Below are 144,179 nucleotides of genomic sequence, written 5' to 3' on the forward strand. Positions count from 1 at the left end.
CTCTCCAATAATCTATAAATTGAGCATTCAATCTCCATTTTTCAACAATCACAAACTTTGAATCTTTGTGTCATTTGCAAGTTGTGAGCACGATATCTGAGAGACACCATACCACAAAGAGGAGAAGAACAATGGAAGCCATGATGCACAATAGGGATTTTTACATTGTTTAGAACTATTCTATATGCATCTATTTTCATTGAGTTTGTTTAAATTCTGTTAGGATAGGGATTCATGATTTCCCTTTGATTTTTTATTGACTACATTATGAATTTTAGCATATGACATAATGTATGCAAAGAAAAAAACTCTAACATATATATACATCAATAATATGGTTGAAAATAATTAAATAATATGGGTGATCAATATATTTATACATACCTGTTTATCTCTTAAACCGAATGCTAAATCAATTTTCCTTGGTGTAACATCAGAATCTCCATTACAATGATCTTCTTTAACCAATGAAGCCACACCTTCTCATGTTAATGCACAACTAGATTGTTGACACCGTTCAATCCATACTGTCATCCAATCAAGATTGTTTGCGATGTACAAATGTAGTGCATCCCACTCTCGACCTGATTGTATATAAAAAAAAGGAAATTTGTAAACAACCTATAATTAGTTAATTACCACATTTAATTTTTTAATTATCATGCTATACGACCTTAAAATATTATTGATGTATATTGAAGATTAATAATTAAATAAGTATAATATACATTAAAACCAAATGTAAAATGTATTCTAATTAATCTCCATGACCATCTTATAATTATCTTTCACTTTTCTCAATCTACATTTCCCCATCAGGTACTCGCCTTCGAATTTTTTAATGGAGATGGGATCCCAAATGTGATCTACATGGAACTTTGATGCAAACTTAGGAAGATATTCAATAATGTACACCATGGTTTGGTTATACCATATATCCCTCCACCATAGAACCCTCAGGATGCACTCTTTGTCTAACTAAAGCATTCAAAAATTTTATGTGTCTCTCAACCATCCACATTGACCTTGTGTGTACAGGTCCACACAATTCAATCTCCTCATCTTAGTGTATGAGGTAGTGTTCTTGTGCATTTAAAAATGTCAAAGGAAGACACTTTTGCATTTCACACATTATACAAGGAATTTTTCTCTTTCAATAATTTATATCTTCTTTATGGATCTCTTTAGATGACAACCATCTACAAGTGATTCAAAGCACAAATATATTAACGATATTTAACAAAAACATACAATATATTACATAACAAGTAAAACAAATGGCAAATATAAGATCTATACAACAAATTGAATAAATATCGCTACTTACCTCATGTATTTTCCAAGATCATATATAAATTGCTTGACATTGTTGTCAAAGCTATCTGGGAGAGACAGAGGTGGAATGTACTACAACAATTATAAAATGATCTTTTCATTATTTTTCCAAAAGTAATAAACATAATACACTAGAAAATTACATGCAATATACAAATATATATATAATATACCAGAATAATTACCTTAATGAAGGTATGCCAATCATGTGTTTTCATTCTTGACCCAAATCCACCTTTCTTTGTTATAATATTGTTTATGTTTGCAACAAATCCTGTGGGAAATCGAATTTTTCGTATGACTTATTTTATAGCATTGATTTGCTGCTTCATTAATAACCAAGGAAGTGCACTTATATTAATTTGGTCTCCATTGCTATTTAATTGAATGAGATTTTTCATTGCATGATTGGCTTAGTGAATGTCACTACAAACTTTGACAATTTTTTCTTTTTCATGCCTTCTATCCAATATTTTCCATAATGTTTCTCTTAAATTATTTCTCATATAAATTGTATCAAACAAATGCACAATTTGTAGCTACTCAAAGTAGGGCAACCTACTAAATTGTCTGGGATAACTTTTCAATCCTTGTGGAAGCCGACCAATAATGCCTTGATGACCTTTATGAAGCATATAAGTTAAACAAATTAGCAATGACAATCATTGTCAATTATAACATGAGTCAACAAAACACAATATAAAATTATCAATTCCAAACATATCTGTAGACACATAAATTTGTCCGCTTAATTAAATGAATATTTAGTATTTATTTGATTATTTAACCACCAGTCAACATTTAATTAAATTGATATTTAATTAATTCATCTTAAACCACTTCTTCTATTAATTAAATAAATTATTTAATTTATTTAAATTAATTCATTAAACCATACTCTAACAATTAATTAATTGAATAAAGCATATTTGTTTAAATTAACCCCTTTCCTCATTAAATATTTATTTAAATATCTAAAAAACTTCCCACTTGCATTCTCCTACAAATGCAAGTTGCACAATTTTATTTGAAATAAATGAATTTTTATTTTAATTAAAATCCTATTTTCTCTCACCCACCAAACCCACTTGCCTCCTAAACCCCTTCTAGATTCTTCTAATCCATTCCAATTTAGGCTAATTCATCTCCTAATTATTGTCACATTCCTAAGCAAAGAGAATTCAGTTCTCAAAGCCTCCAAAATATTTGAAATGTATTAAAGGCTTTTATTCTTCAACAAGTTAACCCCCAAAGTCTCCTAAACCATTTATGTCTCTTACATAACCATTATGGCTCTTACATAACCATTAATGGTTAACTCAACTTACCCACATGGTTAGAGGCTTTCCCTCTAATGCAACCCTCATTTAACTCATGGGTCTCTTCAATCATTCATTGCTTTGACCATGGTCATACCCATTAACTCTTGCACCAGATTTTATCCATTGGATAAAAGCAATTTCCCTTTGATAAAAGCTTTATCGTGTAACTCAAGCCTAACCAAACCCTCCCAAGGTAACCTTCATGTCATCTCAAGCATTTAATGCTTCTTCCCTCTCCCCTCAAGCCATCTCATGTTGACACTTGTCATCATGGGATTGGGTTGAAAGCGATCACATGGATCACAAACCCATCAATTCTAGCCCCTCATAAGCTCACTCAATCTTTACCATCCATTTCCCTATGTCCCCTACAAATAGAGCTATCATTCTTCATTTTTCAGGATCAGAAGTCTTTTGTGCATTAAACTTATAGTCATTATAGAGAGAATTAAGAAGCATTTGTATTGTTATTATACTAAGATTCACTTAGAATAATTAGGATCGTTCTCATAGTAAATCATTCACACTTGCATAAGCATTTGTTTTCATTTTTATAACCATTTTGAATCTTCATATTAAATCCATGGATAGTGCTAAAAGTTGAGAGCTACACTCATGTGGGACTTGGAGAGGAGAGGAACAAGGGAGGAACATCTACGAGCATTTTGGGGAGCATCTTGGGGGGTCTTCTTTCCCTTTTTCATTTATGTATGCTTCTTATTGTGTGCTTTATATCTCTCTTGATATGCATCTTAAGGCTTTTAAGTTCATTTGTATTTCGTTTTGGTTGTAACTAATCTGCTAACATTTGAACTTATGTGTTTGTGCCTTGTGACCGTTTTGACCATGCATCAATATCATATATGATAGATAAACAATTTGATCCGATGTATAACCTTGATGATTAATTCTATTATATTCCAACTTTCATAAGCGAGGTGTCATTCTTCGTGGTTTTGATGTTGTCTCTTGTTTCCCATTGAAAAGATATTTTTTAGTAGTTCGATACTTATGATTTTTGTGGAGGAAGTACCTATACTCATCAAACATCTGCTTTCCTAAACTTGTTGAACGACGAGAGTTCATCTTTGGACCGCAAACTGGACATGAAAATTTTCCCTTTGTTTGAAGACCTGTAATATCATATATAATTGGATTAAATATGTCAATTTTTATAATTATATATAAAGAATAGATTATTTTAAAAACATGCATGATATCTACTTCATAAAATTAAGTATCATTAAAGTGCAATCGAACGTTATAAGATACCACAAAAATGTGTTATCCTTGGTGGGTAAAAGTACAAGGTTGTGTCACGTTTTAGGCCAACTTATCAACACAAGTGAATTTAAGTAATTCTAATTAAAAATTAATTTAAGTCAAACAAATGGTCTATAGAGATTCATTATAACTATCTTATCACTAGTACATTTGGGCATAATTCCCGACGGACAATTGCTGGTAGTCCGATGACAAAACGTCAGACTTTTGACAAATTTAATCATCAAAAACTCATCGTCGGTCTTTCCAAAAATGCCATTGGTGTCGGACTTCCGATAACTTTATGAACTCTTCCGACGATGGCTATATTTGCTCCCTCAGCCAAAAAATTACACAGATTACCGTCAGAATTCTGACAGATACCATTTTTTCTCCTCGATGACAGTCCGGCATGGAAGTGTCATCGGATATACAACATCCTTATCAGATGTTCTTTAGTTTTCGTTGAAATTTTGACGGTATTAGATACTGTGGGTCCGATGGCTTTGCCATCAGTGCATGAAAGCATTGAACGAGTTCTACTTTTAAAAATTGCATAAAACATTTTTTATTTATTTGATTCAGTGTTATTTGCAAAAAAAGATTATCAATGATGTTTCCTTTCTCCAAGAAATGTCTAGGATCTTTCTATCAGATAATATGTAACATCCAATGACTCTTTCTTTACAAATGCTTATTTTATTTTATTATCATCTAAGTGTGAATTATAATTTATATCTGTGCAGTAGCAGAAGATACAAGCTGAAGACTCGTGTGCATGTAAATTTCATAAAAGAAAGCAAGCAAGCATTATCTTGAATGACATGGAAACAAGCTCATCAGCTTCCTAGAAGAGAGAAATTGGAGAAAAGCAGAGGACAATGTTAAAGGGTGATAAATACATAGAGTATATGCAATACAAACAAACAATGTTTGGAGTGTGTGATGTGACATCTCTAATTTATGTCTGGAGGGACTAACTGGTTTTGGAGTTCCTAGGAAACCTATTGGCCCACACTTGGAGGATATCAATATGTTCATGCAAGGACCACCTTTTTTTCTATTATGAGAATGATGCTTTTGCATCGAAGGATATTTGGAAGGCAATATCTGACAATTTCTATAGTGTGGAACTAGAGTTGGCGGACTCAAAGTACTTTTCGGCTTCCAGAAGACCAAGAGGTAATGTACACAATCTTGCAATAGAAGGGTGATTTCAAGCATTGCCTCTACCCCCCATGACTATTTAGGAAGCACTTCCTCAGACAAAGAACTATTGGCCTCCAGGGGATCAAAGAAAAAAATTGAAGAATAGACTCTAGACGATGTGGTGGTGTACTTTGTGAATAACTCTGCACTATAATTGAAAATTCATGAGGGAAACTGCAAGATAGTGAATAGAAATAAATTATTGAAAAGTGGGAAGAATGGATCTTGGTTTGGGTGGGGCCAGGTCAGGTGGCTCCTCTAGAGGTTGACGAGATAGAAATACTATTAGGATTTGAAAAATATCACACTCTGGAACTTCGTGTGCGACTAATCGATTGCGTTGTTTGGGTAATGCATTCCAAATAGATATAGTTACATACATATGATTGTATCTATTTGGAATGCATTACCCAAACAATGCAATCGATCAGTCGTACACAAAGTTCCATGAGTGTGATCTTTTTCAAATCCTAATATTATTTCTATCTTGTCAACCTCTAGAGGAGCCACCTGACTTGACGCCACCCAAACCAAGATCCATTATTCCCACTTTTCAAGAATGTATTTCTATTCACTATCTTGCAGTTTCCCTCATGAATTTTCAATTATAGTGCAGAGTTCTTCACAAAGGACACCACCACATCGTCTATAGTCTAGCAATTCAATTTTTTTATTTGATCCCATGGAGACCAATAGTCCTTTGTTTGAGAAAGTTCTTCCTGAATAGTCATGGGGGGAAGAGGTAATGCTTGAAATTGACCTTCTATTGCGAGATTGTGTACATTACCTCTTGGTCTTCTAGAAGCCGAAAAGTACTTCGAGTCTGCCAACTATGGTTCCACATTATAGAAATTGTTGGATATTGCCTTCCAAATATCCTTTGATGCAAAAGCATCATTCTCATAATAGAAAAAAGGTGGCCCTTGCATGAACACATTGATTTCCTCCAAGTGTGGCCCAATAGGTTTCCCAGGAACTCCAAAACCAGTTAGTCCCTCTAGACATAAATTAGAGATGTCACATCACACACTCTAGACATTGTTTGTTTGTATTACATACTCTCTGTGTATTTATCACCCTTTAACACTTTCCTCTTCTTTTCTCCAATTTCTCTTTTCTAGGCAGCTGATGAGCTTGTTTCCATGTCATTCAAGATAATGCTTGCTTGCTTTCTTTTACGAAATTTACATGCGCACGAGTCTTCAACTTGTATCTTTTGCTTCCACACATATATAAATTTTAATTCACGCTTAGATGATAATTAAATAAAATAAGAATTTGTAAAGAAAATATTTAGTCATTGGATGTTACATATTATCTGATGGAAAGACCCTAGATCCAATTCTTGGAGAAAGGAAACATCATTGATAAACTTTTTTTCAAATAACACTAAATCAAAAAAATTACAAATGTTTCATGTAATTTTTAAAAGTAGAACTCATGCAATGCTTTCATGCACTGATGACAAAGCCGTCTGACCCACAACATTATCCATAATAGAAAAAATCACTATAATAGGCTATTATAAAGAATCTATACAAAAATATGAAAGAACATTAAATTACCTCCAAAAATAGAGGAGATATTTAATAAAGATATCATCTTTTAAATTAAGAAATGGGCAAGAGATTAAGAATACAAACCTTCCATATTGCACACTTAAAGGTATATTCAAACCTATTTGACCTAGTAAATCCCCCATCAACAAACCTATTTTTGTCATTTTGTGGGTAGGAAATTGATTCAGGAGTTACGTGTGAAGAATTTGGCTAAGTAAATGATGACAATCAAACTCAAATTTTGATGGCATGAAAAGAAGAAGAGTAGGCCAGTTCCATACACCTTCCTTTATTATTTTAAAAATATCATCGACCAAAATATTGTGTAGCAATAGTATGGAGTGCATTTCATCTATTTTATGCCTAGATATTTCATCATACCACTTTCTTTTCAAAGGTGACTGATCGATTGCACTGTTTGGGTAATGCATTCCAAATAGATACAGTTGCATACCATTTATCTGTCTTGAAAGCCTTTTATCCTGATGACATTAAATTAAAATTCTTTCTCTATTTTATGGTGATCTCTGGAGCAGAGGTTTCTTTGCATCGACCTGGGATACATTTAACTTGTGTTGTATCTGCAGAAATATGTATCCTAGGTCGATGCAATGCAACCTGCTCCACCAATGCCAGATAGAAGAGAAAGTACTTTAATTTAAAGCCATCAAGATAAAATGCTTTCAAGACATATATTAGGTATAAAAGGAAGCCCACCCTATCATTTGAAGGGGTTTACCTACTATTTATGGTGAAAATGGATAACAATAATAACAAAATTGAAAGGCTAAATGAATTCAACCATAAAACCCTAGCCTAACAACAACAAAGATCCACCATAACATATGAAGATTATCTAAGACAATGCAAATCAAATGAAATCAAAAAGATTATACCATTACATGTCCAATAGGGTTTTGATCTCCATTCTTCCTATCTCCATTGATCTTGCTTGATATATTTGCTCTCAGATTTTATGTGCACAAGAGCTCAGCAAAGAATGAAATGTAGTTGCAAGGAGGATCGTAGTTTAGTCAAGTGCATAAAATGATTAGCTAGATTGATTAGGGTGATTGATTAGGGTTGATAATGAAGGAAGCATCTCCTTAAATAGAAGACACTATATGAAATGGAGGGATAAGATTGAGAGGTGTAAAAGGAGGTCGGCTATGATTAGAGGGTAGGTAAAAGAAATAATAAAATAATGAAAGAGGTAGGTAGTGTAGGAATTAAGAGATGAATGACATGTGTCATGGGTAGAAAAAGGCTAATGAATTAATTAAATAAATAAAGATTTATTTAATTAATAGAAGAATTAAGCTTAGATAATTAAATAAATAAAATATTTATTTAATTAGACATGACAATTTTGGGTGTCTACATTTTGCCCCTCTTTGAGACAATGCAGCTTGTCGCATTGTTTCAAAGAAGATAAGATGAACTGATACAAAGTTGCCCCAAGATGGGAATGATATGCCCCCTCGAGAGATTGAATGAAAATGTCTGAAAAGATTGCAGACAATCTCTCGATAAGAAAGAGAGGCTAGAATGGATTGACCGGATAAAGTGACAAAGTCACGGGATAAAGAAGACTGAATTGGGAAACGAGGGCCAAGGCGAGGGTAGGCTATAAGATAGACCACGGGCAAAAGACATCCTCATTGTCATCCACACATCCATGAGAGCAGAGTGCAGAGCGAAAATAGAGCAGTAGCAGTTAGCAGTGATGGCTTTCCTTCACAGATTCGACCGCGTTCACTGATTCTAGAGGCCACTAGAGGCAGGAGAGCCGGTAAGTACCACAAAACCTCCTCGTACTTTGATGCATTTATTGTTGTCATTAATGCATGCTAGGTAGAGTAATAAATGTGCTTAGAATAGGGTCCAAAAAATGTCAAAAATGTGTAGGCATGTTTGCATTGGTGCCAGGTGCGTTTATGCAGTCTAAAAGAGCGTTTATGTCATGAAAGCACGTTTGTATCTAAAAATGTGAATTTGTGTCTTCTAGGTCAAATCGGTAGTTCTGTGATGAACATACACTGTCGATTGGATAAACTGCTAAGAGGATACACTCAAGCAGGTCCTCTATGGAAAACTAGGATAGCAAAAAGGGCTAGGATTGACAATTCTGTGATAGAACATACGTTGCCAATTAGGAAACTACTCAAGAGGATTCACTCAAGCATAGGCCCTAGGATAAGATAGATCAAGGCACTTTGTGATGAACAGTGATTACCAAGATATAGTACTTTGTGATGAACAGGGAGTACTAAAATATGAGCAGCACTTTGTGATGAACAATGAGTGCAAATGTGAGCAGCACTTTGTGATGAACAGGGAGTGCAAAACACGTAGTACTTTGTGATGAACAGGGAGTACCACTAGGATAGAAGCAACACTTTGTGATGAACAGTGAGTGTCACTAGGACTGAGATGATTGATTTGTGTGATTGTAGGAGTATTTGCCTATGTTGGAGTCACAGGAGAGATTCCCATCGACTCAGAGGTTGCGACCTGAGTTGACAGCTGAGGATCGAGCTGCGATTGAGGCTATGGGATTGAGACATATTCTGTATGTGCCTGAGTTTCGGGCGAACATGGGTTTGCTAACTACGCTTGTTGACAGATGGCACTCTGAGACATGCACATTCCATTTGCCGATGGGTGAGATGATAGTCACCTTGGAGGATGTATACAAGATACTAAGGATACCGATCAATGGGGAGTTAGTACCCTACAATCGAGACGGAGATAGGAATGTACTGAGATGAGTGTTCTAGGATCTGGGACTGGAGATGAGGGTGGGACATGTGGCATGGGATACCATGATATGGACATGATTAGCACTACCAACAGTGTTGGCAAGAGTTATCAGTGGGTTCCTCTGTCCGGATAAGGCGACACGAGGGGTGGCTACAAGGGACACAGGGGCCAGGAGAGATGATCTTGGGGCGGGTCCTTCTAGGGCTCAGAATCCATCGAGGCCAGCCAGCTCTGAGGAAGGGAATTCATCATAGCCATAGAGGGCTCCCTATGTATCAGTATTGTACCATTTTGTATGATGATGTAGACACCTGCGGGTGATTGTAGCCATATGATTTTGACATCATTGTATCATGACACTTTATATATATATGAGATGATTCATCTTTGCGGAAGCTATATGCATGCATACCTATGTGATGTATGTTTCTATGTGATGCTTATGATATGGATGCAAATATGTATATGATGCAATGTAATATATTTTTTTGTTCTTTTATGTTTTATATGTGTATGCATGATGCAAATGTGAATGTATGTAATGCAGATGAATATGATAATGCAAATGTAAATTGTGCTAACAGGTGTTGTGTGCAGGATGTTATGTAGTTGTGATATCTATATGTATGTATGAAATGCTTATATGTGGTAATGCAGGTGCAAACTACATGAAATGCAAATGTTTTTGGTGTGTCATTATACTCAATCATGTGATAGTAGGCTACGCGGACTCAAGAAGAACGATGGAAGTCAATCAAGAAAGGGGGATGAAAGATAGAAGATATGAACGTGAAAGAGATTCTTGTGCGTTATCATCATTGAGCTTTATTATGGCAAGTAGGTTATGACAATTGAGGCATATGTTTGACCCAAAAAGTCATTGTACCTATTTGCATGGAGATAAGACAGTCACAAACAAGGAATGCCCCAGTTCACACTAGACTCACAGTGTCCTCATATCCTTGGACAAGTCATAACATTACTAAAAGACAATCCACAAATAGCAAAAGAAAATAGGTGACGATACCCCATCCTTGCCTTTCTAGTCAAAGACTTCCTGGAGATAGAATCTCTAGTCAGAGACATCTCGGAAAAGCTAAAAGACATGTCACCAAAAGATAAAATCAAAAGAAAACCAAGACTCGACACCAACATCCACTGTAGTCCTCAAGTTTAGTGTCTCTTGTCACTTGTATAAGTCTTATTTGATTGTGGTCACAATGTTTACTTTCACAAAAAGGATAGATAGCACGGAACCATATGTTGTCTGAGTCTGTTGAAAGATTTGATTTTGTTGAAGCTCATTGTTGCTGCTGTCTCATCTGAAACTGACTGAATCCATGAAACTGATACTTTAGTGTGAAGAAGATGAGACCTTATTGCAGACTGGCGATGCAAATATTGTTTTATTGTGGATTGTGCACGAATAGACTGAAGGAAACTGGAAGAAACTGTACTCCTCAAAACATGTGATGTTCTCAGTTCCACACCCATCACTAGATGTAGAATTTGCCTTAGCCACATATAGGATTTGATTTATTATGGATGGAAAGGGAGGTGAAAAGGGAGGTTTATTATGAATGGCTAACCAATCTTGGGTAGATCAATAACAAACCATGATGGGAATGGGTAAGTTTATTATGGACGAATAGGTTGTGAGTGTGTGCAAAGTGAAAGGATGAAAGTGAATCCTGAAGGAGGGAGGAGCAATGTCTCTATGCATGGCGCTGTTGACCCAGTTTTCACCTCGGTACTTGCCCAGGGCACCACTGAAGTGGTTTTCACCATTGGACAAAATTATTTCTCTTTACTTTTTTTGATTTTTCAATGTTTTCTGTGTCACAAGGCGCCTGTTTGCTAGGTTTTCACCAAGTAACGATTTTTTTTGTTTTTATAATTTTTTTTTGTATTTTTGAATTTTTTTGATTGTTTTTGTATTTTTGAATTAGGATATTCTGAAGAGCTATGTGTAGAACCTGTGAAGGTGCATGCTGTTGATAGGATCCTCCAAAGGTTCACCTTTTGTAGTTGAGAGCTAATATGCCCCAGATCCATATGCTGCTGTAATGATATAAGGACCAAGCCAATTTGGTTCGAACTTGCCCTTCTTCTCTCTGTCTTGCTGATTTTTGGGGTTTTCTCTGAGAACTAAGTCCCCTACCTCAAATGTGTGAGGCTTGACTTTATGATTGTAGTTGCATTGTTCCTTGAGAAAATGATGTGTAGCTCGAGTGATTGTCTTCCTTGATGAAGGAACTGAGATAGAATTACTAGTGTGTGGACTACATTTGCCCATATGCGTGTCACCTAAAGAAGTTCGGGCATCCCTGATAACAAAGTCCTTCGAGGAAGCTCCATTAAAGGTCCATGATGTATCGCCAAAAGGGGATGAATGTGTGGAACAAGTGAATGAGTGATGAAGGCTTATGATTGTGAAAAGAAGTGAAAGTAGGATGACATGATAGAGACTTAGGATCAACAAGTGTGCTTTTTGACTTAAAATTATAGAACTTTTGCCCCCAGTTATTTTGATATTAGGGGAGATCAACTCTTGTTCTTTTTTCTTTGTATGATTTTTGTCCTTGACCTTGATTTTTGCAGAGTCCAGTAGCTTTTGATTTTGATTTGGACTAAAGGACTTTTCTTTATTTTTGACTTTTAGATTTTTCTTTTCATAGCTTGATTTGTGATCCCCAATGAGTAAGGGCTTTTGTAATTCTTGTTGATCCAAGTCTGGAAGTGGAGTGGAAATGGAAGTAGTGGATGATATGGTAAGGCTATGTGATTTTTCAAGAGGGCTGGTGATATGCTCAATAGATTCTTTGTTGGAACCACTCTTAGGACTATTGATATCAAGAGTTGCTTGCACCACTAAAGGAGATTTACATTCAGACTTAGTAGCCACAACACTAGGTGGTTCACACCCAATTCCTTGGCATTGCAAATTATTTGTAGATTGTTCCTATTGACTGAATGTCTTAGGAGATAGTGGGAGTTGATCAACATGAAATATATACTCACCACATCCTAGGTCTTTAATCTTGAACTTTTCTTTTAGGTCCACTTCTTTGGATGTAGAATCTTTTAAGGATTCTGGATCCACATATGCTGATGAAGGAATAGCTTCTCGATTGATTGGGATTGTTATTTCTAATCTAGGTTGTAGATTGTTGCAATATATGAATGGGTCTAGATCAGCTTTGACGGTCACTTCAACTCCATTGTGGGGAAACTTGATGCATCGATGATATGTAGATGGGACTATGCTCATTTCATGAATCCAAGGACATCCTAGCAATATGTTGTATGTGAGATCAAGATCAAGGACTTGACAAACCACATCCTTCGTAACCGGCCCAAATTTGAGAGGCAAGGTGACCATGCCTTTAGATGAATTCTCTTCATCATCATATGCCTTGATGGTGATTTTATTTGTAGAATTCACAGCTTTATCAGAATATCCCAATTGTTTAATTGTGCTCAATGTATAAATGTTTAGACCAGCTCCTCCATCTATCAGGACTTGTTTTATTCGATGTTTGTGTAGGAAGGCTTCGATGTGTAAAGGTGCATTATGTGGCTGATTTACGAAGGCATCATCAGCTTCTGTGAATGTAAGGGAGTGTGGAGTGGAAAGGTATCCCAGCATGGCTTGAAACTAGTTCATGTTCAGATCAGTAGGGACAGAAGTGTCTCTCAAGATTTTGTCATGAATGGCTTTATGTGCGGGGGATATGTGTAAGAGCTCAAGGATTGAGATAAGTGTGGGTGTCTTCCCTAACTGTTCTACAAGGTCATACTCAGGCTTGGTTGATGAGGAAGTGGTGTTTTTAGTTGGGGCACCTTGCAAGGTGAATTTACCTCAATGGGTTGTAACATGACATTCAGAGGCAGGTTCAAAAGAATATCCAATTCCTTTCAGAATGATCTTGGGTCTCTGGGTAGAATTCTCAGGGGTTTTGTCCTTGATGATAATAGTAGAGACATAATTATCAATTGAAATGTGATTGATAGTTGAATCATAGTTATAGGATGCTCTTGTATAGCTGGTTTGGTCATCTGTGGCTTTAGCTTTTCCCTTGTCATGTTTTGGGAATGGTTCCTTAAACATCTCATGTTCTTGATTGGATGAGTGTCCTTCAATCTCAATGTCACCTCTATCAATGAGATCTTGTAAGATGTTCTTCAGTCGATGACAATTTCCTATTTTATGACCCTTGCTCTTGTGAAATTCACAATACTCATCATCATTCCACCAATTTGGTTTGACCTTTGGTTCATATGGAGGAAAATCTGGAATAGTGATTACTTTGTTTGCCACTAGTTTCTTGAAAACTGACTCAAGTGGTTCTCCCAATGGAGTGTACTTCCTTCATGATCTAGAAGTTGTTTGAGTATTCACTTGATTGTTTGTAGAACATGATCCCGAAAAGATGAATTTGGGTCACACTGTATTGGCATCAACAACACCATCATTGACTGTGTTCTTGTTTTTATTCCAAAATCTTGGCTTGTCTTTTCCTTTAAAGTCATCTTTGTTCTCCTTAAATATCTTAATGACTCCTTGCTCAATTAGGACCTTTTTTGTTGCTAAGCCTTTTTCAATAACGTCCCTGAAGGTGGACAAATAAGCTTTCCTTAGATCATAGCCAATGTCTTTGTTAACGTTTTGTGTGAACATCTCTACCATTTGTTTTTGTGGAATTTCACAAGAGCGTCTGCTAGCTAGATTCCTCCATCTTTGTAAAAATGATGCAAAAGACTCTCCCTCTTTTTTCTTGGTGTTGCATAAAGTAGTGACTGATATGTCTATCTCTATATTGTAGGAGAAATGTTGAATAAATGCCTCTGCTAAGTCACCCCATGACTTAATACCAGGTGGGAGTTGGGAGAACCATTCCATAGCTTGATCACCTAAGCTTTGTGGGAATAATCTCATCAAATATGTCTCTTCTGAAGCTACTTCAATGCAAGCGGTGAAAAACTATCTTATGTGTGCCTTAGGATCCCCTTTTCCTCTATATTTATCAAATTTAGGCATCACAAAGTGTGTAGGAAATGGAGGCATTGGAATGCTCTTGTCGAATGGATAAGGACATATGTCTCTCATTGTGTATGTTGGCTTCGGTGTATTTATGTCCTCCATTTTCTTTTGTAAGTCCCTGATTTGTTGCTCCAAATTGCTCTTAGGTGGAGATCGACTTCTTGGACCATACCCTATGCTTGAGGCACCAATTGGAGGAGAAGCATGTTGCATATATGGATGATATTGATCATACACATGTTCATATGGAGGAGGTCTATAGTGATGCTGCATATATGGACCACTCGGTATAGATTCATGTTGAGGAACGAAATATCTATTTTGTCCATGTATACAATACTCTATAGGCATGTCATGTTCTAATGTGTTGCCCCCAAATTTGACACGAGGTTTCCTTGTGTCCAAATTTTGAGCATGCCTTTGAATATCCAATTTCTTTGGTGGTTGATCCTTAGCATTTGTATGTGATTGAGCATATCTTTCTGCATAAGACTTCCATAATGGTCTACGAAGGTGAGTATCATATGCTTGACCATGTGTATGTGGGACCTCTGGTTTTTGAAACAAAGATGATGGTGATTCAGGCACAAGATGTGGTCCTCTATTTCCTCCACTATTAGGCCTCCTTTGATCCATGTTGGAGTGAGTTTGTTGCAAAGGTCGATTTTCCATTATTTGAGACATGTCGAAATCATGAGGTATCTTGGCTCCACTTTGTGCCGTCATTTGTAAGAAGTATTGTCTATCTCTCCTCATTATTTCCTCAATCAGTCGATTGAAGTGGGGGTCCATAATGGATTCTTCCACATCTGCTGAATGTACTGAAAAGTTGTCCATATTGTCATTGTGTGTATCATTGTTGTTTGTAGTGTCCATTTTCTCAACATTTGGAATGTTTCTATAGGCATCCATGTCAGGTAATGTGTTATGACCAGTATTGAAAAAGACATCATTTTCATACTCATAAGAACTCATGTTTGTGGACTCTTGAGCCTCTTTAGTTTCTCTCCTAGATTTTTGAAGACGAGTTTCAACCATGAACTAGGTATTGACCAAGATGTGTGAGACTAGATGAAAATGGAAAAAGTATGGAAGACCAAGAGTTGGATGGAGTGTAAATGAATCTGAGGTGTACTTGCAATGTCCAAAGTGTAAGACCAAGTATGTATGTAGTAGAGTAGGTGTGACTTCCAAAGAGAGGATAGTTTCTCTTGATGAGGTAAGTTGACCTTGACTCTAAGTAAGACCAAATGAGACCCAAAGGTGATAGACCTTGATGAGGGACCACTTAGCAAAGTGTTGTTGTATGTAGTGTGTTGACAAAGTATGATGAGGACAAGCAAGTGACCTTTTGACTCCAGTTTAGACAAATGTGAATGTAAAGCAAGATGTGAAGCAATGATGGATTGTCTGAGACCCAAAGACAAGTTGAATACTAGATGAAAATCCGGAGAAACAACCTAGGAAGCTCAAGAATTCCGAAACTGATTGCTCTTGTTTACTGGACTGTAAAATTTTTCCAATTTGTGAAGTTGTTGGTTGTGACCAAATCTGAATGTTTGACTATTTTTCGTGACAAGAGGACACAATGTTGATGAGGACTCAATGTTTGCAAGTGTTTAGACTGACAATGACTCCAAGAAAAGTGTGTTGTTTGATGTAAAATTATTTTGCATACACTTGAAGACAGAAAAGACACAAGTTTTTGCTGTTTGGTCTTGAATGTTTGAATGTTTAAAATAAGTCAAGCACAATTCTTATGGCTGGCCAAGACAATAGTTGTTGATCCCACATGGGGTTTTACCCTCGAGACTACGCTATTCAGAGCGGATACTTAGATGCTTGACCTCACTGGCTCCACCCTCGGCACTCACTTCTTGGGTCAGCCAAGCATCAGTCCCCACCAAAACTCCCCGTGGCAAACTTTGTATCTCTACTAAGAACCGTATGTGTGTGGGCCGCTACCAGAGGTCCGACCTCTTGCCTCAACAACTAGAAGGATTTGGGCTTCTAAAACAAAAAGGTGCTAGTAAGGGCATCCACTCATGTGGCCATACATGTGGCACTTTCAGCTCTGTAAATACAAAAGGCTCCCAGCCAGTAGGGGTTATGCCCTACAACTGATCAAATAAATTTGATCAAACGGGTTTATGGGGAGACATAGTGTCGGTATGAACTAATCAGCACATGTTATTCATAGTTTTCACCATGAATACAGTTATTTATAGTGGTTTGGAAGAAGATGACTTTTCTTTTGCTACCACTTGGGTCATTCTCTTCTCACTAGTAGTCCTAATGACCACACGGGAAGACAGGCCCTCTAAAGATTAAACAAAAAGAGCCTATTGCTCAAGACACAAAAGAGAATGATTCAATTTTAGTGCACCAATTGAAGTGTTTGCTAGTCTATGAAAACAAGGCACACAATAAAAATCCAAAAACCCTTGCCAAGGACCTGCAACAAAAATTTATTAGTACTTTGGATTGTTTCAAATGATCACCCCTTCCTGCAAGCACACAAGTTAGGTAAATTTTAGATCCAAAAGACTGTGTGAAATAGGGGCCTTCAACAATGCATTTTGTTGACCAATTCAAATATTTGATTCATCATAAAAAACAATACCTGTAAAATTTCAAGAGATTTCCAGAAATGTAAGAAAATCCAAAAAATTTGCTAATTTGCTCCAAAAATTAATTTTTTATGAAAAATCATAAAAAAATCATATAAAATGAAAAATTGATCCAAAAAATCTGAAATTTTTACTGGAGAGTCCTGATGTTCTTCCAAACTTGCATAAAAAAATTTCTACAACAAATCCAAGTAGTTTGTAAGATATGTGTAAAATAATGCAAAACCCTAATTTTCAAAGATCTATTTTTTGAGGAATGATTTTGCATCAAATTTAAAATGACAAAGAACAGATCCTATGTATAATTCTGAGATATTTCCAAAAATGTAAGAAAATAAAAAAAATTCGCTAATTTTCTCTCAAAATCATTTTTTTATGAAAAATCATAAAAAATTCATATAAATTGAACAATTGATCTAAAAAATCTGAATTTTTTATCGAATCCTTCTGAAACTTTTCTTGATCTATAAAACAAATTTGGTACAAAAATTTGAAGCTGTTTGTGATCTCTTATCAAAATAATGAAAAACCCTAATTTTTAAAGATCTGATTTTTAGGGAAATATTTTGCATCAAAATTAAAATCACAAAAAATAGATCCTGTGTATAATTATGAGATTTTTCCAAAAATGTAAGAAAATCTGAAAAGTTCTATAATTTGCTCTCAAAATTAATTTTTTATGAAAAATCATAAAAAATTCAGAGAAACTGAAAATGTACTCCAAAAAATCTGAATTTTGTATGAAGAGCTTTTGATATATTCTTCAACTTGCAAAAAAAATTTGGTGCAAAATTTCATAGCCGTTTGTGAGATATGATCAAATCTCTCCAAGATCATGATTTTTGGTCCAAAACCCTAGCCGCACAAGGTTATTCTCCAAATTGTTTTACAAAACAGCAATATAGGGTTAGAAAAATCTGCAAAAAACACAGATCTAACAAAAATCCATGTCCCATCGGGCGTGCCAAAATGTTTATGGTGAAAATGGATAACAATAATAACAAAATTGAAAGGCTAAATGAATTCAACCACAAAACCCTTGCCTAACAACAACAAAGATCCACCATAACATATGAAGATTACCTAAGACAATGCAAATCAAATGAAATCAAAAAGATTATACCATTACATGTCCAATAGGGTTTTGATCTCCATTCTTCCTATCTCCATTGATCTTGCTTGATATATTTGCTCTCAGATTTTATGTGCACAAGAGCTCAACAAAGAACGGAATGTGGTTGCAAGTAGGATCGTAGTGTAGTCAAGTGCATAAAATGATTAGCTAGGTTGATTAGAGTGATTGATTAGGGTTGATAATGAAGGAAGCATCTCCTTAAATAGAAGACACTATATGAAATTGAGGGATAAGATTGAGAGGTGTAAAAGGAGGTCGGCTATGATTAGAGGGTAGGTAAAAGAAATAATAAAATAATGAAAGAGGTAGGTAGTGTAGGAATTAAGAGATGAATGACATGTGTCATGGGTAGAAAAAGGCTAATGAATTAATTAAATAAATAAAGATTTATTTAATTAATAGAAGAAGTGGGATCAATTAAATAAATAAGATATTTATTTAATTTAGGAAAAGGACAATTTAAATAAATAAATGTATTTATTTAAATGAGAAATAAGGCTAGAAGAGGATAAATGAATTAATTAAATAAATAAAGATTTATTTAATTAATAGAAGAATTAAGCTTAGATAATTAGATAAATAAAATATTTATTTAATTAGACATGACAATTTTGGGTGTCTACACCTACAATTCAAGTGATCTCTTAGTTATAAAATCAATTCAATTCCAAGTGAACAAGCAATGAAGCATTCATCAAGAATTGAAGGAGAATCCAAGTTAAAGCACACCATTTTGTATGACATCCTAAAACCTTGTGTGAGGATTCAAGAAAGATTCATCAAGGTATCATGTTCAATTTTAAGAATTTTTAGATTACATCTAAAGGGATCATTTTAAAGAGGGAGGAACAGATCTTTTCCTAAAGATGTCTACCTCCAAAAATAGAGGAGATATTTAATAAAGATATCATCTTTTAAAATAAGAAATGGGTAGGACATTAAGAATACAAACCTTCCATATTGCACACTTCAAGGTATATTAAAACCTATTTGACCTAGGAAAGTCCCCATAAACAAGCCTATTTTTGTCATTATGTGTGTAGGAAATTGATTCAGTAGTTACGTGTGAAGAATTTGGCAAAGTAAATGATGACAAGCATACTCAAATTTTGATGGCATGAAAAGCATAAGAGTAGGCCAGTTCCATACACCTTCCTTTACTATTTTAAAAATATCATCGACCAAAATATTATGCAGCAGTAGTATGGAGTACATTTCATCTATTTTATGCCCAAATATTTCATCATACCACTTTATTTTCAAAGGCGATTGATTGTTTGCACTGTTTGGGTAATGCATTCCAAATAGATACAGTTGCATACCATTTATCTGTCTTGAAAGCCTTTTATCCTAATGGCATTAAATTAAAGTTCTTTCTCTATTTTCTGGTGATCTCTAGAGCAGAGGTTGCTTTACATTGACTTGGGATACATTTAACTTGTGTTGTATCTGCGGAAACATGTATCCTAGGTCGATGCAATGCAACCTTTGCTCCACTAATACCAGATAGAAGAGAAAGTACCTTAAAATTAAAATCCATCAGGATAAAATTCTTTCAAGACATACATTAGGTATAAAAGGAAGCCTACCTTGTCATTTGAAGGGGTTTACCTACAATTCAAGTGATCTCTTAATTATAAAATCAATTCAATTCCAAGTGAACATGCAATCAAGCATTCATCAAGAATTGAAGGAGAATTCAAGTTAAAGCACACCATTCTGCATGACATCCTAAAACCTTGTGTGAGGATTCAAGAAAGCTTCATCAAGGTATCATGTTCAATTTTAAGCATTTTTAGATTAGATCTATCCTTTCCCTCAAAAGGAAAACATTATACTTCATGGTTAATTCACAACCTGATGTTTGACCTAGGAAAGCCCCCATCAACAAACCTATTTTTTGTCATTTTGTGTGTACAAAATTGATTTAGGAGTTCAATGTGAAGAATTTGGAAAAGTAAATGATGACAATAAAACTCAAATTTTGATGGCATGAAAATCATAAGCATTCATTTTGTCTACATCCGACAGGTGGAGGATCTGGTCGATCTGCACCTCCTAGTCCCAACAATTGTACTTGAACACTTTGTTACGGGAGAAGAGATATGTCTTCTAGGTCTACTAAGGAGATGCTTACTATTAGTCATATGATAAGAGCAAATAGAAGAAACATGAATACTACTAGCTAACAAGTTGTGTAATGTTGGGTGATTCATGTTACATCATGGATTTCATTGGCTAGCAAGTTGTGTTATGCTAGGTGATCCATGATAGAGAAGATTAACAAACAAAACCATTTGTTCGCAAGGCAATCCAAAAACTCTACTACAAAATGGTTGTTGTAGTGACACAAAACACAAACAACAATAATAACCAACACTTGCAAAGGTGTAAACAACAATAATGGTCACACTAGCATTAATCCATGCTATTCCAAGTAATGAATCTCAAAAAAATAATAACCATGCCCTAGGGGGCGTTATGTACCACAACACTTCTAGTTTGAGGATATAACATAAATGAATTAACACGAGAAAAGAGGAGAGCTCATATGCCTCCCCTTAAGATGTCAACATACCTCTAGGTTGATATCTTAAGGTAGATAGCAATGAAGGCCTATAAGCACCTTCAACACCAAGAAGATGCCCTTAATAAATATACATGCATTCCAAGCTAGGAAGAAAGATCCTTGTACATGCCTCATTGCTATAAGAAAGGAAGAGATAGTTGTAAAAGAGATATTATGCATACATTAAACATAATTTAAATGAAGGCAAACAAAAGAATGCATAGAGATAAAAAAACTCTATAGAGCAACCATTTTACATACCTCAAATACAAGATTGTAGGGTGGATCAATAAAAAATGGCAAATCAAGGAAATAATGAAAGATCCACACCAAATTCTTATACAATGCAATCTAGTTGAAGGATTTTCATTCAACACAAGATAGTGAAGGGGTCATTATGATGATTTATTTGAAAGTTCATAAGTTAAAGGTAGTCACTAACATATAAAGAGTGAAAAAATTGAAGAGCCCGATGAATTTCCAACATAGCAAGAGGATGTATGATGTCAACAATAGCAAAATGATATTATGATGGTGGGGAAACTACAAAAAGTTTTGATCATATTTTTATTGAGCATGAAAGCAACCACCTTGAGCTCATGAATGATAGGCATCATGTTGTAGAGTATCAACCCTTGTTGAACAAGGGTGTCACATTTTTGAGGCTTGATTAGTGCAAGGAGACATTTTGTGTATATGAAGTGGTTTTAATTAGCCATTTTGTGTCCAAGCAAGGAGAGAATTTGGATTTAGGATAATTCTATGCAAGAAAGGATATCAAGTTATAGAAGATAAAAATCAACAAAGGTAAAGTGGATACTTAAAAAAGAGGAACAATTGACAACTATTATTCTTGCTCCACAATGTAGAGACAAGAAGAACTAGGCTATTACGTTGCCTCCCAAGTATGATTGCACATGAAATCGTAGTACCATGAATGACAGTGAGCCCCTAAAAGGTAATTAAGCTACCAATGTCATATAGCAAGATAAAAACATAATAGGTTATAAATGTCATTTAGAAGGGATATGATGAGTGTATAACTCATTGTCACCTATTATTTAAATGTTACTAGAACTACAATAAGTTGTTGAATTTTAAGAGTGGATCGAAAAAGTTGAAGCCATGGTTTTATGGCTCATCTAGGATTTCCAAGAGGATTAGAGAAGTGTCTTATAAGTTGGAGCTACTAGCGAATAGTAAGTCGCATAATATTTTTCATGTATCTCGCCTCAAGAAAGTGTTGGAACACAATGTAGTTCCATCTTTTGAGTTACCACTATTGGGTGACGAAGGGAAACTTATTCTTATTCTTGAGGCTATCATTGATGTCAGGGAGCATACTCTTAGGAGGAGGACTATCAAAGAGTACTTAGTGAAGTTGAAGAACTTACTAGTTGAGGATTCTAATTGAGAGAATGAGCAGCCTTTGCAACATCCAAAGTTGAAATTGCTCGGAAACAAGCAATTTTGGGGAGGAGGGATTTTTTTTTTAAAGCTAGTTGTGTCTCTAGCTAGCCATCTCATTGTTGAAGGTGAGTTTTGGGGAATTAAGAAACTGATTAGAGGTTCTTAGTCATTGGAGTATTGATGTAGAGCTCACAGGGAAACACATCATTCACCATGACACAATGTCATTTCTTCAACTTTGTTTTGTAACAATACTCACCCAATTGGGTTCTCAAGAGGAACTATTCCAAAATCTTATCAAACTTAGGTTGTACTAACATGCACAAGGAAGAATGGATCCAATGACTGATCCTATTACTCATTGTCACCTATTATTTAAATGTCATTTAGAAGGGAAATGATGAGTGTATAACTCATTGTCACCTATTATTTAAATGTTACTAGAACTACTATAAGTTGTTGAATTTTAATCTCCAAATCATGACATTCATTACCGGAATAGTTGATGATTCTTGAAAAAAGGATTGTCCTAATTTTGTTTATGGTTTTTTCTTCAATTTTTCAAGGGGAGAGTAATAAAGTTGGATTTAAGAAACTCATACAAGATTATCTCTTCTTGTGATAATAAAAGTTGTTGGAAAAGTCATAGATATATTAGACAATGGGGGAGGGGATGTCAACAAAGGAGGAGGATAGAAACCTAAATCGGTGTATATCACTTAACAAACCACCTGATACTTAATCGATGTCTCTATCATATGAAAGACAACCGATACTAATCAGTATGTATTAGTTAAGCCCGATAACAATCAATGTTCACAGTTAATATATTAACCGATATTAATCAGAGTGCATTCGTTAAGCACGATAACAACCGGTGTTCATAGTTAATATGTTAATCGATATTAATTGGAGTGCATTGGTTTTAATGTAAATTAATACCAATAGGTATTCTATGCTATGAGATTTATAACTGATGCTTATCGATAGTTAAGCATTGATTGAACTTTTCAAGTATGGTTGAATATATACAAATTTAAGAATGATCATTGATCAAATGAAGGAACAATAGCTTGAAGTCTTCATCATAGTTTATCGATATGATAGATGATTGAATGAGAGACTTCAATTATCTCTCATTCAATCATTTATCTTATTGAGGCTATCATGCATTAACAGGATAGAGGGACCTTATATCAAATTAAGGAAGGTATGAGAGTGATATATGTATTAGTGTAATTATTATACTTTTTTAATATTTATCCTTAGTTACATTCAGACCAAATTACAAGTTACATTCAATATAGGACCACAAGTTACATGACCCTATCTACAAGTTACATTCAATATAGGACCACATGTTACATCACCCAATTAGGGTCAGACCAAATTACAAGTTACATTTATAGGGCCTGTCCTATTCGAGCTAGCTACTATTTCAAAACATTCTAACACATGTATCTATTTATATGCAATAATTAGTAGTAGCTACATAGACTAGCATGGTACATAAGTTCTTTTCTAATACTACCCTTAATATGCAATCCTTTCAAGATTATTTAGTTGTATCTACCTTCTTAGGTTATGCAAATGGAGATTAGATTAGGTTATGTATCTACTTTCTTGCTCTGTAATTCTCGTTGTGTTTAATAAATTTTTATCCCTTTGGTGAAAAAAAAGGAGGTTGATGATAAATATCTATGTTGTATATTAGTTGATTCCCATGCCAAAACTTATCACACAAGCTGAAATATGATAATCTTGGTTAAAAAATCTCATACAGAAGAATAATGAGTTATGTCCTAAGTTTCATTGTATGGTGTTATGTGACATTGGATAAGTTCGCTACTGTTAATCATGAAATATGATGGACTAATCATGGATGGTGCTGAAATTGTTACTAAAAACCCAATGGAGCCATGGTTTACTCACAAGGTTGATCAATATGAAATTTCAAGTAGCTTCCCAGGTTCCATAACAATTGTAGCTGTGGTCTACTTCACTCAAATATACATGAAAACAAAAAGTGTTAAGATCAGAAAAAACCTCTCCCTACATGTCCGCTTTGAGGTCGACCCAGATGATCGCTATTAGTAAATGCCAATGCCCACCACTTGGGGGTGGGGGGGGCAAGAATGTTGGGTTCGGACTTGACAATTACCCCCAACAATGCTTCGATGACCAGCTTATTTATGATATATTATGTTGCTTCCTCTACCCAGAAAAAATCAGTCATGGTTGGGGTTTGTCACTATATTCTTCCTTCTGTGGCCACGAAGTGGGGGGCCTTCAGTCCTTGTTTGAGTTCCTTTCACGACTGAGTGAAGGATCGAACAAAAACCAGTTCCTTCCATGACGCTTTGTTCTAGTTCCTGCAGGAAAATTCCATGATAAAATCAAACAAAAACTAGTTAACTGCTTGACCATGAGTGGTTCCTTCCTAAACAACTATGACCAGGAACAAGCAATGAGTAGTGGCGAAGGTAACGCTAGGGGATTCTAGCAAACAGAGGTGGAACTGTGGGCAGGAATACGCTACTGGGGTGGCAATGAGAGAATGGGGAGAGGTCGCGGAAATCATTTGAAATGTCTTGGTCTTTTTTTTTAAAGTAATGCCCGCTGTCGTCGGAATTTTGACAAACGCGAGCACTTTTTGTAAAAAACACAAACGTCGTTGCCAACTCCTTCTCTGCCGCAAACATATATTGAATGATCATTAGAATTCTGACAAATGCGTGCAATGTTTCAAAGCAAAAATCAAATTTGTTCACAATATACCTTCTCTGTCGGAAACCACCGTTGGAATTTTAGGGCAAATGTATTAGTGTATATATGGGCCATAACTTTTCCAATTAGAATTGTCTACTAAGTGTATATTTTATACCACTTTGGGTCTAATTATTGAAAAAAATATTTTTTTGGAAAACTTAATGTTTCAACAACTCCTACTCTTATAAATAATATATATTTTTTGAAATGTTAAAATACCCTTCTATAGATCTATGAGTGAATTTTCCAAAATATATATCTTTTAATATTTTAATTAGTTTTTATATTTAATATTTTTTTTTATATTGAAAGTAGGTCATCAACACTAAAATATAAGGTTGATTATCTTGTAAAGGAAAAATACTAAAATTTATCCAAAAAAATTGAAAAAAATAAATGCACTAGAGAAAAGAGTTTATGTCAGGATGATATAATTATTTTCTATTTTGGATAAATAATTAAGAAAAAAGTGACGCCAAATAAAAGGAGTTATATTTTAGTACACAACTTTTCAAATTTATTGAAAAATATATATACATAAACAATAGTTAAAAATATGATTTTGCACTAAAATTTCAAGTTATAAATATACACAAAAAAATTGAAAAAAAGGTAAAATTTACTATATAAAGTGTGATGCCTTGTGGAACTTCAATTTCAACATTTTATCAACAACTAAATTATAGTGTACTTTATAAGAAAGTATATTCAAATAATTTTAAATTTTAAAAAAAAAATTACAAACATAAAATACAAAAAATAATTCATTTGATTAGATTATATCATTTCAAAATTCAAAACATATATTTCACTTTCTATTGATTCAATTTAAAAAGTTGAATCAACATTGGCCATTTCCTTTATAAAAGTGTGACACAACTTTGTGTTTTTACCCTGCATCATGAATTGTCCATACAAGCTTTGCATGGAATTGAAATTGTCTTTGTCCTGTTAGTCTAGAGATGTCATACATAGCCATGCCATTCCATAACTTTAGTAACTCGTCAATAAGAGGTTCGATATGTACATTCCTATCTTTAACTTGGTACTTACCTAGTTGAATGAAGATAAACATTACATATTTATTATAACCATTTTACTGCAATATATATATATATATATATATATATATATATATATATATATATATACACATGACTATTAAATGAAAAAGATATAAGTCTTGCAACAAATAAGACAAATGAGATACTACTATGTTAAAGAAAATTGATGTAAACAAATACCTGGAACAATCACTGCCAACATTATGTGCTCCCTCATTATTGACATCCATGGAGGAATGTTATTGTTGATAAAAAAAAATAGGCCACACCGAGTAAATAGATCTCATCTCTCCAAATGGATTGACACTGTCCGTTGCCAATGAAAGCCTAAGATTACGAGGTTCTTTAAAGTTTGGGGTGTATGCACCAATATGGTGTGCAAAAAATTGGACACACCCAAAAAAAAAGATGAAAAAACAACAACCGCATTCACAGTTTTAAAATTAAAAAAACAAACCATACACAGTTAGGTTCGTCATTCCCAAGCCTAAAGAGACAAAACCACGTACACCAGTCCTTTAGGAAATAAGGCCGCATACACGGTCCTTTAGAAAATAAGACCGCGTATGTGGTTATAGTTCCTAAAGGATCACATACGTGGTCCCTATCAATAATTTTTTGCTTGACTATTGACTGTATTATTTCCTTCCATGACCAAGAGCGAGTTTAAAGGGTTTTTTTGTTGCAAACCATGCACGAGCTCCATATTTTCACACCTAGATGCCATGGAAAGAGGTCGGTTACACATTTTTTTTTGTTTTTTTTGCACATTTGATAAATTTTATTTACATTTTCAATTTAAATTCGTTGATTTTGATTAGTTTTAAAAAAAAATTTGCTATCAATATTAGATTCTAAAAATTGCAAAACCACAACAAGAGGCACCTCAAAACCCACAACAAAACCCTCAAGATACACCTCCAACTCCTCCTTTAGATCATACAACAACTACACAGGGGGATTTGCTTAATCAATTAGGGCAAAACACTGCTACAATAACTAGATTGATTAATAGATGGAAAACATCTGAGCTTGAGCATCATTTATCCCTTGCCACTAGCCTAGAAACATTGGCTAGTGGTGCCACTGCAGTTTTGAGTCAAATTAAAAAAATGGGGAAACTATAGGGATAGGTGTCACACTTATTATGTTGATGGGTTATTATATGATGCAGTGAAAAATAAAATTATAAGTAAAGTACAAATATATGCTTTTTTTCTTGATCCTAGAATTGGTGGGTCCTTACCTCTTAATGTAAAGAGGTTTCCCAGACATTGGTGTACCGATGTGTAGATGAAGAATCTTTTTTGGAATAGGTGGTGGATGGTCTTTGACAAACAACCTTGTAATAATTTTGAGGTTCCATTATATTTTTTGAGCAAAGTATATTGTGATTTTTTCCTCAATGAGCGGCCTAATTATTTTTATATGAGAGAGTTCCATGGTAGAGGTGTCGGCTCTGCCCAAGATAGACCTGGAACCCATAGGGTAATAGAACCACTAAGTCATTTCCCCCTAGCACCCAAATGCAAGGTGCATGTAAAGGTCCCTATAGCCATGAAAGAGTCGATGGAGATACAAAATCTTCAGGTGGCCACAACATTGATTGATGTGATCATCCAACATGGGACATAGTTAGCACACCCTCTTGGCCTAGACGATGATCCATTAGTTGAGGTAGTTGGTGCTGGTCAACCCATTGAAGATGTGTTTCCCACTTGCTTAGGCATATGTACATGGATGGATGTCGAGGCCAATGCAGATGGTTCCATGTCCCATCTGTGCATGATTTGCAAGAGTAGATATTAGACCCGCATGACTAAGGATATGGAACTGGCGGATGAATTGATGGACATGTTGTTTGCTAGTCAGCCGTAGACACAGGTGTGTTGATTTGAATTCATAATATTTTATTTATCATTCACTCAAAATTTGTAATTGTAAATGAATTTTTATTTATAGATCAATTTAAATTAATACAAACAACATGTATTTCAGGATGTAGCAGTGGGTATTAATACACCATCTGATATTCCTCCCGCAGTTATTGCAGCTGCAACTTAGACGCCCGAGTTATAAATTTTGTAACATGTTACAATAGAATAGTACTTTGAATTCAAAAACAATTATAATATATACTAAATCTCTTTAATGCTTGACAATTTTTATTTTGTAGGCGTTGATAGGGGACCAAATATCCCACATTGATGATGTCATGCTCTTAGCGATCGATTTTGGCCTACAAAGCTATGTAGTATCATATTTTGTACACCTCATTTTATGTATTATTTTTATGGAATATGCAAGTCATTTAATTTTAGATTTGTTAAATTATATTTAATATTATCTACTAATATCTCTTGTGTTAATTTTGTTTGTTTTAGAGTACCCCCTTCGTGTCTAGGCCTCGTCCTCAGCAAAAGAAATCCTTGACAACGCCTAAACATGGGAAGAAGGTAATTGAACACATTTTTAATTGTATAATTGTTTGAAAAGGTTGAAATTGTCTCAGTTGGAATTTGTAGATTGATTGGTGCTTTTTTGTCTGTTTTATATACAGTGGCCATTGGGCTTTGTAGAATTGTTGAATGCACCTGATATGCCTGAGGATTGAGAGAGGGCAGAGGTATGTATCTCTACTTCATTTTCTTAATTTGATGATTATATACACGTGTACATGTGAAATTGTGATAAATTATAATCTTATCATTTTTCATACAAGAAATATCCATAGCTACTTCATCAATGGAGAGCCCTCCTCTGTGTACTGGAGAAGCGTCTTAGGCTTCGGTACACTTTTGTTTTATATATTTCATTAATTGTATTTAACCTACAATACTTATCATTTTATTAATTGTATTTTTAATCTTTAATCATTTTTTGTATAGGTAATAGCCACAACTACTCCATCAATGGCAAGCACTCCTCAATCTACTAGAGAAGCATCTGAGGCTCTAGTACACTTTTGTTCTCTATATTATATATTTTTAGTATTTTTTATTTATATATGTTATTACATTGTATTAATTGTATTTAACCTACAATAGACCCCTTCACAGCTAGGCCATAACTTAGATCCTTTGAAGTTTGTGTTCAAGAAAACTCCTAAGAATGACAAGGAGAAGACAAAGAAGACAATAGATCCTAGATCAGCAGATGAGGTAATCTACATTTCAATTGCAAAGAAATTATGGTTAAGTGTATAGTTATGTTAAGAATTGTGAACTATTTTCTACAAAAGGATTCTAACTTGGCTTTTGAATTGTGGTTATGTAGCCATCTATAGAGTCGTGTACTGCATCAAGAGGCTTGATTTTGATGATCCACCATAAGTATAGGATCATATAGTGTTGTGGTCATTGAATGACCAATACATGTAGATATATTCTACATTTTTATTGTATATCGATTTGGACATGGCATATGCCACATTTTTGTAAAACTTGTATTGACTTCCAAGCATATATGCCTTTTTTGGTATATATAAATATTGATATTTGATCCAATAAATGTGTATTGTGTTAATTATTGTGCATTTCATTGATATTGATAGGCATATTCGATGTACATAAATAATTTGTTCATTGTGTTGATTAGTGTGCATTTTGATATGTATAAATGATTATTTATAATTGATACGATTAATTTTTGCTCAAACTATTCAGTGTATTTGGCGGCTACCCTTTTTATAAAGTTAAATGAATATTTGCCTATAGATGTAATCAACAATATGAGTATAAACAACAAAAATCTATGATATTAAAGCATTGCAATTGTGGAATATTATTTGATAAGCTTTCTAAAATATTGAATTAACCCTAAAAAACTCCTTGTCTCAATCAAAATGAAATTCAATGGTAATGGCCAGACTTGATCCATGGTAATGATCACTGGATTCTTTTGATTCCTTTCATTTATATTTGTCAATGTGAGTGGTGTGAGAACACCCTCATGCTCACAATGGTTAAATTTCAGTTTTTGTCTTGTTTTCCATTTGTTTTATCTAAATAAGGTGATTTGGGACCATTAATGATCATTTAAAGTCATTTATGAAATTTTGGGGTCATTTGGATAAAAGATGTAAAAGGTGCTCAGTTGTTGTCAAAGGTTCGTCATGGCCACAAAAAAACATCACAAGCACATCTGGGTGGGTAGGTTTATGCTAGGCATGCTCCTGTTGTGCCTCCCAATGCACCAAAATGTCAAGAGCCATACCCTACTAGTGTGATATCTCAAATGCCCCGAGACCAAAAAAATGTCAAACTTTGACGGACAGTTTCTCACAATCTAGGATGTATATGATCGATCCATTTGAACCTATATGGTCATGCGAGACTCATCTACAATGATCTATCTTGGTTTCTGACGACTCGGAGCCATTTTCAAATGTTAGCATTTTTTCACCTACTGCAAAAACTGTCAGTGGCATGCAATTCAAAGTTGCAAGATAGGCTACATTTGATTTCGTTCATCGTGGGCACAAACCAAAATCATGAGAATGTATGGGTGGGTAGGTTTATGGTAGGCATGCTATTTTTGTGCCTCCCAATGCACTCAAATGTCAAGAGCCATACCCTATGGATGCGATCTCTCAAGTGCCCTAAGTCCAAAAAATTATCAAACATTGACAAACAGTTTCTCACAATAAAGGATAGATATGATTGATCTGTTTGAATATATAGGGTCATGTAAGGCTCATCTACAATGACCTATCTTGGTTTTTGATGATTTGGAGCCATTTTCAAATGGTAGTGTTTTTCACTTGCTGCAAAAACCATTAGTGGCATGCAATGCAAAGTTGCAAGATAGGCTAGATTTGATTTCGTTCATCGTGGGCACAAACTAACATCACGAGCACATTTAGGTGGGTAGGTTTACACTAGGAATACTCTTGTTGTGCCTCTCAACATGCCGGAACGTCAAGAGCCATACCCTACCAGTGCAATCTCTCAAGTGCACTGAGTCCAAAAACTTGTCAAAATTTGGCAGACAGTTTCTTGAAATATAGGATACATATGATTGATCCGTTTGAACCTATACTATCATGTGAGGCTCATCTACAATAAACTATCTTGGTTTCTAATGACTTAGAGCCATTTTCAAATGGTAGCATTTTTCACCTATTACAAAAACGGTTAGTCGCATGCAATGCAAAGTTGCAAGATAGGATAGATTTGATTTCATTCATTGTGAGCACAAACTAACATCATGAGTGTATCTAGGTGGATAGGTTTACACTAGGAATTCTCCTATTGTGTCTCCCAATGCATTGGAACATTGAGAGCTATACCTATTCTATCCCTAGGGTAGTTGCAACAACATTTTGTTAGGGCGAAAAAGATACAGAGGGTCAAGTACAGTGAAATGTTTGGTCTTGAGTGAATCTATATTGTTGTGACTTATTTAAAGCATGTTTCATGATTCGATGGGGTTTGTGGAGTGGGGGTGTGTCATTGGTGGGTTGAAGCAACTTGAAGTATAATCAAGAATGGTCACGATTGACCTTATCACATCACATAAACTCAAAACCCTTAAGATATTCAAAAGATAGTCACATATATTCAAAAATAGCCATAAAACATAGTCACATATATTAAAAAAATATTTTACAAATCATCTCATGGTCTTTTATACAAAATTTAGCATTTAAATATGTGCAAATAAGCTTATTGCCATTTAAATATATAAAATTTGGCATCTAAATATGTACAAATTAGCTCATGGCCATTTAAATATACAAAATTATGCCCCTAAATATGTACGAATCAGCTCATGGGCATTTATATATACAAAAAATGAATATAGAACAATTCGTTGATGATATATACAATATTCTCAAAATGATTCTACCCTGAACCGTAGAATCAGTCAAGTGAGCCTTTTGGATCGGCTCTAACTTATATTGTGTCAGGTATTGCATGGTGGTTAGATTCATGAACTTTTCATAAAATCTTGTTATGAGGTCTACCACGATACTTAATCAAATAAATATTTGTTGAAATAACAAGGTTGGAGAAATGAAGAATATGTTTGTGTGTTTCAAAGTCCTCGAATAGCCAAACATAAATATTATTGATAGGTTATCTCCTAAGAGATGTGCCTATCACAACAATAGACCATAATGGATGCTCAATACCCTCTCCATCAGTTATTGTGGTTGTTAATTTTCTCTTAGACTCAATACAATGACACAAAAAGTAATTCATTCCATCTTCATTGTTCTCTTCTGCAACAACTGTGTACACATGACCTACGTATTATAGAATGATAATTAATACCAAAAACAATATTTGATGTAACAAAATGAACCAAAAAAATTTCCTACAATAAAATTTACACAAAAATTCACTTGGTTCCACTAGGTTAGATACATGATCAAAATCAACTTATGCTTCCATATGGTTCAAGTGCAGTGCTCTAGGAATTTGATAGGTATCAATAGGAACCAATGGTCTACAAGACCATTTGTCAACCCGCTCTTGTGATTCACATTTTTCCCACAAAAAAAACATACATGAAGAGCAAAAACATACAATCTATCTAGTATAAATTACCGGTGAACTCGCATTTGAAATTCTAAATGAATGCATGTCACTGGATCCTGCAACTATACAACAATCTTGATAGTTTTCAATGTCAGATTCAGTGATCAACCAAAAATATCTATGAACCATTGACGTAATTGCATTACCTAGTCCCATTGTAGAGTTACACCATTGCACAATTGTTGTTGCATCTGTCAACTTAGCAACACCTTCGTACTTCAATTTTTCTCTAGCTAGGGTTCTTTTTATGCATGCTCTTGCACCATCGTGATCTCCCTTTCCATGTCTAGCCTTAGTGAAATTACAAAAATGTTGTACACCACTTGTCACATGCATCCTACTCAACTAATAGAACATCCTTTCATTTTTTAACTACGAGGTGCAATTATCTGACCATATTATGTGTTCCCTGTATCGTATGTTCCTTTCCCTTAAACTATCATATAAAACTTTAAAGAATCCTTGCACAAGATCTGATGAATGTGTAAAGTCATCACTTATGTAGAAGTGATTCTCTCTTACAACCTTTCTATCCTCCTCTATGCTATCATTTGCATGCATGAATGCTATGTGTAGAAAAATAGAAACTTGTGTAGAATGGTAATACATAGATTGCACTTCATTTTGAGGTTGTAGTGTATAATTTTCAGCAAAATCAACTATAGAGACAATGGTACCAAGAGGAAATGTGTCCTTGCATAACTTTAATTTCTCATCTAACCACCGAGCTATATGTGTATGCATTATGTACTCATAAACTAGTTTCTCTTTAAACGTTCTCATTAAATAAGCTACACATATATCATTTTTCAGTAACTCACATCTCTTCAATTCCTTTCCATCTTTAACCCCATATGTCACTGTCTTGTACTTTAAAAAAACTACCATTTTCTTAGCAATTTCATGTGTGCTATCTAAATGTAGAAATGTTGGCAAATGTTAGAAACCAACACATGTAGCACAAGAACCTTTCAAACACATAATCTTATAATAAATGCAACCATCATCTCTTTTACATAACACACTTGAAATAAATTTTGTTGGTGACTTTGGAGGTGGTTGTATATTGCATTCCTACAAACCATCATTAGTGTGCAAAGTACAACATATATGACAATAAATATCATAGTGCATGGAAAATTCAATATGCATCCCACAACAACATGTAGTGCGTACATGATTAATCTTATCGTAAAAAGGTTTTTTCATTTCAAAAAACCTTTGACTAATTCTTATTTGAGGAAAATTTTGAAGGAATCTTTCATAAAATTTTGTTTGAGTCATATACAAATAGTGTTTTGTATGTGGCTCATGATTTCTAGATCCAGTTCTCCTTCTAGCAACATCTCTTTGGTTAGGCGAAACCCTTGTGTTGTTGTGCCAAAAAGTTTCAATTAATGTTCTTAGTGCATCAACAACCTTGTCTTTGCGTGGTAGTCTATCCAAGAATTCCCAAAGAGAATTATTGTTAGGATCCTCTATTTTCTCCCACCTATCTAATTCTTTACGTAATGTTGTTCTACTTATTTTTAATGATTTACTTGTTTTTCTTATCATATGATTTTTTTTTATTTTGTTGCTCATTATGGTTGATGTAATAGCACGTCAAGTAACATTAGAATCTTTAGTACGTTATTTTGAACCAATAGGTTGATATGCATCAAATAGATTTTTTACAATAGATCTTTCTCTATTACTTGTAGATGATCTTAGGCCTAGAATTTTCATTATCTCTCTAAAATTCAAATTTTTAACCATTTCAACAATTAATTGGCATCTTGCAGTTTGATTTAAGTTTTCAAAATATTTTTTCCATATTCTTTTAACCATTCTCCTACAAGTTCATTCATTCATTTTATCGGGCATGGGCTTCAAAATATTTTCATTGATGTCAATTAGATACTTTGGTTTCCTACGAATCATTCTAGGAGGTGTTAACATCAGTGCATTGCATGCATTAGGTATATTCATCGCATCAAATAGAGCTAGTGTATGTTCATCATTTAACTAAATATTCAATGTGGTCTCTTCTTCAATTGTATTAGGTTCATATGGTAAATCAAATCTTTTTGGTGCATCTTTATTATTTGTTTGATTATTCATTGTGATCTCTTCTTCAATTGCATTATGTTCATTTGGTAAATCGAATTGAGATGTTGGGGATGATGTACCTTCTTGTCCCATTTTTCTTATGTCATGTAATTTCTTCATACACTGCCTTTGTCTTTCCTTTTCAGCCTCTCGTTGTTCCATCATTCCTCGCTTGTTCTTTCCCATCATTAATACCAATTATCCTAAATAGAATCATATTACATATATATGTCAACAAAAGTTCTTAAGTAATCAAATAACCATAAAATTGAGCATTATCATTATTTTTTCAAATAAAAACTATTAAACAACCACAATAACATTAACTAAACTAATAAGAACAACAATTCAATCATTTGAAATCATACAAAACAAAAATTTCACTTACTTCTACATATAAAACTATCACATAAATGTAGTAACAGTTGCAGTGGGGCCTTCAACGACCCCAAAAACTTCTTTTGATGTCATTGAGGTTGTTAGGAAACTAAAAGTATGTCCAAGAGCCACGTACGCGGTATGGTCACCAACCCTATGCACGCTTTTAGTGCCTAAAAATGCTCAGCAGAATAACGTCCATATTCCCAGTACCCTGTGTACACTCTTTTAACTTATCAAAACCTCGTACACATTTCTTGTAGTTGTAAAGTGGAAAATTGAACCCTAGTGATTCCCCACCTAGGAGAGAGAAAGGAAATAACTAGAATGATTTTCACTTGGGAGATACTTTACATTCAAAAATAGGTTGAGTTCACTAGATCCAAACCCTAGGTGAATAAGGATCTAAATACTAAGTGAATTGCAAGGGTGCAATGCAATTTACCCTCTTTTGTATGTAGAAGAGTTGACTTGTTGACTATGCAAAAAATAAAGATAAAATAGATGAAATAAGGAGCTACCGGTTCAGGATCGCGTTGTAACTTTGGATCTGAGATATTTAGATGGATACGGGTCTGCCCTGCAACTTTGGAGAAAAGTTGATGGGACTGGGTTGAAAGTGTACTTGGTCCTCAAACAAATCCGTGAATCAAAAAGGCTTTTTTCATCTCTGCAAATGAAGCACAAACTTGCAATTATAGTTGCGCATTTGCAACCTACACACACAAAAGAAGGGAAGAAGGGTTGTGGATAGGGGTTTGCCCTAGTCAAACCTTAGTTGAGGAATCAACCTTGAAAGAAAGTAATTGAAAATTCTTAAATGTAAATGATGGAAATGTATATCTTGTAAATCTATAATTTATTGATGATAGTTGCTTTGCTTCTTGAATGTAATCACAAATGTTTTTATGAAATGGCATGTAACATGACAAAACCCTAACACACAAGCATGCTTGCAAACGAATGTTTTAATGTTGCTCCAATGGATAAATGAAGAAGAGACATGAAGAAGAGAACTTGATGGATTCTTGAAGACTTGAATGCTTGATGATGATAATGAAGACCTTCCGCTTGAATTTTGCTTATCCACGCTTATCTAAATTTTACTTATGCAAATGAGAGGACTAATCCCTTTTATAATTGCCTCAGAGGATTAACTTTCATCTAATTAAAGGTTGATTGACGTAGAAGAATTTAAGGTCCCAAGGAGAAAATTAGGTCCAAGGGTCAGATGGACCCATCCTAGGGCCACCCTAAGAGGGAGGATAGGGGTGCCATGCCCCAGTTCTATAGGGGATAGGGGTATCTTGCTCTATTTTTGGGCCGAAACATGAGAAGATTTGGAATGATGATGCAGAGAGGGGTCTCAATTAAGTAGGGAAATGCAACCGCAAAGGTGAGGGCCTAAAATGTAGTCAAAATTGCAAGAGTTGCAATTGTATGATGCTAGAGTAGTAAAGAAAATGTGAAGGAAAAGGTTGGGAGGGAGAGAGAGAGAGAGAGAGAGAGAGAGAGAGAGAGAGAGAGAGAGAGAGAGAGAGAGAGAGAGAGAGAGAGAGGAGAGAGAGAGAGAGAGAGGATGGAAAAGGGAGGGAGGGAGGGAGAGGGAGAGGGAGAGAAAGGGGGAGGGGAGAGAGAGAGGATGGAATAGAGATAGATAGATATATAGATAGAGAGAGAGAGAGAGAGAGAGAGAGAGAGAGAGAGGAGAGAGAGAGAGAGAGAGAGAGAGCATTCCATTGTCTTTTATTTTATAATATATCAGCAAGTGAATAGGTCAGATGTTTTTCGGGCCATGTTTGAAGGGGATCTGATGGTTCAAAAGAAAGGAGTGATTGTGATAAAGGAGGTGGGAGATAATATTATTACGTTACAAGTGGTATATAATGAGACGGATAAAAAAAATATAGTGATGAAAGAGGTTGGAGGAGAAAGTATTATTTCAGGTTGTAGGTTTCATGGAGAATGAAAGAGTAGAAGTGATAGTGGAGGAGGTAGGAGGAGAAAGCTTGAAAATGTTTTTGAATTTTCTCTACACAAGAAAAGTGGGTGATAATGAATTGTTTTCCAATTATAAACAACTTGTGAGGCTTGCAACCAATTTTTCATATAAAGAAGTTGTTTATCAAGCTGAACTTGTGTATGGATGGGATATGGAGGAAGGGAGAGAGGGCGAGCATGTTGGTTTTCTACTTTTGTAAGTAGTATTGGTACTAGTTTTTATTTTTTAATAATGGTTCATCTTGCCACCTTAGGACACCATATGACCCCTTAGGACATCATATGCTCCTAGAGGGTCATGTGGTGTGCTAAGGGATCACATGATGTCATTAGGTGTTATGTGGGGTCCTGAGAGAGAGAGAGAGAGAGAGAGAGAGAGAGAGAGAGAGAGAGAGAGAGGGGATGGGAAAGTAAGGGAGATAAAGGGGGTAGGGAGAGAGAAAGAGTGGGGAGGGAGAGAAGAAGAGAGAGAGAGGAATGTGGTATGGAGGAAGGGAGAGAGGGGGAGCATGCTAGTTTGTTATTATTGTAAGAAGTATTGGTACTACTTTTTATATTGTAATAATAATTTGTCTTGCAACCTTACAACATTGTAATGCCATCTTGACCCCTTACGACATCATATGCTCCTAAAGGGTTATTTGGTGTTATGTGGGGTCTTGAGAGAGAGAGAGAGAGAGAGAGAGAGAGAGAGAGAGAGAGACCTTGGGACACCACAAGGCCCCTTAGAGCACCACATTAGGGTTACATGGTGTTATTATGGGTCATATTATGCCCTATGACCCCTTAGGACACCATATGGTGTCATATGGTGTCTTTAGGGTTCATATGGCATCTTCGGATCCCTTAGGACCCATATGACCCCTTAGGTGCCGTTAGGGATCATATTGTGTCCTATGACCCCTTAGGACACCATATGACCCCTTATGACACCATAAGGTGTCATTATGGGATGTATGTTGTCCTTAGGGGTCATATGGTATCCTGTGACCCCTTAGGTGTCGTTATGGGTCATATTGTGTTATAAGGGGCCATATTGTGCTGTATGAACCCTTAGCACACCATATGACCCCTTAGGTGCTATTAGAGGTCATATTGTGTCCTAAGGGGTCATACAGTGTCCTATGACCCCTTAGGACACCATATGACCCCTTAGGTGTCATTATGGGTCATAATGTGTCCTTAGGGGTCATATTGTGTCCTATGACCCCTTAAGACACCATATGACCCCTTACGACACCATATGGTGTCATTATGGGTTGTATGGTGTTCTAAGGGGTCATATGGTGTTCTATGACCCTTTAGGACACCATATGACCCCTTAGGTGTCAAATTTTGTATGCAGTATTGGCATTACTTTATATGTTGTAATAATGGTTCATCTTGCCACCTCATGACACCATATGACTCCTTATGACATCATATGCTCCTAAAGGGTCATGTGGTATTATGTGGGGTCCTAATGGAGAGAGAGAGAGAGAGAGAGAGAGAGAGAGAGAGAGAGAGAGAGAGAGAGAGAGAGAGAGAGAGAGAGAGAGAGAGAGAGAGAGAGAGAGAGAGAGAGAGGTGATGGGAAAGAGAGGGAGCGATATGGGAGAGAGAGAGATGGGGGAGGATTGGAGTGAGGGAGGGAGGGAGAGAGAGAGGAATAAAGAAGAGAAGGAGGGAGATGGGGGGAGAGGAAGAGATGTCACATGATATTGTTAGGGGTCACGTGGGGTCCTTATTGAGCCACACATGTGTTACAACACCATATGACTCCTTAAGACACCATATTACCCCTGAAGATATCATAGATGGTCCGAAGGGGTCATATTGCATCCTTGGGGGTCATGTAGGGTCATAATGGGGCCACACATGTGTTAGAACATTGTATGAACCCTTAGGGCATCATATTGTCTTAAGGGGTCATATGTGTGCTAGGGGACTATACATGATGTCATTAGGTGTTATGTGGGGTCCTAAGAGAGAGAGAGAGAGAGAGAGAGAGAGGAATACATCGTACAATAATATATCAAAAGATAATATATATCAATATACATGTACATGTACATACATATATACAAATAATACACATAAAATTGATAACTTAATGATGAACGAATAGTACCAAACCGGTACTAAGAGGGGGGGGTGAATCAGTATAGACAAAAATACAATCCAAAACTGGTTTGATAGCAGACACTTCAAATGACTGGCAAATAGCGACACCGGTTTGAAACAGACTGCAACCGGTAAAGCTAAGAATGTTTGAGACAAGCATTAACTAGTTACTCACTTAGCTTTTCACTCAACTCGAGACTACACTACCATTTCACCCTTATGCATAAATAGGTGATCTATCATCAGATCATAATAACAGCTAGTTCAACATGTTTTATTGACAGGCATCAAACACAAAACCATCATATGCTTGATAGAAAATAGAAAAGCATGACAAGATAAAAGCATCACACATGACACACATATTTATCACGTGGAAACCCAACCGAGAAAAACCAAGGTGGGGATGAATACCCACAAGCTATTTTTGAACTCTTTAGAAGTCTGCTCTGTTAGGAGCCTTGTTCGGTTAGAGACATTACAAAAGGTTCTGCTAGGAACCGATCCTGTTAGAGATCACCCGGTTAAGGGATGACTACAATACCCGGTTACGGGTTAAAACCTGTTAAAGGTTACCTTGTTAGACGATTTCAAGAACTCAATAGCTAAAGGATTCTGAACTTAGTAGCTCTGAGTTACCCTATTAAAGGATTTTCAGCAAGCCGATTAAGTCTACCTTGTTAAGGGATTTTCCAATTGTTGAGGTGGTTAGAGATCAATAGGTATTACAATGATATGGTAACAACACTCAATGCCAATGCAGATCCACTTAGGCTCCTCTTCACCTTCTACACTTACACTTTGCAGGTATCACTTCTCTCCTTTTGGGCTGGCAAGAATCATGTATCCTTTCTCTTGGACACACACACACAACTTTTGCCAACAACCTCAGAAAGAGACACAACATTGACTTTATAGGAAAACATATAGGTCGGTAGCATAAACCTTAAACCCTAAACCTGTTAGGTTAAGGAATTCAAATGGTTCAATCCTGACCATTGAGTAGACTGCATTAAATGTAGCAGATCTTGATCCACACTCAAGACATTCTCCATCATCAATTTCCACTAATTTTATGGCGGCTGATAACCCATCACATGTTATCACAATTTTACAGACTTCGCACATTCCTGAGGTAGATAGGAACAATCTCCCTCATGCAAGATCCTTCACACACATAGGCTTGCATTGCAACATGATCTGTTCTTCTTTACAATGCTAACTCATCACGCAATATCATCGATTGAGCCACACAGGCTTGAACCACATCAACCAGAAACCTTAAAGTTGAGACTACCAACTAGTAGTCATACAATACTTCCATATGTCGGTTCCCATAACTATATGCCAATTCATCATGAACAAGCACATTGCTTCACTTTGGCACAAATGTCGGTTCACAGTGTTATACTGGTTCTTCATCATATTGACATCAATGACAACATACAGTATCATTATGTCCTCATACCGGTTCACATAATGCCAACAATCTCCCCCTTTGGCATTGATGGCAATATACAAAGATATCTCTTCGCTTCACATCTTCTCCCCCAATTTCTGTAGATATCTTCTTCGCTTCACATCTTCTCTCCCTTTGACAACAATTCCAAAGTGGAGGCACAAGCCACCCTGTTCCATTATGCTTGGTGAATATGTCTGCTAACTGCTCTTTACTGGAAACATACTCCACTTCAATCTCTTTGCTCTGAACCTTTTCCCTCAAGAAATGATACTTAAGCTCAAAGTGCTTGGTTCTAGAATGCAAAACCAGATTCTTGGAGATATTAATTGCACTAGTGTTTTCATAAAATATACTTATCGATTCAGATACAGGAACTTTGAAGCCATTCAATACATGCTTCATCCAAATTATCTGAGTGCAGTTCATGAAAGCTTCAACATACTGCGCTTCCACTGTAGACTGAGAGATACAACTCTACTTTTTACTCATCCATGAGACCAGTCTACCACCAAGGAAGAATGCACCACCGGTTGTGCTCTTCTGATCATCTACATTACCTACCCAATCAACATATATGAACACTTTCAGGTTAAAATCATTATTGTATGGATACCATAACCCATAGTCAATAGTTCCTTTCAGATACCTAAGAATCCGCTTGACTACAACCAAGTGGGATTCTCTTAGAATTTTCTGGAATCTTGCAATAATGCCAACTGCATGTGCAATATCTGGTCTACTATGCACTACATAATGCAACTTACCAATCATTGATCAGTATTCCTTCTCATCAACCAATGCAGAGTCATCCTCTTTGGATAGTTTACAACCGGTCACCATCGATGTACCAACTGGTTTGCTATCTTTCATGCCAAACATCTTCAACACCTCTTTGACATACTTGGACTGAGTGATAAAGATTCCATCCTTCATCTACTGGATCTGTAGTCCAATGAAGAACTTAATCTCCCCTATGAGTGACATCTCAAACTCTTTCTTCATCTTATCTGCAAATTCATGACTCATCTTGTCATCTCCACGAAAGATAATGTCATCAACAAATACCTCACAGATCGGGATCTGATCCCCTTCAGACTTCAAGTAGAAATTGCTATCTTCACTTGTTCTCTCAAATCCAATCTTCACAAGATGGGAATGCAGGCGTTCATACCATGCTCTAGGTGCCTGCTTTAGCACATATAAGGCTTTATGTAGCCTACATACCATGTCACTGTCTTCAGATAGTGAAAACCCATCTGGTTGCTCTATATACACCTCCTCTTCAAGTACACCATTTAGGAATGTAGATTTTACATCCATTTGATATACTTTGAAGCCTTTAAAAGTTGCATATGCAAGAAGCATACAAACTCCTTCCAATCTGGCTACAGGAGCAAAGGTTTCTCCATAGTCTTCTCCTTCTTCTTGAGCATATCCTTTGCATACCAATCTGGCTTTGTTTTTAATCACTGTGCCATCATCATTTAGCTTATTTCTGAAGACCCATTTGGTACCAATGACATTTTTATGCTCCGGTCTGGGTACCAAAGACCATGTACCATTTTTCTCTATCTGGTCAAGTTCATCTTCCATTGCCTTGATCCAGTCTTCATCTTTATGTTCCTCTTTAAATGATTTAGGCTCAAATTCAGAGATCATACATGAGTTTTCTTTGACCTTTCTTCTTGTAAGGATTCCTACATCCTTATCTCCTATGATCTGATTAGGATCATGATTCAGCTTGACATACCGAGGAATGGTCTTGATATATTCCTCTTGCTTTTCTTCTTCATCCTCATCTCCATCAGTATCAACATTTACATCTACCAGTGTAGGAACACTGTTACTGGTACTCGATTGACTGACAACCGGTTCCCAGAAGGTTGCAACCGGTTCATTTACTGCTTGCTCACTATCAATTTCCTCAGTTTTCTCAGAGGTTTCATCAACTCTTACATTGATGCTTTCCATAATTCTTTGAGTCCTATTGTTGAAATACTTGAGAGCTTTGCTCTTGGTGGAATATCCAAGGAATATTCCCTCATCACATTTCACATCAAATTTTCTCTAGTGTTCACTCCTCTTGATGTAACATTTGCTACTAAATACTCTAAAGTAGCTAACCACAAGTGTCTTACCGGTCGAATACTCAGAAGGAGTTTTCTCCTTACCTTTCTTGATGAGTACCCGGTTCATTGTGTAGACTACAGTGCTCACCGCTTCTCTCCAAAAGGTGTGAGCTACCTTTCCTTGAATCAACATGGTTCTAGCTGCTTCAACCACGGTCTGGTTATTTGTCTCTGCTAGGCCATTCTGCTATGGAGTCCGAGGGGTAGACAATTGCATCTTGATGCCATGTTCTTCATAGTACTTGTTGAATTCATTGGAAATGAATTCCCCTCCTTGATCAGTTCTCAGGCACTTGATCCTTTTATCGCTTTCCTTCTCCACTAAAGCTCTGAAAGCTTTGAACTTTACAAAGGCTTCAGACTTGTCTTTCAAGAATGTGACCCACAATATTCTTGAGTAGTCATCAGTGAGAATAATCAAGTACCTATCACCCTGCATACTTCTAGTTTTCATGGGACCACACAAATCAGTATGCACAAGATCAAGCAAGTTGTCAGTAGTGAAAAATTTACCTTTAAAGGTTGAGGAAGACATTTCCCCAATTGACACTCTCTACACAAGGTATTATCTAGTTTGCTTAGCATCAGAAACCCTCTAACTACCTTGATCTTACTGGCCTTTACAATGTTATCAAAGTTTACATGGCAGAGTCTCCTATGCCATATCCAGCTATCATCAAATTTAGCCATAAGACATGTACTTATATTTACATTTAGATGAAATAGGTTACCTTTGGTCTGCATGCCGGTGGCCACCAATTCACCATTCTTTCCTTTGATTCTGCAAATTCCATTCTTGAATTTTAGAGTGAGGCCACTGTCATTCAGCTGGGCAACACTCAGAAGGTTGTGTCTGAGACCATGAACCCAATACACATTGTCAACACTACTCTTTCCATTTAGAGAGATGGACCCTCTGCCTTTGACCATGCATGGTGCATCATTTCCAAAGCAAGCCACACCACCATTATACTCCTCCAAGGATAGAAACTTGCTTCGGTCACCAGTCATATGGTGAGAACAACCACTGTCAATGATCCACTCATTGGAATTATCAAATCGGGAGACAAGAGCCTTCTTGTCTGACACATCTTCCTTGACATCAACAAACACAATATCTTCATTTTCTTCATCCTCTGATTCTTCATCTGTGACACCTTCATCAACTACCACAAAACAGTTTCTCCGGATTCCTCCTTTGAATTTCTTAAACCTTTCTGGTTTGTCCTTGTTGTCACTATTAGGATAATTTATAGCAATATGTCCTATCCGGTTGCAAGAAAAGCATTTCAAAGGTAGCTTATGTTTGTATTTGTCAGTTCCTTTAGGAAGTTTCTTGGCAAGGAGAGCTTCAAATGCCATCAAAATCTCCTCATCATCCATTTCTCTGCTCTGTGTTGGTTCACCACTAGTGCTAGCTTCTTTTTCTTTTTTGAATGGTATAGCAGAAGCTTTAAAAGTTGATTCAGTCTTTTGAACACTGCCATCAGAACTATTTAGTTCATAGGCTATCAACTTTGCTATGATGGAGTCTAAGGATAACTTAGTCTTGTCTATTGATCTCAGCTCCTGAATAGCAGCAACCCTTATTGCATAGATCGGTAATAGGGATCTCAGGACTTTGCTTACAGCAGTGGCATCTTCTATTTTACCACATGCACTCTTGATATCTCCAACAACAGTTTTGATCCTTATTCCATATTATTGAATGGTCTCACCTTCAACCATCCGCATATCTTCAAACTTCCCTCTAAGGCTTTCTTCCTTAGCCTATTTTACATGCTCATCACTGCCATAGATATTTTCAAGAGTGTCCCATACCTCTTTGGGATTTACCTTATCCTGAACATCAATAAACTCAATGTCAGATAAATTACTGATTAGGGCTTCCATGACTTGCCCATTCTCCCGCATCTCTCTCTTTTGGTCATCGGTAAGGGTACCGGTAGGAGCAACATAGACAATCTCAACATAGCTCCAGTGTTGAGCACCCATGCGTCTGATGAATATCTTCATTCTGTCTTTCCATATACTGAAAATTTCTCTGTTAAACTTTGGACCTTCCCTCTTCATCATTAGACTGGGATCTTTACCTCAAGAGGTTAAGCTTATAGCATAGAGGACCTGGAGAATGCTCTGATACCAATTGATAACTTAATGATGAATGAATAGTACCAAACTGGTACTAAGAGGGGGGGTGAATCAATACAGACAAAAATACAGTCCAAAACTGGTTTGACAGCAGACACTTCAAATGACTGGCAGATAGTGACACCGGTTTGAAATAGAGTGCAATCGGTAAAGCTAAGAATGTCTGAGATAAGCATTAACCAGTTACTCACTTACCTTTTCACTCAACTCGAGACTACACTACCATTTCACCCTTATGCATAAACAGGTGATCTATCATTAGATCATAGTAACAGCTAGTTCAACATGTTTTATTGATAGGCATAAAACACAAAACCATCATATGCTTGACAGACAATAGCAAAGCATCACAAGATAAAAGCATCACACATGACACACATATTTATCATGTGGAAACCCAACTGGGAAAAACCACGGTGGGGATGAATACCCACAAGCTATTTTTGAACTCTTTAGAAGTTCGCTCTATTAGGAGCCTTGTCCGGTTAGAGACATTACAAAAGGTTCTGCTAGGAACTGACCTTGTTAGAGATCACCCGGTTAAGGGTTAAACCCTGTTAAAGGTTACCTTGTTAGAGGATTTCAAGAACTCAATAGCTATAGGATTCTGAACTTAGTAGCTCTAAGTTACCCTGTTAAAGGATTTCAGCAAGCCGGTTAAGGCTACCCTGTTAAGGGATTTTCCAACTATTGAGGTGGTTAGAGATCAAGAGGTATTACAATGATCTAGTAACAACACTCAATGCCAATGCAAATCTGCTTAGGCTCCTCTTCACCTTCTGCACTTACACTCTGCAAGTATCACTTCTCTCCTTTTGGTCTGCCAAGAATCACGTATCCCTTCTCTTGGATACACACACAACTTTTGCCAACAACCTCAGAAAGAGACACAACATTGACTTTATAGGAAAACAAATAGGTCGGTAGCATAAACCCTAAACCCTAAACCTATTAGGTTAAGGAATTCAAACGGTTCAATCCTGACCATTGAGCACACTGTATTAAATGCAGCAGATCTTGATCCACACTCAAGACATTCTCCATCGTCCATTTCCACTGATTTTATGGCAGCTGATAACCCATCACATGTTATCACCATTTTACAAACTTCACACATTCCCGAGGTAGATAGGAACAATCTCCCTCATGCAAGATCCTTCACGCACACAGGCTTGTGTGGCAACACAATCTATTCTTCTTTACAATGCTAAGTCATCACACAATATCATCAGTTGAGCCACACAGGCTTGAAGAACATCAACCGGAAACCTTAAAGTTGAGACTACCAACCAGTAGTCATACAATACTTCCATATGCTGGTTCCCATAACTATATGCCAATTCATCATGAACAAGCACACCGCTTCACTTTAGCACAAATGCCGGTTCATAGTGTTATACCGGTTTGGCACAAATGTCGGTTCATAGTGTTATACCGATTCTTCATCATATTGACATCAACGACAACATACAGTGTCATTATGTCCTCATACTGGTTCACATAATGCCAACAAAAATATCAAAAGACAATACACACACAGGCACACACACACACACACACACACACACACACACACACACACACACACACATATTATAAACATACATATATGTATACATACGTCATACACATATTATATACATATACATACATATGTGTGTGTATACATATACATATATACATACAATATCTACATATATACGTATTGTACATATACATGTATGTATGCACACACACACATTTTAAACATACACATTAATTTCTTTATGTTAGAGTATCACAGGCAAAACCGCATACATGCTATTTTCTCCTTAGAACTGCGTATGTGGTGCTTATTCAAAAGAAACCTCGTACGTGGTTCTTATTCAAAAGGAACCCCATATGTGGTTCTTATTCAAAATAAACCTCGTATGCACTCTTGTCTGTTTAGGCTTGTGAATAGGCTTGGATGACAAAGTTGCGGTTTGGAAGTTTGATTTCCCTCCATTTCCCTCCTTTTTTGACATGTTTTGTTTTATGAACTTGGTTTCTTGACTTTGTCATCATCAGGTTTACACTTCATCAAGTGGGTATTTCTAAAATTGCCACCATATTTTCACCCATCTTCTGAGCTTTCTAATCATATAATTTTAAAAAAATTTAAACAACAATAACATTTTATTATTTTATTTCCTTTACCAGTGTCTCCATAGTTCTCAGAGACATACGTGTACCATTTTTTTAATAACATTTGATCTACTTATCCAAATTAAAAAAAACTTTATATTTTATTGTAGTGCACTTGATTCTTTACAATTTTAAATTTTTCTTTTTGCATTTTTTTATTGTTTTAGTGCAAGTTATGCTTCATGCACAAAAAGGTACCTGATTTTCATGATGTGCTCGATTGGAAAAATCACTAAAAAAATACTCAAAAAAAAATAACAAAAAAATACAAAACTTCTAGTGCTCACTCTTAACTATCTTTTTGCCAAAGGATTTGTCAAAATACTAAATCTAACTATGACTTTTTTGATGCACATGCCAGATACTATGTTATGTTTAAAAAAAAAATTAGGGTATGTTTCTCATGCGTGAAGGATTTGACCCCATTAATTTAATCCAATTTTGAAAAAAAATAGTAGTTTGGAAACTATATTCAAAGTACTACAATCTTTATTCTTTGAGTATCTTCATATCTTGAGTGGATGACTCTCAACTTTCTCCACTAGGTTCAAGTTTACTTGATTTCAAAAAAAAACTCTCCTCTTATACCCACCTTTTTGCACACCATCTTGGTGCACTTACCCTGTAGCCATTTTTTCTCCATGTCCCTAAATGCAGAAACATCTACAGGCATTCAAAAAATGTCATCTCCAGTTCTATTCCACGCATGGTAATCCATTAATTGCACTAAGATTTCGCACCTAAATAATAGTTGCATATGTGAAATAATGGGAATATAACAAAGAACCTTGCAAGCCACTTTTTTTGTTAGTTGATCTATTTGATATCTATTGATATGACATTCTGGGCATTCTATTGTAAATCCATGTTGTTTATGACATAAAATATGATCATCGGGACACACATCTATTGCTTGATACTCCATTCTAATAACTTTCATAATGGTAGATAAATCTTGGTATGAGCAAGTTAAAATATTTGATGGTGGTAACCAAAATTCACCTATCAATCTACAACAAAATTGTTTTTGTTAATTAATATAACGAACATTAATGGTACATATTTCATCCTTTATTTACTATTGATGAACTAACAACAAAAATAGATGAAATATATGACATATATAACATACCTTAACATCCGTGAGACTGCTATGTTTGAGAAACCATTCATAACCTTCAAGTTCATCAATAGCAATACAACAAATAGAAGACTTGTTTGGGAGCCTTCATAAAGGGGCTCGTATGCCTTATCAAGTACATGTAAATCATAAACATCATCAAAGTCATCTAGATCATCATCATGATTAGTTGCGCTACTAAATGTGTCATGAATCAATGTATTTGTACCATCATCTTCAACTGTGTTTTCTGGTGCATGATCATATTCTTCCATAGGATCATTAACTTCATCTTCAATATTGACAGCTCCATGTTCCTTTGCTTGCAAATCTACATTCTCTGGGCCATGATAATCCATATCATGTGCCTTAGGGTGCCCCACCTTTATAATAATGATCAACACAAATAAACCATGATCATTATCAAGTGATTTTTTATATATATTAAAAATCATGTTAAAATGATATAAACATTTACAAATTCAATCAATATAAATACATATAATGAACAACTTACTAATGGACGATAATCATGCCCCCCTTCAACATGACCATGTTGCCTAAAATGTTTCTCAGCTATTGTGATTAAAAGTTTTCTCATCTTTAAGCCCTTGCAATTATTTTAAGGATAATAACATTTTCCATCACCCTTTCTTTTCAATCTATCCCACAATCTAGCAAGTGTTTCTTCATTTTGTTCTGCACTAATATTATCTGACATGATTTTTCTTTACCAATCTTGAATATTTAGATAAATTGTCGAAACAAGGCTCCAATCAGCAAACCCACCCACAAGGCCTTCTTGGCACAATGTCTCATCAGGATATAATAGATAATAAGACCAACTTCATGGATACAAGGCTTGAACAAAGGAACAATACTCTTGATCAATAGGACAATAGGGAACAATGAAACCATGCTTCAAACATACTTCTTTACACATCCACTCATGATATCAATGCACCTTCACAAGGACTATATATGAACTTTGGATTTAGACTTTTTCCACAAGGATCAGACTCTAGGAATAGAGACATTAAACCTTGTAATGCAACCTTTTCCAGTATGCTTTTGTTTTTTAACAACACCCCATCAATTTTGTGAGCCTACTATTAAGATTCAGACTTACAAAATTTTGTATGTTCATTACAATTGTTCACCTTCCACATGGATCAAAAGGGGATTCAAGGTACTTTCATGGATGTCTACTTGCACTTGAGGCAACGTTAAAAAGGTCCTTAAGGCCTATAAACAATGGAAGACTCCAAAAATTGGAAGAAGTCTGACTTTTAAAGTTTATTGTGAGGACAAACCTAACTAGCCATCATTTATTCATCATTATTAGACAACTCCATACACTAAGTAATAGAACTTTTTTAATAACAATCATGGTTCTTTAAAATGAATATAGAGTGAGAGACAACTACACTTAACAAAAGAAAACTTCCAAACTATAACTATCACTATTTTTGGGACAGTTTGATAGTGTCCTTCAAATTAGAGACTAAAACAACATAAAAATTCCTTGTCAAGTGACTGTAAAGGAATGTTTGGATTACTCACAATATTATGTCAACCTCAAGTGCCAATTGGAATCATCAAATAGGCTTGTAATTAAACATATTAGAACAAATGGCTAGAGAATCAAACTATATACCCGTCTGCCAACCACAAATTAAGAAAGCGCGCACTAACAAAAGAACCTGTTGGAAACACGTTGACTATAAGCGTTTGTTGGAATAATGTCAGAATAGTGACGAAAATTCTTGTTCGTCAAAATTTTGATGAATGTCGGTGACCAATTTAAAGAAAAAATGAAAATCTCACATTAAATTGAAGGGTACTTGGTGAAACAATAAATTAATTCACTTTTGTCAAAAAAATTCATCGGATTTTGACCCCAGATGCATTAATGACATCATCATAGCCATTCATGAAATCACACAAATCTTAAACATGTTATTATTCTCCATCAAGGCACTAGTCCAAAGAACACAAGCATAAAATCACAGTGATAAAAAATGCTATAGGATATTGCCACCACTCCATTATGCTCAAAAGTTATACAAAAGCATCAATAACATCAACTTCAAAGACCATAACTAGAACACAATCACATTATAATCCTCCAAAACATAAGATATAATAACAACTAGAACAACAACCAAATTGACTGATCCCATGCAACTGATAAACCATAGGATTGAAAAATAGCACCCACAACAAGTCCTAACCCATCCAATCACACATACCTCAAAGGCATCTAACATTAGTAAACTCACGCCATTAGCATATCTAACCCACACATTGCAACCACAAGCTCCCTGTGCAAAAGAGTCAATCAAGACCAAACACATCCAAAAACTCCAATTTGATGGGTAATGCCATATATGAAAAGATTAAAGGCATACTGAGTGTACCAGTTATAATAAATAGAAAGTGTAACCATGTAGGACCAAGAACCATGCACAAAGATATTCAAATCTTGCAAACAGAACTACTACAAGAAGCATCTATCTCAAGTTCTCCACATCAACCAAAGGAAAGAGATAAATGAACCTCCATGTCATCATCCAAAAAAAAAAGTACAAGTGACAACATATGACCAAAAAATAGTGATCACCATATCTCCACCAAAGATCTCAAAAAAATGTTATTTAAACCCAAACATCAAAGAAGATAACCAAGACCAAAGAGAGAACTTGCAAATCATAACGTATGGAGATAGATATGAGGGTAAGAAGAGAGGCGATATTGTTTGGAGAGAGAGAGAGAGAGAGAGAGAGAGAGAGAGAGAGAGAGAGAGGGGGGGTATCAATACAACCAATATGCTCAACCCTATGTACCCTATACCATAAACCTTATATCCTACAACCTATTATCTAAATCCTATACAAGGGTGGTAGAGTTGATGACCTAGAGAGGGAAGGGAGAGACATGAGGAGAGATGGAAGAATAAAGAGAAAGAGAGAGCTAAGAAGAGACAAAGAGGTGGGAAGAGATTGGCTGAGAGACTTGTAGAGGGAAGAGGTAGACAGGTGAGGGAGAGAGAGAAGAAAATAAGAGATAAGTTCACATAGAGGGAGAGGGGTAAGGAGACGGAGAGAAAAGAATTAAAGAGGAAAGATATATAGAGGTGAGAGATATAGAGCCTATGAAGAGAGAGGTGATAGACCTAGGGTGGAAAGATAGAGGTGAGGGAGATATAAGGGGAGAGAGGTGAGTAATGAGACAAATAGGGAGAGGTAGAGAGGTAAAGATGGAGGTAAGGAGAGACCTAGGGATGGAGAGAGAGGTTGGGAGGGAGAGGTAGCGATCAAGAGAACAAAGATAGAGTGGAGAGAAAAAATAGGAGGATAAGAGAAATGGAGGGAGGGAAGGACAGATATGGAGATAAGGAGGGAAGGTGAGAGAGGAGAAAGAGAGAAAAGATAGGGAGAGTAATAGGTATAGATTTTATAGGAGATAAACAGGTGAGGGGAGAGATAAGAGAAGTAGAGAATTCATAAAGTGATATGGGTCAAGGGTGATGGAGAGAGAGAAGTGGAGATGGAGGGAGAGAACTAGAGAGGGGATAGATAGAGAGGTGAGGTACCTAGAGGGTGAGATAGAGGTTAAATACCTAGATAGGAGAGAGAGGGAAGAGAAAGATAGAGGAACATAAAGAGAGGTTCCTAATGAGACATGGATGGAGAGGTATAGAGGTGAAGAGGGAAGGAGGGAGTACACATAAAGGAGAGAGAGGGAGAAAGAGAGGCTAAGAGGGAGAGGTGATGACCTAGACAATGGAGAGACTGAATAGAGAGATAGTGTGTAAGATAGAGTAAGGGAGGGATATATATATATATATATATATATATATATGAGGATGAAAAAGAAGGGGGAGATAGAGATGGGGAGACCTAGGGATGGGAGAGAGAGGTGAAAGAGAAGAGAGAGATAGAGGAAGATGGAGAGATAGAGGGAAGTATCAATACAATCACTATACTCAACCCTACATACCCTAAACTATGTACCATCAATCTTGTACCCTATACCCTAAACCTTATATCCTACAACCTATTATCTAAATCCTATATAGGGAAGGGAGAGGTGAAGGTTGTTGGCATTTGTATGAAGATTGCATTAATGATATGTTTTATTGTCATTGATGTCAATTGAACCAGTAATGATATTGTTGATATTGTTGTAATATTGTTACTATAACCGGTAGGAAGAATTTGTGAGGAGAACCGGTAATCAGTGTAAACCTTATCTATTATTCTAATCAGTAAACCCTACCTGTTGTTTTTTATAAATTGTAACCAATTAAGTTTGGTGAATTGGTTATATTGGTTTATGATCTGATGATGAGCGGTAATAATGATGACACACATGATTATTGTATGAAGACAATTCGAAGAGATTTTGGCGAGTTGTTGTAACGTTTTTTGTCTAGAGAATAATCAAATGTATTGCATCTAATTCAAAGCACGTGATGAGTTACTAAGTTTAATGAAGTGGTGATCAAGAAGCCGTTAATGTTTTCTTGATTGATGTGTAGAGATTGCTATGTAATCCAATGGTCATACTTGAACTGAATTTGTTTATAATCTTGATGAAAGTTAGGTTTTTGTTGTGTTACTGACCTGATTGATTTGTATTTAAGGTTGATGAAGTTGTTTAGTTTTTAAGAAAATTGGTAAAGAGATAGACATAGTTTAGTTGAGTGTGTGGTTGCCGAACTGGATGATGTATCTACAGTTTGAGTAAAGGTAGATAGGAGAATGAAATGGATCTGATCAAGCAAGTGTAGTGCTATTTAGACATATTAGAAAACTCTTATTGTTTTCTAACAATTACAGCAAAATTGAAATTCCCTAACTGGGTAAGCTCTAACAAGCTTGGTGCTATTCAAATCCTCTAACAAGGTAGTCCATTAGATTAGATTTTCAAATCCTCTATTGAGGTTACTCCTTACAGGGTATTGCTTCTAACAAGGCATTTGTGGTCAATCCCTTGACCAGGTGATTCCTAACAGGATCAGTTCTTAATAGGACTTTTTGTAAAGATTTAATAGGATAGGCTCCTAATAGGGAGAACTTCAGAAGAGTTTAGATATTATCTTGTGAATCTCATCTCATCGTGGTTTTTACCTATTTGGGTTTCCACATCAAAAATATTTGTGTCAAGTGGTGAATGTTTATGTGGTTATATTTTCATGGTTGATTTACTTAACTAATAAACTATTTTTGATAAGTCATGATAACCAGAAGTATTGAAGATATGAAGAAGTTGTTCACTGTTAAATTGTTGTAATAGACAACCAGTTTATCTTATGAGTTTTTATCTTGACTGAGTTATTATTCTAAGTTTACTTTGAGAGATTGATTGATGAAGTTTATTATAAGTTTTTCTATCTACTGATTCACACCCCCCTCTCTTAGTAGTTGACCGGATACTTATTCTTTCATCATACCATCAAAGACTTAGAGAGGAGAGGGAGAGAGAAGAGGAGAGAGGGAAGAATAAAGAGAAAGAGAGAGCTAAGAAAAGAGAGATATGGGGAAGGAGTGTGTGAGAGACCTAGAGAGGGAAGAGGTAGATAGGTGAGGGAGAGAGAAGAAAATAAGAGATAGGTTCACAAAGAGAGAAAGAGGGGTAAGGAGGTGGAGAGGAAATAATTAGAGAGGAGATATATATAGAGGTGAGAGATCTAGATCCTAGAGAGGTGAGAGACCTAGGGTGGAAAGATAGAGGTGAGGGAGATATAAGGGGATAGAGAGATGAGTAATGAGACAAATAGGGAGAGGTAGAGAGGTAAATATGGAAGGAAGGAGAAACATAGGGATGGAGAGAGAGGTTGGGAAGGAGAGGTAGTGATCAAGAGAATAAAGATATAGTGGAGAGAAACAATAGGAGGAGAAGAGAGATGAAGGGAGGGAAGGATAGATATGGAGATAAGGTGGGAAGGTGAGAGATAGTATAGGAGAGACCTATAGAGGGGAGAGAGAGGAGAAAGAGAGAAAAGAGAGGGAGAGTAATAGGTCTAGTGTTTATGGGAGATAAAGAGGTGAGGGGAGAGAGAAGCAAAGGAGAGAGTACATAAAGGTATACGGGTAAGGGGTGATGGAGACAAAGATGTGGAGAGGGAGAGAGATAACTAGAGAGGGGATAGCTAGAGAGGTGAGATATCTAGAGTGTGAGAGAGAGGTTAAGTACCTATATGGGAGAGAGGGGAGATAGATAGAAGGGAATAGATATAGGTAAATAATGAGACATAGATGGAGATGTATATGGTTGGAGAGGGAATGAGGGAGAAACCTAGAAAGGGGAGAGAGGGAGAAAGAGAGGTTAGGAGAGAGAGGTGACGACCTAGACAATGGAGAGAGGGAGTAAAGAGAGAGTATAAGAGAGACTAGGGGAGGGAGATGTGTATTAGGTTAATACGAAAGAGAGAGATAAAGAGGAATGGATAGACCTAGAGAGGGGAGAGAGGTGAGTGAGAAGAGAGAGAGGGGAAAGTATTAATATGGACAATACCCTCAACCCTATGTACCTTAAACCATGTACCATCTCTTGTACACCAAATTACATATAAATTCCCTCAACCCTAAAATTTGTATCATACTCTCTATTCTTTAACCATTTACAAGGGAGGGAGAGGTGATTACTGAGAGGGGGGAGGGAGAGAAAATGAGAGAGATAAGAACAAAGAGAAAGTGAGGGATACTGAGGTAGGAAGGGAGAGGTAGATAGGGAGTGATTGGGAGACCTAGAAAGGTGATAAATATAAATGTGAGGGAGAGGGAGAAGTTTACAAAAAGAGAAAGAGGGGTAAGGAGGCAAGGGGAGAGGTAGTGAGGGAGGTAAATAATTAGAGAGGGAAGAGATATAACTCCTAGATCTTAGGGAGAGAGGGAAATAGACTTAGGGGAGAGATAGCATGAGAGATCTATGGGGGGAGACAAGTTGATAATGATATAGGGGGAGAGAGAGAGAGAGAGAGAGAGAGAGAGAGAGAGAGAGAGAGAGAGAGAGAGAGAGAGAGGTAACAATGGATGGAAGGAGAGACCTAGGGATGGGGAAAGAGAGGGTGCCTAGAGGGAGAGATAGTGATCAAGAGAATGGACATAGGAGAGAGAATAATAAGAGAGGGAGAGAGAATATGGGGGTAAGGAGGGAAGGTGAGTTAGAGAGGGATGATCCAATAATACTAAGTTACACTTTTTGGCCAAACTTGACACTGAAATCAACATTTTGCACCAGATTTTCTACTCTAACACTTATAGAAGCTCAACTATTAAGAATTTGAAGATGAAGTAAACTAGTGGTTTGTGAGATCTTTTTTATATAGATTTCAAATATATATTTTAAAAATAATTGGAAATGAATTGTCCATATTGTTATGTAACTTTGAATAACTTAATTTTTATAGTTGTCAAAATTTTTTAGAAGTGACATTTATTTTATGATGCATAATATTTTTATAGAAAAAAGGAAATTCTAATTTTTAAAATACTGATTTGTCACACCAATATCTAGTGCATGGATATTTTTTCAATTTTTTTTTTTAACATATATTTCCATGTAGTTAATTTTTGAATTCGGAGTAATTTTAATTTGAGTAGATGTGTATTCCATAATTGTATGCATTTTAATTTACTTCTTCTTTCTGTGTTGAAATGAAGATATCAATACCTAGGGAAAATATATTTTTACAATTTTTTCTCTATTTTTCAAATTTTCCACATGTGTGAAACACAATCCTTAATGCTTTATGAAAAAACTACAATAATAAGAAATTAATCATGGGTAAAAGCACAAAACTGTGTCACGTTTCAAGCTAACTTATTAGCACAAATGAATTTAAGTAATTCTAACTAAAAATTAATTTTAGTCAAACATATGGTCTATAGAGATGCATTATAGCTATCTTATACATGGGCCACAAATTTTTCAATTACAATTGTCTACTAAATGTATATTTTATAACACTTTGGGTCTAATTACCAATTTTTTTTTTATGAAAAACTCAATGTTTCAACGACTCCTACTCTTATAAATAATTTTTTTTGAGATGTAAAAATACCCTTTTATGTTGGCATTGGAGGAAGATTGCATTGATGAAGTATAGTGTTGTCATTGATGTCAACTATAACCGGTATTGAAGTTGTATTGCAAACTGGTAGTGATGTTGTTAAGCAATCGGTATTCGTAAACCAGTGAAGGAAATCGATGTTGTTATGAAAGTAGAGATCAACTGGTAACCCTAGCCGATGAAGCTTGGTGAATCTATTGTGTTGATCTATGATCAAATGGTGATCAGAGATGGATAGGCCACATAAGTAGGATGCACGTGATGAGTTTCAAAGTGTTTTGGGTGCATGAAGATAACTGTTTATCTTGGGAATGAGAAAATGCATAGCATAAAGTGAAGAATGCATGATGAGCTACAAGATCCAATGTGCGGTGATCCGAAGAGCGGTCAATGTTGTCTAGAACAATGTGGAGTTGATTTCTATGTAATCCAATGATCATGGTTGAACCGACATGTTTGTAATCTCTATGAGATTTGTAGGTTTTGTGATGTGTTACTGACTTATTGTAATTGTATTTAAGGTCAATGAGTTATTTGTAATTGTGTTGGCAAATTTGGTTAGGTGTGGTAGTGTGATTGTTGCCGAACCAGAAGGACTGTCTGTAGAATGTTGTAAAGGTAGATAGGAGCAGAAAAGGATCCGACTAAGCAAGATAGTGCTATTTCCAGATCAGCAAAGAACTTGTTGTTCTCTAATCATTACAATAGTTAAATCCCTTAACCAGGTAAGCTTTAATAGGCTTCTTGTTTAAATCCTTTAACCAGGTGATCCATTAGCTTGGATTTGAAATCCTCCACTGAGGTTACTCTTAACAGGGTATTGCCTATATCAGGGTATTGCAGTCAATCCTTTAACCAGGTGGTCCCTAACCGAATCTGTTCTTAACAGGACATTATTGTATAAGCTTCTAACAAGGCTTGGCTCCTAACAGGGCAAAATTCAGAAGAGTTTAGAATAATTATGGTTATTCATCCCCACTGTGGATTTTCCCATTTGGGGTTCCACGTGAAAAATCATTGTGTCAAGTGGTGAATGATTTTGTGGATGTGATTTTTATATGGTTGATATGTTAAATGGTAAATCCACTTAGATATGTTTAGATGACCAAAAGTGATCTAAAATGAGCTATTATTGGTGTTAGTAAAGTGGTTTAATGTTTTGATTAAATGGTTTATGAGTACTAGATCTATTACACAGTATCATTGATGTTTTAATTAATCTGAAATTTTGATAGTGCAGTTGCAGTTTTTGTTACGTTGTCTAAACCGGTTAGTTTAGGAAGTTCTTTCTAAGTTGGGATTAAGTTTGGTGAAAGTTTAGTTTGTTTTCTATCTACTGATTCACCCTTCCCCCTCTCAGTACTTGACTTGATCCTTATCGCTTCATCATTTATAAATTTGTATCAAAGATTTTCAGGTCCTCTTGTGTTTAAGCCTAATCGCTTGAGGAAAATATCTAGGAGAACATGATGAAGAAAGAAAGTCCAAAATTCAATAGGGAAAACTATATAATTTGGAGTTATAGGATGAAGATCTATATCAAGAGTTTAGGAAGTCAATATTGGGAGCATGTTGTTACTAAATATAACTTGCCTAGTTGGATTTTGTCAGATGATCGGAAGAAGGAGCAACAGGAGAATAATCAAGCATTGGAGGCCATTATCATTTCCTTGTTTGATTCAGAGTATGTTGATTTCCATGGATTGGAGACTGCCTTTGAAGTGTGGAAGAACCTAGAAGATATCTATAGCAGTGATGAGCATATTAATATTGCCAAAGAAGAGAGTCTGAGAGGTCAAATTTGATGATATGCAGATGGCTGAAGGTGAAAACATTTAACAGTATGGTCAGATGATCAAGGAGATAGTCAGTTAGATCAAAAGTGCTGGAGGTATGGTGGAGGATACCACAGTGGTTAGGAAGGTGCTGAGAACCCTTCTACCGGTCTCTAAGTTGCAGCCATTTAGGAACTCAAGTCTATTGATAAAACAAAGGTAACTCTTGATTCTATCATTGGTAAATTAACTGCATTTGAATTAAATGGTTTTGATGGAAGTGTTTAGAGATCGGAATTTGCATTTAAAGCCTCAGTTTCCACTCCACCGGTAAGGAAAAGCAAAGAAGTGAGCTACAGTTATGAGTCTAGATCCAACAAAGAGGTAGATGATGAAGATAGTTTGATTGATCTTGAAGCATTGTTAGTCAAGCGGTTTCCCAGAGGTACCGGTAAGTACAAAGGTAAATTACCTTTGAAGTGTTTTGCATGTAACTGGATTGGACATATTGTTGCTAACTATCCAAATGGACATAATGAGCAAAAACATGAGAAGTTTAGGAAGTATAAAGGCAAAGGTAAAATAGATTGTCTCATTGCAATAGATGGAGGAATTACAAATGGTGAATCTGAAGAAGACACAAATAAGGACATTGCCTTTGTTTCTATTAAAGAAGAGACATTAGATCAGAAGACATTGGTCTCTTGCATGGATAGTTCTGATGATTGGATTATAGACGATGGTTGTTCATAGCATAAGACCGGTGACCGAAGTAAGTTTCTTAGTTTGAGAGAGTTTAATGGAGGTATTGTGAGATTTGGGAATGATTCACCCTACATGGTGAAAGGAAAAGGAACCACCTCTTTGAATGGTAAGAGCAGTGCAGATGATGTCTATTGGGTTGAAGGTTTGAAACACAATCTTTTGAGTGTTTCTCAACTCAATGACAAAGGTTACCCCCTAGAATTCAAGAATGGAGTCTGCAAGATTTAGGGAAGCAAAGGTGAGCTTATTGCAAGTAGAAAACAGACCATAGATAACTTGTTTCATTTAAGTTCTAAAGTCAACAGTTGTTTAATTGCAAAAGTAGAAGATAGTTGGCTTTGGCCTCGAAGATTCTGTCATGTAAATTTTGATAATATTATAAAATTCAGTATGCCCAAATCTACAAGAGGTTTACCATAGTTGGACAAACTGATGAATGCATCGTGCAAGGAATGTCAGTTAGGGAAGATGACATCCTCAACCTTAAAGAGAAAATATTTCTTGACACGTTTGTTAGGTTTGGTTCATACCGACCATTGTGGACAGATGAGAACTAGGAGTATTCAAGGTGATTGATATTTCATGATATTTATTGATGATTGCTCAAGGAGGATGTGGGTCACATTCTTGAAAGACAAGACAAAAGCTTTTAGCAAGTTTAAGGAATTCAAAGCCTTAGTTGAAAATGAAAGTGGTAAGAAGATAAAGTGGTTAAGGACTGTTCAAGGTGGTGAATTTACTTTAGAGGAATTCACTTGATATTGTGAAGACAATGGAATTAACAGGCATCTTTTTGCACCGAGGACACCACAACAGAATGGTATTGCAAAAAGGAACAACTGGTTAGTTGTTGAAGCTGCTAGGACTATGCTAATTCAAGGAAGTGTAGCTAAGACATTCTGGAGAGAAGCTATTAGCACAACTGTTTACATAATGAACCAGATACTAGTTAAAGGAGGTAAGGATGAAAATCCCTATGAGTACAGGTATGGTAGATCACCTAATGCCAATTACTTTAAGATTTTTGGTAGCAGATGTTTTATCAAGAGAGGTGATTATGTTGTTAAGTTTGATGCTAAGAGTGATGAAGGCATATTTCTTGGTTACTCCACCAAGAGCAAAGATTACAAGTGTTACAACAACCAGACCAAGAAGATCATTGAAAGTGTAAATGTCCGAGTTGATGAGTTTCCAGAGAAATTAGGAGAAACTAGTGAGGAGAAAGAGGAAGAAGAACCTTACACACTGGTTTTGGAACTGGAACCGGTGAAGCCAGAAGTTAGTGTATAGAACAAATAAGCCCTAGTTCAACCAGAATAGGGAGGTCCTACAGAAGATGAAGAAAGTGAAGAGCCTAGAAATCAAGAACATAATATTCCAAGGTATGCAAGAATCAATCATAGCCCTGATAAAATTATTGGAGACATGAATGTAGGTGTGATAACAAGAACAAGACTTAGAGAGAAGTCTTGTATGATTTCCACCAATGAGCCTAGAACTGCAAAAGAAGAATTTTGAGATGAAGACTGGATCAAGGAAATGTAAGAAAAACATGACCAGATAGAGAAGCACAATACATGGTCATTGGTACCCACACCGAAGAACAAAAATGTAATAGGTACAAAATGGGTATTCAGAAATAAACTGAATGAAGATGGAGTAGTGGTCAGAAATAAAGCTAGACTGGTATGCAAAGGATATGCACAAGAAGAAGGTGAAGACTATGGTGAGACATTTGCACTAGTTACAAGATTCGAAGAAGTAAGGATTCCACTTGCATTTGCAACATACATAGAATTCAAAGTATATCAGATGGATGTTATGTCAGCATTCCTAAATGGAATATTGGAAGAGGAAGTCTACATTGAACAACTAGATGGTTATGCTTTAACTGTAGAAAAGGATATGGTATGCAAATTACATAAGGAATTATACTGACTGAAGCAAGCACCAAGAGCATGGTATAAAATATTTCACTCTAACTTGGTGAAGGTAAGTTTTCAGAGAACTAGTGAAGACATTAACATATATCTCAAGTCAGAAGGAGATAAGGTACTGGTATGCTAAGTATTTGTGGATGATATCATTTTTGTGGGTCCTGATGACATGTGTCATGATTTTGTTAATGAAATGAAGAATGAGTTTGAAATGTCACTAGTAGGTGAGATACAATCCTTCATAGCTCTGCAAATAGAACAAATGAAGGAAGGTATTTTCATTAGCCAGTCCAAATATGTGAAAGAAGTATTAAAGACTTTTGTAATGGAAAACTGTAAACCAGTTGGAACACCAATGGTTACAAGCTATAAATTGTCTAAGGAGGATGATTCTGCATCAGTGGATGAAAAGGAGTACATGTCAATGATAATTTAACTATATTATGTTGTCCACAATAGAGCATACATTTCTCATTTAGTAGGATTGGTTTCTAGATTTAACAAGTGCCCGAAGGAGACACACATGGTAGAAAACAAAAGAATTCTTAGATATTTGAAAGGCACAATTGATTATGGATTATGGTATCCATATGAAATAAATTTTTATTTGAAATTCTATGCAGATGCAAACTAGGTAGGAAATGTTGCAGACAGGAAGAGTACAACTAGAGGAGCACTCTTTCTTGGAGGAAGACTAGTGTCTTGGAGTAGCAAGAAACATAGTTGTATCTCTCAATCAATTGCAGAAGCTAAATATGTTGCAACATATATGAATTGCACCCAAGAAAACTAGATGAAACACATTCTGGAAGGTTTCAAGTTGAACTTATCTGAACTGGTAAGGATATTCTATGATAAAATTAATGAAATAAACATTTCTAAGAACCCAGTGTTGCATGCTAGGACAAAGCATATTGAGCTGAAGTATCATTTCTTGAGGGGGAAAGTGCAAAGCAAAGATGTGTCACTAGAGCATGTATCTACTAAGGAACAACTAGCCGATATATTTACTAAACCTCTACCTAAGGCTACATTTGAGTACCTTAGAGGTAAGTTAGGGATTGTACCCCTGTCTGAAGTCAATTAAGCAGATGTGGAAGACATCAGTCCCAGAGCTTATTGAAACTCTTGAAGTAGGATTGGTGTAGAGTGGAGCTACTCCATAGGGGGAGCAGCTAGTTGAAGATCGGTGAAGCATGGAATGGTTAACCTTCACTTTGGCATTATTGTCAAAGGGGGAGAAGAATTGTATATGATTGAATAGCCAGTTACTAGCCAAAGACATGGAGATACAGTTGAAGGAGAGTATATGATTGGAAAATGTAAACTAGGATTCCTATACCTAAGTATATGCTTTACTCTCAATCATCACAATCAAAGGGTATTGATATTTGTATTGCCATCCATGCCAAAGGGGGAGATTATTGGCATTGCATGAAGATTGCATTGATGAATTATAGTGTTGTCATTGTTGTCAATTGTAACCGGTATTGAAGATGTATTGCAAACCGATAGTGATGTTGTTAAGAAATGGGTATTGGTAAAGAAGTGAAGGAAACTGATATTGTTATGAAAGAAGAGATCAATCAGTAACCCTAACCCATTGATATGAAAATCCTAACCAATGAAGCTTGGTGAATCAGTTGTTTTGATCTATGATCAAATGGTGATCAGAGATGGATATGCCACATAAGATGGATGCACATGATGAGTTTCAAAGTGATTTTGGCATGTGAAGATAACCATTTATCTTGGGAATGATAAAATTCATAGCATGAAGTGAAGAACGCGTAATGAGCTACAAGATCCAATGCACAGTGATCCAGAAGCGGTTGAAGTTGTCTAGAACAATGTCTAGTTGATTTCTATGCAATCGAATGGTCATGGTTGAACCGATATGTTTTTAATCTCTATGAGATTCCTAGGTTTTGTGATGTGTTACTGACCTATTGTATTTGTATTTAAGGTCGATGAGTTATTTGTAATTGTGTTGGCAAATTTGGTTAAGTTTGGTAGTGTGATTGTTGCCGAGCCAGAAGGAGTGTCTACAACATGTTGTAAAGGAAGATAGGAGCAGAAAAGGATCTGACTAAGCAAGATAGTTCTATTTCTAGATAAAAAAAGAACTTGTTGTTCTCTAATCATTACAACGGTTAAATCTCTTAACCGGGTAAGCTTTAACATGCTTCTTGTTTAAATGCTTTAACCAAGTGATCCATTAGCTTGGTTTTGAAATCCTATGATGAGGTTTCTCTTAATAGTGTATTGCCTTTAATAGGGTATTGTAGTCAATCCCTTAACCAGATGGTCCCTAACCAGATCTGTTTTGAACTAGAAATTTGTTGTATAAGCTTCTAACAAGGCTTGGTTCCTGACAGGGTGAACTTCAGAAGAGTTCATAATACTTGTGGGTATTCATCCCCATTGTGGTTTTTCCCATTTGTGTTTCCACATGAAAAATCATTGTGTCAAGTGGTGAATGATTTTGTGGATGTGATTTTGATATGGTTGATATGTTAACTGGTAAATCAACTTCGCTATGTTTAGATGACTGGAAGTGATCTGAAATGAGCTATTACTAGTGTTAGTAAAGCAGTTTAATGTTTTGATTAAATAGTTTATGAGTATCAGATCTGTAACACTATATCATTGATGTTTTGATCAACTGGTAAAGTTTGACAGTGTACTTGTAGTTTTTGTTACACTGTTTAAACCAGTTAGTTAAGCAAGTTGTTTCTGAGTTGGGATAAAGTTTGGTGAAATTTTAGTCTATTTTCTATCTACTAATTCAGCCCTCCTCTCACGAGTTGAACAGATCCTTATTGGTTCATCATATTATCAATTGGTATCAAAGCTTTTCAGGTCTTCTTTTATTTAAGCCTAATAGCTTGATGCAAAGATCTAGGAAAACTTGATGAAGAAAGAAGGTCCGAAATTCAATAGGGAAAATTATAGAATCTGAAGGGATAGGATGAAGATCTATATCAAGAGCTTAGAAAGTCAATATTGGGAACATGTTGTTACTAAATATAACTTGCCTAGTGGGATTTTTTAAGATGATCAAAGGAAGGAGCAATAGGAGAATAATAAAGCATTGGAGGCCATTATCAGTTCCTTGTCCAATTCAGAGTATTTTGATTTCCATGGATTGGAGACTTCCTTCGAAGTGTGGGAGAAACTGGAAGATATCTATAGCAATGTGTAGCATCCTAAAATTGCGACACTTGCAATTTCGACTGCATTTGGGTCTTCACGATGGCGATGCAACACTGAACCTGAATGGAGACCTCGAAACTTGCTCACAACATCAAAAATTGCATTTTTCCAGCACCCTGCCTGATCCCTCCTTGCACCCTGCTGTCCTGGGAGGTGGGACTAGAGCGCCCAGCGCCCTAGTCCCCTGGGACCATGGTGCCCAGCGCCCTGGTCCCCCGGAACCATGGCGCCTAGCACCCTGGTCCCTGGCCCTATTTTGGGCCCGGTCTCTTTTTGGGACCTCGGGTCTTTATGTTTGCAATTTGAGAAATAATCTTTCCTGGTCGACCTAAGGTCGGAAAAATCAGTCTATCAACCCTAATTGGCAAGTATATAAACTACATTTCCCTCTCTCATTTGGATAGATGAAAAAAAGGTGGAAGCGACATTCAAACACTCAAACATTCAAGCATTCAAGCATTCAAGCATTCCTTCAAGCAATTGATCATTCTAAGTCTCCATTCAAGGCTAAGTGTTGCATTCAAGACAAGGATTCAACCATTGAAGAGGAGATCACATACTACAACATACAACATACAACATACAACATACAACAACATCCACACCTTCGCATGTAAGAATACAAACATTCTTACGACAAGGTTGCTGGTACGCGGCTGAAATTGAAGATCTGGAATCCTTGTACAGAGACGAACAGATCCCCCTTCGTTTCGCGGATTTTTTGGAGGACCGTGTGCATGCCGGGCACCATCATCCCATCAACTTTTGCTCAAATTTGTAGGATAGCGTCGTCTCAACATTTTACTGCTAATTCCAGGTCCATAGCTTCATCCTATATCCCTATCTCTATTTATAAGCGAATCTTTCTCACTTTCTATGCATTCCTAGCTTAATTCTTCTATCTACATTCTTTACAAAAGAGGGTAGCCTTGCTATCTTAACCCTTGAAACTCATTTAGAATCTAATCTTGCATTGTGTGGGATTGGATCTTGTGGGTTTTCAACCCCTCTTTTGAATGTAAAGTCTCTCCTAAGTGAAAACCGTCAATCCTAGTAACCTCCCTTCTCTCTCCTTGGAGTTGGAAGAGGGGAGAGCAACTAGGGTTCGATTTTTCTGCGTTACATTTTGGTGAACCCGACATGAACATCCTTTCTGATTATTCATGGTTAGATCTGAAAATTGGCTTCCTTGATTACATTTCCATGTTTGATCTTTTGCAAAGTTTAGAGGTTAATTGCATAAAAACCCTAAATTTTCTTTTTAGTAATTGAGCTTGCAAAATGTTTAATTGTTAATGCTTGTTTCAGATCTACCCTTCTATTACAAATTGTCAATTCATATTTGTGTTTTAATTCTGAAAATTAAGTGGTTAAGTGTCAAAACCCTAATTTTTGAAACCCTCTTTATTCAACCTTTGTCCGACAATTTCGCTGACCAAAACATCTCCAAATCGGCTGTAACTTTGGATTCCGCAATAAAATCATAATATCTTTCATCCCTGAAAATTTGGAAAAAGGTTGCGAGGACCGTGTGCACTCCGAGCGCCATCATCCCCGACATTTTTTCTGAAATTTTGGGAGCTAGATCTTACTGTATTTTTCTGCTAAAATCTAGAATTTTGGCTGATTTTATCAATTACAACACTTTCAAAATTAAAGTCAAAGTTGGTCTTGTGATTGCTTGGATTAAGGCTTCTAATCATTCGAAAATTGTTGAAATTGAAATTTTGTGTCAAAATTGTGTTCTTACTGTCCTAAATCTGAAAAGTGTGTTAGCATTCATTCAAAATTTTAGTGCTTTATTCAAATTCTTGCAATTTGTGACTTTTGAAATTAAGTGCTTAATTACAACAACTTTGATTTCCGCTTTCAAAATTGAATTTTGCGTGAAATTGAGTCAACTTTTAAAATTCAAAACTTGCATTGCTTTTAGTATTCTCTCTAAAATCATAAAATTCAAAATTTCAGTTTCCCTCTCTTTTTCAAAATTCAAATTTTGCATTTTTCGACAACCTTGGGAGGGTTCAATTTTGAGATTGCAACTTTAATTTGGCCGTAAAATCACTCAATTTTTTCAGATTAGCTTTAAAATCATCATAAATTTCATCCCTGCAAATTTCGAAAAAAGTTGCGAGGACCGTGTGCACTCCGAGCGCCACGGTCCCTGACATTTTTTCCGAAATTTCGGGAGATTGTCATGATTGCATTTAACAGCTTAAATCTAGGAGATTGGCTGATTTTACTGAAATTTGCTACCTCTAAAATTCAAAATCTTCTCTCCCTCTCTAGTGCATGAGTTTTACAACAATAAGCCCTACTTACACTATTCCCGTTAGACGAAGCCGTAGAATTAAGTCTTTCCGAGGTTTAATTACCGAGGAGATGGAACCTAATTTGAATAGCCTTTTTAATGAGGACATGGGTAATTCCTCTAATCCTCCTAATGATGAAGAAGCTCTTCACGAGGTTTCTGTAGAACAACTTGTGAAATTGGATAATCAATTTGACGATCTTCGACAATGGATGTCTCAAGAATACCCTGATAGTTAAGCTCTTTCATTAATTGAGGGTCTAAAACGTATGGTTCAAAGTGATAAGAATGGAATTGATATTTTGCGTGGTATTGCACACATTGTGGATTCGAATGTGATGCCTATGAAGAGTTGTGCCGAAACTTTAGGTTATACACAACCTCCCACTCAAGTCAATCATTCTATTCCTTTGACAACTTCTATTGCTAGCATACCTACCTTTACATCAAACATAATGACTACTTCTATACAAGACATTCCGCCTATGATCACCAGTCATGGGGGCAATCCTTCCTCTTCAATTAACCCTCTTCCTTCATTCAATCTGACTTCTTCATTCATTCCTTCAATGAGTGTTCCTATTACATCTCCACAAATGAACATGACGCAAGGGGGCAATTCATTCAACCATTCCATTCCTCCTTGTAGTGTTCCTCTTTTCCAATTCTCTCCTATGACTAACTATCATAGTGTCCCGCCACCTTACTCTTTACCTTCTTTCAATAACATAACACCTCCATCTCAATCTAACACATCTAATATGAATTCTTCGACTGAAGTGACCATTAACAATCTTGCACAAACTGTCTCTTCTTTACATCAACAAATTGCCTCTATGAATCAATCTAAGTTTAGTGTGCCGACATTTGATGTTGCGAGCCCACTTTTTCTTGACATTGTTCGAGCTATCCCTCCTAAACATGTTGAAATCCTACATTTGGAGCTTTATAATGGTAAAGGTGATCCTCTAACACATGTTAAGACTTTTCAAACAATATGTACCGATTTTGCTTATGACCAAAGGTTGCTTGCAAAACTGTTTACTAGGACATTAAGAGATAAAGCCCTACAATGGTATTGCTCGTTGCCTTCTTATTCTATTACTTCTTTCGAACAACTTGCAAATGCTTTCATTCAACAATTTCAAAACAATATAAGTCCTAAAGTTACTTTGATTGATTTAATGCATTGTAAACAAGGTGTTAAAGAAAAAGTGACTGATTTCATTGGTAGATATAAGCATTTGTATGCTCAAATTTCTTTTCCAGTGCCTGACAATGATATTCAAAGAATCTTTATTTCCAATTTACAAAAAGATATTCGAGACAAACTTCTGTTTTCTGAGTTTACTTCTTTCCAACAGTTGTGTGCAACTCTTCACAATTATCAACTGACTGTGAGTCAAATGGAACAATCACATCCTGTGGCTCCGAGTGATAAGGGTGATAGCAATCAACAACCATTTGGAAAGTTTAAACTGAACAGAGATTCCATCAAATTCAATGAAAACATCATCAACAACAATGTGAATGCAGCATCAGGTGTGCCTCCTATTTCTAAGTTTTTTAAGAAAGAAAGAAAGTATACTCCTTTGAATGAATCATTGCATAGTATTATGAATAAGTTATTGGAACAAAATGTGCTTACTCTCCCTCCTATAAGGCAAATAGATCCTGCAAAGATTAATTCACCTTATTTTGATAACAAATCTTTTTGTCAATTTCATCGTCAACCTGGGCATGATACTGAAAAATGTTTTGCTTTAAAGGGTAAAATTCAAGATTTAATTGATAATAATACTATCTCTTTTTCTGGAGTGAATGATAAAGGCAATACATCTGTAGCTCCTCCTAACCAAAATCCTCAGATTTTTACTGATCCATTACCTTCTCATACCTCTAATGCGATTGAGGCTAATGATTCCTCTTTCTCATCTGATGGTCTTGTGTCTATGACTCTGAATGTGATTAACTTTGTAGAGCAGCAAGAAAACCCTAAAGAACCTTCCATCACATTTGATTCTAGTGAAACTATCAGAGCACCTGATGGTCCTTTATACATAGTTGCAAAAGTCAAGAATACACCTTGCCGTGGAGTGCTTATTGATCCTTCGTGCATGGTTAATGTTATTACTGAAGAATTTCTTTTTACTTTGCAATTGAATCAAGTGATCTATGACAAAATAGATGTGGTTGTGAAATTATTTGATGCATTTTCTTCTCCTGCAATTGGTTCTATTACATTACCTATTGAGGTCCATAACAAATCCCTTGATGTGAGCTTTGCTATTATTCCTTCAACCAAACAATTTCGTGTGAAGCTTGGCTATCCTTGGCTATCTTCCATGAAAGCTATTGCTTCTCCTATTCATAAGTGTTTGAAATTTCCCCATAATGGTGAAGTTGTTACTGTCAATCATAGTCTCTTTAAACCAGCTGAAAGAACTTCTAGTGTTCCTATTGATTACTTTTGGCCTAAACAATTCCAATCTCTTCCTCCGCGAAGTGATCATCTTTTCAAATCTTATCAAAAGTGGAAAACAGATATGATCCTATCTTTAAGCGAACCTAGAACACCCAAACTTGATATTCCTATCGTTCTTGAGAAGGAAGTTCTTCCTTTGAAAGATAAAACTAATGTCTTTCCTCAAGAAGATTCCCAACCCATTCCCATGGATGTGACTATGTCTATGTCTAATAAAATTTCTAAAAGTAGACCTATACCTCCTCGTCATGATGGACTTGGTCTCCTTCCTAAACCAAATATTCCTCCTTTATATGGAGCAGTTCCTCCTCCTTCCTTCTATAGAGAGAAGAGACCTTCCTCTTCTCCTATTATCCAGCCTAAGAGACCACAACCTAAACACCCAAGTGATAAGGATGAGAACATTCCTCCTCCTCAATCTTCTCAACTTCCTACTAAGACTAGACGAAATCGTTCTGCACGTGAACGCCAATGAAAGCGTCATCTTAGAGCTCAGGCAGCTGCTTCTCAAACTTTACAATCTCCAAAAACACCTTCAACAAGCATTATTCCATTTTCTCCTCAGCCAGAAATTGAGCCAAAATCTCCTAAACATAAGATGCATGATGGTCTTGATCCTGTGCAAGTTAAAGACCCTATTTTTATAAATCTTGATGATGATATAGATGAAAATGTTATTCATGATGAAAATGTTACTTCTCTTGCTTCTGATAGTGAATATGAACTTGTTGATATTGATAACCATTTATCTAACGAATTTTCTAAAGCACTTATCCTAGCTCCTAGACAAGAACAACGTGGCTTGGAACATGAACATAGCCCTTGTTTGGATCTTGTGATAGCTCCATCTGCTGTGTTGGATGTTCTTCCTCTAGCATATTCCCTGCCTTCCCGAAACATTGATCAGCAAGATCGGGGGGTAGATGACGTGCTAGACTAGTTACATTAGCATAGCAGATTCTCTCCTCCTCTCTTTTGTTACTTCTTCTATGTGTTATTCTCATTCTTCTATTTTTTGTCCTTAGTGTTGTCTACTTGAGGACGATGCAAAGCATTGAGATCTCTTTTGGTCTCTCTCATGTTGACTCAAAAGACACATGTGTTCCCTTCTTCTATGTGACCTTCCTTGATTGGGGAATGAAGAACAATTATGCATACATACATATGATATACATGAATTATCATATAGCATACTGACCCCGAGGAAAGTGAAGTCACCTCGTGCTTTGTGTTTGTGTCTATTATCCTTGGGTTTATCTCACACTTGGGGGCTAAATCTTTGTGATAACGTGCTCCTTTCCCTTCTCATTTCTTATGTGTATGACTACATTAAAGCAATCACCCCCGTTGAGGCGTGTGCGATCGCTTTAATGTAGGGGGGCATACACCCTGTTCATATCTTTTCAAGATACTTGAAAATTTCTTGGCAAACTTAGCTTTGCCTTGAAAATTTTTGGTATTTTTCTTACATGACTCATAGTGAGGGAACCTTACTACTGACAGTCATGGTTCTCCCTCGTGTTTTGTCAATCGAAGTTGTAAGATCCTTAGTCCACTGGGGGCTTGGTGTGTCTTGCCTCCTTGACGTGGTGAAAGTCTTTCAATGTTGTTTCCTTGTACTTTACCGAAAGTATGAGCGTACGCTTATACTCCTGCTAAAGTGGGGGCTAAATGTAGCATCCTAAAATTGCGACACTTGCAATTTCGACCGCATTTGGGTCTTCACGATGGCGATGCAACACTGAACCTGAATGGAGACCCCGAAACTTGCTCATGACATCAAAAACTGCATTTTTCCAGCACCCTGCTTGATCCCTCCTTGCACCCTACTGTCCTAGGAGGTGGGACCAGAGCGCCCAGCGCCCTGGTCCTTGGCCCTATTTTGGGCCCGGTCTCTTTTTGGGACCTCAGGTCTTTATGTTTGCAATTTGAGAAATAATCTTTCCTGGTCGGCCTAAGGTCGGAAAAATCAGTCTATCAACCCTAATTGGCAAGTATATAAACTACATTTCCCTCTCTCATTTGGATAGATGAAAAAAAGATGGAAGCGATATTCAAACACTCAAACATTCAAGCATTCAAGCATTCAAGAATTCCTTCAAGCAATTGATCATTCTAAGTCTCCATTCAAGGCTAAGTGTTGCATTCAAGACAAGGATTCAACCATTGAAGAGGAGATCACATACTACAACATACAACATACAACATACAACAACATCTACACCTTCGCATGTAAGAATACAAACATTCTTACAACAAGGTTGCAGGTACGCGATTGAAATTGAAGATCTGGAATCCTTGTACAGAGATGAACAGATCCCCCTTCGTTTCGCGAATTTTTCGGAGGACCGTGTGCACGCCGGGCGCCATCGTCCCATTAACTTTTGCTCAAATTTGCAGGACAGCACCGTCTCGACATTTTACTGCTAATTCCAGGTCCGTAGCTTCATCCTATATCCCTATCTCTGTTTATAAGCGAATCTTTCTCACTTTCTATGCATTCCTAGCTTAATTCTTCTATCTACATTCTTTACAAAAGAGGGTAGCCTTGCTGTCTTAACCCTTGAAACTCATTTAGAATCCAATCTTGCATTGTGTGGGATTGGATCTTGTGGGTTTTCAACCCCTCTTTTGAATGTAAAGTCTCTCCTAAGTGAAAACCGTCAATCCTAGTAACCTCCCTTCTCTCTCCTTGGAGTTGGAAGAGGGGAGAGCAACTAGGGTTCGATTTTTCCGCTTTACACAATGATGAGAATGTTAAGATTGCCAAAGAAGAGAGTCTGAGAGGTAAATTGGATGATATGCTGATGGCTGAAGGTGAAAGCATTCAACAGTATGGTTAAAGGATCAAGGAGATAGTCGGTGAGATCAAAATTGTTGGAGGTATAGTGGAGGATACTATAGTGGTTAGCAAGGTGTTGAGAACCCTTCTATCGGTCTATGCTACCTGAGTTGCAACCATCTAGGAACTTAAGTCTATTGATAAAACAAAGGTAACTCTTGATTCCATCATTGGTAAATTAACTGCATTTGAATTAAGAAGTGTTCAGAGATTGGAATCTGCATTTAGAGTCTTAGTTTCCACTCCACCGGTAAGGAAAAGCAGATAAGTGAGCTAGAGTCACGAGTCTAGATCCAACAGAGAGGTAGATGATGAAGATAGTCTGATTGATCTTGAAGCATTGTTAACCAAGCGGTTACCCAGAGGTACCAGTAAGTACAAAGGTAAATTACTTTTGAAGTGTTTTGCTTGTAACCAGATTGGACATATTGCTGCTAACTGTCCAAATGGACATAATGAGCAAAAACATGAGAAGTTTAGGAAGTATAAAGGCAAAGGTAAAAGAGATTGTCTCATTGTAGTGAATGGAGGAATTACAGATGATGAATTTGAAGAAGATGCAAATGAGGATATTGTCTTTGTTGCTATTAAAGAAGAGACATCAGATCAAAAGGCATTGGTCTCTTGCATGGATAGTTCTGATGATTGGATTATAGATAGTGGTTATTCACACCGCATGACTGATGACCGGAGTAATTTTCTTAGTTTGAGAGAGTTTAATGGAGGTGTTGTGAGATTTGGGAATGTTTCACCCTACATGGTGAAAGGAAAATGAACCATCTCTTTGAATGGTGAGTGTGAGAATTTGCCAAGATCTAGAGGCAATGGAAAACACAAATAAGAGAGATAAAATGTATGATAGGAATAAACTGTATTCTATCAAGATGCAAAATACGATCAACTAGATCATTACAAGATGTTCAATGATTACCCGTATAAACAATGTAGATGAGCCTACTTATATAGGCAAGGCTATATGGATATGTGAGCACACAAACATGACATGTGGCTCAATAAGAAACAAGGGTAGGTAGGAAATAGGTGTGGTAGGTAGGAGAAACAATAAAATATTCCACATTAGGTGGAATGTAACAACAAGATAAGATAAACACCATAAAAGGTGGAAATTCTCCTGCACACACTATCCCAATGTGGCACAAACACCCAAGTGTCTCATACCCAAAGTACAATTAAATGAATGCACCTAAGTAAACTTAAGTATAGTTTAATAATATCCATGATGAATAATTATTTACACCAACACCCCCCCTTAAGTGCAACTTAGGGGAACACACTAAAGTCTATAATGCAACTAAGCAATGCAAGATGGGTCCCAGCTACGAGGCCTTGTTAGGTACCCATGTACAAATGCAAATGCAATCTCCCATAAATGGAGAAAGAGAGAAAATACCAGTGGGAAAAAACTCCCCCCCAAAAGAGAGATGATGAAAGCACACAATGCTCTCAATGATGAATGAGAAGAACAAAATATGTCCCCCCCATAAGAGAGAAGAAGAGACCACGAAGCCCCCCCCTCAATGTCGAATCTCCTGCAAAGATGGTCCAATGATGTTGACCAAAATACCTCCCCATAAAGAAGAAAGAGAGCAAATGCTGCACCAATAATGTCAAAGTGTTACAAAACTAGGTACCAAGTCGATGATGATGAATCACTCGTTGCAACAAAAATAAAGATCAGGAATGTAGACAACCTGCTTTGAGCATCATCTGGATACTCATAAATGGAAGAAATACTAGTACAATACAAGTCTCATGGGAGCCATGCACAAATGTGTACAATCTAAGTCTCAACTGGAGCCATGCACAAGGTCTCACAAGATATTCCTAATCTATGTGTACAAGAGGATTACATCAAATAGTCAACAATGACAAGATACAAATAATTGTGGCATTTTATGATAGTGAAAATACAACATTACTCATGCAAGAGCATACATCATGATAAATTATTCAAATGTGGCAACATGAAAATGATGCCACCAACAAAGAAGCCATGTAGAATATTGCAGATGAAGATGCCTCCGAATAGAATTTCACCAAGAGATATAAATAAACAACTCACCCCCCATAAAAAGATCATGTTGGCACTTGAAAATAATGGAAAAGTGGAATTCTAATTTCAATGATTACAAATTCTCAAAATGAGATATAAGAGACTTCAACAAATACTGCTAGTGATCTAAACTGAGATCCAAGCAAAATACAAGTACCAAATAGGCCAAAAATGACCAAATACTGAAAGTATAATTTCTACTCAAAATCACTGCAAACTAATGGCTTATTATGAAAGTAGATGAAAAATTATGCACTTTAAAAAAAAAATAGCGCCTGAAAAGGAGTCCATATGAGCCCAAGCGAAGCCTCCAAAGTTGTAAAAATTGGGATTTCATGATTTCCGAAAAAACTTGTATCTGAAAAATAGAAAAAACCTACACCAATGTATAGATCATGAAATTATACCCCAAAACAAAAACAATTGATCAAAAAAAGGAGTCCGAATGAGTGAGGTATCACTATTTGAAAATTGTCTGCAAAATAATAATTTCTGGAAAATTTCCGCCGCAACTTCAAACTTCAAATGCCTCTAGATTTGGCCTCCGAAGTCCGATTTGGATGAAACAAAAGGCAAAACTGACTTTCTTAGACCTCCTAAATCCAATGGTGACCTTATATTTGACCCATCAATCTTCAATAATAACCTACAATAGAAAGATCCAAAATACACAACCCTAAATAGCATCAAATTTCTCTCAATTGGAAAACCAATGACACTCTAATGGCTCTGATACCATGTGAGAATTTGCCAAGATCTAGAGGCAATGGAAAACACAAATAAGAGAGATAAAATGTATGATAGGAATAAACTTTATTCTATTAAGATGCAAAATATGATCAACTGGATCATTAAAAGATGTTCAATGATTACCCGTACAAACATTGTAGATGAGCTTGCTTATATAGGCAAGGCTATATGGATATGTGAGAACACAAACATGACATGTGGCTCAATAAAAAACAATGGTAGGTAGAAAATAGGTTTGGTAGGTAGGAGAAATAATAAAATATTCCACATGAGGTGGAATGTAACAACAAGATAAGATCAACACCATAAAAGGTGGAAATCAAGAACATGTTATTCCAAGGTATGTAAGACTCAATCATAGCCCTGATCAAATTATTGGAGACATGAATGAAGGTGTGCTAACAAGAACAAGACTTAGAGGGAAATCTTGTATGATTTCCACCATTGAGCCTAGAACTACAAAATAAGCATTTTGAGATGAAGACTAGATCAAGGAAATGGAAGAAGAACTTGACCAGATATAGAAGAACAATACATGGTTATTTATACCTAGATCAGAGAACAAAAATGTAATAGGTACAAAATGGATATTCAGAAATAAACTGAATGAAGATGGAGTAGTGGTTAGAAATAAAGCTAGAGTGGTATGCAAAGGATAAGCATAAGAAGAAGGTGAAGACTATGGTGAGACATTTACACTAGTTTCCAGATTGGAAGGAATAAGGACTCTACTTGCATTTGTAACATACAGAGGATTCAAAGTATATCAAATGGATGTTAAGTCAGCATTCCTAAATGGAATATGGGAAGAGGAAGTCTACATTAAACAACCAGATGATTATGATTTAACTGTAGAAAAGTACATGGTATGCAAATTACATAAGGTATTATATGGAGTGAAGCCAACACCAAGAGCATGGTATGAAATATTGCACTCTCACTTGGTGAAGATAAGTTTTTAGAGAACCAGTGAAGATAGTAACATATATCTCAAGTTCGAAGTAGATAAGATACTGGTATGCGAAGTATTTGTGGATGATATCTTTTTTGGAGGTCATGATGACATGTGTCATAATTTTTCTAATGAAATGAAGAATGAATTTGAAATGTCACTGGTACATCAACTAAATTTCTTCATAGGTCTTCAAATCCAATAGATGAAGGAAGGCATTTTCATCACCTAGTCCAAATATGTGAAAGAAGTATTGAAGAATTTTGGAATGGGAGACTGTAAACTACTTGGAACACCAATGGTTAGAGACAGTAAATTGTCTAAGGAGGATGATTCTACATCAGTGGGGGAAAAGGAGTACATGTCAATGATAGGTAGACTACATTATGTTGTCCACAACAGACCAAACATTGCTCATGTAGTAGGATTGGTTGCCAGATTTTAAAAGAGCCTGAAGGAGGCACACATGGTAGAAACCAAAAGAATTTTTAGATATTTGAAAGACACAATTGATTATGGTATCCATATGGAGGAAATATTGATTTGAAAGTCTATACAAATGCAGACTGGGTAGGAAATGTTGATGACAAGAAGAGTACAACCGGAGGAGCATTCTCTCTTGGAGGAAGACTAGTGTCTTGGAGCAGCAAGAAACATAGTTGTATCTCTCAATCAACTGCAGAAGCTGAATATGTTTCTGCATATATGAATTGCACCCAAGCAATCTAGATGAAACACATTCTAGAAGGTTTCAAGTTGAAGTTATCAGAACTGGTAAGGATTTTCTGTGATAACACTAGTGTAATAAAAATTTCTAAGAACCAGGTGTTGCATGCTAGGACAAAGCATATTGAGTTGAAGTATCATTTCTTGAGAGAGAAAGTGCAAAGTGAAGATGTGTCATTGGAGCATGTATCTACTAAGGAAAAACTAGCTGATATCTTTACTAAACCTCTACCTAAGGCTACATTTGAGTATCTTAGAGGTAAGTTAGGGGTTGTACCCCTGCATGAAGTCAATTAAGCAGATGTTGAAGAAATCAGTCCCAAAGCTTATTGAAATTATTGAAGCAGGATTGGTGTAGAGTGGATCTACTCCACAGGGGGAACAACTAGTTGAAGATCGCTAAAGCATGGAATGGTTAACCTTCACTTTGGCATTGTTGTCAAAGGGGGAGAAGAAATATAGGAGAGAAGAACTATATATGATTGAATAGCCAGTTACCAACCAAAGACATGGAGATACAATTGAAGGAGAGTATATGATTAGATAATGTAAACAAGGACTCCTATACCTGAGTGTATGCTTTACTCTCAATCATCACAATTAAAGGGTATTGATATTTGTATTTCCATCAATGCCAAAGGCGATGATTGTTGGCATTGCATGACGATTGCATTGATGAAGTATAGTGTTGTCATTGATGTTAATTGTAATCGGTATTGAAGTTGTATTGCAAATTGGTAGTGATTTTGTTAAGAAAACGGTATTGCTAAAGCAATGGAGGAAACTGATATTGTTATGAAAGAAGAGATCAACCAATAACCCTAACCTGTTGATATGAAAACCCTAACCAATGAAGATTGGTCAATCAATTATGTTTATCTATGATCAAATGGCGATTGGAGATGGAGATGTTACATAAGCAGGTCGCGCGTGATGAGTTTAAAAATGATTTTGGCGTGCGGAGATAACCTTTTATCTTGGGAATGAGCAAATGCATAGCATAAAGTGAAGAACACATGATGAGCTACAGGATCCAATGTGCGATGATCTAGGAGTGATCGGAGTTGTCTAAAATAATGTATAGTTGATTGCTATGTAATCTAACGGTCATGGTTAAACTGATATGTTTTTAATCTCTATGAGATTTGTAGGTTTTATGATGTGTTACTGACCTATTGTATTTGTATTTCAAGTCGATGAGTTGTTTGTAATTGTGTTGGCGAATTTAGTTAAGTGTGGTAGTGTGATTATTGTCAAACCAGAAGGAGTGTCTGCAGAATATTGTAAAGGTAGATAGGAGCAGAAAAGGATATGACTAAGCAAGATAGTGTTATTTCCAGATCAACAAAGAACCAATTGTTCTCTAATCATTACAATACTTGAATCCCTTAATCGGGTAAGCTTTAACAACCTTATTGTTTAAATCCTTTAACTAGGTGATCCATTAACTTGGATTTGAAATCCTCCATTGAGGTTACTCTTAATAGGGTATTGCCTTTAACAGGGTATTGCAGTCAATCCCTTAACTGAGTAGTCCCTAACCAGATCTGTTCTTAACTTGACATTATTGTATAAGCTTCTAATAAGGCTTGGCTCCTAACAGGGTGAACTTCAGAAGAGTTCAGAATAATTATGGGCATTCATCTGCACCGTTGTTTTTCCCATTTGTGTTTCCATGTGAAAAATCATTGTGTCAAGTGGTGAATGATTTTTTGGGTTTGATTTTGATATGGTTGATATGTTAACTGGTAAATCCACTTAGATATGTTTAGATGACTAGAAGTGATCTAAAATGATCTATTACTGGTGTTAGTAAAGTGGTTTAATGTTTTGATTAAATGGTTTATGAGTATCAGATTTGTTCCATTGTATCATTGATGTGTTGATCAATCGGTAAAGTTTGAGAGTGCAGTTGCAGTTTTTGTTACACTATCTAAACCTGTTAGTTTAGCAAGTTGTTTATGAGTTGGGATTAAGTTTGGTGAAAGTTTAGTTATTTTTCTATCTACTAATTCAACACCCCCCCCCCCCTCTCTCAGTATTTAACCAAATCCTTATTGCTTCATAATATTATCATTTTATAGATCTAAAAGTAAATTTTCCAAAAGATACATCTTTTAATATTTTAATAAGTTTTTATATTTTATTTGTATTGAAAGTAGGTCATTAGGACTAAAATATAAGGTTGATTATCTTGTAAAGAAAAAATACTAAAATTTATTTAAAATTTTTGAAAAAAATGCACTAGATAAAAGAGTGTATGTCAAGATGATATAATTCTTTTCTAATTTAGATAAATAATTAATAAAAAATATGTAACCAAATCGAAAGAGTTATATTTCAGTACACACAACTTTTTAAATTTGTTGAAAAATATATATACATAAAAATAGTTTTGCACAAAAGCTTCAAATTATCAACATACACAAAAAAATTTAAGAGGAAAAGGTAAAATTTACTATATAAAGTGTGATTCCTCATGTAACTTCAATTTTACTATTTTATCATAGACTAAATTATATTAAGTACTTTATAAGAAAGTATATTCAAATATTTTTTTATTTTTTTTTCAAAATTACAAACATAAAATACACAAAAAATATACATTTTATTAGTTTACATCATTTCAAAATTCAAAACATATATTTCACTTTCTATTGATTCAATTTAAAAAGTTGATTAAGCATTGGCCATTTCCTTTATAAAAGCGTGACAAAAGTTTGTACTTTTACCCTCATAAATATATTAATGAAATAAAATATATTATAATTATAGTATTTGAAAATCTTATAATAAGGACTACATACTTAAAAAATAACTTTTAAATGAATTCATTTGACCCCCAAAAGCTAATGTAAAAGTGGTTTTTTATTAGCATTTTGATCAGTGTGAAGGAGACTCGATTGTAGGTATCCAAGGGGTTTTTATCTAAGAGGATTTGATCTAACTCTCTTCAATTCATTACTTCAAATGGGACTTGTCAAGGTTTAAATAATTATAATTTCTAAAAAAAGTATGATTTCAACAAAAATGAGGATGTACCAAAAAGTATAACCCAGTATTGTGGAATCACCCGAAGAGGTAGAAAGAGGTCATAGAAAGAGTGATAGAGAGAGATCTATAGGCTTAGAGTTTGGGGGAGATAAATTGAGTGAGATAGAGAGACAGAAAAAGTTGATAAGAGAATGTTGATCACTAAAATTTGACTATTTAAAATTTTATATGATCCTCTAAAAACTAGAATCTACATTATAACTCCAATAGAGATGAAACCACTCTCAAACATCCTACCAATTTATACATGAAATTTAACTTAAATGTTATAGCTTATGTATATATTCTTCTTCAGAGGTGAGTATAGATTGTGTCCAAATTAGAATATTTGCCCATTTAGAAAACCTACAATTTAACAATGCAGAACATTTGGTGCTCGCCAAATGTGAAAAAGCAAATTTTTGCATTTGGCGAGCATCAAATAGGGCGATTGCCATGTTTGGCACTCGCCAAATGGTTTGCATTGGAGAATACCAATCCTTTCGGTTGGATTTTCCTAGGGCATCCAACCCGAAGGTTTGGATAACCATTTCATGCCAATGACACATTTTTATGAAAAGATAAAAAATGACACCTTTTTGGTACCACAACTTGGTGCACTTACACATAGCACTTTCTAACAAACAATTTCACCATTCTGATTGTGGCCACTAGAACATCAATTTTCTCATGTTGAGATTCTCATGCTAGAATTTTTTTTGGTTAACTTGCAAACATCTTATCTTTAGTTGGTATTTGAAATAGCAATCACATATTTAAATCATAAGAAATAAATTACATTGAAAGTTTGTTCATGTCTTTAATGGAATTGTTATGGTTTCTACAACAAAAAAATTATTCATCACTCACTTACCATTGATTCCTCTAATAGATTTCTAAATGCTTTTTTCTCTTTAAAAAAAATCGCCTCAAAACTTTTCAATTTTTAATTAGTTAGGTTTTCTTTACATGACAATGTTAACTCAAAATTATTTATAGAGCCAATTTTTTAATAGTATGACTACACATTTAATGTGATGTATATCTTTAATTTTTTCCAATAAACCAGATTCAATTTGAAACAAATCAAAATTAAGAGATAGCTAGGAATTTTTGGAACACATTGGATTAGCCGTATTTAAAAATAAAATAAAGTTAAATAACTTGATTCATTTATTTTTTCGTGAGGTGAATTGGATTTATTTCATTTTTTGAGGTGGCTTATTTAGAAGGTTGATTAAAAAATATTAATATTATTTTATTTAGAAAAGTTGGCAACATCTTCTTGTAGAAATCTTAGAAACAAAAGTTAACTTTTAAAAGTTTTTATAAATATCCTAAATTTTTTTGGTAACAAATTGGTTTTTTATCTAAAATTAGGAAAATCAAAGAAACATTTTTCAATATTTGATATGACTTGAAAATTACTATAAAAAGATAAAAGTTAAGAGAAATGGTGAGCAATTTTTAGAACAAATTGGATTTAAAATTGTAGAACATTGAATATTAAGAGAATGAAAGTGAAACTTTTGGTTGAAATTAGCTTCAATTTTAGAAAACTTGAAAATTAAGAGAAACATCTTGTATCTTTGTTTTAGTTGTTTGGAATTATGATATACATGTCAATGGTCAGTTCCTACACAATTCTAAATTTATAACTCTACCCACATCTTACATTTCAAACTATAGTGATTGTTGTTAGAGTTTGTTGGTAGCATGAGTTTGTATAGTTTTTGATTAATGAAAAAGCAGGTTTTGAAGGGGCCCTGAAACCCTTTACAAGCAAGGCTTAAACAACAAAGCCATGAGAAACAAAGAGGAACAAAACTAAAAGGAAAAAACCAACAGAAAACTGAAGAAAACCCACAAAAGCCCCTAAAAGCCAGTAGGCCATCTAGGAGTTAGATTTTATCTAGGGCTTTAGCCAGGGTGCTGCTAATTTCTTGCAGCTCTTTGATGTTGTCTTTGAAGTTGGGAGGGTCCTTGGCCACAATAGCCATAGCTTTCTTGATACTGGCCCTGATTCTCTTTGTAGTTCCGCCTGCCGGGGTAGCATCACCACCACTTCCAGTCTGGATAGTCTCCTCCTCCAGGTCAAGATCCACAACCAGTTTAGGAGTATGGTCAAAGACCTTGGCAATGTCTTCTAGGTTTTTGGTGACAGCAAAGAGGATACTTGGGATAATTTCCATCAGATTTTTCATTTCTTCTTTTCCCTCTTCCAGTGATTTTACCTTATTCTCCATTTCCTGCTTCCAATTAATATGCTCTTTGTTTTCATCCTCCCTATTTTTATCCAAATTTATCCCTTGCTTCTCCAAGTTTTTCAGGGTTTCATAAGTTTGTCTGTCGAAATTCATTCTGGCCTCCAAGAGCTTCTTGAGATTATCCAGGATAAGCCCCTCACCAGCACTTTCCTTGTCCTTGCTATCCCTTTCCTCAATTAGGTTCTTCTCAAAGCCTTTGTTTGTTTCCTTCTCAGAATTAACTTCGGTTTCCTCATTATCCTTGGGAGCCGTCTCCTCCATCAAATGGCTATTGTCCTTACCAAGGTGATCACTTCAAATAGGGCTATCTTGACAAGGCTCAAAATCTCCACTTTCTTCCTCGTTGCCCAGCTCCTCTTCCTTCTAGTTGTCTTCACCATTAGAGTCGTCCATCTCCATACCACTGCTTTCCTTAACAATGTCCTTAGTTTCCAACCCGGGGGCACTTTCCCTTTTCTTGTTGGATGATGCCTTCTCCTTGCTAGTATCTCCCTCTTCCATCCTCCTTTTACCTAGGGAAGTGGAAATCCACTTATTTTCCTAAAGAGCAAGGTTTTTGCAATGCTCATAAATGAGCAGCAGGAGCCCGCAGTGGAGAATCGGGCTGGAGGGGTTAGTCTTGTGCTTGTTTAGGGACCTGGAGAGGGATCAAAAAAGGTAGTAGGGCAAAGACACTTTTTTGTCGTGTCTGAAATGGTTTAAGAGAACGAAGTGGTAGGTGTGGGCCTTGGAGAAATGACCTTCAACAATAATATACTCCATGATTGCATTCATGACCTAGCCCCACAACTTCTTGATATTTGCAGCATCGTAGTAGCCCCCAGTAGCCTTGCCAATTTTGGCCCACTCTTTCTCTTTCCACGGGAACAGGGTAACTGCATTGCTGGAGACATTGAGGTGTCGAAAGAAGTTAAGCCTAGTGTGGGGCATTCCAGTCACAGTAGAAATAAGCCCAGCATCTAACTTAAATTTAACTCTATAAAGTTTAAAAGAGCCATTAGACCAGTTTTCAAAACTCTTAGAAACGGCTAAGTTAACCCTACCTTTGTCATAGTCCTCAAGCTTTTCCATGAAGCTAGTGAGAGAGCCCTTTTCCAGCTTTGCCTAGACTTTAGGATTTTCTTTCCAGGTTGACATGTTGTCAGGTTCTTCATGTCTTAGATCTCCTCCCATTTTCGAATGTAGGATATTGACTCTATTTCTCTACAAATTGAGAACTTCTTTCCCGATGCAACTCAAATTATCACTTTGAGTAACCCACAAAGTGTCCAGCGATTTTTTGGAGATAGTAGGAGATCTACCACAGTGCCAGGTAATGATGCCCTTTCTAGCGAAGCGTAAGTGATTCTTTTTACTTGTCATGATTTAATTGTCCTTCTCTCCCCATATAACGGTCCTTTCTGAGTATCTCTTTAATATTTAAATTGAGATCATCCTCGTGCCAAATCATTTGAATGTCAGAATTAACTCTAGTATTCACTAAACAGTCAGCAACACTATTTTTCTCTCTGAAGGCATGTTGTATAATAATTTCTTTGAAACTAGTGATAATCTCTCTAGCTCTCATGATGATATTCTCAATAGACCAAGAAGGCTTCGATTCCCCCTTTAAGCACTTAATAATATTAAGTGAATCCCCCTCAAGCCATATTTTATCATAATTGAGATTTTTGGCTATAATTAAAGTATGTAAGGAAGCGGAGGCTTCAGCAAAATGGCTAGTTTGATTCCCCAGAGGACCAACCACTGCCTTGAGGCAACTTCCAGCAAAATTCTTGATAATGCCCCCATATCTAGCTTTACCTGGATTTCATTTAGAAGCCCCATCGAAGTTAGCCTTAATCCATCCCTGTGGGGGGAAACACCAAACAAGACCACCTTTGTCTTTCTCCTTGCTAGTAGTGGTGGTAGAAAGATTCCATCTGTCTTTGAAATCCTCTTTAGTAGCAAGTCCCTGATCAGTGCCATAGAGGCATTAAAAAATACTCCTAAAGATATTGTCTGCAACCACTTCAGGAATAGCCCTTTTATCTCTGAAAATCTTGTTGTTGCGCTCTTTCCATATATTCCATATAACAATTGGCAGAGTAAGTCTCCAGGTCTCCACAATTTTAGGATTAGAGCTAGGACAATGCCATTGAAGCCAAGCATCACCAAGAGAGTTCGGGAAGACCCAGCTCAGGTTCCACCTAGACAGGATGATTTTCCAGATGTCCTAGCTAAAAGAGAATTGATTGAGAATATGGCAAGCTATCTCTTCTTCCCTGCAACAAAGAGAACACATGTTAGGAAAAATGATGCCTCTTTTATGAAGATTATCTAGGGTTAATATCTTATTTTGGATGAAAATCCAAAAGAAGATGTTGACTTTGGGAACTAAGTTCTTATTCCAAACTTTAGCCCAGATGGGAGTAGCTTCCACTGAGACATTATGAATAGCCACAACAGAGGAAACAGAGTATTTCCCAGCTAGAGTTTTCCCCCATATCAGAATGTCATCTTTGTTGTCTCTAGGGATTTTAGCAGAAAGAGCAATCTGAAGGAACTTGAGATCCAGGCATTGCTAGCTAAAGTCAATCTAGTCCCCATTTATCCAGTAATCTCTTACCATTTCACCATACCTGCATTTGAAGCTGTCTTTCCAATCTTTGATGATAGGGATTTCCTCCAGAGGTTTATCCAGGATCCATCTATCTTCCCAAAATCTTATTTTCCTCCCATCCCCAAGGTTCCAGGTTCTGCCAATAGCATCCCAGCCTTTAGTAGATTGCACTGCATTCCAAATGGTAGATCCATCAACAGAGAAAGAGTTGTCAAATAATTCTTCCTCAGAAGGTTGCATATAGAGATATTTGTTTTTCCAAATAGAGTTCCATTCTCTTTCCTCCCCTTTAAAATCTCCAAATTTGTTTGGCTAATAAAGCTTTATTCATAGAACTAATGTTCCTTAAGCCCAGCCCACTTGAGGCCTTAGGGGTACAAATGTTATTCCAGGCTATAAGGGGGATTTTGTTTTTAACTTCCACACCCGACCAAAGGAACTTTTTTGGATTCTTTCAATAGCTTCTGCAAACTTTGAGGGGATTTTGAAAAAGCTAAGAGCATACACAGGAAGATTTTGGAGAGTGGCTTTGAGCAGAGTGACTTTACCAGCTTGACTAAGAACAACCCCTTTCCAGCCAATGAGTTTCAGGTTGAGTCTATCAATTAACTTATTCTAGAAGGCATCCTCTGGATTGAGACAAAGAGGAAGCCCCAAATAGGTAGAAGGACACTTACATATGTTACAATCAAGAATCCTACCAATCCTAATTTGCCTTTGGGCCGAGGTGTTGATGAAAAACAAAGAGCTTTTATCCCAATTGATTTTTTGACCAGAGGCAGATTCATAGGTATTCAGAATGATTTTCATGTTTTTGGCTTCCAAGATGGTGGCTTCCCCAGTGGTGATAGAGTCATCAACAAATTGTTCATGAGAGCAAACAAAATTGGATGAAGAGGGTTTCAGACCCTTAAGATTGCCTTTTTCCACACTTTTAAGGATGAATCTACCTGGGCATTCAACAAGAATGGTAAACAGGATAGGGGAGATGGGGTCTCCCTATCTAAGACCTTTGGAGCTTTTGAAGAAATTAGATGGGGAGCCATTAACAATAACAATAGAGGAGGAAGTTTCCATGAGTTGAGAACAGAGCTGGATAACTTTGTCACCAAAACCAAAAGATTTCATGATCCTGAGGAGAAATTGCCAGTTCACTCTATCAAAAGCTTTAGCCATGTCTAACTTAAGGAAGAATCCCTGTTTACTCACCATTTTCAGGGAGTGGATATTTTCATGAACAGAGATAATAGAGTCCAAAATCTATCTTCTGAGGACAAAGCCATTCTATTGGACAGAGATAATCCTTGGGAGAACATCTAGCAACTTGGAAGTCAAAACCTTGGAAAGGATCTTGTAGACAGAGTTACACAAGCTGATGGGTCTAAACATGTTAAGAGAATTAGCTCCTGGGATCTTTGGGATAAGGACAATGAAAGTGGTGTTCAGTTCCTTAAGAAGTTTTCTAGAGCCAAAGAATTCCTTAACACTATTGCAAATGTCTGCCTCCATAATGTGCCAGAATTTTTGGAAGAAAAACATGGGAAAGCCATCCAGGCCAGGGGATTTATCGCCCTGAAAGGAAAACACCGCCTTTCTGATTTCAGGATTAGTGGGAATACGGGATAAGAGGCGATTGTCAGCTTCCGATAAGATAGAAGGGATAGCTTGTAAAAGTGTATTTTACTTACTGTAATCTAAGTTGTCCACTTCACCCAACAAGGTACTGAAATGCTCGAGAGCTTCCTTCTTGATGTCACAATCCTCTGTCAGGACACCTTTATTGCAAGTTAGTCTGGATATTCTATTGGCTACCCTATGCTTAAGGGTGGTTAAGTGAAAGAAGCGGGTGTTTTTATCACCTTCCTTCGGGAACAAAGCTCTAGATCTTTGTCTCCAGAAAGTCTCTTCATTAGAAATGATGGAGTGGTATTTAGATAACAGATCATTTTCAGCCATCCTAAGATCTTCGGTCAACCCCACCTCTTGGATTCTATCCTGAACAAACTTTAATTCAGCTTTGACTTGAGTTTTGTTCTTGAATATGTCCCCAAAAATCTCTTTGTTCTAGGTTTTAATTTTGGCTTTTATGATGTTGAGCATTTTAGCAATTCTAAAGAGCCTTACCCTCCACTTCAGAGTTCTACCATTCAGTAATGTAGGCTTCCAGAGAAGGATGGGAGAGCCAAGCTTTTTCAAATCTGAAAGGGAAGTTTCTCTTAGCCGAAAAAGAGTTGGCAAAAAATGAGATGGGGAAATGGTCTGAACATATTTTGATAACAGAACCAAGGGAGCAGCTATACTTAGAAAGCCAGTCAGAGGAAATTAAAGATTTGTCAAGCCTAACTTGAATCAAATCAGCTCTGGTTCTTCTATTGGTCCAGGTGTAATTGATGCCTTGGAGATCAACATCAATGAGAGCTTAGTCATTAATGAAATCCATTAGGTCTTGTTTTCTATCAAGATGTAAGGGGATTCCTCCCATCTTATCTTCATCTTTGATCAGGGTATTGAATTCTCCCATAATAATCCAACTTTGATCAACAAACTGGAGTCTGTCAGCCACAAGGCTTTTCCAGAATTTAGCTCTCCCGAATTTAGTGTTACGAGCATAGGCATTAGATAACACCCAAACAAAGTTGTCCTTAATATGCTCAAGAAAAACTGAGTTCCTATTAAAGGCGGAGATGATTTCCTTTCCTATTATAGTATTTTTGTTCCAAAACATCGTAGTTCCTCCAGAAGCACCCTCTGAGTTAGTTCCTATTGTAGATCAGGAAATTGAAAATCATCAAAACAATAGCAATTAGGACAACCACAAAACCTAAAGCTTCTATGAAAGCAATCCTAATCCAATCAATGAAGACATAAAGACAAGATATTCAAATCAAATGAAATCGAAGCAAACTGACGCAGATATCTCCTTCATGTGGCTCCATTGATCTTCTTTCACCTTCAAATTTGATGTGGATCTCACCTACAAATGCAAAATGCAAGTGGAAAGCAAGTTGTTGACAAAATTTGCAGTATAAGGTTACTTGAAAATGTGATTGATTCCCCCTTTCATTGAAGAAAATCATCCAATTTATAGACAAATTGGAGAGAGGGCAAGATTAGCATGAAGAGATTTGAAAGGAAATTCAAATCAAGAATGGCAAAATTATGACAAATGTATGACAATTTCTAAGCAAGGTGTATGCCAAATTATGACAAATTATGACAAGATTGAAATGCCATTCCCATGATAAAAGGAAAGAGAGAAAATAGCCTCCATGATTGCAACAAATGGAAGCATAAACATAGGAGAAAATGAGGGAATGAAATTAGGGGAAATATTAGAAAAATTAAAGAAAAATAGGAGAAATAGAAATTAGGAATTAGGAGAAATTAGCAAATTAGAAAATTGAGGAAAAAGATAAAATAGAAATTAGGTGAATTAATTAATAGGTTTTCATCCATTAATTAATTCATGAAAGAGACCTAGGATTAAATAAATAGATTTATTTAACCCACAAAGAAGAAGAAAAGGATTAAATGAACAAATCATAAAACCCTAGAAATAAGAGGACAAGGAATTAGGTCAAGACAACAAGAAATTCACGTAGACGATCATGATTCTGATTGACAAAGGACCAATGTTGATAAATGATTGAGATTGGTTGACAAAAATCAATGACGAATTGACCAAGATTGACAAGGAGATCAAATTGATAGGCACCAATTGACGAGGAACAATTACTAATCAATCCAAATTGACATGATTGAAAAGGACAAGGATTGATGACGAATCGATCACAAAATGACAAGATTGACAAGGATAAAGATCGATGATGAATTGATCGCAAAATGATGAGATTGACAAGTTGATAATCGCAAATGATTACTATAAAGCTAAAGATGATTGAAAGATTGACAAGAGGACAAAACCCTAATTCTATCATTGATTAGGATTGACAATGTCCAAAATGATGATAAATGAGCATGCACCATGATGTGACCAGATAAGATCGACCAAAATCATGACTGAAGATTGCTATCGACAAGACCTAATTCAAAAGTGAGAAAAATGAGGAATGCAGAAGAAGGACTCGATGCTCGCAAATGATAAAGACCAAGTGCGCAAAATAGAAGAAATATTAATGCGACGCAAGAACCCTAAAATAAGGCAATGCGCAAAATGTTAAAGTATGACTCCACAAGCGTTGACCATTTTTAGATGTCTAGATTTTGCCCCTCTTTGAGACAATGTGATTCTAAGCGTTGTTTCAAAGAACAATAATAAAAATGTCCTAGACAATAACAATAACATATGCATGTCCCCTTGAGGAATTGGTCAGAAAAATCCAGAAAAGAGGCCAAGTGATCGATAAGAATGACAGAAGACGATAGGTTCGAACAGATCAAAAATCGAAGGTCGGATGCACAAAGAACAAGCAGTGGAAGGCACAAAAGACCGCGACCATCATAAGATGGAGAGCATGCACGTCCATCTAGGTACTGACAAAGATCTATATAGGAGACAAGGAGAAAGAAAAGAGTTCATTTGCACTAGCCAAAGTGGAGGAGTTGTTGCTCGGGAAAAAGGACCCTTGTAGAGAGATGGTGAACATTCCAATGGCAGATCACCTTGGGGAACATGTACACATCTACAGATGACCGGACAACACAGGAGCAGCGGTATGTAGCTCAAAAACCCATATGTTCAAGTTCATGAATTTTGCTTGATTGTGGGACATTGCGGGGCCCACAGGGGAGAGAAAAATGCAAATCTACGCCTGTGTGGGCGCATTCTGCACCTGTGTAAGGTACACAGGTGTAGCTTGATGTTGCACAAGCACAAGACAGTGTGTACAAGCACAATTGTGCACTTATGACCGAACTAGACCAAACGGACTGCCAAGACTGACGGAAGAAATGTTAGTAAGAAGAAATTGGACAGAAGATAGTTAGAGATGAAGGAAAACTTGCTTTCACAAATGCACATAAGTAGGTGAGAACCTTTATTTATCATAGCAAAGTGGATGCAGAGCATCATGGCATTGAAGGCCAGAGCTGGAATGCAACCCCTTTTGCAAAAGACAGACACATCACACACAAGGAATGAGTGAAGCATCCTAGGGTGCATACATCAAGGGTCGAGGTATGTGTAGTGTTCATAAAGCGAACGTACTTATCACAGACACCCAATGATATAGTTGCCCCAGTTTGTGACAAACATTCCACAAACAACAAACACAACAAAAAAAGGAAAGGGACCATGAACCATCCCAGTCACTCTAAATCACTTAGTGACATCATCGAGCAACATAGGAACATGATCGAAGCCAAAGATAAATCAGTAAAAAGATAAGACGCACAAATTCAACCAAGTCAAACAAACAGTCTGATTGTCATTGTAAAAAGTGGAAAACAAGAATGATCATGCTGTTTGGTTTGAGGGAATGCGGTACCCCGTCAAAGACAGGACACAGTCTGGTTTCGAGAATACCACACCCTGTATAAGACCCATGATAATGTTGACAAGGACCAATGGTAACATTGATGCTATTTGGATTGATGTGACAACTGTGATCAGGTTGAATGCTTGGTTGGTCAAACAGTTCATCTGTTAATGCGTGATTTCATTAAAGCACAATGTTTGATTGATTGTCGTTGGATGTATACTTAGCAATCTATCTATGCACAAAGGGGACCATTTATTGACAAAATACAAAATGCCAAAGAAATTGTTTTTGGATTTTGATGTTTTTCACTTTGTAGGAATTTCGAGTTTTTTACCATTTTTTTGTTCATTTTTCAGGACTTTATTTGATTTTTTAGGGATTTTTTCAGGACATTATTTGATTTTTAGGGATTTTTTCAAGACATTATATGATTTTTTTTTTGAATTATTTCGGGACATTTTTTGAATGTTTTTGGATTATTTCAGGACATTTTACAAAATTTTTAAGACTTTTTTTTTTTTTTTTAGGACTTCATTTGATTTTTTTGGATTTTTTATGATTTTGCCCCCAGTGTCTAGCAAGGCAAGGAATATGATAGGTGAATAAATAGGCTTGCTGAAATGATGGTGGATAGAGAGAAGACAAAGGCCTTTTATTACGAAGACAATGGGACAAGAGATTGGATATGGCAATGTAAAGCAGTGACATGGCATGAGGGACATGTCAAGAGGTTTTTGAATCCATGTTTAAATTTTGCGTCCTTATGTTAGATCAAGCTCAAGGAATGAAAAAAAGAGTGTATGGATAGTGATAAGATATGGATAGGATAAGAAAGACTAAGAATGGATAAGGGACATGAACTAAAGGTCGGGATAGGCTAAGGGATAGTGGCAGAAAGTTGCAATAAGCTAGGGAATATGGATGAAAGGTTGTAATAAGCAAATAGATAAAGACCAAAAGCTATGATGGACTAAAAGCTGCAAACAAGATGCATGATGCTCATGAAGATCCTCAACCTTGTCAAGATCAAAGGTGGAAAGAGGAAATGGACATGAAGGACAATAGGATAATGGAGGAGTATGACATGGTATGATAGGATAATGAAGGGCAATAGGATATGAAGGAGGAAACCTGCCCCCAAGTGTGGTGTGCAAGAAGTTCATAAATTACGCATGACACATGTTTGCCAGATTTTCATCATGGTACTTTCCCAAGGCGCCTGTTTTCCAGGTTTTCACCAGTGGACGAATTATTTTTGCTTTACTTTTTTCTTTTGTCTTTTTTTTTTCTCACTTTTTTTTGTATTTTGACTTTTTCAATAGAAGATGGACACATGATAGGGGATGGAAGAAGGACTCAAGCATCTTTTTTTTTTTTTTGGATAGTAGCCTTTGAAAAAAATGGACCATGACCTTTAAAAGTATGCTCAAAGACATTGGTAGGATAAGGACATGGAAAATAAGATGAAACTAAGGAAAGGATTTATGTAAAGGATTGGATCAAAGGGATCGAAGGATGAAAAATATGCATTGGATAATGGATAGGGTATTGGAAGAATTGGGCTTTAGTGGATGGAAATGTTGGCAAGATCACCATTGGAACACACCTTGAGGGGTGGTGGATTGATGGAGGAAAAATGGATCTCAGATTGTGAGATTTGGATGGAGGAAAGGATAGTGATTCTAGGACATCGAGACCCAAAATAGATGATGAAGGTGATGGAGGAATAGATTTGAGAGGTTTGAATGGAGGAATAGCAATTTTAGATGCCAATTTTGATGTTTCTTTATGATTTTGTGCTTCAAGGAGTTGCTTAAGGATCCACATGGTTTTTGATTTTTCATTCTTTTGTGGTTCCTTGGAGTGCATTGCGAACACAAGTGATTTAGGAACCCATATAGATTTTAACTTTTGTTTTTGAGCAATGGGCCTTTGTGACCTTTTAGATTTTTCCTTTTTTTTTTGGATCATATTTTTCTTTGCTTTGACATGTTGATTAGATTGGACATGTTGATCCTTGAATACATGTGGATTTTTAGACTTATGACTTTTATGCTTGGCATCCAAATTGCTTGGAGGGGGAAAGGAATGCATGGATGGATAGGAATGAAGTGGAGGTCTTTTGCATGGATGAAAGTTACTCAAATATGTGTTCCTTTGTTGACCTTGCATACAGGACGCAGGGATATTATAAGGACCTAGGATGGATGGAAGGGATAAAGGGGAAGGGATATGTTTGGATTTTGAAGGGATGTTGGATTTAGTAGGGGTACCCACGTCTTGAGGAATTTCACTGAGGCCATGACCATTAATATTTTCTTTAACATGAAGGGATTCTTGCTTATGGAGATCTACTCCTTTGCCTTTATGAATAACTTGACTTGTAGGATACTCTTTTCTTTGGGAAGAAGACGCGAGTCCATTATGAGGTGGATATGATATGAAAGAAATAATGAGACCTTGAAGTGGATCAGATTGCACCAAAGTGGAAGAACCCATTATGCATGTTGAGGGTTCATGAACATCTTGCATTGACACGTTAGAATCATGAAGGGGGCTAGGATTGTGTAGTGGACATGGTTCAATGACAGGCTCTTCAAGAGATGGAATGGGAGAAATAATGGGATCATCAAAAGAAATGAGATCTTGGAGTGTATATGGAGCATTAAGACAAGGAGATAGAGGAACAAAAGGATCTTGTGGAGGATTTAAAGGAATAATTTGATCTTGACAAGGAGGAATATCATTGGAATCCTCTTTAAAGGCGCTTTACTCTAGACTTTTAATGGGATCATCATAAAGGATGGAAAGGATATCTTGATCTTTCTTAGGAAGTGGAATGCCAATGGGATTTGAAAGGACATTTTTTTCATGAAATGGAAGGGGATCATTTGGGATTGGATGGACTGGGATATCTTGATCTTGCTTAGGGAATGGAGTGTCAATAGGACTTTGGATAGGATGGACAAGAATAGGGGAATCATCGTGAGTGTCTAGGAACATGGAGTCCTAGTCAACAATTGGATGGGATGATAAGGTTTTGGGATCTTGATCTTGATCTTTTTTAAGACATGTTTCTTCATGCTCTAAATTATCCTCTTGACATGGGGTTGGACTTTGGATATGCATGGGGGATTCTGACAAGGGATCAATGTTTTGGCATGAAGGAAATGCACTTTGAACATTTGTGATGGATTCTGGCAAGGAATCAATGCTTGAACATGAGGAAGAGGGACTTCGAATGAGGTCCTCTAAAATAGGTAATGGCAATAAAGTGCACGGTGGCATTGGGTCTTGTATTTCTGAAACATGACAAGGATGTGCATCATGAATTGGATTATCTTGGCAATCAATTATGGATAGCCCTTGGATAATTTCATCCTTGGGTGTGTTGTTTGATGAGGACAATATGGAAGGTTCTTGTGAAGCTTCTAAAGGTGTAGGGATAGATGCCACTGGAGAGTCAATTTGTTTGTGGGGAGATGAGGCATTGCTAGACATAAGTGTATTATTTTGATCTTCCTCAAAGAACTCACTTGGTAATTTCCTTAAGATCCTTGCAATAAGGCCACCTTTCTTTCAAGGTTTTGACATAGTTGTATCTGGAATTTGAACTTGTTTGGCAGGGAGTTGGTTCTGGTCTAATGTCATGTTTTGATTTCGAACTAGTTGTTGATCAAATTGGTTTAACATGTTCAAAATTTGGCTTGGTGCATGTTGCAAGTTTTGTTTTTGAATTTGTGATTGTAGTTGTTGATGCTGAGTTTGTTGTCGATAATTAATAGTTGGTTGGACATATTGTTGAAATTAGACCATTGGTTGTGTTGGTTGTATATGTTGGACTATTGGTTGTGTCTGTTGTAAATGTTGGAACTATTAAACAATTAGTTGTGATGGTTGAAAATGTGATTGATAGTAAACACCTTCTTGTTCTTATTGTGGGGGCACATAATGTTGTTGTCTCTTTTCTTGAAATTGTTTCATCATCTCTATTTGTGAGAGGAAAGCTGGTATGTTTGATTGTTCAATAAGAGATCTTACATCAATTGGCCCAAAGTTTGGGTTTGGACCTTGAAATTTTTCAAATTTTTTGGTCATTTGGGATCTAACCTTCTCACTGTTTTTCACTTTTTGTTCCAATATCTCCTTTTCTTGAGCTAGTTTCTCCTCTAATTTTTGTATTTGGACATTTAAATCATCATGATAGGTTTGATCCAAGTTATGAGACATGTAGAGATTGGATTGACATGATTGATTGCTCAATTGTGATGACATGGCTTCGTAAGAAGGTTGAGACCTTATTTCAACAAACATGTCACTATGCAATGCAACTAATGGGATTAACAAATGCAACCTAAAAGGATGACTATGCAACTAAATGTTTTTGGACTTTTTGAATTTTTGGAATGACAACTAGATGCAACTAAATGCAATGAAAATGTGACCTTTCTTTGGACCTTTGAGTTTCTATGGTTTGATAATGTTATGCAACTAAGTGCAGCCTATTTTTTTGTTATTATTTCAAGAATTTTTGGAAATGATATGCAATCTAAAGCAATGGTAATGCAACCTATTTTTTTGTTGTTTTTCAAGGTTTGGACAAACTTTTTGGAATGCAAACCTAAAGACTCAACCTTGGGAAGTTGAAATGAAGTCTAGACCTTAAAGGACAAAGGACCAAATGACAATAGGACAAATTGACAATGTCTCACCTATATGCTTGGATACTAAGCTAGGTTTGACAAAAATGATATTAATGAAAGGACAAATTTTAGACAAGGTGAAGACTCCCTAACAACAACTTAGGGTATCATCCAAAGTTTTGATTTTTCAAGTTTGACAAACCAAATTTTTGAGACTAAATGCAAGATGGAAATGATTATGACAATGACTTAGGATATGACATGAAAATGATCTAAGGATATGATATGACAAGATGAAGCCAAGACAAGATGACAATATAATGCTAAGGATATGCGAAGACCAATGACTTGGAATATGCAAAATGCAACCTAAGCAAGACCTAATTTTAGCATGACAAGGATAATGCATGAATGTCACCTAAATGGAAATCTAGCTTAGATATGACAATGAAATGAAAACTTAGGGAAATGATTTTGAACCTAAGTGCAAAATGAGGACGCTTGCAATGAAAAGCACTAAAATGAAGGGAGATGACGATATTTCCTAGGACCTGAGTTGGACTATTCAAAACCTAGCCTAAAGTGACATGAATTTTGAAACAAAGATATTCAATGTCTTGACAAGCCATGTTCAAATGTTGGATGAATACTTGGACAAATTTGGACTTTCGTTTGGATTTTGTTTTAAATTGAAGGTTGTTTATTTTGAAAACCCAAGTTGATTATAAGCACTTTTGAAAGTTTGTATTTGATTTAACTTTTGACAATCATGGAAGACAAAATGTTTGTTTGACTTTGACTCAAGACAATCAAGCACATTCATAACAAATCCTATGGCTAGCAAGGGAAATATCTGTTGAATCCTCTAACCATAAAATACAACACTCAACTAGATAGCTAGATGCTTGGTAGCACTGGCTCCCCCTTACAGTGCACTCACTTCTCGGGCATACCAAGCTTCGTGTTCAAGGGGCATCACTTCCCAAGAACTTGCTATCTCTAACTGAGGAGTACATGAGAGGTGTCTTTCGCATGCACATATCACAATGCCTGAGCCAACAGATAGAAGGATTTTGGCATCTAAAAACAAGAGATTCTAGTAAGGGCATCCGTTCGGGTGGGTATTGATCCGGTGAATAAATCATCGTAATACCATTCCAGCACCCATTGTCTACAACTTTCGTTGTATCCACAGTTATTTAGAGTGGTTCGAAAGAGCTTGGCTTTAGCCTGTCACCACTTTGGGTCGTTCCCTCTCACCAATGCCTGTGCGAAGTGCCAGGCAAATCGGGAGGCAAGCCTAGTTCTAAGGGTTAAAACATGCAATCAAATTAAAAATAGACAAAGCATGCATGGTGTTCATTAACCTTTAAGAAATGAAATGTGCAACTACTTTAAAAATTGCAAGCAAGATGTTTTAATGAGAGTCTTTGACCGCATCCTACATAAGATTCGTTAGTAGTTGCAATTTTAGTCTTCATCACACGTAACGCCAAGATGCTGCACAGAGAATTAGCACCAAAGAAAAACCAAAATGCAAGAAATAGAATGAAAACAAACAAATTTGCAAGTAAAAACAACTGATTTCACCTCTGTTTCTGGCTTGCACAGGTGCAGAATCCCTCAACACAGGTGCAAAACCAATCAAAACAGGTGCAAAAAACTTCAATACAGGCATAGAAAACTCAAACACAGGCACAAAAAACTCAAACACAGGCATAGAAAACGTCAACACAGGCGCAGAAGTGTCCAGAAAGCTTTGAGTCACCCTGTTTCTTAAGTTTTTCACTTGCAAATAGATCAAAAGCACTCAAAAATGATTAAGGGGTTAGTTCACGTTGGGTTCACCAAAAATGTAGATTAGGAAATTGAAAATCATCAAAACAATAGCAATTAGGACAACCACAAAACCTAAAGCTGCTATAAAAGCAATCCTAATCCAATCAATGAAGACATAAAGACAAGATATTCAAATCAAATGAAATCAAAGCAAACCAGCGCAGATATCTCCTTCATGTGGCTCCATTGTTCTTCTTTCACCTTCAAATTTGATGTGGATCTCACCTACAAGTGCAAAATGCAAGTGGAAAGCAAGTTGTTGATGAAATTCACAGTATAAGGTTACTTGAAAATGTGATTGATTCCCCCTTTCATTGAAGAAAATCATCCAATTTATAGACAAATTAGAGAGAGGACAAGATTAGCATGAAGAGATTTGAAAGAAAATTCAAATCAAGAATGGCAAAATTATGACAAATGTATGACAATTTCTATGCAAGGTGTATGACAAATTATGACAAATTATGACAAGATTGAAATGCCATTCCCATGACAAAAGGAAAAGAGAAAATAGCCTCCATGATTGTAACAAATGGAAGCATAAACATAGGAGAAAATGAGGGAATGAAATTAGGGGAAATATTAGAAAAATAAAAGAAAAATAGGAGAAATAGAAATTAGGAATTAGGAGAAATTAGCAAATTAGAAAATTGAGGAAAAAGGTAAAATAGAAATTAGGTGAATTAATTAATAGGTTTTCATCCATTAATTAATTCATGAAAGAGACCTAGGACTAAATAAATAGATTTATTTAACCCACAAAGAAGAAGAAAAGGATTAAATGAACAAATCATAAAACCCTAGAAATAAGAGGACAAGGAATTAGGTCAAGACAACAAGAAATTAATGTAGGTTCGATCATGATTCTGATTGACAAAGGACCAATGTTGATAAATGATTGAGATTGGTTGACAAAAATCAATGAAAAGTTGACCAAGATTGACAAGGAGATCAAATTGATAGGCACCAATTGACGAGGAACAATCACTAATCGATCCAAATTGACATGATTGAAAAGGACAAGGATCGATGACAAATCAATTGCAAAATGACAAGATTGAGAAGGACAAAGATCGATGATGAATCGATCACAAAATGATGAGATTGACAAGTTGATAATCGCAAATGATTACTAACAAGCTAAAGATGATTGAAAGATTGACAAGAGGACAAAACCCTAATTCTATCATCGATTAGGATTGACGATGTCCAAAATGATGATAAATGAGCACGCACCATGATGCGACAGGATAAGATCGACCAAAATCATGACTGAAGATTGCTATCGACAAGACCTAATTCGAAAGCGAGAAAAATGAGGAATGCAGAAGGAGGAGTCGATGCTCGCAAATGATAAAGACCAAGTGCGCAATATAGAAGAAATGTTAATGTGACGCAAGAACCCTAAAATAAAGCAATGAGCGAAATGTTAAAGTATGACTCCACAAGCATTGACCATTTTTAGATGTCTACACCTATGACTCTGTTTTCTTTGAAAATTCTGATCCTTTCAACTTTTTCTTTAGACATCTTGGTTTCTTGAACAAGGACCACATCTAGTTTATGATGTCTGATGACATTCCGTAACACATCCTGCTTATGGGGGGCATTTAGCCCTCTGATATTCTAGGATATAATCTTCATATTTTAACTGGGGATAGGGCTGACTCCTATCATTAAGTTCATCCTTGTTTGATTTTCCTTCTCTCGACCCGGGTACCCGGAGGATTTCATCTAGCATATGCACACTTTGGGTAGGGGTTTTACAGAGGAGAGGCTTTGGGCTTCCATTAGTTAAAAGCAATAAGGGCTTAGAATCAGAAGGGTCTTGGGCTTCATTAAAGTTTGTGTTGGCTGATTTAGAGAGTGAAGAGGCTGGATAGGATTCTTCCTTCTCCTAGCTAGCTGATCCATCCTTTTGGTCCAGAATGGTTTCATCCTTCTCCTGACTAATAGTTTCATTCTCCTGAGCTTTTGGGTTTTCTTTATTGATCAACTCAATTCTTGGCTCTACTTCTTTAGAGCTCTCTGGTGGGTCATTGGAACAAACACAATCCTATTTATCATTGCTGCTACTCCCAGTCCTCTTGACTTCATTCATAAGTTTCGTTGCATCCTTTTTTTGATTACTCTCAGATATTGATGAATCTACTTTTTTGTTTGTCATTTGCCAAATCTTTTTGTTCTTAGAGTTACTATCAGTCTTGAGTTCCTTGCCTTTCTTGAGTGGACAAGATTTTTCCCAATGCCCCAATTTTTTGCAGTGGAAACAGGCAAACGGTAGAGATTCATATTCAATAGCTTGGGACCATTTTCCTAGTTTAGATATGATATCTATGGATTGAGGCATATCTGTCATTTGGTTAACACTTACACAAATGCAAGCAAAGACTAACCTTGATTTAGCCGCCATCATCGGGTCAATCGATAAGAGTTCTCCAAAGGATTTCGCAATGCCCTTGAAAAATTCCTCATTCTAGTATTTGAGTGGGAGACCTAGGAGGCATGTCCAGACTGGCACAGAAACGAAGAAGGATTCATCCAGGATGAGATTCGGGGCCCATTTCTGGAGAGCCAGGGAAGACTTGCCAAACATCCAGGGGCCTTCACAGAGAGCTTTGTTCATGTCTTCTTCAGAGTTGAAAGCGAAGGTAAAAAACCCTCTAGGCAGGGCCGCCACTTCCACTTGTCCTTTAACCATCCATTTTCTCCTTATGAAATTCCTAACATCATCAATGTTAGGCCTAAAGCCAGAGAATCATCCCACTAAGGTCATAGATAGGCCAGCTATAGTCATATCGACTACTTTGTCCGGAACGGAAATAGCGACTAGACCAGAGGTGGGGTTTGAAATGTTCATTACTTCTGGAAGCCCAGATTTAACCAGTGGCTTCACTCCAAAGAGCGAAGACCATTTTTTCCATTTTCCTCTGTTGTGTGGGTCCCCGGGGATTGAATCTTTTTCTTCTCCCGGTTTTTCTTTTTCCTTGTCCTCTTTTGACCGTTGACATGTCTGACCTTCTGCCTGCATGCTAGATTCGATCCCAGGGGAACAACAGTTTCCAGCAAATATGCCATCCCCAAGAATTCTGCCATTTCCCAATTTGAAATTTGGGATTCCCGCTCCTTTTTGCTCCGCTCCTTTTCGCTCCATCATGTTGGTCTGCTCATCTTTACATGAGTTTGTATAGTTGCCATTGATGTTGAACTTGGTTATCTAGATGGATGTTGGTCTAGATATGCTCTTGGTTGTTGCAGATTTATGTTATATATTTAGGGTGGTATAGAATGATTTTTGTACCCTCTAGATAGGTTGCTGATTGTATTGCAGTTTAATGGATCATATTATTTTGGTCCAAATATGTGTTGGAAGATGTATTAATATGTTAATTTGGATCTCACTATGGTTGGTGGAGATCCACATGGAATATTTTGCATCAGAACAGGTTATAAATATGGTCAACTCGATGATTATGTCTACATGTTACATTTTGTAATGCCCTTTGGAATATGTGTTAGCATGTGTGGATTATTGGATCAATCGTGGAAGGATGTTTTGTGATATATTTTGGTTCTCTTTCTCTCAGATTGGACTGATCTAAGTATTTTAGGTTTGGGTAGTTTATTTTGTGTAATATTTCTTATTTTATTTTGGCTGACCCTTAATTAGGATTTCAATGTTTATCTCATATGTTTAAGATGTGTAGATGGGTGAATTGTGTGTGGATGAAATTGAATTGTGTGAGAAGTGTATGTGAATGATTTTCAAATATTTTTAAGTTTGTGGTGTTGCAAAAGTTAGCTTGAAGAGCTTTGAAGGTGATATATTTTAAAAGACAATGTGTTGGGACATTGAAGATTATCAAAGATATTTTTCATAATGTTGGTTGCTTGATTCAGTTATTCAAGATAATTTCATGATCAAGAGAATCTTTCTCAATTTCAACTCAACTATTTCATTCATTGTTAATTGACAGTGACTCCTTGAGCAACAATTTGTACCTTGACCTAAAGAAGTGTTCTTCAGCTATGCAAGTCCTCTTTGTATCTTTCCTAAGGTTTTGTGCCTTAGTTCTGCAAATCCTTTAGGTGTTGGTGTTGTTGTTCACCAAAACTGATTAACCCAAGATCACCTGCAAATCAATCTATGAGAAAGCCAATCTCAATCAATGAAACACTTCAAGGCTTGGATAGCATAACATAGGATCCTAATGATCCTCCTACACTTTAGGTTCTGCTAGACCTAGGGGGGACACCCTTTGATGCATTGAATCAGACTCATTTACCCACATATAACAACATCAATAAAAGCAGAGAGATCTCATAAAAGGTTCAAAAAAAAAGGAGGGTACTGTAGATTGGGCTAGATCTACACTTACAACTCAACAATGTTTTGAAACATGGGATGGATGGAACACAACCACATAACAGATAAAAAAAAAGATATTCTAATTTGATTTTAAATTTCTCATACAAATAACTTCTAATTGTAACAGATCAGTGCCCTCATCTGGGCATAGAGTCAACACAAATGCCCACAAATGAAATCCAAGCTGTAGATCAGATTCACTGAAAGATATCCCTATATTAATGTTTGGCATTAATACATTTTGAACTTCAAATCAAAAGATCATACAAATCCAAACATTAATTCAGACTTCACAATTTCTACTCATCGAATTTAAATCCTTTATGTAAAGGATGCCTAAGAACAGGAATTACACTCTCCCTTGGAGAAGATAAATTCAAAATCCCTTGAAGACTGAATTTATTGAAATTGAAAAAATACCTGAAGACAATCCAATGGAAATCTATATATGTCTTACATATATATGGCCTGTAACTAAGAATTTACAACTAAATGTATCTATTCCATGAAAGAAAGAATGAGAACATCAACAATTACAACCCATAAAATTAAAATGCACCAGACTAGAACCCCTCTTGGAAATCTCCCATAGAGAATTTCTCAAAAATTGGAACCCTTACAATTGAGAAGAATTGGGAATAAGAAGGAGAGGGAAAAAGATCAGAATCCATCAGAACATGCCAAGTGTCCTTTTTCCATAACTGCAAGAATATCTCCTTTTCTTCCTGTGGAAACTTCTCTCAAAACATCTAATATCTATTGAACCAAACTTCATAACTACATTCCTCATTCAAGAGCTTTCCAGTGATATATAATACTTGCATATTTGGCCAAAAATTAACCTCTGGGCGAATTAATCCTGAATATGTGCACCATCATTTAAATTTTTGGATTTTTCCTATAGTTTCAACTATGCATTTAACTTTGATTTTTTATCAATTTTTGGTCTGACGCCTTGCCACGTGGCAACCTGTGATTCACTGATGGGGTCCACTGGGTGCCACCTCACTGATTCACCACATCATCTACTCCATCACCACCACCTATCCGCCATGTCATTGGCATATCATCGCCATATCATCGAGACCCACGAGCTGGACCTCCACTTGGACCTACCATATCACCTTTCACCATTTTGCGAAGGCTAAGGGGCGTGCATCTTTGGCTTGCGAAACAATGCCGACCATCAGATCTTGATGAACCTGCCCGATCGTTAAGTCGCCCTTTCACTGCAAAATTTGCCTCGGGAACCATGTCCGCATGAGTGGGGTCCACCTGGTCACCATTTGGCCTCCTTGGTCGCTTCAGGAAACATGCCTGCACACTTGGGGTCCACCTAGGTGCCCAATCGACACCATCCATCAAAAGCCTTTGAGCTTTGACATTATACTAGTGTGGAGCTTTGCATTTAAATATCTAAATTTTTGCCTGCCCAACCAATGTGGGATATATGCATCTGCATGGAAATGCATTTTTTAGCAATTTCCTAAGTGTTTTAATGGCTTCCAAATGTGTTTGCTGCAATTTTAATTTCCCCTTCACCACTGCGCCAGAGAGGATGCTAGCAAAGGTCATGGCACTTGGGCTTTACACCAACCATTACATTTGTTGAAACCATAAAGCCCCCACGTACCACAATAGGGAGGAGGGAGGATTTCTTTTAAAACATGCCAACGGAATTTGTTTGGATTTTTCTATTGGTCTACTCCATTTTTCTGGCAAAGGAGGATGCTGGAAAAGAGCGTGGAATTTGGCTTCACCACTTCCAAAGTTGTAATTGCTGAAGAGTTCAATTGCTGCTCAAACACCATAGCATTTGAATTTGCTTTGACAACTCCTAAATTTCCTAAACTCCACTCCATGCAGAGGAATATACTGGTTTACACTAGCCAATTTGTAGTTTGCAGGGAGTTTAATGCCTCTTCTCTACCATTTCCAACACCACACTCCATCTCACCCACCACGTTGCATATTCTTTAAAGTTTCTAAAGCCTTTTCAACCTGCTAATGACATTTAGTTGCAACCTTTTAAAATCTTCTCCAGCCACATGGAGGAGTTACTCAAGGCCCTCCTTCATCATGCTCACGGTGGGGGAAATTGGCTTCAAAACTGCCAATTGCATTTTGTTTTAAACCTCCCCACTCTCCATCCAGGGGCTTCATTGATTTCCACATGGGGAGAGGAGTATTGCAGAAAGGTTGTAGAATCTAGGCTTTACACCAGCCAAAGGCATTTGCTATTTAGATTTTTTATAACCTTCAAGCATGCTGCGTGGGAGGAGGATCTGCACCTTTTCTTTGTATTTGCTATGTTTCAATGCTGCCCTCCAAACACCACTCCACTCAGGGGCTGATACTGCTGTTAAAATGCCACCACTAGCAAGGAAATGGGGAGGCACGTGAGGGGAAGGTTGACTAGCATTTCATTTGCCAAAAGCATTGCTTGAAAGTCTCTAACAACGCCTCCATCTACGTTTTACTCCTGTCAACATATTTGCTTGGAAATTTTCAATGGCCTTTTCACCTGGTTTGCACCAAACATTTCATGTGCCCTCCTTAGCCATACCACACTGCCAATTGCATTGGCCTGAAGTCTTAATGGCCTCCTCTAGATACGATGTTGCAGGTTATACACCTACCAATGGCATTTGCTTAATAGCTTCTAAGCCTCCAAAAATGCCATTCCATCTAGCAATCAATTTGTTGAAACTTATAAGCACTTCTCCATTCCACGCCATCAGGAGGATTGGGCAGTAGGCCTATCAGTAGCATTTACATGAAAGTTTCTAAAGCTTTTCCAACATACCGCGTAGAGAGGATGTTGGCATTAGAATTTGCATATACTCTTTGATAATTATTTGAAGTTTACAACTGGCATGCAAGTTATACATCTATCAATCCATAGATGACAAATAAATTGAAGTTGCCTCTCACGATCCTATTGGAAAATTGCAGTTGAGCTGACATTGATATACATTGCCATGAATTTAAAACCATTTCGCCATAAAATTAATGCACGAGCATGAGCCAAGTCGGGCCCAAAAGTGGGTCCGACTAAAAAAAAAATCGTTTTCATGCAACTGACCTTTGAAATGCTTTAGGAACCTTAAAAATACCTCTGGAATCGATCGACACCATTTTCGGATCATCAAACCGAGTTTTGCAACTTTCAGGCGCTTGTACCACATTTTCACATTTAATCGCGAAGACATAATTTTTAAACTGGTCAAAACACCTTTTTGGACCTTGCAAATTGATAGGCCTATACTCTGATATACAAACATGAACTCTGCCAAGCAGTTTCTCAAGATGAATCCCGAGTGAAGAAATATTAATGGTCAAAGATGACCAAGTGGCTTTGTCGACACTGTGGACCCGATGAAGTCAATGCGCAGGCAACTCATGATGCCTTTCTTAAAAATATCAAATGATCTTCGTAGATCCTCAAATCTGAGGCATGGGTACCTTGAAGTACATATCAAATCTTAGAATGCTTAGTTTGAATGGGAAGCTAACTGGGTACGAATGGTGCGCTCATGAAAATAGCCACTTTAATTGATGTAGCAATGAAAGTACCAAACACTGAAAAAGGTGGCTCAAGAAACACTTTTGAAAACTGATCAAACGGATTGGTAGGAGCTTGAAATTTGAAACATAGCTTGCCTTTTATATCAAAAATAGCCTGGAAAAAAGAGTCTGACATGATACTCATCAGGGCAAATTTTACAAATGTGCAAAGCGAGGCTCTGACTAGCTTCTGAAATAGTGTCTTATGCAAACCATAAACTGCAAATGGATTGAGCTTACCAAACTGAGTAAATGGATTCATAAAGACTTGAACTTTGGCAAGCTAACTCAGATTTATGCATAAAATTCAGTGCACTTTGAATTTCATCATGACAACCAACTGGGCAAAGGATATAGGAGCTCAAAGTAGGCTACTTTATAAAATTTGCATTTGCACCTAACATGCACTTTCAACTCACCCCTTGAAATGGGTATTTGATAAACTGATCCAAACTGAAATATGAAAGTTGAAGAATACTTCATTGGCTAATGAAAGGTGTAGGACACACTTCCCAAGCCTTACCCTTTGAAAATCAATTGGCTCCATTTTGCCCTCTCTCTAACTAGGCCATTCAAACTGACTCATTTTATGATCACTTGGAAATGTAGAGAATTTTTTTGAAATGGGCCTCTCCAACTCACTCAAATTTAATGAGTCCCAACAGTGGCTCTGACTAGGGATGGTTGATTGCAAGATCAACACAAGAATTCAGAATCTATGGCAGAGCAGACCACCCAAAAAATGGAAAACTTCTCTTCTCTTCTCAAAAGCAAAGGGCTCTTTATTCTACCCAAGCAGCAAGGCATTTTATTGAAAACCACACAACTAAAGTAAAGAAACTATACAAAATATACAACTTATAAATGGCCCCGGGCCATAAAAACTGAAATCAATTCTTACCTCTGTCAAACATCTGATTTTCATTTCCACAAACTGGAGGTAAATTGGAAGTTTCATTCACATCTGCCTGATCAATCACACTTCCATTTCTAATCAGCTGATCACATAAAACATAATCAACAACATGTTCATAATCATAGAATCTTTGGAAACCAAACAAATGCTAAAAGGTCTGGTCACTAGGTGACATAAGAGTGCCATACTCTTTACCATTCTTTCCCAGCTGAAATGAAAAGTGGCCTAACTTATTATGAAAGATGAGAACATTAGGCACATCTCTATTGCTAGTTTGCTCAAATGATGAACACTCTTCCACAATGATGGCTTGCAAATTAGAGAGGAATACTTCCTCATAAACTAATTGCACCTCATCTTGCTAATCACAATTTCTATCAGCACTTTGCACAAGTAAAAACACATGATCATCACTTGTCAATGGTTCATTTCCCACTTGCAAATCAGGGAAAATTATTTCAGATTTGTCATGCCTTTTAAAAGCAAGATCCACACATTGCATATTAAAATTTGAGTTCATATCAACATATGAATCTATATCATTACACCTATTAACTGTATATGCATTTTCATCTTGTCCATCACTCAAATCAAATGTAGGGAAATAATCAATACCATATGTATCATACTTTACACCCTCTAAAACATCATCAGTATCAAAACATGTATTGGTTGGGTATGAAAGATTGGGCACATTTTTGGATGCATACCTCTGAAGATCAGCAACTAAGAGTTCTGAGATTTGTTCACTACTTAGTGAACCTTCTTCTTCATTTTCATTTTCCTTGGCTTCATCCTCTATGCTGTAAACATTGTCCCAATCTGATAAAGGTATTAGATCAGCAGTGCTCATGCCTTTATACACATTTATTTCATCATTACAACAACTTGCATCTGCATCATAACCTTTATCATACTGCTCATAAAGTGCTGCTATATGTTGTAACATAGTTTCATAACTTTGATTGCAAACATTTTGTAGATTGAACTTAACAATATTGTCATTCATATTATTCAAATTTGAAAACTCTAAAGAGTTACAATCATACACACTAGAACAACAATTTCTATTTTTATCCTCCTCATACTGAGAACAAAATTTTGTACTGTCATGCTGATCATAAGAATCATTTTCAAAACCACAGGAGATATCCCTATTCATAGATTCATCTCCATTACTTTGGTATTCGCCAATTTCATTGTCAGCATCAGTATACTCAATATTATGTGCATTTTTAGATTTAATCCTTTCAATCTATTATATCTATTCTTTAATACATGCGACACTTTCTTCTCTCAAGGTAGTAGACCAATTAACTGAGTCAAGCTCATCAAGCTCTAAGAATAACTCAATTAAAATAGACTCATGGGGTCTAGCATCAGCTGAAAGCTCATTCAATGCAGCTATGAATCTTTCGTAAAAAACATATGATGACTCTTCCTCTTTTCTTTTCCCTACTTTCTTTCTTAAAAACTAGATGAGTTTCTCTCAGATCTTTTGAAGACATATCTCAACCTCTTTGTCAATTTCTTTCAGATTTGACAAAGGATTTGGAGATCTAGGAAGCACATCTAGATCCATCAATTTTAAAACATCTACCGAACCATTATCTTGACCATGCATCTTATTGTTTCATAAATTCTTTTCAAAACATATGCAGTCTCTAATTTTCAGAATCATACACACTTCTCCCATATTTCTAACTGGAATTTTTTCAAAACATGATGTATGTAAAGCACATATTTCTTTTCCTTTCAATGGTGATTGTTTCACCTTATAAGGAACAAAGTTATTTCATGAAAAACTTTGAAGAATACTTGGTAAATTTTTTGTTGTTGTTCACTTCACCTCTGACTGAAATTTTGAAGAACCCCTTCAAATCTCAGGTTCGTTCTTACAAAGTCACCACCTCCCTGAAGAGGAATAAAATTTAAACCACTGATCTACCCTCTGAAACACTTCTAGATTTCTGAGTCATACCACACACAACAGAGTCACATAATATTTTTTACATTTCAAAGCAACAAGACTTTCCAAGGTATACATTTTTAAATCTGAAAATAACTTTCAGATTTCTAAACCTCTGAGACTTTTCCCCAAATGAATTTTAGTAGACTCATGGATTTGACTGCAATCAACAAGGTGAATACAACTTCTCTCAACCTTACTGAAAAAGCAATTACAAGACACTCTTATTCCCCAACAGAGTCACCATTTTTGTTGTGGTGACTTGAATGGGATAATCTCAATTATATTTTAGACAAAATTTTTAACTCGAGACTCTTTACAATTCATATCTCCCCAGCAGAGTCACCATTTTTGTTGTTCACCAAATCCGATTAACCCAAGTTCACCTACAATCCTTCTATGAAATGGCTAATTTCGGTCTATGAAACACATTAGGACTTGGACAACATAACATAGGACCCTAATTGATCCTCCTGCACTTTAGGTTCTGCTAGACCTAGGGGGGACACCCTTTTCATGCATTAAATACAACAATTACAGACATATGACTTCATCAACAATAAGCAGATAGATCATTCAAAAAGCTCAACAAATTAGAAAACACATACAAATTGGCTAGATCTTGTACAAATAATGGATGAAATAGAGCTTGGAATGAATAGAACACAAACCCCTAAACATAAAGGGAAATAGATTTGTCTTTAAATTTATAAATCTGGAACTATCCCCAAATCTTTCAAAGACTAATGCCTTGTTCATTGGGCAACAAAGTCACACACAAAACTACAAAATGCAAATCATAGCTGCAAATTTGTTTTCCTTACAAGATATTCCTGCATTAATACCTTATACCAATGCATTACTTGATCCATTCACAAAATAATCAGATTTGGGACAGATATTCCATTTATTCATGATTGATTACAAAATTTAAAACCTTCATTGAAAGATACCTACAAACAATCACAAAATCTCCTTGAAATTGACAAATTCCATCCTCCTTGAGGATTCAATCTATAACAATGAAATGCATGCCTAGAGACAATATTATATGGAATTTACTCATGCCTGACACAAGTAAGACCTACAACTAGAAAAAATATCTCCAATACTACATTGTAACCTCTATATCCTGAAAAGATTCATAGAATTCTACAAATTTGGGTCAAGAAATTCAGAACTGGAAGCCATGAAATCTGGAGCAATTCCTCCAAAATTCTGGAACCCTTACAATTGAAATATGTGAATATTGTAATATCATTCACGTAGAGGAGTTCATCGATCATTGGTGATCAAATTGGATTCAGAAGAAGATTTAGTCCCCCAACATTAAGCTGAACTGGGACTGTAATCAGGCATAGTAGATGTTATTTCCAGTAGTTCACTCTATTGGATTGTTGTCCATTTATTTTGAGAAGGTTGTAGTCTCTTTGTAGTTAGTGAGACTCTTTTGTAATGAGCAATATGCTCTAGGTAGTGTGCCTTCCTGCAAGTGTAGGCCCCTCATTGTAACACATACTTTCTATAGAAGTATCATCTAACTGTGGGTAGGTTTCCCACCGTGGTTTTTCCCTTTCTGGGTTTTCCACGTACAAATCATGGTGTTATGTGGTATATTTTCTTTGCATTGATTATTTGGTTAATTATTAAGTTGTATTGTTTATCGGTATTTGTTCCTACCAGCATCATTTGTACTTTATTGGTACTTGATTTGTTTAAGGTCATATTGTGGATTAAAAGTTACAATCTTTTAACAACTGATTCACCCCCTGTGCCCCCCCCCCCCACCTCTTAGTTGTTCACCAGTTATCCTAACAATTTTTATCAAAGCTTTGGTCCTCTTTTGTAAAATATTAACCGCTTGAGGTAGATCCTATGGCAACTGACACTTCTAATCCACTGACAACTATTTTCAGAAGAGAAATCCCTAAGCTTGATGGAACAAATTATGGGATATGGAAAATTAGAATGGAGACAAATCTTATATGTCTTGGCAAGGATATTTGGGAGATCACTAAGAAAGGATACACATCTTATGATTGGGCATCTGGAAATCCTGCTCCTCCAGACATGGATAAGAATATCAAAAATGATTGCAGAGCTAGAGAAACCCTCTTGTGTGCACTTACTGATCAGCAGATTATGGGATTGACTGACAAATCATCGACTAAGGTTATACAGGACAAATTGAAAACTCTAAATGAAGGTGACCCTATTGTCAAAATTGCTAAACTTGATGGTTACCGAGTAAGGTATGAAAACTTGAAAATGGAAGAAAATGAAAGAATTGTCGTATTTATGGAAAGAGTAAATGAGATTGTTATGGGAATTCAATGTTGTTGAGGATTTCTAAGTGAAGATGAAATAGTTTCCAAAGTCTTGAGAGCCCTTCCACTAGCTTACAAGATGAAGGCAATTGGAATTAATGAGTTAAGATCAATGGCAAACACTTCAGTCAACAAAGACAGTCTGATTGGGAAATTATCTGCTTTTGAGCTTGAAGAATTTGGATCTTTTGGAGTTGTAAAGTCTGAACCTTCTTTTCATGCATCATCATCAACATCTACTAGCAAAAGTGATTGGAGAGCCTTATATGCAAAAGAATTGGAAGACATGAGGAAAGAAGATGAAGAGCTTGAGCAAATTGAAGTCTTATTTGCTAGAAGAGTACCTAAATGTCCAACTGGAAGTAAATATGAAGGAAAAGCACCTTTTCAATGTTTTGCATGTAATAAGATTGGTCATTTTGCATCTAGATGTCCTGAAAAGAATGCAAGGTTTGAGGAAAGAGGTAAGAAAACTTTTAAACTTAACCTGAACACATAGATTCAAGAAAAACAAATATTGCTATATAGCAGATTAGGAAGGAGCAACTGATGACTCTAGAGATGAACCAGCAGAAGACTTTGCTAGTGGATCTGGTAATGGTAAGGAATGGGTGTTCTATGCTTTGAAGGAAGATGAACCATAACCGGCTATCAAAAATAAAGAGAAGGCCCTAACAACAAAAGTTGAAGATAAGGATGAATGGGTAATTGATAGTGGATGCTCACATCATATGATTGGAGATAAAAGAAAATTTCAGTCCTTGCAAGAATACAATGGTGGTCAAGTCATATTTGGAGATGACAAGGCATGTATGATCAAAGGTAGAGGTATTATTTCTTTGGATGGAAAACATAACACTGATAATCTCTATTATGTAGAAGGTTGAAGACATAATATTTTGAGTGTTGGTCAATTAGTTGATAAGGCTTTTCAACTTCAGTTTAAAGATACAAAATGCAAAATCATTAACAAGACTGGTTTGGAAATTGCAACTGGTATTCAGACAGGAAGTAATATTTTTCACTTGAACACTGGTAATAAGACATGTTTGATTGCTCATATTGATGAGAGTTGGCTATGGCATAAGAGGTTGTGTCATGTTAATTTTGATTGTATTGTTAATGTCAGTTCAACTAAGGCGGTTAGAGATATACCTAAGATTATGAAGCCTCATAATCTGGTATGTAAGGAATATCAATTGGGTAAGCAATTCAAAAGTTCTTTAAAGAGCATACATGATAAATCTAATGATGTACTTGATTTGATTCACACTGACTTATGTGGTCCAACAAGGACTAGAAGCTTTCAAGGTGATAGGTATTCCATGTTGATTATTGATTACTATTCTTGAATGATGTGGGTGACTTTTCTGAGGGAGAATTCTGAAGCTTTTGAGAAATTCAAGATCTTTAAAGCGAAGGTTGAAACATAAATTGAATTGAAAATTAAATGTCTAAGATCAGATCATGGAGGTGAATTCACTTCTCATGAATTTAATAGTTATTGTGAGACAAATGGAATCAAGAGACAACTATCTGCACTTAGGAATCCTCAGCAAAATGGAGTAGTTGAAAGGAATAAGAGAACCATTTTGGATGCAGCTAGATCTATGATGATGGAAGCCAAATTGCCTCATATCTACTAGAGAGAAGCAGTGAGTACGATAGTCTACACATTCAACAAAGTTCACATCAAAGGTGAAATCGATAAGACCCCTTATGAAGTATGGTTTGAACATACACCTACTGCTAAGTATTTAAAAAATTTTGGAAGTAAATGCTATATCAAAAGAGATGATTCAATTGGAAAGTTTGATCCTAGATGTGATGAAGGAATATTTCTTGGTTATTCAATTAAGAGAAAAGCACATAGATGTTATAACAAAAGATTGTAGAAAATTGTTGAGAGTGCTAATGTGAAAGTGGATGAATGGTACATAAATCATTCTATATCATATGACAGGTAACCAGTAGTAGAAATGATCATAACTGAACCAATAATGCCTTAACTCGTATAGGAAGCTGAGACAGTTACACCAGCTCAATCATAAAATTCAACTGTGACTGACTATCAGAGTGGTAAACCTGAAGTTCAAAAGACACCAAGGTATGTAAGATTAAATCATTTTGAAGATCAAATTATTGGAGATAGAAACAAGGGAGTTATGAATAGAAGATAACTGGCAAATGAAGAGGTATGTCTTATTTCTCAAGTTGAACCAATAACTATTATTGAAGCTTGTAAGGATAAACATTGGTTAAAGGCTATGGAAGATGAATTAGATCAAATAGAGAAGAGTGAATCTTGGTCTTTAGTTCCCCGACCTAAAAATAAGAATATTATTGAAACTAAATGGGTATTTAGGAATAAACTGAATGAGGATGGTCAAGTTATAAGAAACAAGGCTAGATTGGTTTGTAAAGGATATTATCAAATGGAAGTTATTGATATGGTGAGACATTTGCACCTGTAGCTAGAATTGAAGCTGTTAGAGTATTTGTTGCCTATGCAGCTTATAAGAACTATAAGGTTTATCAAATGGATGTCAAATGTGCATTTCTGAATGGTGATCTTGAGGAAGAAGTTTACATTGAGCAACCTGATGTATTTTCATTGATAGATGACAAAGACATGGTTTGCAAATTGAAGAAACCTTTATATGGATTAAAGCAGGCTTCTAGAGCTTGGTATGCAAGGTTGGATAAATATCTTTTGAAGCTTGGTTTTACTAAACGCAGTGCTGATAGTAATCTATATTATAAGATCACTGATAATGATATTCTGATTATTGAAGTTTTTGTTGATGATATCATTTTTGGAGGAGAAGATAAACTGTGCATGGAATTTGCTAACAACATGAAAAATAAATTTGAAATGTCCATGATTGGTGAGATGAAATTTTTCTTAGGTTTGCAGATTACTCAAACTAACAAAGGCATTTTTATTTGTCAAAGTAAGTATCTGAGAGAATTGTTGAAAAAGTTTGGTATGGAGAATTCCAAACCGGTAAGTACTCCTATGACTACAAGTGAGAAATTATCTATCAAGGATACTTCTACACCGGTAAATCCGACAAGGTATAAATATATGATTGGTGCTCTGTTATATCTAACTCAGACTAGACCTGATATTATGAATGCAGTAAGTATTGTTTCAAGATATCAAAGTAATCCTAAAGAAAATCATGAATGTGCAGTAAAGAGGATATTTCGGTATTTGCAAGGAACAACAAAATATGGTTTATGGTATTCCAGAAATGATGATTTCACTTTATGTGCATATACTGACTCAGATTGGGTAGGTGATACTGATGATAGGAAGAGCACTTCTGGTGGAGAATTATTTCTTGGAAAGAAATTGGTTTCATGGATAAGCAAAAAATAGTCATGCATTTCTTTATCTACTGCAGAAGCTGGGTATGTTGCAGTAGCAACTAATTGCACTCAAGTTTTATGGATGAAGCAAATGTTGAAGGATATCAGGGTAAATTGTAGTGAACAGGTAGTTATCTAATATGATAACTCTATAGCTATTAACATGTCAAAGAATCTTGTATTTCACTCTAAGACTTAGCATATTTCAATAAAGTATAACTTTTTGAAGGACAAGGTAGAAGCAAAGGAAGTCAAATTGGTTTATGTGAATATTAAAGAACAGATTGCAGACATATTCACTAAATCGCTGTCTATGGAATCATTTGAGTATTTGAGAGACAGGTTAGGGATTTTTGCCCCTTCGGCAGAGACTTGATTGATTAAGTTTGACATCAATTTGACATGTATTATCAGAGACATTATTCATTCCAGCACTAACGAGTGATGCTACTACTCAAGCGGAGTAGTCAGCTTTGAGATTCAGAGGTTTATATCATTGCTTTGATATTTTTGTCAGGTTTTTAGCATTGATGTCAAAGGGGGAGTGATAGTAATGTGAAAAAAAATTATTCTGAACCTCACAAAGATATCATTCATAGGGGAAGAGCTATTGATTGTTGGTTATCTTTCACAGGGGGGAGACTTGTTTGGCATCTCTTGGTACTTAGATGTTTTTCACATCTAGTGTTGCCATCAATGCCAAAGGGGGAGATTGTTGGCATTATGGAAGAATTTATTATGTGTTGCATTGATGTTTTGTCATTGATGTCAACACTAGCTGATATGGATGGTTACCAGTAGAAGATCTAGTGTTACTAGCCGAAGAGATTATTTGTTGGACACTTCTGGCATGTTTGGATCAGTGAAGTATATTAGATTTCATGAATTATATGCTCCATGGGCATGTTTTGGTCAATTGGTATTGGCTTTGTAATTGGATGTTATCATACACTCTGATAAACCCTTACCGACACAGGTTTAAGGCTTTATCGAAAGAGCTTTCATTGTGGAATCATGACGGGATGCACAATTGGTGTTGGTGCAACTTCTTCAAGGATTTTAGGATGCTGAAGATGTTCATTGATTGTGCTTCAATTTCTTGAAGATATTGCTTTGGCGTGGTGGACCCAAAATAGGTTCAGTATCTATCTAGGTTATGGATCGGTATCATGCTAGTGTGTACTCTACACGTTACCTGGATGATTCAAGATGATTTATGGATTTATTATTATTATTTTTGTCTTAAGACGACATGGCATATCATTGTAAATGGAATTATGTAATTATATTATTTTAATATCTTTAGGTGGCCGACCTAATTGGTTTAGGCCTTAGGGTTTGTATAAATAAGAGTGTGAAACTCTTTGTAAAGTATCATGGTTATTTGGAAAGGTCATGGTCAAGGAATACAATGTGTGAATATTATAATATCATTCACGTAGAGGAGTTGATCGATCATTGGTGATCAAATTGGATTCAGAAGAGGATTTAGTTCTTCGGCATTGAGCTTAACCAGGACTTTAATCACGCATAGTAGATGCTATTTCCAGCAGTTCACTTTATTGGATTGTTTTCCATTTATCTTGAGAAGGTTGTATCCTCTCTGTAGTCAATGAGACTCTTTTGTAATGAGCATTATGCTCTAGGCAGTGTGCCTTCCTGCAAGTGCAGGCCCCTTACTGTAACACATACTTTCTGCAGAAGTATCATTTGACTGCGGGTAGGTTTCCCACCGTGGTTTTTCCCTTTCCAGGTTTTCCACGTATAAATCATGGTGCTATGTGGTATGGTTGGTTTGCATTGATTATCTGGTTAATTATTAAGTTGTATTGTTTACCGATATCTGTTCCTACCGGCATCTGTCTGTGCTTTATTAGTACTTGATTTGCTTAAGGTCATATTATGGATTAAAAGTTATAATCTGTTAACAACTGATTCACCCCCCCCCTCTTAGTTTTTCATCGGTTATCCTGACAGTTTTGGTGCATTTGGAGAGTGAATTTCTTGGGAATGTGCAAAGTAATTAGCAGAATGAACTAAGGGTTTGACTTTGTATCAAATCGACTTGCTATGACAACTTATGATCATTCAGTGGTTGATATTGATTTGTAATTGATTGTAATGATCCATTTGATGATCTATAATGAGTGGTAAAGATCCTTGATGATCTATGTTGTACATCTTAGTGTTTTGATGCTGACCTAGTTGAGAAGGTTATTTATGTCGATATAATTGATGTTTATTGTGTCAGTGTTTTTGAGAAGTGTGTGAAGCCGAACCAGGGTGTGAGAAGATTTGTTGGAGTGTTGTAGGCTTAGAACCTAATTAGATATGATCAAGCAAGCAATTGAGTGTTGTACACAAATCATTCATTTTTGTTCTCTAACAATTACAACAACTAAAATCCCTTAACCGGGTAGGTCCTAACAGGCCTCACATTGTAAAATCCCATAACAGGGTGACTCAATATCTGAGTTCTAAATCCTCTTGCGAGGTTGATCCTAATAGATCGAAGCTCCTAATAGGGTTGGGGTAAATCCCTTAACCAGGTGACTCCTAACAGGGTCTGGTCCTAACAGGGCATCATTGTAAGCTTCTAGTCAAGCTTGGCTCCTCTTAGGGCACATTCCGAAAGAGTGCAAAATATTTGTGGGTACCAATTCCCACTATGGTTTTTCTGCATTTGGGTTTCCACATGAAAATCATGGTGTTCATATGGTAAATATTTTTGATGTGATGATATTCTTTACTTTCAATTTATACATGGTTTATGAACACTTAATGTACAACATTGATATATCAGTTTAGCAGATATTTACCAACAGATACTGGTACTGGTAAATGACTCTAATGTTTGTCTATGTTTGGCAATGTGAAAGTTTTATGAGTCTAAGTTTCTGATTTTAAATTATTGTTAATATTGATTCACCCCCCCTCTCAGTATTAACCGGAACCTCTAAGATTAACATAATAATCATTTACAAATAGGGGATCATGCTTTTAATGTTCTGTCATGGAACTCACGGATTTTGGCTTTTGTGCAACATGGCCAAATCGGGAATGCATGCAAAGTTTTTGACAAAATACCTAAGTGAAATGTCATCACTTCAAGTGCAATTATTTCTTGCAATGCTCAATATGGGAGATTCTAGTATGCATCCCAACTATTTGAGAAAGTTTCGTAAAGAATTATGATGTTGTGGAATGCCATGCTTGCAAATTTAATGTCATATATACAAATCTAATTGGATTTAACTAGCCTTTACTCATTTTTTCTCATCAAAGTTATTAACAACATAACATAATTTGTGTAGAATCTTGAGATAAGTCACTTTCCTTGGTTTCAATGAAGTCTTTTCTTTAAGAGTCTGCATATAGCTAGATCATGTAGCCTAAAATTGCATTTTGTTTGAATATATTGCAGTAACAACTATAGGGAGATCGGTTACAGTTCATCTCATTTAAAAAAAAAAAAATCCTACTAGGGGCTTTGTAAATTTTTAAATTACAAACTCTAAAATTTTATCCAATAAAAAAAAATTATGCAACTTGTTCAACATTTTGTGTCCATATTGGAATGAAATGAGTGTGAACAATTCTAGATCATCCTTACAGGGGCATGGTTTTGAGCTACTCATAAATGGAAATTTTAGGCATTGACAATGTAATGACTCTTCATTTGTGAAAGGATGTTTGGGATTTTTTTTTTAAGAAATTAGAGTGTTTTCTAGAAAAACTCTTTGGTTACTATAGGTTTCATCCACAAGTGTGAAGATCTAGTTTTATTATATGAGGTTGCACAAGAACGAACTAAGTAGAATCCTTCCCTAAGATGATCTTATTTTTTTAGGGGATAATTGCGATGAATAAATCCATCAAGAACTTGTATTTGAGGCTTACCACTAATAAAATGAAGATGTGTTCCAACAATTATATATTACATAGTCCCTTAGGGTGAAGAAGCTAATTTAGCTTGATACAAACAAGATTTTAGGATATTGATTAATTTATGAATGGCCATTAAGAAAGGATGTTTGTAAATTTGTAGTGCTTATGCACATCACCTTCTAGCCATACAACAGGAGGGTTTGTTGAGCAACAAACAAATTTATGTGGCCTTCGACAAGGTTTCTTCTCTAGATCCCCTTTGTTGATTTGGGTTATAGTTAGGTTTGTTTTTGAGTGTTGGGGAGTTGCCTTAGTTTTTGTGCTCTTTATCTTTGTATCAAGTTGGGTTGGCCTAAATTTTTTATTTATCAAACTCTTTTGGTCCTTTCTGAGTTATCTAGATTATAATTGACATAATTTGTTTTGTTTTTGTTTTGTTTTTAGAGACCACCATAAAAACACTCATTTAAAATGTGAAAAAATAATATACAACAATTCATATGATATTACATAGTAGAATGGACTTCCTTTGAGTTATATTTCTTACATTTTGAAGATTGAGGAAATACAATCACTACATATACATTTTTAGAAAGATAATTTTAACCTTATTTAAGACAAAGTCAACCTATTGTAAGATCTAAGAAAAGTAAAATTAGAAGTCTAAAGAATGTGAAAGCATAAAGAATATTTATTTATAAAAATAAAATAAAAATTAAATACTTAACTAATAATATTCTCTACACGATATCAATCATTATATGCAAAACAAAACCTAATTCTATTCTACTATATACTAAAATCAAAATTATTATCAACACAAACTTCTAATGTTATATCGAATTTTCTTAATAAGTATTTATAAATTCAATTATAAAAACTCCTTATAATTTTTAAAAGTATTTTAGACAAATTACAATTGACAAAACCATTACCCTTTTTTTCCATACCATACTAGTATTACTATAGATTAAGAATCTCTCTTCTTTCCCTAGATGAAAGGGAATCAATGCATATTCCCGATATCATTCGCCCTTCCTGTCGATCGAAAGGAAGCTGCATTATGATAGGTCTATTAAAAAAATTATGAGCAGGCAAAAGAGCTAAACAAATTGGATTCGTTACCCTCCATTGGACGAACGAGTCCAAAGCGATGGGCAGGCCACGTGAAAGCACGATCACTGATTTTATCCTTAGTTTTGCAGCCACCACAACCTGACTTTGACTAGCTAATAAAACCAGCTCACAATCTCAGCAGATCAGATGCGTATCAGATATCGCAAGGCGAATCCTCACAATTATGTGGTGACTCCAGTTGATTAATGTGGTTGATATTTGAATGAGGCTCTCTGGCGGAAGAGGTGTGAGAGGTCACCATCAGAAAACCTGAGACGGGCGACAGAGGAATCCGGAGATTCAGTCCCTACAATTATTTACATGGCCAATTTGGATTGCGAATGGTATCCGTTTTGGATCTCAACAGCATCTTCTTCTTTGATACCTGGAATATCTTGGGCATCTTTCTAGTGGAGCTTGGAGTGGCTCCATAGTCCATGGCAGAGAATGAAATGAATCCATCACAGAGGGAATACTTTATTTATGGTGGACACTAAGCAGGTGTAGGTAGTATTGCAGTGAGTTGAGGAATTGGGGAAATGGAAGAAATCATTTCATGCATGGAAAGCTTTCAGTTGCTGAGAACATTGAGCTTTACTGCAAGGGCTGGATTCGCGAGAGAAGGTTATGTACACATGGCTCTGTTTTTCTCTGCACTTGCTTTTTGTTTCTGGGCATTTGTGCTCGGGTGGTGGAAGAAGCATGTCCAATCAGTATTTACGCTCTCTTTATCCCCTTGTTTTTCTTTCAAGTTTAACCCTAGAATGCTTGAGATTAGCAGAGTTCCTGCCATGATGTTTGCACCGGATCAGGTCTCCCATATAAACAATCCAACTGTTTACTGTGAGGGTCGCTGCACAAATACAGGGACAAGTATGCCGGCAGAAGAGAATGAGAGTGAGAGCAGAGGAAAATTTTATATGAGATTTGAGTGCTCTCTTCAAAGTCCCGAGGAACAGCCTGCTCATGATATTTTCCAGAACAGAGAAGAGGGCATTGCAGACTGTAAGAGTTCTGATCCTTCATTCTCCTCGTCTAGTGCCAAGCAAATATTTGGCCTGGGAAATTTCAGAAATTATGAAGAGGCTGGTTTGGAAAGTCCAAATAGAGATCTTCTCAAGCTTTTGTTACTACCGGAGTACATTGTAAAGTGTTCTGATGTTTCTTGGAGCAGGGAACTGTTGGCCGCCAGCACAGTGGATAGTATTAATACCGTCCGTCTGTGGGATATTCCGGCGAGTAGGTGCCTTAATTATATGAAGTTCGAAGACCCGACTGTTATTGCGGGTGCTCGCTTTTCGAACAGTCCCCATCTCCATTTGCTGAGTGGTATTGGGATTTCAGGGGAGAAATCTTCATTATATGTGTGGGACACCAGGAATTTTATGAAGCCGCTTAGTTTCTCTTTGGGAAAGAATTCGAATTTCTATATTGTCGAATTTATTGATAAAAAGGCTTATGTTTGTGATGATTTGAGTGAAAAAATGTTTGATTTAAGGATGGCTGGTGCACCAGTTCTTGAAATTTGTCCAGGGGTTCAGAGGAGAGATGCATTAACATCGTCATGCTTAATGGATAAGGAAACAAGGGCGCAGTTAAGGAACAGTTGTAACTTACATGATTTTGGTCTCTACACATCGTCTCTTTTGCAGAAATTGGTCCGACTCCTCTGATTATTGAATTGATAATTATTCATGTAGATAATGATTGTTTGAAAGGATTTATCATTTTCTTCCGATGAATTCTTTGTACAGTATCTTATGTCCTAAATGGTTTATAGAATCCGTAAATTGTGTTCAAGGGTTTTGCAATACAAAAGTTGTGAAAACATTTCCAATGAAAAAAGTGGCTTCGTAATCTTGAAGTGAGATTCGATGTTATCAATCTTGCTGGATAATGCCACTTGGTTGGTGTCTTTTCAATTGATCATTTTTATTATTTTCTATTTTAGTAGTGATCCCGTTGATCTATTAACTAGCACCTTGTATCTACATGAGGTTCAAGGATAAGTCGATAGGATATCAAAAGTAAACATTAAATGTTAAATGTATGAAATTTTTCAGAGTATGTGATAAATTGTCTTGATAGCTTCTAGATTTAAATGTGTAAGCCAAATTTTTCAACTGAGCATGATTTCCCTTTTCATGTTTAATCATCTTGATGATGGTTCATGGAACATGATTTGAAACGTTGATGAAAAAATTGATCACACAATCAATTTCAAGTTTATTCATCTTGATGATGGTTCATGGAACATGATTTGAAATGTTGATGAAAAAAAAGATCACACAATCAAATGCAGAAGCTATAATGACAAAATTCAAAATATTTTAATATTGTATACTTAGTTCTATAATAATTAGCTAAGCTTAAGGGTAGAGCATTTACTGCTTGACAAAATATTTATTATTATTAAGAAAATAAAATAAAATTTTATGTTAATTTAATTTGTATTATGTTAAAAAAAAATGTAAAATATAATATTATTTTTTTATTATGATTGAATAAACTATGAAAAGTTAATTTTTCTTACATGGTAACACTTGAGAAGTGGTACCTAGATATTTATACCCATTGCTTTCTACGAAGACTGTGACGTGACGATAAGAATAAACAGTGAAGGGGAAAAGCCATTAAAACATGTGTGCTTTACATGAACAATGGTGACCACGAAAATTAATCAAATCGATAGAAAAAATCACGTGAAATCTAACAGTGGTTCATTATGACTATAATATTATTTTATTATAGTTAGTATTATATTATCATTATATTATCTTTATTATAATATGCATATAACTATTAATATATTTTATTTTATTATTAATACTATAATATTTTTTCTTAATTATACTATTTGATTATATTATTATTATTACTATATTATAATTCATTAAAACTTTACAAATTTAATAATAAACAAATCTAAATGCCCATATAAATCATTTAACTTTACTCCCTAAATAAAACATATACAACTTTTTATAAATTTCAATATGCAAAATCTCCTTTTCTCCTATTTAAAATAAATAAAAAAATCATATAAACATAGCTTTCATATGTTACGTTATTAAACACTAAAGACAATCAAATAAAGCTTATAAGTATATTATAAATTTTAATAAAGAGAGGAATCCATGTAATGCAATAGATTAACAAAGTCATGTTCTAGGATTTAGATGTCATTTCAACGCATATTTCTATAGTGCAAATTAATTTTTTTTACTGTATTAACTATGGAGTGACTAATTATGAGATGTCATGTTACTAACAATGAGACGTCATGTGGATTTGTGAATCACAAGGATTCCAAGCGATGAGTGGGAACGAGCGAGCAGGAGGGGGAGCTAGGGTTTCGTTGGACGAAGAGTCTGGCGATAGCGATGAGGATGGTGAGGCAGATGGAGTGGGTGGGGGTATTTTCTATCTGGAATGGGTTTTCCATGCTTCTTTTAGTACTTTCCCTTGCATTCTGGCGTGTTCCAGGGCTGGAAGCGCTAGTTTGCAGACTTGTTTTGGTGGTTGCTGGGTGTTCAAGGGTTCTTTTGGAGCATGCCTCATGGAGGTCGTTGTCTTTTCCCTGTCCCTTCCCGATGTTTCTTTTGATGGCAGTTATTTGGCCTTGGGGTTTCGATGCGGTGTGTTGGTTGTTTCTTGTAGCCTCTACCCACTCTTGTGTGCTCTGGGGGATCCCCCGTTCCCTTCTGGTTTCTCTGGCTTTTGGAACCAGAGCTCTGCTAGGTCACAAAAGTGTGTGGATGTTTTGATGGGGTTTTTGTGTCCTGGGGGTGAGCAGACCCTCTAGTATCTTCCTACTTTCTTTTGGGTTAGGGTTTCTAGTGCTCCTTCCCCCTATTTTTCTGGTTCCCTCCTTGTTATGGTGTTCTCTATTTTGGGAGGGAGATGCAGCATTATTTTTTTGCAAAGAAAAGGTGGTTTGGGCACTTTGTCTGCTCTCCTTCCTGGCCTATCGAGGCGGCTCTTTCTCTTATCAAGGTGGAGACCAGGTGTGAGGGAGTGTTCTGGCTAGTGCTTCTTGCAACCTCAAAAGGTTTAACTGGTTTATCGATATGTTTCCTTCTTTGTCTTATTGAGGTGAACCTATCTCCTATTGAGGTGGAGATTTGGGGTGAGGATGCATGTCAACTTTTTTTGCTTGTTCTGCTGGTTTTGTGGGTTGAGGGAGCTTGTAAAAACCCTCTTGGCTTCTTGTGGGTTGAGGGAGCCTATAAAAACCCTCTTGTTTTCTTTTGCAGTTGTTTTTGGGATGGCAAGCTCGATGCTAGCAATTTTCAAGGGCCCAGATTGGCTAGTTTTGGTTTTTGGTTAAGGGTTAGTTGTGTTGTTGGCAAGCTGAATATTTTGTTTCAGGTTGAGGGAGCCTGGGAAAACCCTTTTATTTTTATTTTTGGGAGCCAATTTAAAACCCATTATGAAGGTTAGGGTAGCCTTTCAAAACCCCACTAGTCCAGATTGTGAGTATATTTTGATCTATTGTAATATGGTGTTGTTGATCATGATGGGTGCTTGGATATACCTTTGGAAACATCTGTGGGTTAAGGGAGCCTTGTAAAACCCTTGTTTATTTGTTAGGAATGTTTCTATGTCTAGTTTGTGGTTTGGCTACTAGTTTGTTAATGTTCTTTTCTTTCAGCAGGGTTGTATTGTGGGTTCTAGATCCTGGTAAAATCTGAGGGTTTCGGGTCCCTTCAAAACCTGTGGGGTTTCGGGTCCCCTCAAAAACTATTTTCCCTTAATCAAAAACTTTGGAGTGACTAATCTAAAATGTTCACTCCTATCCATCTTGTGTTACAAACGGAAGTGATAGGCTGTCCAAAGAAGCTAGTTTTAATTAAAATGAGTAATGGGTTCCTAAGGGGTATGGAATGTGAAAATATCAAGAAGAAAAAATTTCACTGTCGGAAACAACTAAAACGTTACACAAATAATGTTTGGATAAGTTTCATTAAATCCAACTCACAATTGTCTCTTCGTTGAGGGTGAGTTCAATTTAGGACTTTCGCTCACAGTTTATGTAGCCTTTTTTTAGGTATTTTATTTGTTGCAAGATCTTCCACTCAAGGATCTTTAATTTTTTACAATATTCTCAGGAATTTCAAGTAACGGTTTTTTAATATTTATTGTTTTCAAGCACTTTTTCTTTTCTTGCAGGCATGAGACAACTTTTTTGGGAAAAACTAGTGGGGTAAGTCCACTTATAACAAAAGCCTATAGGCTAATTACCATTTTTAATATATTAATTATTAAAGATAATCAATTGAAAAGGTAAATTGTGTCATTCTTTGTCAACTAAATATTTTTCTATTAGTTATAAATGGAAATGTCATTGAGTACTTCTATTAAACAAAAAAATATTACATCATTTTATAGAACTGCAAATAGTGGAGATAGAGAGCAAACCAATAAATAGTATTAAGATGAAATTATATATTTAAATGGGGATGAAGACCAAGAGGTCATCATTCACAATTATAGCTATGAGTTTGTTGGAATATTTTATAATTCTTTCCACTTTTGCAATTTTTTCTTTTGGTTTTCTAGTTTTATTTTATTTCATTTATCTATTTATTTTTAATAATACAAATGTTAAATAAAAAGTTTCTAAAAAATTGATGTTCATTCAATTTTTCATGGGTAAATGAATTGAATATAAAGTTAATTTTTTCTCTATTCATAGTTTTGAAAAATGCTCACTAGTATAGTGTTAGTCCTATTATAATCTTTTAGAGCTAGTACTAACCTTAAAAAAATATGGAAATGGATGAATAACATGATGAAGAGCTTCGACTAAATGCATGAGTTGAAGATTAATGAATTAAGCAAGTTAAAAGTACTAACAATTTTTTTTACCCAAATTTGTCTTCAAATAGTCCAAATAGAGTTTAGCTATTTCTTTAGAACTATTGGAATTAAAGAGTATGCAACTACAAAAAATAGAGCATTAGGATTACTCCTTGACTATTCCCTATAGACAATTGGTCAAATGGGCTCTTTGCCATGAACAAAGGGAAGAACAAAGTTTGTTCCAACTTCTCTATCAAAAACATGGAAATCCCTTTTATTCTCAAGAAACATTAGGTAGAAAAATATACCATGTGAACTCCATAATTTGTAGTGATTCAAATAGAAAATACCAAAGTGAGGGTGAAAAATTAGAATGATACAATCCATACATTAATTCAATAAAATAATATCGCAATAGATGAAATATTTTTCCTATAAAGTCATATTAGAGACACAAGTAAGCCACCATAAAACATAGCAAACAAAATTGAAAAGGAGTACAATCACCTCCAATCAACACAAAAATACCATTACAAATGTTCAAACAAATCACATTGAATGTAGAAGAAGATTGGCACGTGAGAACACATTGAAAAGGTACCAAAAAGTAATTTAAGTACAAAAACCTACATTAAAAATAATAAAATAGTGGTAGAAAAAAGACAATCACAACTATGATCTACAAAAAATGACTCAAGACCTCAAGCACATATGCGTAAAGTACACAACTATGAGCACAAACAATAGAAATTTCATGGATATCTTCACCACATGACCTCACATATCAATATCACCATAGAAACCCTAACAACACATAATGTCATGCCCCAATTGCACACGTTTCATTAATTTCCACAAAGAAAGAAAAGAGACAACCAATATTTCTAGGCCCCACCTTTTTATGTACAATTATATTTCTTTCCTATGCATTGGGCAGCAGAGTCAACTCCCTTTCCTCCATCCCTTATTAATCTGGTTTAAAAAATCAAACCACGGTTCATGGCACAAGGCCATCAAACAATGAAGGCCTCAACTTACTTATGTCATAAATTTGATTTTCATTTGATTCTATTGAGGACAGCTTGAAGATATCACTGGAACCAAATTGATCTAACATATTATCCTTTCTCATATAGCTACCATACTGAAAATCAAAAGTGCATTTGTCATTATCGAATATCTGAGACTCATGCACAAACTGAAAATTTTGATTATTGAGTGACAAGAACATGTTATGCTCATTAGACAACACACTTTCATGTTGATCATAAAACTCTTCATGATTCAACTCACTGTCACACTTTATGGAAGTCTTTTCCAGTTGAGAAAAGTACAAATAATCATGTTCTAACATACAACTGGTGTCAAAGACCTCATTCTAGTCCTTAGTTTTCATATCAAATATGGGGTTCTCAAAAGAACATTAAAATAAGTCATGTACATCACACAAACTATTTTCATATGTATGAAATGGGAGAGATTCATACACATTTACCTCAAGTAACTGCAAATTGGGTTGCTCATATAAACTTTTACTTACATACTCACTGCTTCCATTCTCATCCTTGGCATCTGCATCATGCAACCAACACAAACTTATATCATCATCATTTGATATCTCACTTAAAACTTGTATCTTTGATCCAAAGATACTCAAGTTTGTCATTCAAGTCATCATCCATGTTCATGCAAACATTTTCAACATAATTCTCATCTACACTTGAGAATACACAGTCATGCAGGTGTGGACTTGAAGGTTCTTGACTTGAAACACTATTGTAATCAATATTACATTCATCTAATATCCACACTCGATTAAAATATGAATTCACATCAACATGTGCATCTTCATATGCATTGCAACCTTGAAAACCATCTAGCCTTAGTGTGGAAGGAGAGCCAAAATAACATGTGTCATACTTGACACTACCTCTAATATAATCACTATCAAACTTCATGTGAATTGAGTACAAATTTGCATACCTCTGATATTCCATGGTTAATAAATCTAAAATTTGTTCACTACTGAGTGAACCTTCTTCTTCTCCCATATCTTCCACTACCTCTTTTCCCAGGTCTTTATTAGAGCTGCCAGCATAATTGAGTTGCAAATTAAGATCCCCAAGGTTGTCATATTCATCATTGAAATGTAAGGTTTCAATAGATCCATTGTAACAAACATTACTCCCACCACTTGGAGGTGAGTTTTCAACAACCTTGTCAAGAATGCAGTCATATATTGATGTATCTTTCACACATTTTGAGCATTCATCTCTGTTATAGGTCTGATTCCTATGAGAACCATTTTGACTTGCACATTGATCTTCTAAGGACTAATAAAAAACCCCACACTCACTAATTTGAGAAACATTGTCACATTTTGATATATTTCCATCATTTTCAGACATTACATCCTTATCACCAACTCTATGAACCTCAACATTTGATGCATTTTCAAATTTAACTTTCTCAATAATATCCATCCAATCACGAATTTGACTAATTCTTTGTGGCCTCAAAGATTTTGTCCAGCCTCAAAGATTTTGTCCATTGGACTAAACTAGGTTCATAAGCCTTTAGAAATAAATCAATGTATACAGACTCCTTTGGTGTAAAACCACTCAAGATCTCCTTAGCTGCAATTAAGAATCTTAAAAATAATTCTCTTGGTGATTCATTTTGCAGTCTCCTTAAATCTAATAATGCACTAGCATGCATCATATCATCAATTTTAACTACAACTAGCTCAAGATGTATTTGGGGTTGATCATATGTTAGGCACTGAGATGAATCAATTGGGACACTAGATCTACATTCATTTTGAAGATTAGACTCATCATCTATCTCACTCCTTGACTACAGGGCAAGTGCAAGGTAATGAATCACAAATTCGTGGAAGTTCATGCATTGGAAAATGCGCTCTTATAAACAGGGGCCCGTTTATGCTTCGAGCTCTCGAGCTGAAAGGTAACGGGGGCCCAAAGCAAAAATAAACGGGCCCCCATTTTGTTTTAAAATGGGGGCCCGCTTTTAAATAAAACAGGGGCCTCATTTTTAAAAAACGGGCCCCCGTTTCTAAATCGTATTTTTCCTTTTTTCTTCACAAGCCGCCCTTGTTTGAAAATGGGGACCTGTTTTGTGGAAGTTGATTCCACAACCCACCACTTGGCTCGAGATTAGGCCTGAGATAGGCCTGGGGTGGCCACACCTAAGACATGGACCTGCAAATTCAAATCTCCATGAATGAAAGCACAAATACGATCTTCTGAAATAATTTACGTGCCTGTAATTAGAGAATTTTATACGAAATTAAATCCCATTTCAGATTATATTGTCTAGATTCTAAATATGTAAATTTATTTAAAAATTGATTATTTTAACTATTTTTCATTTAATTTATACTAAATCGGGTCCATAAACTTGAAATATTAACTAATTTTGTTTAATTTAATAACTTTTTTATTTTAATGAATTTTGAAAAAAAATTTACATGTCATCAATCTACACAAAATTCTTTTCTATTTAAAAAAAAATAAAAAAAATATTAAGTTTACATCAAATTATGTAGGCCGTACACGTCAAATTTTTAAAAACATAATTACGGTCATTAAAAAATTAATTAAAAAATAATAATTTAAATAAAAAATATAGAAAAATATTCTCATTAATCTTCAGTGAGTTAAAAACTATTTCCCAAAATGGTTTGAGAAAATAATTTTAATTTTGTCAAAAAGTGTGGGTCGTACACATGCATGGTATGGTCCTGAAACATGCATTTTTAAAACAGAGTTTTTAGAACTCCATTCCAAAAGTTATTTTTTATTATGTGGGTATTAAAATAAATTACATATTTGGAAAGTAGACTCAGAGGGCTATCTTTTATATTGATGACTTTTTCCAAGATTCAGTCTCCAAGTGTTTCAAAATTTAAGCTCAAATGAGACAAAATCTGAAAATCAAGGAAAACGCTTCCACTTTTTGGCCAAAAAGTGGACTCAGCTTCTTGCATTGACCCTGCATACATATGGTATTTTCAGCTTTTGGGGTAGAATCAGATTGTATACTGCTGCCAAATCATTTCAAAAATAGCATCTCAAGGTTCTTCCAAGAAAATACACTTTCCAAGGGCAAGCTACTAAACCATTCACTTGCATCCTCTTCAAGAGATCTTACAAATAATTTCATATATGCATCCTCTGCATAAATCTGATTATCGTCCATGAAATAAATAATGACTGCACATACTTACTGGCTGATTCATCTTCCCTCCCATAAAATTTTGGCAAATACCACTTTAGTCTAATAGGGAAAGGATTTGGATAACCCTAGACATGACTGAAATTCAGAGGGTTATACTTTTCTGAGATACACAATCTTCTTTGTGGATATGACTGAGCATTCTAACTTGACATTACATTACTAGAAACCATACATGGAACATTACTCTGATGATACATCTTTACTTGTGCTTTCACAAACTCATAACATCAACCAATACAGTTACTAACTTAAAAGTATAAAATTCAACATGCTTCTCACAAAATACTTAACTAGAATTTGTATCAAAGAAGCATATAAAGCCAATACTAACAATTCCTTTGCTTAGTGAGATTCTTCACCTGATAAGGAACATGATTTGAATTTAGAATAAGAATACCTGGATACTGCAACATCTGTTAATTTCTTTCTGACTAGATGCTTGAAGATCTTCTTCACATCTCAAGTTCATTTTTCTCAGAGTCGCCACCACCTTATAGAGGAAAATATTTCAAACAGCTTGAAGCCATTTAAAACACATTCATTCTGGGTTTCTTTCAACAAAAGAGTCACACATTCCTTCTTCAAGATGGCTGCAAATAAAACTTTCCCCAGGTTGAAAATTCTAGATTCTTCAACTTCACAGACTCTTGTTTAATGGATGGGTAAAAGTACAAACCCGTGTCACACTTTTACAAAGGAAAAGGCTAACACAACAATAACTGTTCAATTTTGTCGCCATAAAAGTGTAATTTGCATTTTGAATTTGAAGATGATGTAAACTTATTAAATGTGTAACATTTGTTGAAGTTTAAGTCTACTATTTTTCAAAATAAAATTGTCAATAATTTATATTTTTTTTTAGCTTTAAAGTCCATTTTTTTATTGCTGAAAAATGTTGAAAAATAGGGGGTTTAGTTCCCACCTCAAAAGAAAATGTAAATCAACTTTTTTTTTTTCCGATTTTGATATCCGTTATAGATCACATATTTGTATAGTGCATGAAAAAAAAATTAAAAAATTTGATGTATATTTTCTTTGTTATAGCATTTGGAAGTTGAATACACTAGAATTTGACAGTTTTTTGTCTCCCACCACAATTTGTCTATTCAATTTATGATAATTAAAAAACTAAAAATACCCTTTTGGAGAAGACTCTCTTCTAGTGAACCATATTTTTTTCAATTTTTTGTGAAGTGATTCGATATTTTTTGTTGTTTTTCAAAGCAACCTGTTATCGAACAAAAGAATACCTAGTTGTAGTATTTTTAATTTTTTATATATTAAATGTAATCAAAAGATTATAAAAATTATATGAGTAGAATCATGACTTCGATCTCTACAAAAGGGTTTTTTTAATAAGTTTAATTTACCTATTGAATTTTGTTGCAAAAGTGACAAGTTCGAGAAAATCATCATTTTTGTTGATGTGGCTACCACTTGGCATTCCACATAGGTTGTTTTGGCCAGAACCCTTTCCGGCAAGAACTATGAGGGCCGACACGGCCGATCGTACAATTGATTGGTCGCTTGAACCACATATAAAAAAAAGTTTTTTTTCCCATTAAAAAATCCAAAACAATCAAGTGCGAAAATAATAAGAGTTATTTTTGCAAAAAATCAATTTTTTTTCTCAAATAAAAAGGCATTTTGGAGTGAGTAGGAAGATTATAAAGGGGTGAAGATTTTTTATTTTTTTTCGGAAGGCGTCTACCCTTTCCAAGTATGTTATTTTAAATTATTTTTTCAATCATGCTTAATTTACAACATTAGATGTTTTTTTTGGAAATTAAATATTTTTTAGATTAAATTTAAAACTTTATTTTATTATTCATTAATTGCGCTTCAATCATTTATTTTCAATTATGTTATCTTAAATATTTTTTTCAATTATTGTTATTAAACCATGTTATTAATGTTATTAAATCATGTTCATTGTACATTGCATAGTCAAATGTAGAATCCAAGTAAACTTAATTTCTTACTCTTTACATCAATGCTCTTATTTCTTGAATGTTGTTTCTTTATTTTCTAAATTTTGAAAATTGGAGTTTAAGACAAATGATCTAAATGGATGAAATTTACACATGTTTCATTTATTCAATTTAAAAAGTTTAAGAAAACCAAATTATTTGTACGTTTTGTTTGTTAAGAACAAGGAAAACTAACTAGATATAACTTATTTACTATATGAGTAGATTAATTCTTACAAATTTACATACTTAAAATCTAACTAAATATTTAATTTGTAAAATATGTTTAAACACTTTTATGAAATTGAGTATATATCCAACACTATTTAGTACTGAATTATATTATATTTTATTTCCTAATACTTGACTCAAACTCTCTATATATTAGCTAAGTGATTTCAAACAATTAATGTTATTAAATCACGTTCATATGTACATTGCATATAGTCAAATGTATCTAATTGAAGTATACTTAATTTCTTACCTTTTGTCAATTCTCCTAAATTTTTTGAGCCTTATTTTTTCATATTCTAAATTATAAAAAAATGGACTTCAAGTCAAATGATCTAAATGGATGAAATTTACACATGTTAAGTTTAAGAATACAAAATTATTTATACATTTCACTAATTACATTTGTTTTGTTAAGAAGCGAGGAAAAGAAACTACATATATATAAATTTTTTAGTTCAAAGCACTAAATTTTGAAGATCTGCATATTTGCATGTTTTTGTTTTTAGGTTCAAAGAACAAAATTTTGAAGATCTAAATAATTTTTGCAATGGGGAATAAGAGGACTAGATCAAGGTTGTACGATCATAAAAGGGACAATAAGATGAAAGGTCATACAAAACGTAGTCAACAAGAATTCGTTATTGTTCAAGATCAACATGATGATGTTCAAGAAACATCTGCTTAGGTACGAGATGAATTTTTTTTTCTGCTATGGAAAATTTGATGGAAATGTATGAAGATAGTCTTTTCAATGAAATTCCATCTAAAGATATGATACCTGAAAGCACACTAAAATTGCATTGTAAGAAATTATGGGATGATTATTTTAAAAATGAGTCTATTATTGGAAGAGCACAATTATCTACTAAGTTATTTAGGAAAAGGGAAATGAAACCTGTTTTCGAGTTGTTGGGTGTTGGTAATAAGAAAAGTTCTCCTGATACATTATTAAAAGAAACTATAATTGAAAATTTACAAGAAGCATTGAATTGTATTGACAGCACAAGTCGAGGTGTTGATTTAAGTGTTGCACATAGAGCATTGATGACTATGATTACTAGTAAGAAATTGACTCATAGAAAATAAGTTAATGCAATTTCTCAATTAATGCATGTATCTAGAAGAACTGTTCAAAGATACATTAGGAGGAGAAATATGTTGGATGAAAACATTGAAAAGAATTGGGTAAATATCTGTAGGGTTCCTAGAAAAGACATAATTTCTGAAGATGTAAAAAGACAGGTCATTGATTATTGGACCAACCAATCTCGTGTTTCCTCCAATAGAAGGGACATTATACAGATGATAGATGAAGATGGTAAAAAGATTACACATCCAAAACATTTCTTAGATACAACACAGAGTGAATTGTTTGAAGCATTCAAGCAAGAATTTTCAGATGTAAATATTTGTCAAAGGATGTTTGAGAGATTGCATCCTTTCTTTGTACGCATAAATAAGGTACGTGAAACTTTTGTTTTTGAAATCATGTTGAATTTCATCTACACTTGAAGTCATATAAGAAGTTCATGGCAACAATTAATCAAAATCTATTCATTCCTACAAGTACAACACAATTTGTGAAGTCTATTTTATGTGATAAATTAGAAGATTCAGATGAGTTTAAAATACAATGTATAAAGGTGAATGCAATGATTGCGGATTTTTGAGTAAGTTTGTGTTGCAAACTGAGAATATTGATATTCATGCACTAGTTATATGGAAGAGATTTGAATATGAGACATAACAAAGTAAGCCAGGAACTGAATCCAAAAAAAAAATGTTGAAAGAGAGTGAATTGCCCTACATTTAGTTTATAGATAGATTTCATAATATGATATATCCACGTATCCAACATTGTCATGGTGCAAGATGGCAGGCTAAGAAATTTTGTGATTCAAAGAATTGGTTTTCACCAGGTTGTAAATTCTTTCAATTGTAGATTTCTCCGAGAACTATACATTTAGCCCTCATAAAGAAATTCAAAGTCAATATTATCATTCAGATCAAATTGCAATATTTGTACAAGTTTTCTATAGACATGCACAATTTCATGTGGATGGTATAGAGAGTACTGAAAATGAACACATTATCATCAAGGAGGTTCATTTCTATATCAATGATGATACGTGTCATGATAGGAGCTATGTAGCACATTTTGTGGGAATGTTTTTTGAAGATATTAAATATCATGGGATAGAATGTACACAACATTGGATTTGGTTAGATGGATGTGCTGGTACATACATTAGATTTGAAATCGATTATTTAAGTTGATTTTTTTCTTATATACAATTTGATTGTATATAATAGGTAAAATTTTTACAAATATATATATATATATATATATATATATATATATATATATATATATATATGTTATTCATGTCAAGGCAATTTAAGTCTACAAAAGCTTTTAACTGGTTATCCTTACAACATGCTTGACCTAGCATAAAGTTTTTGTGGAACTTCTTTGAGAGTGGACATGGAAAAGGAGAGCATGGAGCGGGAGCATGTGTGACCCGTGCACTTCGCCAACATGAACTTGCAGGTAAATTCTCTTCATATTTGTGTACAGATTTAATTCTCTTCATATTTGTGTATAGTTTTAATTCTCTTCATAGATTAATTTAAATATGTGTGTGTGTGTGTGTGTGTGTGTGTGTGTGTGTGTGTACATGGGTTGTCCAATTTTCTAAAGCGAGAGCTTTTGCATAGGTAACACCATACATAATTCTAATGATATTATTGAATGGTTCAAAAATTATTTTATTGGTCATGGTACAACTTACAACGAGCATTATTTTTGGGAAGTTATATATATATATAAATTTTCTTAAACATTCAAGCATTCTTCAATTATTTTAAAAATTTGTGTGTATATATATATACATGCATATGTGTGAAATGAACTAAAATTGACTAAATAATTTGTATTATCAGATATTGATCGATCAAATCTTTATAATTGTCAATCAATTAATGGCATTAGAAGTTTTCATTAGGTCATGACTAAGAGATTTAGCAAGCCTCGTGTTATTCTTGCAAGAGGAAAATCATGCTTTTGTGTTGATTGCATTGCAAACAACACAGATACTCATTGTCAAAATATTGCTAATGGATATGTTTTGCAATGGGAAATGAAATAATTTTACATAGTGCCTCCTTACGAAGATAGTGACATTATTGATATTCATGATCCTCTATATTCAGCTGATTATGAATGTGTTTCTGATTTAGTTGTTATAGGTGCGTGCATGCATATTTTGTAAATTATATGTGTACATGTACAAATTTTTAAACTCTTATTTAATTTAATATTGTTCAAAATTAATTTAAAAATGTATAATGAACTAATATTGCTTGAAATATATATACATGTGGGCTATTTTCACAGGTGATATTTTTGCAGTGATTGTTGATCCTGACAATACTGAAAGTGTAGATTATTATCTACTGAGATGCACATAACCAAAATTTAATTTATTGGAATCAGTCAGTGATGATGATGGGCAACAATATCCCACTGGTTCAGTTGTTGTTGAAGGCACCTATTATCTACAAATAAAGATAGATACAAATGGTGTAACATTCATTGGTTATATGCTTGGCCAAAAAGTTCTACACTACAATCACTTAGTAATAGTGACAAGATTGCTGTTGGAGACATTGCCAAAAAGAGGATGTGACAACCAAAAGTGGAGGTTGCCTATTAAAGACCATGAAATATTTTTTGGAAATTATAAAAGATAGGGAGGATCCAGATTATATGTACTAGGAGCTTTAAGTTCACTTGTCATATTTGAACAAGTAAACTATATTAGATAGGTCTTATTTTGATAAACTCATATATATATTTAGATATTTCTAGACATGTGTAGCAATTTGCATAACTTGTGGAAATTTAGTTTTGTTGATGTATTTATTTTATGCTTTATACATTGATTTTACATGTTTTATTTTAAATTAAATATTTTGTGTCTATACATTGAACATGTATACATATTGATTTTAATTTTTAATTTTATTTATGTGTATGGATTCATTTCATTACATGTTATTTTAAGGGGTAATTTAAACACATATATGGATTCATTTATATTTGTACACATGCACAGATTCATTTTATTCATCTATGTATTCATTTAATTTATATTTACACATGTATAGTTTCATTTAATTATGTTGTATATATAGTCACGCATGTATATATAGTTACACAGGTAGCTTGAATTTTCAATGTGTGAATCACTTATTAAATCATCTTTAAATGTATGTATACATGTATCGATTCATTTATAGATATGCATGATCCAAGAGATCATATATATATATGTGTGTGTGTGTGTGTGTGTGTGTGTGTGTGTGTTGTCTAAAGGGGTCTTAAGGGGATATTTGTGTCATGGATTCATTTATATTTTTACACATGCATGCATTCATTTTATTCATCTATGTATTAATTTAATTTATATTTACACATGTATAGTTTCATTTAATTATTTTGTATGGATTCATTTAATTATGTTGTTGTAAGGTGTTTTAAGTGGTCTTAAGGGGATTTAAGGGGATATTTGTGTCATGGAATATAAGTTCATTAAATTTAAATATATAGATACATGTTCATTAAATTTTTGAAGTTCATTAAACATGCATAAACACTTAACTAAAATGAACAACTAATTATGCTATCTTAAGGTGTTTTAAGTGGTCTTAAGGGGATTTAAGGGGATATTTACGTCATTGATTCTTTTATATTTTTACACATGCATGCATTCATTTTATTCATCTATATATTCATTTAATTTATATTTAAACATGTATGGTTTCATTTAATTATTTTGTATGGATTCATTGCACCTCCCTCGCGCGCATGCTGGACTCTAGAATGTTTGCGAGATGAATGACTCATCCTACACAATGCTCGCTCATCCTAGACAATGCACACATTTTGTTTGATATGTATATATAATTTAAATCACTTGAAATTATTTAATCAACACCTAGATATCCTTTTAAATAGAACTTATAAACAAAAAAAATAAAATTTAAACTTTATATATACTTTTGTCTCCTGATGAACAACTGGGTTAGTGGCAGCATTCAAATCTCCATACATTGACCCTTACGTGATACCCTATATAGTTCAAAAAATACAATCTAATATATCTAATTAATTTAATCTATGCAGTTCATGTGTACAATCAAGTAGCTATAGAAAATTTCTAAATTAAAATTAGTAAATTATATATTATAATTTGTACCTCCTGCATCATGTAAGGTTCATCTGATCCTGTTGATGTCAGAATCATGCAAGGAGCCCACTACAACATGATCTCCCTCAATGTTTGGCTCCATAAGCATGGTAGTGAACATCACCAAAAATCCACTTTAGGTACTGTGGCTCAATCAACTGATGTATAAACAGGAGGAGTTGTATCCTGACCAACTGATGTATGCTGGGGCCGGGTAATAGGATGTGAAGCAGCAGTAGGTTGAGAATCTGTATGCTCACAACCATGGCTAGAAGTACTCGGTCTACCAAGTACATGCCTAACAAATGATGGGGCATCCTCTAGTGGGATCCCATGCTCTATAGCAATGACTTGATATGAATCCAAAAGATCACTGCATAAGTGTGTGCTCATCTGTCGTAAAGGATCTATGTCATGCATGCGTGCAGCATCCATCGATGATGGTATGTCTACTCGGACATATGGATCATCACTGACTGATACATCATGAATGCTAGTATGAGAGTGCAACAAATATCTACCCACCCGATCTGATGTCATCTCATCCACCTATGTGGCTATAGTAGCAATATTGGAAAAGATGGGTTGTCAAGTGTCATCTGGTACACTATCTACAACATGTTCTAGACCACACTCTTGGGAAGAACCACAAGGTTTGGACCAATCAATGCCCGTTTATTAACAAGTGGGGGTGCACATGGTCATCTAAACTTATCTGAAAGTTTTCCCTTCCCTTGCCCAGCATGTTTTGGAAAATCAGTGTAATAAACATCATCCAACAAATGAAACTCTGCAAACAATTGTTTGCAGAAATAAAGGGGCATCTCTTCCTTTTGGGGCCACCTATGATGAGTGGCTAACCATCTAGGATAGATAAAAGGTGCTACAAGTGCATCTGTGCACCTGGTAGGCATATACCACTTCACCCTACCAAAGGCCTGATAATGAGGAAACATGGTTTTCATATTAGTTGTGGAAACCCTATCATTCACTGTGTCCCATTTCACCATACCATGTACACTTTGTGAAAGGGAATATGAATTCCTATGTGTTGACCTTTTCATATGGATTATAATTGTCAACGAGGTCAATCATATGAAGTAGCTCATGTCTAATAATCTCACCCCTTTATTTATTTGTTTGATCACACATGTTTTCCAATGTGATATTTAAATGATCTAAGGCATTTTGGAGTGCCTAGATGCTATTTGATTGTAGAGGTGTTGCCTCTCCTATGGAGTTGTAGATGACCTATGTGACATCTGCTCACTCCCACAAGGATGAACACTAGGCTCAAAACTACTAGTTTTATGTGATCCAGGCTCATCAGACATGATGTGAGCAGGTAATATATATATATATATATATATATATATATATATATATATATATATATATATATATATATATATATATATATATATATATATATATATATGTGCATATATGTAGTATACATTAAACAATAATTGAACAAGTATACATACATTTAAATCATTTTAAACATATTTAAACATGTAAATTAAAAAAAGTAGATATACAAAAAAGAAATTTAAACATCATAAATGGATACAAGTTAAAATTTTCTAGATATAAACACAATCTTAAGATAAATCTCTACATCTATGCACACAAGAAATTTAAGCAACAACTATAAATTTAATTTTAAATTTCAATATATGTCTAATTTACAATTACATATATTTGCATATACGATAATTAATTTGAAAATTAGTCAAATTAAGTCAAATTAATTTACAATTGCATATACAATTTAATTAATTTCAACATATGTCTTATGTGGTCCTAATAGGCCCTAAGGGGTTCACATGTGTCGTAAGGGGCCTTGTGTGGTCCTAAGGGGTCACCCATGTGTTAGAACACATGTGTGACCCCTTAGGACCACATAAGACCCCTTGCGACACCATTTGGTCTTATGTGGTCCTAATAGGTCCTTAGGGGTGCACATGTGTTGTAAGGGACCTTGTGTGGTCCTAATGGGTCACCCATGTGTTAGAACACATGCATGACCCCTTAGGACCAAATAAGACTCCTTTCGACACCATTTGGTCTTATGTGGCCCTGATAGGTTCTAAGGGGTGCACATGTGTTGTAAAAGGGCCTTTTGTGGTCCTAAGGGGTCACCCATGTGTTAGAACACACACGTGACCCCTTAGGACCACATAAGACCCCTTTTGACACCATTTGGTCTTATGTGGTCCTAATAGGTCCTAAGGGATGCACATGTGTCGTAAGGGGCCTTTTGTGGTCCTAAGGGGTCACCCATATGCTAGAACACATGCGTGACCCCTTAGGACCACATAAGACCCCTTTTGACACCATTTGGTCTTATGTAGTCTAATATGTCCTAAGGGGTGCACATGTGTCTTAAGGGGCCTTGTGTGGTCCTAAGGGGTCACCCATGTGTTAAAACACATTCCTGACCCCTTAGGACCACATAAGACCCCTTTTGACACTATTTGGACTTACATGGTCCTAATAGGTCCTAAGGGATGTAGATTTATTATAAGGGGCCTTGTGTGGTCCTAAGGAATCACCCATGTGTTAGAACACGTGTGACCCCTTAGGACCACATAAGACCCCTTGTAACACCATTTGGTCTTATGTGGTCCTAACAGGTCCTAAGGGATGCACATGTGTTGTAAGGGGCCTTGTGTGGTCCTAAGGGGTCACCCATGTGTGACCCCTTAGGACCACATAAGACCCCTTGCGACACCATTTGAACTTATGTGGTCCTAATAGGTCCTAAGGGATGCACATGTGTCGTAAGGGGCCTTGTGTGGTCCTAAGGGGTCACCCATGTGTTAGAACACATGTGTGACCCCTTAGGACCACATAAGACCCCTTGCAGCACCATTTTGTCTTATGTAGTCCTAATAGGTCCTAATAGGTGTAGATGTGTTGTAAGGGGCCTTGTATGGTCCTAAGGGACCACCCGTGTGTTAGAACACATGGGTGACCCCTTAGGACCACATAAGACCCCTTGTGACACCATTTGGTCTTATGTGGTCCTAAGGGGTGCACATGTGTCATAAGGGGCCTTCTGTGGTCCTAAGGGGTCACCCATGTGTTAGAACACATGTGTGACCCCTTAGGACCACATAAGGCCCCTTGCGACACCATTTGGTCTTATGTGGTTCTAATAGGTCCTTAGGGGTGCAAATGTATCGCAAGGGGCCTTGTGTAGTCCTAAAGGGTCACCCATGTGTTGGAACACATGCGTGACCCCTTAGGACCACATAAGACCCCTTGCGACACCATTTGGTCTTATGTGGTTCTAAGGGGTGCACATGTATAGTAAGGGACCTTGTGTGGTCCTAAGGGGTCGTATAAAATAATTATATACACCTTAGGATGTATACATACACATACATACATACAGCTCAGGACATGCTATCAGGGGTCGTGTGTGGTCCTGAGCGGTCACACACGTGTGAACACTTGTGACCCCTCAGGACCACACACGACGCCTGATAGCATGTCCTGAGGTGTATGTATGTCCTAAGACACATATAATTATTTTATGTGTATTTATGTATGTATGTGTATGTATTTATGTATGTGTATGTACATGTATGTATGTACGTATGTATGTATGTATGTATGTATGTATGTGTATGTATGTATGTGTATGTATTTTTATGTATGTGTATGTCCTAAGGTGTACATATAATTATTTTATATGTATGTATGTATGTATGTATGTATGTATGTATGTATGTATGTATGCATGTATGTAGGTAGGTAGGTATGTTTGTATGTAGGTTTGTATGTATGTGTATGTATGTATGTATGTAGGTATGTATGTGTATGTATGTATGTATGTAGGTTTGTATGTATGCGTGTAGGTATATATGTATGTATGTATTTGTATGTTTGTGTATGTATTTGTATTTATGTGTGTATTTATATACATGTATGTATTTATTTTCTAATATTCTAAACTAATATGATAGAATAAATACAAAAATATATATAGTTTAAAAAAACTTAAAAAAACTAATTTTCTATTAAAAACTGTTTAAAAAAAAAAACAATAAAAATTAATATGATAAAATAAATACATTTAAAAAAAAATTAAAGAAAGGTACTTACCACCGAAACCCTTCTGGCTAGATCTTTGGGAAATTTTGTGCCCTCCTGCTATACTCCAAGCTGCTCAATGCAAGAAGAGGGGCTTGGGCGGATTTTGGCTCTTATACAGGGCAAGGGGGTTCTAGCCAGAAATGTTCCGGTCATAAATGTTCCGGCCAGAACACTCTGATAGGAATGTTTCTAGCCGAAAACACCTTGCCACATGAGCGCTATGTGGCTGCCAAATCGGTTAGGCCAGAAGTGTTCCGATCGGAACCCTTCCAGCTAGAACAAGCATTGTTAGCCTAAAGTGCAACACAGATCTATACAATCACCAAGGTACAACATGCAATCACCAGAGACTCTGGCTCAATCATCCCCAATAGAGTCACCATCTTTGTTGGTAATTTTTCTTGCAACTCTCAGCCCTAAGGATAAATAAAGTTCTAGGTTATGGGATTAGAGACCTAGAATATTCTATTTGCACTGTCAATAGACTAAGGACAAGAAAATGCAACATAACAAGGCTTTCATAGCCTTGTTCACTTTGAGCTCCATCACACTTAGGAGGGTATTCCTTTTTCTGAGCCTGCATTTGACAATAACCTCTTAACAACAACTACCTACAGGCTTAATGAAGATGGATTGTTTCTCAGACACTGTATCCCACATGCTTGGCAAACAACTAAGAACAAATAACTTATGAATAATTTATAAAACAAGAAAGGGAAGGGGAAAAGAAAAATGATTTTGATTTGTTTATGGAAATATACCAAGCCTTCAATAGACTAGTGTTTGATCCAAGATCATAGAGTCAAATATGAAATCGTAGCAGAAACTCTATAAACAAGTGGAACTCAATCAGTGTACTTCAAAATGTTAATTCCTTACATTGACAAATTCACTCATATTGCCATTCAGACTCAACCATGAATAAATATTACTATCACATAAAACACTTTGAAGACAAATTTCAAATACCCTTGATATTCAGAAATTTGTATGGATTTGAATACAAAACTAAATATTATAACTATTTGAACAAAAAGACTTAACTCTTTCCTTGAAAGAGACTAATGAACAAACAATGCATTTACAAACAATCTATAAAGATGAATCAAAACCTTCTGAAGGTATTCAATTCATATGACCACAAGTATACAAATTTGGAGATAATTTCATGACAATAACACTATAACCCAGATACCGATTCACCTGTTCATAAAACCAAACTACAAAAATAACACTTCTAATCTACAACTTAAAACTTAGAACTATCCTATTTACATGCTTTAAAAATAAAAATATAGAATCGTTAATACAACCTTGTTATTATTTTATAGAAAACAAGGAATGCACAAGCTATAGGCTGTTTACACTTGGCTATCCTCCCTTTTGACACGTCATAAAACCCAACATGGAAAACATAATTTTCTACCCATATAAAAAAGAAAAAGAAGGATCATGTGCATCCAAAATCATTCTAGTGGAGAGAACTTGTTGCTGTATCCTAACCATTTTTGAGTCGTGCTACCATCGCATTGCAGATGACTCAACGGAGGCATGCTTTGTATCGTTCCAACTAGCAGATGAATTCCACACCCTTGAAGAGGAATCTGATGGTAAGAGAATTGGAGCATCCCTAAAACTAAAGGAGTAACTCATAATTCTAGAATGGAAGCCATTCAAGTGGAAAGAGGAGCTCAAAGATCCTGGTATTCTAATCAAAGGGGGGGTTGTAGCTTCGATAATCTGTCAAAATCAACAAAATGTTGTGCCTGAACCAACCACCTCATGCTCTTATCACTTTTGTCCCCTCTTGTATTGCCTCATTGTCATTTGGTGGTGAAGAGGCAAATTGGACAACCATTGAAAGGTCCCTTGCAATTGGGAAAGCCTTTCAGGACTCTTTCGGTTATCTAATGCATTTTTAAGGCCCCTTCAGCTATAAAATAATTAGTCTGAAAATTATCCATCCTGTGTTACAGAATTTATAAGTTATGGGTGCACATTCTTGCTTAATGAATGACTTCCTCATCTCTGAAACCATTCTCAAACAATCCTACAAAAAAAATTCCATAATTTCCACCAGTTGAAAAGAAGACGTGTTGAATTTATAAGAACACTTGGGAATTAAGAAAATAATCTATCCTCAGTTATCTGCACATGCAAACTATCTTTCATGCTTTATGCTTTAAAACCCCCTTCATACTTCCCAACTGTCAATTCAGAAAATTTTAGCCATCTGTACTTAATTTGATTTGTTGTTGCTTTGAATCCCCTATGCTTGAGGTTAAAATAGACTTTTTCAGTCACTCATTTCAATGTTTATCCCAATCAAGTGATTTTGTCATGATTTTAGTATCCTTATGTCACAAAGATCATGCCTCAAATCTCCTTTCCTTCTAATTCACTCGTACCAACCTTCCACTTTTGATTATCGAGTTTGCATTTGATTGGACACTAGCCTTTATGTGTGTCTTTTGTTATGACAACTATTCAAGTCATGAAGGGTTGTCCCTTTACTTAGGACTTGCTGAAGCTCCATCATCTATGTTGTCGAGTGTCGAGCTGACATCTCGGACATCCAGGTGGTCGCTACACAACATGCATCTTCTTCTTACTCGGGGCTCGTTGAAGTCAAAAAAACACTCTCACTAAGTTTCAAGTGGTCCCACCTCAATGCTTCGATAACTTACCCATACTCAAAACTCGCTCAAATTAAAAGAAAAAACTCATCGAGGACCGAGCTCTGGGTATACATAGGACAACTTGGGACTCAACCAAGCTGAGAAGAAGCCCTGACCGAGCACCGAGTTTCATCTCAAGGTACCACCATGTCACCACATTTCAAAACCTCATTATCCTTTTGAAAAGATGTTGAATCCTCGACATATTACCTGTTGATCCTTTTAGGCAAGAGCTTTGGGGCCAGTTTCTAAATGATACTAGCCTCTCCAAATTATATCTTATCCTGCCAATGATTAGGATAACAAGTCAACAAACAAAAAGGACATACACACCAAATCTAATTCAAAATTTTATTAGAGGTTTGATGTTCTTTTACTGAAATCCAAATTGGGGCTAACAGAATGGAGATAACCTTTTATGCTTTTAATTTTGTTTTGAAAGGTCGTGATCTTATTCTCATAGTCTTTTTTCAGAGTATCTAGAGCTTCAACAGTTTTGGTAAGGCATTGGATAACTAATTTTTTTTATTCCTCAGTTTAGAGATCGTTATCTTTAGAGCCCCGTCTGCCTTGAGAGCCCTCCCCACCAATATCCAACATTTCCAGTTTGCTGCTAATAGCTCTTTGTTTTAAGTTGAGGTTATTTATCTCATGAAAATCCTACTTCATGATGCAAAAAGTGTCCACCGCTACATTTCTAGCAATAGCTAAAATGTCATTGGGGTGCTCATCATCCAAGTTCAAAAGAGGGGAATCAGGGTTCAGGTGAAGGGGAAAATGAGGCCTATTCTCTTGGTTCGTGAAAGGGTAATAATTGAATGAGTGTAGGGGAAATTGGTAAATTTGATTAGCATTATCTAGCGAGGGAGCCTCAGAGTCAAGAGCTTTCCCCTTAGTTAGAGGGTGACACAAACATCTTTTTTACTTCTTTAGTTCCAGGGCTAGAGGGAAGAGCAATCTCCTAGTCTTTAACCTTCCCCTTCCTAGTATGAAAGGGATTAATAGGATTGGCTTTGGTTTTCTTTTTCTTCAAAGGGACAAAGAAATCATCCTCCATGTTTGTATTCCAATCAGCGCCATTGGAGTTCTCGGTATCTGACTCCACATCCTCCAAGATGGAAATGAGAGGGAAATTGGGCTTGCCAGATTTAGCTTTAAAATGCTCATGGATTAAAAATAGAAAACCCTCATGAAGAATGGGACTAACTGAAGGGTTATCTTTATGCTCAGAAAATCTAGCATTGAGGGAAGGCAAGAGATAGAAGGGGAAAGAAACCCTCACCTGGTTCCTGAAATGATTTAGCAGAACAAGATGGTGTCCCAAAACCATCAAGAGTTGATCGTCCATCGTGACATATTCCATAATCACCTTGGGCACCTCTGTCCATATCGACTTGATCATATCTACATCATAACTACTTTTATTTTTATTCACCAAGAGCTTCCTCTCTTTATCAGTTTTAGGGAATTTCTTCACCACTGAATCAGAGTATTTCCTGTTTCTATAAAACTTGAGACCCTAAGCTAAGACTCCAATTATTTTTGCAATTCAGTTTTCATCCACCACCATAATCCTCCCAAACAGATTAATTTTTCCATCATTCCATCCTCTAGAAAAGATTTTAGTCACTTTTGGATCCCAGTCGTGCAATTTCTCAATATAGGGTCTAAAATTCCCCTTCTCCAGAATTCTCCAAATGGTCTGGTTAGCTCTTAGCCCTTCACAGTCCATGGGCTCAACTCATTTCCTTTCTCCTCCCATTCAAGCATAAGGAGAGTCCTCAAGAACATAGTGAGGAAACAAAGCAAAAACCCAAATAGAGTCCCCAAGACCAGAGTGGCTTTGTAGAAAAAATAGGCACATTAAAAGACAAACAAGCTTACAAATAACCCAAAAAGAATGCGAGCAATAATGAAACAAATGACCTCTTAGCTTGCCACCACAACCACCATGAATAGTAATTATGGATCTACCCATTATGGAAATTAGTAACGATACAAGATAACTCCAGACATCCAATGAGATCTATCATATCCAAGGACTCTTACATCATTCTCCAAGCTGTCTTTTGTAGTCCATGTCATCCTTCCCTTAGCGGTCACCCCCTTATTAGTGAAGAAGTCTGCCACCATTTTGGATTCCCTATAAGCATGGCTAATAAAACATTCATCAAAGAATATGATTATCTAGATAAACTAATCCAACTCTTAATGGTCCATGAGGCCTTATTGTTCCCCTTAAGACATTGAATGATATTATTTGATTCTCCTTCAATCCAAAATTTTTTACCCTTAATTTGGTGGGCCAATAGTAAGGTCTGATAGGCCTTGATGGCTTTAGCAAGGTGGTTGCTCTGGTTACCCAAGGGGAATGCCATCGCTGAAATGAA

The sequence above is a fragment of the Cryptomeria japonica genome, chromosome 2, assembly GCF_030272615.1.
Source record: "Cryptomeria japonica chromosome 2, Sugi_1.0, whole genome shotgun sequence".
Lineage (NCBI taxonomy): Eukaryota > Viridiplantae > Streptophyta > Pinopsida > Cupressales > Cupressaceae > Cryptomeria > Cryptomeria japonica.